This window comes from Monodelphis domestica, chromosome 6, assembly GCF_027887165.1.
Source record: "Monodelphis domestica isolate mMonDom1 chromosome 6, mMonDom1.pri, whole genome shotgun sequence".
NCBI lineage: Eukaryota > Metazoa > Chordata > Mammalia > Didelphimorphia > Didelphidae > Monodelphis > Monodelphis domestica.
Window position 1 is genome coordinate 183,237,362 of NC_077232.1, and position 141,441 is coordinate 183,378,802.

At 36.4% G+C, this 141,441-nt stretch overlaps 1 long non-coding RNA gene across 1 annotated transcript; it reads left to right on the plus strand.

Annotated features, from left to right (window-relative positions):
• Positions 1-65,345: 65,345 nt before the first annotated feature.
• LOC130455073 (uncharacterized) lies at positions 65,346-119,087 on the plus strand. Its single transcript, XR_008912909.1, has 4 exons — positions 65,346-65,424; positions 66,704-66,788; positions 91,674-91,900; positions 118,914-119,087. It is a non-coding gene; the product is annotated as an uncharacterized LOC130455073 (long non-coding RNA).
• The last annotated feature ends 22,354 nt before the right edge of the window (positions 119,088-141,441 follow it).

Consider the following 141,441-nt stretch of genomic DNA (forward strand, 5'->3'; position numbering starts at 1 on the left):
CCTGAACAGAAAATTTGATGCCCAAACACAGAACTCAAGAGGATCATCAATGTCCTCCCTTGGATCCAGCTGCCACAATGATTATCTTTCCCCTATGCATACTCCATTTATGCCTCTTTCTTTTTCTGGGAAGAGTAAATGAACCAACACTACGATTACTTTTAGAAAGGGTATGACAATCAATGACCCTTTGGCTTTACTCATCATCACTGTTACTTCTCAGATCAAAATACCATTTTCTCATCACCAGTCTTCTGCTTATATTTTCTCCTTTTATCAATATGTAAGCTCCTTGAAGGGAGGGACTCTTAACAGCTTCATATATGTATCATTTGGTCTTAACACTGTCCCTGGTTCTGGAATATGAGGTGCTTTTTTCATTCCTTATTTGTTCACTCACTCATTCATTCATTCATTCAGTTTCTGACAAATTCTTTGTCAATGAATGGTACTTGTGCCCTTGATGAACTCCTCTCTTTTCACCTCTGGGATTTTGTTCCCTATCTTCAGTCTCTATCATTTGCCTCATTCCCTGTTACTTACTAAAATATTCCATTCTCTAGCATCCTTAAGAAAACCTCCCTTTATGGTGGCCCAAAACTGGAAAACGAGGGGATGCCCATCAATTGGGGAATGGCTGAACAAACTGTGGTATATGTTGGTGATGGAATACTATTGTGCTCAAAGGAATAATAAAGTGGAGAAGTTCCATGGAGACTGGAACAACCTCCAGGAAGTGATGCAGAGCGAGAGGAGCAGAACCAGGAGAACATTGTACACAGAGACTAATACACTGTGGTATAATCGAACGTAATGGACTTCTCCATTAGGGGCGGTGTAATGTCCCTGAACAACTTTCAGGGATCCAGGAGAAAAAAAAACACCATTCATAAGCAAAGGATAAACTATGGGAGTGGAAACACCGAGAAAAAGCAACTGCCTGAATACAGAGGTTGAGGGGACATGACAGAGGATAGACTTTAAATGAACACTCTAATGCAAATACTATCAACAAAGCAATGGGTTCAAATCAAGAAAACATCTAATGCCCAGTGGACTTACGCTTCGGCTATGGGGGGTGGGGGGAAGGAAAAGAAAATGATCTATGTCTTTAACGAATAATGCTTGGAAATGATCAAATAAAATATATTAAAAAAAATTAAAAAAAAAAAAAAGAAAAAGAAAACCTCCCTTTAACCCTGCAAGCCCCTCAAGGATCTCATTCTCTATCTTTCCTTCTCTTCACAAAATAGGGGTAAGGACTATACCTGTGAAATAATCAGTGTCAGGAATGACAAGATGGGAAAATTCTCTCTACTAATGCAGGATTGTGGCTCTTTCTCTTTAACTTAGCCTTAGATTTCCCCCAATATTTGTCTTGGACCCTCTGTACTTCTCTTTATATATATTCTCTCTCATTGATCCCATCAGGTCCTATTATCATACCATATAGAAAATTCCCATGTCAATATATCCAGTCCAAATACATTTCCTGACTTTCAATTCCTCATCACCTAGATATTGCCTGATATTTTAATACTATGGATATTTCCAAGGCATCATGATATAGTATATCGTGCATTGGATTTGAGTCCATGAGACTTGGTTTCACATCTTGCCTTGGATACATACTAGCTATGTTTCCCCAGTAAATCTCTTTTCAGTTTCTTTATCTATAGCTTGAAGGGGTAGACCTTATGGCACCCAAAGTCTCTTGAAGCTCTAAAATCAATGATCCCATGATCTCCACTTGGATGCCCTATACATATCTTAAACTCAACATATCTAAAAGAGAACTCAGTAAAGTCACCACTATTCCACCCTTTGGACATGCTGAGGGTATAGATATTAGATCCTAGTCATTGCAGTGGTTGATCTCTAAGGTCTAAAGTGCATGGTCCCACGTTGGAAAAACATTAAGGATAAACATAGGTAGTAATAAATGGTGTGTGTAGTCTAAGAACCAATCTAGTCAAGTAGCTATCACAATTCATGAAGACCTCTTTTTAAAGGTAGAACATTACGAGAACATCAACATTAAAGCAATCACAGATCTTCTGAATTATTGAAATATGTGTACATATTTTAAAAAACATCCTTGTCATAAGGAGGTATAGAAGTAATAAAAGCAAAGTGAAAAGGGAGGTACATGACTCAATGGAGTCAAAAAGAACTAAATTTAAACTGAGGCTTAGACACTAACTTAGACCCTGGGTAAATCACTTAACCTTTAGTTGCTTCAGTTTTCTTCTCTGTAAAATGCAGACAGCAATAATACTTGCCTACGAAGGTTGTTGCAAGGACTGAAAATATAACAGTATTAATAATAATGATATTAAAGTGCCTAGAACAGTGCCTGGCATGTAGTAAATGTGATATAACTGTAAATGGCATCATTATTTAAATTTTTATTTATTTAATTAATTTATTTTTCCATGGTTACGTAATTTTTCTCTTTCCCTCTGCTCCTCCTCCCTCTTCCCCTTCCCGGAGCTAAAGAGCAATTTCACTGGGTTTTATATGTATCATTGCTCAAAATCTGTTTTCATATTATTAATATTTGTAATAGAAAATGGTATTATTATTATTGAAAGCAGTGACCACAATTCAGACTAAATTCCACCACCATAAAGACCTGGTCCATTGAATCATTATTGTACACTAATAAACACAACATTCATATCCTGTCTTGTCCAGTACTGTACCTGAATAACCTGAGAGCAATGTGTGATGTCTCTAAGGATTCCTTAGAAGCCTCATGGTCTCATCACTGGACACTTTCAGAAATTATAGTAGAATTTCCATTTAGGAGGGAATGTCTTTTCTACTTTCATGTTGCATAAGAGATCTCAATCAGAAAAGAGCAGGAAGAGGCAGTAAGAGAAAGGCAAAGGTCAAAGGATCATTGATTTAGAACCAGAGGGAACCTTAGAGACTAGCCATTGAATCGAATTCCCTCATGCTACAGATGAAAAAACTGAGGCATAGAGATGTGAAATTGTTAGTCAAAGGTCTCTTAGCTGATAAGTGGCTGTTACTGTTTACTTCTTTCAGTTGTGTCTGACTCTTCATGATCTCATTTGGCATTTTCTTGGTCCTGGAGTGGTTTGCCATTTGCTTCTCTGGCTCATTTTACAAATAAGGAAACTGAGGCAAGCAGGGTGAAATTACTTGCCCAGGATCACACAGGTAGTGTCAGAGGCCATATTTGAGTTGAAGAAGATGAATTTTCCTGATTCTAGGCCCAGCTTTCTATCCACTGTGCCAACTAGCTGCCCAATAAATATCTTAGAAGGGTTTAAAACCTAGATGTTTCCCCATTCTTAATCCAGAGATCTATCCATTATGCTACATAGCCGCTAAGAAAAGAGGGCTGTGAAAGAACCATTAAGAAAGATTTTCCTAACAACTGTTTTCTGGTAGCTTGCATCTCTGGTTTCTGACACCTTTGGGAATTTCTCTTTAACCCTTAGGACCATTCCCTGAGAAATATTACATTAGGATTGTTAATGAATTGGTTCATTGATTTTGATGTCTGAGTGAGACAAAAGTCCCCATAGTCATACATTTGTTTCAAATCCTGCTTCCCTGATAGTAGCATAAATTTGGTCTGGTCCATGTCAGTTCAATCCAACCCAATCCAATTCAATCTAATCGAACCCAATAAGCATTTATTAAATGTCTTCTACTTGTAAGGCACTGTGGTAGGCACTGGGGACTCAAAGACAAAAGAAAATATGAACACTTTCCTTAAAAAGGTGGCATTTCATTCCCTTATCAATGAATGGTCAAGGGACATGAATAGGCAGTTTTCACATGAAGAAATCAAAACTATCAATAAGCACATGAAAAAATGTTCTAAATCCCTCTTGATTAGAGAAATGCAACTCTGAGGTATCACCTCACACCTAGCTGATTGGCTAACATGACAGCAAAGGAAATTAATGAATGCTGGAGGGGATGTGACCAAGTTCTGGCATTAATGCATTGCTGGTGGAGTTGTGAATTGATCCAACCATTCTGGATGGCAAGTTGGAATTATTCCCAAAGGGCTTTAAAAGACTGTCTGCCCTTTGATCCAGCGATAGCACTGCTGGGTTTGTACCCCAAAGAGATTATAAGGAAAATACATGTACAAAAATATTTATGGCCACATTCTTTGTAGTGGCAAAACATTAGAAACTGAGGGGGTATCCATTGATTGGAGAATGACTGAACAAATTGTGGTATATGCTGGTGATGGAATACTATTGTGCTTAAAGAAACAATAGAGGAATTCTATATGAACTGGAACAACCTCCAGGAATTGATACAGAGTGAAAGCAGCAGAACCAGGAGAACATTGTGCACAGAGACTGATACACTGTGGTACTATCGAATGCAATGGACTTTCTCTACTAACAGCAATGCAATGATCCCAGACAATCCAAAGGAACTTATGAGAAAAAAACACTATCCACATCCAGAGAAAGAACTGTAGGAGCAGGAATGCAGAAGAAAAACATATGATTGTTCATGTGATTAGATGAGGATATGATTAGGGTTTTGATGTTAAAAAAATCACTCTACTGCGAATATGAATAACATAGAAATAGGTTTTGAACAATGATACATGTATAACCCAGTGGAATTACTTGTCAGCTCTGGGAGGGGCAAGGAAAGAAGGGTGGGACAAATCATGAATCATGTAATCATTTAAAATATTATAAATTTATTAATTTAAAATCTAAAAATAAAAAGATGGCATTTTATTATGATTTAAAATATAAATTTATACAGTATCCTACTTTTAAAAAAATCATTCAGACTTGTGAAAGTGGAATTCCCTCCATCAAATTCAGTGTAATTTGTAAAATAGTTTTGAATTTTGAATCTTAAAGAGTTTTCTTGGGATGCTGAGGTCAAGTAAATTGCCTATGGTCACAAAGTTATCATTTATCAGAAGCAGAACTTAAAACCCAGATTTCTTGATATAATCCAGCTTTCTATCCACTATGCCAGTGCCGTAATGCCTCTTGATACTTAAGACCTATTAGTGCAACAAACTATATTTCTTTCTTAATGACAAAACACTTCCATGTACATTGTCATGTGATCCTCACAACAATGATACGAAGTGGGTAGTGAAGGGTATTATTATTATTGCTATTTTCCTGGTAATTTGGGGGGGTATAGTGGATTCAGCATGAAACTTAGAATCACTAAAAACAGATTTCAAAACTAGCTGTGTAACCTTTGGGCAAATCACTTTCTCTCTCAGTTTTCTCATTGGTAAAATCGGAATAATAATTCCTCTACCTTGAAGGATTACAGTGATGGTCATATGAGAAATAGTTCAGTCCCAATTAGTGAGAATAATGAATCCTGTGATGGAATTGCATGTCTTTGAATTCACAGTATTTGAAGTTATAATTATATAAAATTTGGTAATTGATTCCAACGAATATAGTACACAGTTGAAAAATGTGGCCATTCCATGGGATTTATCATTTACCCTAATCAGGACCTATCTGTATATGTAAGGGACTTTCCAAACCTTAAATACAATATGAATTATAACTATTCTGATTATCATGCTCATTTGACAGGTGATAAAACTGAGACTTAGGAAAGCTAAATGATATCCCCAAAAGGGCATCATGGGTATAGTCGATAAACAGACATAAGTTCAACAGCCACCTTCATTACATCACATAGGAGGGCACAATAGGGGACATTTAAAAATATTCCTTGGATATATGCAAGGGGAGATTTCCAAAATTATATATATATATATACATATATATATATATATACATAATGAACATATATATGTATATCTAGCTATCCATCTGTGTGTCTGTCTGTCCAACTGTTCACCCACCATGTCTGTCTGTCCATCTATCTATCTCAACCCAACAAATACTTCAAAAAATACCTAAATACCCCAAAGAGATTCCTCTTTTAACCCTGCTTTTGTGGCTCTGACTTGCTTCATTCAAATCTTTCCATGTTTCTCCAAATTCCTTATATCATTAGTCCTTAAAGTGCAATAACATTCCATTGTATTTATGAAGCATATACTCAACCACTCTTCCATCATGACATTCATATTTGCTTCTTGCTCTCTCCAATAGTGATATTATGAATATTGGCATATATTTTGCCTTTCCTTGCTGTTATTGACCTCCTTGGGGGTAAAACCAAAAGGGAAAATTCTGTCAAAATTTGTCAAAATACAAGAATAAATGGGGCAACTTCTGTTGAATAATTAAAAAAAAATTTAGATAAGTTGGATCAAATCATCACCAAGCCAGCAGTGAATTAATGATATTCACTTATGTGTAATGCCAGGCAATTCTGGACTCTATGGCATGGAGTTATTTGTTTTGCAGGGTCAAGTTGCATGTGCTACAGTAATAGCTCAAAGTCTAGGGTGGGTAAGAACACCTAAGGAACATACAATTTTCAAACCTGGCACAAGAGTTATTACATTTTTCAAATCTTGCCTGGGGTACAATGATGTTTCATTCAGGTATGGTGAAAATGGATGTGTTAAGGATCCGGGCAGGCACGCTGAATGACACCCAAGTTAGTGGTCCTGGGGGTTGGAGGGATGGAGGAAGGGAGGAATTCATTCTATATCTAGTTGTTTCTGTAACTGACACTAAGAAGTATTTTCCCAGCGCAGATCTCCTCCAATATATACCAAGATTTCTTTGAAGTCACCAGGAGGCCTCTGAATGAGGGGAGTTAACTCTGCGAGCCTCGTGCCTGCCAAGCCATGTACCTGCCTGCTTGTGTCCATGCATCCTTTTTTGCCTTTAATGAGATTTTGCAGGGACAGGATCGGGAACAGATTGCTAGCATTATGGCAGCCAGGATATTGTCGGGAGCTGCTTGGCAGCATTCTCCTGTGGTGTGATGCTGGCTCTTTGCTCAAGGGCAAGAATAGAGACAAAAATATTAGAGACAAAGCAGAGATGGAGAGGTCATGTCAGAAAAGTTCAGAGGATGAAAAGTGTTCACCATAAATAAGTCTGAAATTATTTGAGTTTATATACTTTTGGTCCTCAGTGACTGGAGACAGAGCCAAGAATTGCTTCAACAATATTCCTTCATAAATCTGCATAATAATCTCTCAGCGGGCCCTTGGTGGAAATTACAAGTATTCATTTACTAAATTGGGTTCAGTGTCTGTATCATACATGGTCCATGAATATTCAGTGAGACGAAGGCTCCCAAACTATGTTGAAGTTAACACAGGAGCCCAATATAACTCAAGTAGAACACTGATCACACTTGCTCAACTCAGGCTCCTGGAGGTCCAGTGCCTTAAAGAAATCCTCACCCCTACCCCAGCCCAATTTGTTAATTAATACCCAGTCTACTCTGACCAAACAGGAAGTTTTTCAAGATGTGAATCTGTTTTTTGTTTTTGTTTTTTTGCATAAAATAACTCTGTAAAATAGAGGAATAGGTTAATACTGCATGGGGTTATGAATGGTTTCTCAGAATGCAATGACAGCTGCCAAGCAGAGACAGGAAGAATGTTTAATTACAATGCACAGTAATAACAACATGAGAAAAGTTCAGTGAGAAGAAACAACTCTATTATTAGACAAAGGCTTGCACCCAGTGAAAAGACAGTGGGACCTTTTCACGAAGGCAGGCGTTTATTTGTAGTGGGAGTTGCCATGGCTGGTGATTGATGTTTTATGTGTATACTTGGGCACTTTTCCTCCTCGAGTGGTTGTGTGGACTGATATATTTCACAGGTTGTTGTTTGTCCTTTTTTTTTTTTGATGAGGATCAATGACATCATGGGGTGATGTCTTGACTTATGCATGAATTGAATTCAAGTGGGGAAGAATCACACATGGTTGTCAGCCTCACTACTCTTCCAGAGTCACTGGAGTCCAGTGGTCAGACAAAAGTCAGGATGACTAGTGATGGCCTAGATGCAATGGATAACATTTGTGTCTTCTACATCTCACCAAGCTCTCAGCTTCAGCCATCTTCATGGTTGTTGGAACAAATCGTTATCTTCCCATTCTTTGGGGAATGTCTTCACATGCTTGTTGTAGATACGGTCCTAACTCATTGACAGGTTCGATTACCCTCAATATGGATTAGTTCATCTTTGTGTGGCTGTTGCTCATGCTATATTTTCTTGGAGTTGCATGTGAGAGTTAGATGAAGGTGGCACCAAAGGTGTATTAAGCAGGTCTAAAAAGCACTTGGAAGTGCTCATACCAGAGGCGCTAGTTCTCCTTGAAGACCCATATACCCCAAAGGTGTATTGAAGAACAGATACTTCCCCTGACAAAATCCCAACTTCTCTGAGGTGAAAAGTGGGAACCAGTTACATTTTGAACTGACTGCACATTTCAGAACTAAGATATGACACAGAGTGGTAGAAAGGGTACTGGACTCATGGTTGGATGACCTATGCTCCTCATTTTGCAGATGAAGAAACTGAGGCCCAAAGAGGTTTAGTGATTTGTCTGAAGTCACAAAAGTAGTAAGTGATAAGATTGGGATTAGAACTAAAGTCTTCTGACTCCAGACGTGTAATTTGTTTAAATGCATGAGTGAGTTTTCTTGGCTATCCTGTTAAGGTAAAAAGACTTTACCAGGCTTAATCTGTCCTTCTTGTTCCCTCATCCCTCTTAAGGTAAGACATGCTGGAAGATACTAAACAAAGATTTTTAAAGGACTCAGAAATTAAATAAGAAAGCAAGATGGTCCTAGGGATCAATAATGTGAGTCATATAATCTCATAATTGGAAAGGACCTCCGAGGCCACCTATTATGAATTATTCTCACTTTGGTATACTCAAATATGTTCATCTATCCTATCCTTGAAGATATCTAGCCTAGAGGAGTCAACTGTCACTTCAGGTAGCCAATTTCCCCTTTGGGTAGCTCTAAATTTTAGGTAATTTTTACTTACATTCATCCTATATTTGTTTCTTTCCGATTTCTATACATTTCATAGTTCTTCTTCTGGATCCAAACAGAACAAATCTAATCCCTTCTCAACATGATAACTCTGTGAACAATGTAGTAGAAAAAATGCTGGATGTGGAGTCAGAGGATTTGAGTTTGAATCCTGAGGTTTCCTCTTATCATGAACTATGGGACTTTGAACAAATCACCTAACTTTTCCAGTCTTCAATTTCTTTGCCTATAAAATAAGGGAATTAGATGAGATGATATCTATGGTCCCTTTCAATTTTAAGTCTATGACAATATGTTGACCATAAATACTCAAGGACAACTGATGTATCACTCCCCCAATTTTTCTTCTCTAGAAGCATCTCTAGGTCCTTCCAAAAAGAATACCATCTCCTCATCACTGGCTCAAAATAGAAGCATTCTTGATGAAATGGGATGATCTCTTAAAAAGTGAATAACTCAAATATGTCAGCATGGTGCATTAGTATATAATGAAGAGGGACAGCCAAATGGCTCAGTGGATAGAAAGCCAGGCCTGGAGCCAGAAGGTCTTGGGTTCAAATATGGCCTCAGATACTTCTAGTTGTACAAATAACCCTGGTAAAGTTACTTAACCTCATTTGCCTAGCTTTACCACTCTTCTGCCTTGAAATCCATACTTAGTATCAGTTCTAAGATAGGAAGTAAGGGTTTTTTTTTAAAGCTTACACTCACGAAAATGTATGTGATGTCATGTATGCATGTAATGTAGGGCTACATGAGAATAGGTACAGAAGAGTGAGATAGGGCAGGGAAAAAAAATTTGAAAGAATTGATGGTATTTAACCCAGAGAAAGAAAGACATTGAGGATACCTGATAGTTATCATCAGAAATTTAAGAGATTCTTATGTGAGAGAAGGACTAGATTTATTGTGTTTGCCATGGAGGACAGAATTAGAGCCAAGGCATGGAAGTTGAAGGGAACAAGATTTAAGTCAATATTAGGAAATATTCTGAACAAGTTGGATAACTGAATTAATTTGTCTCAGAAAGTAATAAACATGGTAAAACCAGCTCACAATTCTATAGTACTTTAAGGTTTATAAAATACTTTCCTCACTACAATCTTATGAGTAATGAATAGCCTTTCATATAGTCTCCATGAAGAGACTATTGACTACTTGTTGGCTGTGTTTTAGGTGGATGGACTAGAGAACTTCTTGAGGTGCTTTCCAAATTTGAGATTTCATCATTATTTTAAGTGAAAGAAACCCATGAAACACATGAGAAAAGCAGTATTAGGGATCAGGGATATGGAGCTAATGCTCCATCTATGAGAGAAAACATTTTGGAAGAGTAATTATTCATTGCTTGTCAGTGAATATATTGGGGAGATGATATTGATATAAGATGATTTAATTTTTAAATATTTGTGGGCAAGGAGAAGAATGTTTATAGATCATGAGAGATATTCTGGGAAAAATCACATAAATATTAAGTAAAGAGAAAACAGAGAGATGTTCGAGATTCAATTCAATTCAACAAACATCTCTTTAGCAGTGAATATGGGCTCAAAGGAATTTAGAGCAGTAAAGGATGTTGGAATAATCTCCCTCATTTTACAAATAAAGCTGAGACCCTCAAAATGTTAAGTGTCTTGTCTGCTGAAACAAGAACTCAAATCAATTTGTATCAAATAAGGTCTCTTTCAAATATCTCATGTGACTATTTACAGGAATTAATAGAGGAGAACAATGTCTCTAACAGGAACTTTTGGAAGAATAACCTTGTTAACTAGAAAGTCAAGTATCATTAATGTACAAGACAATTACAGCTGATAATAATGTATATAATGCTTTTTAAGTTACCAAATGTCTCCATACACATTCCCTTTGATTTCCAAAATAATCTAATGCGCTATATGAAGCAAATATTGTTCTGTCCAGATAAAAGTGATGTTTAGGATTAAGTGATGAAGGTTATTGACTAGTAAGTAATCAATGAATGAGTAGAACTCAAATTATCTGATGCCACATTTAGCATGCTTTTCACTATACCAAGCTGCCTTTTGATAGCCTAGATGAAGAGTATGGTGGAAAGAAAGAACACTGACCCCAGGGGACTTGGATTCAAAACCTGCCCTGGACACTTGCTACGTCTATGATCCTGAGCAAAATATTTAACTTCCCTGAGCCTTTGTTTCCTCATCTACAAACTGAGGTGATCAAACTAGATGGGCCTCTGAGGTTCTTTTTAATTCCAGTTCTAGGAAAGTAACTACAAGGTTGGAAAAAAAGGGAAATATCAGTGCAGAAATAAAAAGTAGATTTTATAGACACCATCATAAAAGCAGACATTCGTTATAATGGAAGCAAGTGAGACCAGTTATGGACAAAATACAAAGGGAAAACCTTAGAAGACCCTGGGGAATTCTAGAGACAGCAGAAGGAATAAAGATAAAGCATGTTTGAGAGAGGTGCCTGATAAAATGTCAGAGAAACTGGTCAGAAAGTATACTACAGAGAATTTCTAGAAGGAAGAAGGAATTGTTTACTGTTTCAAAGCCAAAATAGAGTTGTGATAGAATCATCATAAAGAAAAACACCTTAAATTGAATATTAGAAAGCCAGGAATTCACTGGAAGAAACGTGAAAGGTACTTAATATTTCCCTAAGAGTTGATGACATAAAATATCCTAATGTGATAAAAATCACTAGATAGATTAGAGTTGCTATGAGGCTATGTAACCTCAAATTCATATTGTCCAGGTATGAATTGACAAATATTAGATGGGTATCTCAGGAGGGTTATGTTTCATTTTACTTGTAAAGAGAGAACTTCTGATTATAGAGCTGCCCTTCAGGAAGCAGTACTATTACATGTATAATTCTTTTCAAACATCTTTTACTGATAAAATTAAGATTATAATTGGGGCTTAGTGCACAAACTAGGTATAAAGTTTGAGGAACTAATGCTAAACCAAGAGTAGGCAATATACTTGTCAGTTCTTTAAGGATCCATGATCTAATTAGTGATGGATAATTGTTGGACAGCTCCTCTGCTTCTCTGATATAATTGTGGCATCAAGGAAAATTGAGGGATACTACTTATATGTTAGGTGGATTCCAAGGATTGAATTTAGGAGAGGATATGGAAAAGAATCTCACAACAAAGGCAGGCAAGAATGGATCATATTCCCCTATTGTTGAATTCTTGAATTTGTTGAAATTGGGAGCCCATTTGAGCACTGAGATCATCAGAGAGCTCCCTATGAATCTCTATTGATAGAGTTCATAATCATGTTATGCATTTTTTTTCCTAATGGGATAGAGGTACACAAGTCAAGATCATGATGGAAAAGTCAGTGAGAGAGGTTCCAAAGTAGTGCAGCCAGGAGAGAAATTAAATGATATCTGAGTTGAGCTATTTCCTTAACTGGAGGTTGGAATTCATGGCCCCACCCACCAATCAGAGAGTCAAAGAGTAGTGATGACATGTTGTACTGAGGCTGATGAGAACTCATAAAATGATGAGGTTATCCCAATAATTAGGTTTCTGGGGGATTGAGGAAAAGTCAATCAGGGAAATCTCAAAATAGTGCAGCCAGGTGAGAAATGAAAAGATTTCTGAAATGAGCTCTCTCCTTAAATAGAAAAAATATCATCAGTTGGGCATCAATCAGATACTCACAAGTCTCTCAAAAGCAATGTAGGCTGGCCATTTTAGTTCAATTCATTTCAACAAGCATTCATTTCATGTCAGCTATGTAAAGTAAAGTATCGTGTAACAGAATCAAGAAAACCTGGTTTCAGATCCTGCCTCTTTCACTTAATAGCTGTGTGATCATGGGCAAGTTACTTAACATATTAGTCCCCAAAGAAACTAAAAAACTTTGTTACAAATGAGTCACTTATCTAAATCAGTGAAGAAAATTTCTGCTCTACACCAATGAAATCATAGGTATGGCCCCAAAACACTACACCTACTAAAATTCTATTAACTCGTCATGATATTATTGGTCTCCTTTGAAAAAGAAGGATGAGTAGCAACAATTCATCCATGCAACAGGATGTACAACATTCAATATCAAGGAGCTTAAAAAAGGATATAGACTTTTCCTGGGAATGATTCTATCTGAACCCCACAAAATGGATGCCAGAGAATACATAGAATCATAGTTCTAAAACTACAAGAAAGGATCTCTGAGTCCATATAGTTCAATAACCTTATTTTAAAGAAGGGAAAGATTCTCACTACAGAAGGATAATTGACTTGCCAAAGGTAATATAGCAATAAAAAAGAGAGGCAGGATTTAAACCCAGGCTTGTTGACTGGTGAGTGAGTGCTTTTCCCATTGTACCATGTTGCCTCTAAATCTAGCTAAGTAATTTGTGATAACTTGGGGGGACTGAATATTGGATAAGCAGTTGGAACACCTTGGTTTGAGGTCCTTCTCTGTCACATACTACCTGTGAAACTTTGGTTAAATCATTTTACTACTCTAAGCCATTGTTTACTGATCTGTAAAATATGGGGATTATAACACAGATGTCTTCTAAAGTTCCCTTCATTTCCAGTCTTCTATGCAGCATTCAGTCTCTAGTTATAATAAAAAACTTGCAGAGGACTGTGGTCAGTAATACCCATGGGGTGCCATGAATAAGCCTTGCCCAGCATGCACCCTTAAGTTGGGGACTCTGAACTTGAACATAGTAAGGGAAAGTCATTGGAAAACTACTTGTATTGGGTGAGACAGGCCTTTACCATGCTCTGCTTAGTGAGGTAACAGAGCATGGAGCTCAGCTCTAAGGAGGTCAGGGGACTATTTATGGTCCTTGGTGACTTTACTTAGATTACAAATGAGCATGTTGAATTCAGGAGCAACCCCGAGCCAGTGATTTGACAACTCAGTGACAAAGAGTAAATCCAGGAAAAAAATGCACCTGTGAGCCAGAAATGTTTCAGTTGTATTGGCTTAGTGACTTTCAGGCTCTCTGCTTCCCACAGAACCATTATTCATCCAGTTATCTGTGAGATAAATGCAGAGAAGTGTTTTTCTTTGTCCTTCACTTAGTCACCCTTTGAAAAGGCTTCTTCTCTGGAACATTCCCCTTCCAAAGTTAGGTCATTTTCTCTGCAAGTGTAATTGCCAAATCAGTGAGCTGCAAACTAGGTATCACAATGTCTACAAATGGAAGGGCCTGATTTGACAAGGAAGAGTAAGTAAGCATTCTGGTTTTCTGTAAGAGACATCCATTTAGATTTTTTACAAGCTATGGATATTATGGATCTGCATGTGGGTTTGAGGTATGGAGTGTTTAATCTAACACTTATAAAAGGTATTGAATTAATTAACATAAAATGGGATTTCTTTCTATAGCTATTTTAGAGATCTAGAAATAGCTAGTAAGCTTTATCCTTTATACAGGCATAGCATTCTTGATGCACTTGTCATAATGGATCCACTACTACCATTGGATATCCAAACATGTCTACTACTCGCCACTGGAGCATCCTGTAACCTTACTAGGGAAGAATCTGGCTATATCTGATAACTAATGAAAAGGCTAGATAAAACATTTACTCAAAATCTCACATTTCCCTAGATGGAAGGGACTTTATGCCATGGGAGATCCAACCTATAGCCAAGAAAGAATCTCCTCTGTGACATAGCTTCCTAGAAGTTGAATCTATGTTCCTTAAAGTTAAAGACTTTCATTCATGTGTTTGTATCTCTGCTTATCTTTGCATCCCTAGCACTGAGCATAGTGTTAAGTACTTAAATTGATCCCTATCAAAATCTAATTGATTTGTATCTTATGGTCTTTAATGGAAGATCTCTAGGAAAGGGAAACCTCATTGCCTCCCAAAATATACCATTACACTTGGGAATAGCTGGAATCATTAAGAAGTTTCATTCCTTTTTGGCTGTACTCCAGACTTCCTCTACTATGTCCTAACTCTTCAAACTGGAAGCTTTATTTCAACCTTGAAATTCCAACATTGAGAGTAGCCTCCATCCTGGCTAAATGTATCTCATTCCTCTCCAGGCTACACTCTGAGCTTTCTTCAACATGCCTTCAGCTGGTTCATCTCATCTAAGCAGAACTAGAAATAAAGGGTGAGAACTTCAAAGATGCAAATTTAGGCTCAATGTATGGAAGAAAGTTTCCTAACAATTAGAGCTATCCAACAGTAGAATGTACTGTCTTGGAAGAAGGTGAGCTCTTCTTCATTAGAGGTGGAATGCTGGATGAACATTTTGGGGGGATGTCATAGAGGGGATCCTTCTTCAGATATAGTCTGGATGAGATGGCTGTTGAAGTGTTCTAACAATGAAATACCTTTGATTCTCTCCATTCAAATGTGAAATTACCTCTGCCTTGAGCTAAACAGCTCAAGTATGAACCAATGAGTAATTATTTGTGAGACATTAATATTATTATTAATATTCTATTCATTAATATTTTGCCTTACCGAGGATTCATGTGACCTTACTTCTCTGGACTCATTTTCCTTCACTGTACTAGATTGGACTATTTGGTTGGACTAGATGCCTTCTGAGTTCACTTCTCTCTCTAAAGTCATGATGTGATGAGTAACATAGCTCTGTCTGGGAAAACTGAGAAATATGTGAAGCCCAGTGAAGATATAGCCCTCCATGGCCCATGTTGGTCTACCTTTCTTTTGGATCCATTAAATCAGTTCATTACTCAACAAGCCTTAATTAAGTGTTTACTATAGGTCAGACATAGTGCTGAGTGCTAAGAATACAAAGAAAGACAAAAGCATGAACTGTTATTATTATGTTCTCTTCTGCTGGCTAACCAACTCACACATCACCTTGAACCTCCATTTGCCAAGAGTTCATCAATAATGTCTCAGCACAACTTTGAGGAACAGCTTTCTTTAGTCTTCATTTCGCGACAGTTCTCCTTCTATTTGGCAGTACATTAATGGAAATGGAAAAATGCCTTGTTCTAAATGTCAGAATAATACTGCACCAAAAACAATTCAGTCATGTCTTTCAAACCACGCACATATGGTTCATCACCAAATGTCACTGTTCTTCTCCCCCTTTCCTCCCTCCTGCACCTCCTTTCTTTATTATTTTTCCCCATGTGCCTGTCTCCAATGCTCACTATTTGGATTAACTTTCTGATTACTTTCATTGAGTGAATGCAGGTTACCTCCTTGATTACCTTACAAAGTTCCCTTGGCCCAGGTCTCAAGAAAATTATTTCTTGGGGGTGCTGATCTCACCCAGACACTTGCATTTGGCAGAGTTCATAGATCAGATGCCAGCTGTTGCTTTTAGTTTTGCAAATGTCATTCATCTGTTTCCCAAACCGTGAAAAGTTTTCATGAAGTTCCTTCAAAATCAAGTCTGCGGCACAATTTGGGGTCCTTTTTTATGAACTTATCTGAGTCAAGTCATCCCTTTTACTAATATCTCTTTGGGGTGAAAATGACTATTTCAAACATAATTCTTTTTTAGGGATTCAACCTTCTTTTAGTGAAGATCAAGTGGTTTAGTTTCATTAGCCCCTGATGGAATCTGTTTGTTGAATGTTAAACAGTTTTCCAAGCCAGGATATAGCCTCAAAGACCTGTATCTTGTCCAGTTTGGCTACAGCAAGGAAGAAAAGACATTGAACATGAAAGGAGCCTTTCAGAAAATGTTGATCAATTAAATGAACTTTTGTTCAGTTCTGAAGTATATATTAATGGACAGATATCATTGCTGAAACACTGGGCAATTATTGAAAAATCTTAGAGCATAAGTGCCATAGGATTTCAGCCCCGTAATCATAGATCCTAAGATGGAAGAGATTTCAGCATCTATCTATTCTCTCTTTCATTTTACAGATGAGGAAATTGAGATCAAAAGAGGTAAAGCAAATTGCCCAAGATCACATAGCTATAGCAATAGATACATAGATATGTATATGTAGATATGTATACAGGTATCTATCATTTACCTGTATTGAATATGAAATTATGCAAGATATTATTTTACTTAGCTATACATGTTTGTGACAGGCTTTTTTTTTCTTTCTCAATGAGAGCAGAGGTGGGAAAGGAAGAATTAGAAGTTGAAAATGAAGATGGTCGAATTGGTATTGACATCCAGATCCTTTAACAGTAAATCCAGTTCTCATTCCACTGATGTGATTGGAGGTGGGGAAATGTACCAGTTTTCAAAAAGAGGAAAAAGGAGAGAATCTGAAATTTAAAGTATAAGCAAAAAGATGATTATAAAGATAACTATGATTCAAATACCAATGCTGTGCTGTAGAAGATGAAAGGCTAGGGAAAATCTTCAAAAATTGATAAAATTCTTGAAAACAAATGAGTTATACTTTAGGACTCACTAAGTTCAGTGACAATGTGAGCACAAGGTAGGATGTCAAAAAGTGTACTAGAAAAATCACATTTAAGAAATAAAAGTACACAAACTATCTACAGTCCTCAGAAGAAATACCTTTTTTTTTTAAAATCACAAATACTAGTATTCTAAAGTCAAAAGGCATTGGGCATAGAGAACACTAAAGAACATTACAAAAAAAAATGAAACTGACTATGAATGAAATTGATCAGAGAAAATTAATAATTAGTGGAATAGAACTCTTTTAGGAACCATCTGTCTAATGTGGAGCCAGAACAGAGACTAGGGAGAATAAAGGCCAAAATAGACATCAAATTAGGAGAAATGACAAAATCTCAAGACATAGCAAACAATTTCAACAGTTCTAATCTGACCTATTCAGATGGACTGCTGATGAAAAAAAAGGTAATTGGTAAAAGGTAAGGATATAGAGCATTATCATAACCATTTTCTATAAAGGTTTAATGGTCACAAAGCAGCTGCCACAACTAGGAGGTCAAAAGAGCTCCCAAATGATTTTATTTTATTTTCCCCCAAACCATTTTAGCCAGAAAACCCTTGATATCCTCCCAAGTGTAAGGAAATATGTGGGAGCCAATAAGCAGCTTTCTAGCTCAGTTGGACTTGATTGAGTTTTCATTTCTCTTCCTTGGGGAAATCTTTTAAATGGTAAAATCATAGAATCAGAAAATCTTGCATTTGAAGAGTCTTAGAGGTCAATTGGTATGACCTACTAGAGTCCTTCAATGCAAAGATCCTTTCTACAATTTCCAATGTAAGTCAACTGAAAACCTTAGGTTTTTTTTTTTTTAATTCAGGCACTCTCAGACTTTGTTTCTATGCAATTTATTTTTTTTAATCTGCTAGAGCATCTTTTATTTTAAAGATGTTTTCCTAATTTTTATCTTACTCCTTGTTTTTACATTACTTTCATTTCTGAATATATCATTCTCTTTTCATTCTCTTTTCTGAACCATCTTACAACAAAGCAAAACTAATACATTAGCTATGCCTTACGGTATATACAGCATTCCACATACTCAGCTCCTATTTTTGCTGCCATAGTGAAAGGAGGAAAATTATGCAAATTGAATTGTAATCTAAATCTGAGAAATTCATCTTGTTGAGTTTTGACCACCATCCCAGTCTATTGAGAATTTTCTTTGAATCCCAGTTTTGTCACTTAAGTATATATCAGGCATCCATCCCAGCTTTGTGTCATTGGCATATTTTGTAAATGTGACTCAGTGAATGAAAAGACATTTATTAAATGATAGCTTATATGAAAAGCACTATGTTAAACACTGAGGACAGAGAGAGAAAAAATAAGGCAAACTCTGCTTTTGAGGAGCTCATAGTCTAATAAGGAGAGACATAGAGAAGGATTCATTACATAGGAGGATTCATATTCAAGTCAGATAGTTATTAGGGAACAAGCAGCAGAAGAGGAGGAAATGCAATTTCTTCAGTGTCATTGTCACTGATAAAACTATATTTGTTTTTGATGCTGAGTCATTTGATGGTGCCAGTCGGCATTCTAGGTTTCTATCCAGGTTACTGATAAAATACTGAATAGAAAATGGTCCACTAGAATTCTCTTCCCAATAAGACATTAATACTTTAGTTAAAATGATTTGGGAAAAGTTAGTCAACTAAACAAATTGACAACTTTATGACAAACAAACAAACAAACAAAAACACTTATTTTCATGCTTCGTGAACCGGGAGACTCTTTTATCAGATCAGCCACAGAGTGATGGATTTTGGGGCTATAGTAACACTCTAATAGCCATCTGCTAAGTCATAAAAGGCTTGAAAATGGTGTTGGTGGAAGGAATAACCACTGTGCTAAAATAGCAAGCTCTTGATACCAATATCTTTATCTAAATTTGGCATTGAGTTCACTGTGAGAAAGATGGTCAGATAGGTACTTGAAGTGAAGACTGACTAATATCATGGTAATTTACTACTCTAACAGTATAGGAACCCAATTTTTAAAATGAAATTAGATTAAGTCATCATGCCTTGCTCTTAGTAAGCCCATTCTGATCATTTTATTTTTTTTTTATTTTAATAAACTATTTTGAGGTCCACATCATGATAGCCTGATGGCAATTTCCAGAATTCTTTCTTTTTGGAAAGAGGCGCAACATTTGCCCCCATAGCCTTCTGTCATTTCTTGGACTTTTCATTTCTCAAAGATTATCGACAGTGGCTCTTCTATCACATCTCTACATAGTCTGAGCAACCTGGGATGTAGTTCCAGGTGCAGCCTAATGCCAGAATTAAATCTCTGTGATTCTCTGATTCAAAATCACTCGCACCTGGAAATGTAAACTAATTTGAAGTTCCTAGGTATTCATTTACTTTCTTCTTTCCAGTTTGGGGTATCAATTCCCTCTTCATGATATTTGTTCTACTATTTCCTATTTGCAGTTTATTTCCTTGGTGGAAGCAAAATAAAGGTTGAATAGATTTTCTTTCTCTCTTTCATCTGTCAGTTTGATCCGATTATTTCCTAATCTGTGTTCTTATATTTCTTCCTTGTTAATCTCCCAGTTCTGAATATAGAAGAAAACATAGATTCTTTCCTTTGTATTTTTCACAAGCTTATTCATGGTTTTAGCTTCCTGACCTCTTCTTACGGGCCAATCCTACTCTTTTTATATAGTTGTTTGGTTTGTGCTGTACATCTAATTTACTTTTTTATATTTTAAATGAAATAATTTCGTATTTTAAACCAAAAGTTTTAGTAGAGATCCTCCTGAGCAATTAAAGTAAATTTCAATGTTTCCAACAACACTTCTTTTTCTCATTAGGACTATTCACAATCATATAACCAGATCTTCATTTCTTAAAGTCTCTTACTAATCTTAAGCTCCATTTCCTTTTAGAACATGAAGTGTTCTAAAAGTGCTTTGTTTTTATTTTTATTTTTTTCAAAAGAAAAGTTACTTTTCCTAAAATCAAGAGTATTCTCTTCCCTCAACCTAAGATTTCTGAGATAATAGCATCAGTTTTTTTCCCAAAGATTAATATAACTAACTCAATTCAATAAATATTTAAATGACTTTATATATTATTATTAGTTATTAGTTTAGGCCTTGGAGGATACAAATATGAATAAGAAACAGTTCCTAGCCTAAAGAAGGTTATAGACTAGGTAAGGGAATGTGGGTGGGGAGATAAAATAAAAATAAATTAACAGTATGATGACATGATACATGCCACATTGGAGATATAAACAACATATTCCACATGTTCAGAAGAGGAAAAATAGCATGTCTGGTTGAGAAAATCAAAAAGATTTTCATGGGGGGAGATGGAGGACTTGAAGGAAGAGTAGGATTTTGACAGTCAAAGAAAGAGTAAGGAATTATTCTCCATGTAGGGAACATCAGTAACAAAAGAAGGGAGATGAGAAGGTGTCAGGCATGTTCAGGGGATGATGAACAGTTTAGTTATGCTCTAACTTGTGTTATGTATGGGGATATGGAAATATATATATAAGTATATATATGGGTATATATGGGAAATAAGGATGAGCAGCTAAAATGGGGTAGAAATTCATCAGCACAAAGTAAAATAATTTCATTTATTGACATAATAATATTACTATTACAACTTTATCCAATAAAAATATACAACAATTCTTTTTACTATATTTGTTAAAAAAAAAGATATTTACCTTATGTCTTAGAATCAATTTTGTGTTCTGGTTCCAAGACAGAAGAATTGGAAGGGTAAAGCAGTGGGGGTTAAGTGACTTACTTAGGGTCACACAGCAGGGAAGTTTCTGAGACTAAATTTGAACCCAGGACGACCTGTCTCTAGACCTGTCTCCCCATCCACTGAGATACCCTAGCTGCCCCCATACTCACTTGTTTTAAAGGTTTTGGCATTGAGTGAAATAAAACTCCAACATGAAACTGTAATTATTACATGGCATGGTAAAATTCTTTCTTATGAAATTCTTTCTCTATTTGGGAATTTTTAAAAATTATGAAAAAAACATTTTCTCTGCATAGCAGAATATTTATTAAAATACATCATTCACTCAGTGTACACAAGTCTTCTAGGACAAATGAAAGTAAAAAAAAATTCCAAAAACATTTTGGGAGAGAGATAGATTTTTTTTACATTCAGATGAAGATGGCCAGACCTTACAATTTCTCCCATACTTCTTGTGACAACAATTGAATGAAAAATTAAATGTTATCACTCAAAATTATATTTTTCCAATGTTTAGTACTCTAACATTTAAATTGAATTTATATTATCTGAGCATTTTTCTCTTTGTAGCAAAAGTTAGTTGCTTTAAAAAACTGTTCTTATCACTATTCTTATAACTTTTAGAAACCTATGATGAACAAATTATAAATACTATATATATATATATATACACATTCTTTCTCTCTTTTCTCTCTCTCTCTCTCTCTCTCTATATATATATATACATATATATATATATGTATGTATATATATACTATAAAGGAATTAGTAAGCAGTAATCTCTCTAGCTGCCAAGAGACCCTCTGAGGGCCAACTTACTTTCTGACATTAATTAAGTGGTTTAATAACAATATCTAATCAGTTCATGGCTTTATTTTTTTTTGTTTTGTTTTTTTGAGCACGCTTTCCTTTGTATTTCAATGTAATTAATCCACTTGCATTATGGACTCCAGTTATGCCTGTTCCCAACTTTCCTATTCCAAAAGTTTTTGGCAATATCTCTAATAGATATTTACTGACATTCCCTTTAAGAACTACAAGTTTTCATGTTTCTTTGGGAAATATCAATTCATTAACATCACAGAATTAAAGACATAGAAAAAGGGAAGAAAAGAAACAAGTGAATATGGAGTAAAATTGAGCACTCAACTGACAGAATACTAAATGAAAGAGGGGAAACTAGATCTAATTAGTTTTATCTAGTCAAGGTCAGGTGTTATGAGTGAGTATAGCCTCAACAGAAGCACATGCACACATAAGACAAATAACAAAAAATAGTGGCTATTAGAATTATTGCTTTTCCGAAGTAATTCACACACTATTAAAGTCTGGGAGGCTATTGGACCATACCTTTACTCTTCTAGTCTCTATAATTATATTTTGGATTTTTATGTGCAATAGAAGGTCATTGAGGATCCTTCCAACTCTTAAATTCTGTGAAAATCTTGGGATTCAGGGTCAATGGAGCTAAAATGGAACCCTTCTTCTATTACTTGATACATGTGGGGTAGGGAGAGTTAAATTAGAAAACCTCTAAGATCTAGTCCATCTCTAAATCCCATTATTCTCAGATTTGTGAGTAAAAATATCACTGATATTTTATTTATTCAGTGATTACCATTTTCAGTGGTAATGAATGTAATAGCTAGATTGTAAGGAAATATTGAGTGTAACCTACAGAGGAAATAGGAACATAAAATATAGACAATTAACTCATAAGTTTGGTAAAGAAAGAGAAGGGAAAATTGCTTGAAGAAATAAAAGGATTCAGAAATCTTTTTCTTTTAGGAGTACCTAAATAGGTTGATAGACAAAGGAATGGCTAGGTAGAAGTAGAATGAAGATGATGCAAGAGAAAGAGGGAATAGTTGAAAGAGAAAGGGCTTTGATGGGGAGTGGGGAAATGCCCCACTAGCAGGCCCCATAGTGCAGAGAATGCTGGGTATGGATACAGGAAGATTAATCTTCCTGAGTTCAAATCTGGCCTCAGATACTTCCTAGCTTTTTGACCATGGGAAAGTCACTTAATCTGTTAGTTTTAGTTTTATCATCTTTAAAAGGAGCTGGAGAAGAAGATGACAAAAAATTCCAATATCTTTTCCAAGAAAACTCCAGATAGGGATAGAAAGGTTTGGGCAAAATTGAACAAAAAGTAAAAATGGGATTAAGAGCAAAGCACATAAAACCATAGATCTGGAATGAGAAGAGATGTTAGAGGTCATCTAGTTGGACCTCTTCCTTTTATAGATGAGAAAGCTGAGACTTTAGAGCATTTGAATGACTGGGTTCAAGTCAAATAGGAAGTGACATAACTAGGATTCAAACCTAAATCCTCTTACTCTATATTTTGAACTCTTTCTACACTAAGTTTAGTGTAATTAGCATTTACTGGGAGGAGAGCATTTCTTATTTAAGGGAAGTATTGGAGGCAGGTAGGTGGTTCAATGGATAGAGAGTTAAGACTGTATTCTTGGAGGATCTTGTTTCAAATCTGGCCTTAGACATGTCATAGCTATATGACCCTGGGCAGGTCACTTAACACCCCATTGGCTAGTCCTTAACACTCTCCTGCCTTGGAATCAATACATGGTGTTGATTCTGAGACAGAAGATAAGGGTTTAAAAAAACTGAAGAACCACAGAGAATGTAAGAATAATGGAGGTATTTTCAAGTAAAGTAGGAAAGTTGTAGGTAGTTTCATCTTTTCAATGAAAGACAGTCTTTCCAAGGATATACAAGGTAAACTGATTGCTGTGAGTGAAGATTTAGAAGGGGTTTCTATTATCATCAAAATTAAGTACAGACGATGATATGCATGTGATACAGAAATCATTTCTCTAATAAACACTCAGCTAATTTACTAGGTAAAGGTAATATGTGGGTGAACATTTTGGTAACCTTCTGTTTTAAGCAAATTGGTTTCAGCAAGCAGTTGGACAAATATTATAGACTAGTCATGGAGGAGTATGGATGAAAATGCCTGCCAAAATTCAGATAAAATTTGACTGCCCTCTGGAGGGTATGAATGGATTCCCAATATGAGGTTTAATTTGGAGCTTTATATTTATGTACATGCTATGACCTCAGCAAAAAGAAAATGAAGAAAGAAAGTATATAAAAGCAAAACAAACAAAAAAAACCCAAGCCCTTTACTTCCTAGTTTCTGCTGCATCCAAAAGATCAGCTATGGAAATAAGGCTAAAACTGATCTCATGATAGGCAAGAACTGGTTAGAGCCAGGAGACAGTAGGAGTCAGAAAGTTTATCCTCATGAAACTAACCATCCAATTTTCCAAGCCAAGAGTTTCAGATTACTTAATAAAGTCTTCAATGTTTAGCCACATCTTAGAACTTCATGAGAACTTTTAATTTTCAGATTAATTCTCCTGATGTGAATAGTGAGACTTAGAGGAAAGAACACTGCCCTGGGGTAGAGGACACCTGAGTTCTAACCTTCACTTTATAGTTTGGCAGATTTGGGTGGGTCACTTATCTTCCCTGGGCTTCAGCTTCCTGCTTTTGTTTTTAAAGAATACTATAGGCACAGAGTTGAATGAGATGATCTCTTAAAGTTTCTTCCAACTCAAGATCAATTCAAGTGCTCCTTGAGAATTAAAAAAATAACTCAAAAGAAAGGAAAAAAAATGACTATTTTTTCTAATGAGAGAGGCAAAAACCCCAAAACTGATCTGTATTTTCATTGGTATTTGGCATATTGAAGAATATTCCATTTAGTGTCTCTCACTTTCCAGTGGAATGTCAACTCCTTCAAAGCAGGGGCTATTTTTATTTTTGTCCTTGTACCTCAAATGCCTAATAATCATTGAAGAATTGAATTGAATACTTCAAAATAATTCAATTCATCTTGACAGAGAGACCATGTGGTGCAGATATATGGATAGTTAGAAAGATAGATAAATAGATCTATAAATAAGTAGATATATGACAGACAGATGATGGATAAATGGCTTATAAGTAGATCATGGATGATAGATTTAAAAGTACGTAAGGAAAACATTTATTAGTTGCTTACTATGGGTTAGCCCATGTTGGGAGACCTAAATTAAAGGTGGGGATAGAGGGAAGGAGAAGGTAACAAAAAAAAGTCAGTCTTGGGTCTAGGAAGATTTAAGTTTTTGTTCTGTTTCTGATATATGCAGGCTATGTGATCCTGATTGGGTGATTAAACCTTTCAAAGTTTCAGGAAATTCTCTAAGTCCTTAAATTGCAGGACAGTTGCCCATTTGCATTATCAGAGGGCCCTTCGTCACTAGGAAGTTCTCCATGCCAATGAAACCATAAGTGCAAAATAAAATAAAAGCTCTTCGGTATTTGAAAGAGACATGATTTCATCAGTGTGGATACTATCCACAAATCACAACTGTTCTTTGACATAATAGGTGGTCTTGGAGAGTTATTATAGGAAAAATGTAATAATACTTTTCAGCCAACTTGATGATGAATCTCTTCAGATTCAGTGGAGCATATGCTCATATAGTAGAACAACAATAAGTTCTGCTTGAAGGTTTTCCAGCTTGGGAAGACCTTTGAGAAACTGAGTTTCTCTGACATAGCCATTTAGGCATGCGGATCACCTTCAGATTTTCATAATGCAAGGAGATGTAAGAGGAGGACTTTAGGAAAAGAATCTCTCATCTTTTGCCAAAGAGGTTATTGCTGGCTTAGACATATTTAGGGTCCTGTGTAGTTCCAGAAAAGGAGAAAAATGGCTTTGAGGATATGTTCCTGAGTTAGAATTTATGGGATTTATTAGATGATTAGATGGAAGGATGAAGGTATTGAAAGATAACTGTGATAGTTTGAGCCTGTGTATCTAAGAGGATAGTAATATCATCAACTGAAACTGGATAGTTTTTTTTTGGGGGGGGCACAGGGAGAAGAGACTATTATATTGTACTGGTAAAACAAATATATGCTGATATAAAGGTGATATCTCAACATGTGGGAATGAATTTTTATTGGATTAGGGCTGTGGAGTCATCTTCATAAAGGAAATTGAACATATAGGAGCCAATGAGATGATCAAAGGTCAGAACATAAAAGAAAAATAGATGAAGACTTTGGTATGCCCTCAAAAACACAGGTGAGAGGAGAAAGATAAAGAGTAAAAGAAATGGAAAAGTTCAGGCAATTTGAATCTATAGAATAATACTGTCATACAAGGAAGGAGAAAATATCCAAGAGGAAAGGATGCTGAAGAAAAGAAAAGGGGATGAGAACCAAAAATAAAGCCAAATGGGCTTAGCAATTAAAATATCATCAGTGTTTAGATAAGCTTAAAGAAAGGTTATTTAAAGATAAGAGAAATCTTATGCTTTTATGGAGTAAGTAAAGAGCCAGTAAAGAGAGATGTGTGTGTGTGTGTGTGTGTGTGTGTGTATGAAACAGGGTAGAGATAAATATAAAATTGGAAGAATAGGAATGGACTGAGTGTCAAGGATAATGAGCAGATTTAGAAGTCAAACTATGAGAGGATTATAAGGATCAGATATTGTGATTATGAGGCTAAAATTTTAGTATTTGGATATGGAATCTTTTAGGTGAAGATGAAGACTAAGTAGAAACTACTTCTTAAGTAGCTGAGTTAGAGGGAAACAAGGTCATAGAAATTGAGGAAACTGATCAACTGGGAAACTAGTGTGATGGAAGGTTCACCAATGTGAATATTTAAATTTTGAGAATGAGGTTAGAGGTTGAGGTAGAAAGGAAAACTGTGAGCCAAATCCTGAAGTAACTAAAGGAGCCCATTTCAAACCTGGAAGTTGACAGATCACAATGAGATGGTAGAATTTTCAAGAAGAGATTGCCAGCTCCTGTGTCTCTGAATTGCACAAACATATATATCCATACTGCTTTTATAGTTTATATCTCATACTTCCATTACTACATGTGATTCATCCCCAAAGCCCTTTTAATAAAGTCTTACTCCCATTTTTCAGATTAGAAAACTGGCTCAGAAGAGCTCCATAGTTTGCCCAAAGTCTGGTGCTTGCCTAACAATAAGTCATATCTGGGCTCAGGAAACTTGAGTTGTCTGCCTTCTCCCTTACCCTAAGGGGCCCCTTTCAACTTTCAACTTATGAACTGAGTGACTGACCAGACTGGGCTCAGTTCTTGGAGAGCCTGGCCTCTAATAAGAGAGGTTATGCTCTCTTTTCTCATACTCTTCCGTTCATCATATGCCACTATTTTCCTCTTTGCCCAAGAGATTAGCAAGGCATGAAAGAAAAAAGGAAAAGGGATTCAAGGGTGAAGGATGGTAGATTGTTGAAATTGTAACATAAAGGATCAACAACGTGTAACTGTTTTGGACTCATATCTTAGGACTCTACGAAAGAAGGCAGTAAAAAGGTACTTAAGGTATACTATGAATCATGTATGGGATAGTTATTTATTTCCTACACCCAAAAGAAATCTAAAGGCAAATACAAGTACTCATTGCCAGAAAGGTATAAAACAGAATTCAGTAATTTAATTTATAGCTACTATTATTAACCTCATCAGAGCATAACGAAGTTAGTAGCATGATTATATTTTACCTGAGGTCTGTGCTGTCTCCTAAATTCCCTATTTGCTGGAGAATGAGGCAAAGTCTTTTTTTTAATCTCCTTCAACAGAGAAATTTTCCTTGCTATTCATCATCCCTTTTTGATAGACCTCTTAAACTCAGTTATTTTCTTTGACAATCTTTTTTTACTTAAAAAATTATTTTATTCCCTCCCAATTACATGTGAAAACAAGTTAACATTTTTCAAAGATATTGAGTCTTAGATTCTCTCTCTCCTACCCTCCTCACCTTTCCAACCCACAATTGCTATTGAGATGGTAAGCAAGCTCATATAGATTTTTTTTAAATATTATTTTATTTGGTCATTTTCATACATTATTCACTGGAAACAAAGATCGTTTTCTTTTCCTCCCCTCCCTTCCCCCCCCCCCCCCCCGCCTTTCCCTCTCCCATAGCCGACGCATGATTCCACTGGTTATCACATGTGTTCTTGACTCGAACCCATTTCCCTGTTGTTGGAGTTTGCATTATAGTGTTCTTTTAGAGTCTCTCCTCAGTCTTATCTCCTCCATCCCTGTAGTCAAGCAGTTGCTTTTCAGCGGTGTTTTTACTCCCACAGTTTATCCTCTGCTTGTGGGTAGTATTTTTTTTTATTAGATCCCTGCAGATTGTCCAGGGAAATTGCATTGATACTAATGGAGAAGTCCATCACCTTCGATTGTACCACAATGTATCAGTCTCTGTGTATAATGTTTTCCTGGTTCTGCTCCTTTCGCTCTGCATCACTTCCTGGAGGTTGTTCCAGTTCACATGGAATTCCTCCACTTTATTATTCCTTTTAGCACAATAGTATTCCATCACCAACATATACCACAATTTGTTCAGCCATTCCCCAATTGAAGGGCATCCCCTCATTTTCCAATTTTTGGCCACCACAAAGAGCGCAGCTATGAATATTTTTGTACAAGTCTTTTTGTCCATTATCTCTTTGGGGTACAAGCCCAGCAGTGCTATGGCTGGATCAAAGGGCAGACAGTCTTTTATCGCCCTTTGGACATAGTTCCAAATTGCCCTCCAGAATGGTTGGATCAATTCACAACTCCACCAGCAATGAATTAATGTCCCCACTTTGCCACATCCCCTCCAGCATTCATTACTTTGCATAGCTGTCATGTTAGCCAATCTGCTAGGTGTGAGATGATACCTCAGAGTTGTTTTGATTTGCATCTCTCTGATTATAAGAGATGTAGAGCACTTTTTCATGTGGTTATTAATAGTTTTGATTTCTTTGGCTGAGAATTGCCCCATATAGATTTTACTTCTCAAAAACATCTTCAAGCCTGGAAATATTCAGCTGGAGATAAAAGGTATATTCACTAATTTCAGAAAGGCATTTCAAAGTTGAGAAGGCTTCCAGAGGCCCAGGGTCAAGTTCACATAATTAAGTCTCACTATTCTAACTGTCACCATCATACTGAAGGGAAATTCTGATGCTGCAGTGGTGGAGACCAGGAGGGAGTTTTGGCCCTACCCCACTCCCACCCAATGAGAGCCTTTGAAGGGTGCTCACAGGTTTTAAAGCCAGGAGGAATAAAAGGACTACAACAGGATGGGTTACTTCTCCCTTTAAAGATCCATTGAACTATTGACTCTTCCTTCTTATTTGCTTCTTCCTCTCAAAGCAAAGGAGATTAGCAATGCCTTCCTATCTAACTGGAAGGTGACTGAACTAGGACAAATGGTCAATTGGAATAAGAAAGGTGTGAATTTAAAAATTACTCCACCCTAATTAGACATACTTTAGGGAAAGATAAAGGTGTAAACTCCTTATTGAACAATGAAGGTACTTAACTTGTACCTTATAGTGAAGCTAGAACCTTAATCTAAGTCTATTTTTAGATCTAATACCAAAAGGTATTAAGTACCTATAAAGGTTAAATTAATCACAATAAGGTCAAGTAACTCACAAAAGGTAAGCTTAACACAGAAATGTGAAGTACTCAAAAGATATAATCTAACCAGAGAAGGTGAGAACTAAAGAGTGGACAGTCCTGGAGAAAACCTAATCAAAGAAGGTGAGAACTAAAGAATGGACAGTCCTGGAGAAAGCATCTACTGTGATTGGTAGATGTGAAAATTTAGGGGAGGTGACATAAAAGAAAATTTCTTTAAAAGGAAGCTAAAAAAGTCAGTTCAGCCAATTCAGTTTGGAGTGCAATTAGATTTGGAGTTCAGTTCAGTGAGGACTGTAACTCAGCCTGGAGGATCCCCCTCAGACAGCTTCCTAGAGACAGTGGTGAGTGATAAGATTGACTCACTTTCCCTTGGACTCAGGGAGGCCACTTTGGCCAAGGCCTTTAACTACTGCCTGCCTCAGCCTGAGCCAGAGCAGTTTAAATTAATTCTCTCTCTCTCTCTCTCTCTCTCTCTCTCTCTCTCTCTCTCTCTCTCTCTCTCTCTCTCTCTCTCCTTTCTTTAATTCCTTCTCTCTATATTAATTAAATCACCATAAGTCCCAGTTGACTTGGGTATTTTATTATTTGGGAATTTTCCCTGGCAACCAATTATTTAGATTTCAAGTCACAAAGTTAAAATTATCTTACAAAGGGCACCTTTGGATATGCATCTCCCATTGAACCTCCTTGCTAGAAGACAAATCTGAAATGGAACTGAGTCTTTTGACTCCAAATCCAATACCTTTTCAATCATACCATACCACTTCTTTTCAATTTCTAATTGTCTACTGGGTAAACATGGAGGCAGTCTAGACACAGGACTTTTCCTCTCCTCAACACCTACCAATATAGACTACCTCAAAAGGCCAAAGCCCCCCCCCCCCAAATTCATATGAATGAAGGGACACCACAGTGGGGTGCAGCATTGAAGGTATGTGGGATTTGGGCATTTCCAAACCATAATGGGGTGAGAAAGCTTCCACCAAAATGTGAGCTGATCCACCCTCCCCCACCCCACCTTCCAAGCCAGAGTCAGAATCAGCACATGCTAGTATCAGTAAGTGAGTGAGGGACACCTCTAGAGAGAGTGAGGGGCACCTCTAGATCATTGACATCTGACTAAGACCACTAAAGACCTACCCCTGAGAGCAGTTAAACCTGAAACCCCAGCAGGCTGAAGAGCACAGACTTTGGGTGCCCGTGGGGAGATAGCACAAGGGCAGCAAATGGCATAATCTCCAGAGACTGGAGAGCTGGCCTCAGGCAAAATCCTTGCTACTTAGCTCCATACACAGAGACCCTGCTCTCCTCACTCAGATTTCTGACTGGAAAGGGAAGGAAAAACCACAATAGTGATGGCAAACAGTGCCCAGGAACAACTTCCCAACACCAAAATCAAAACAAAACAAAAAACAAACCAAGAACAAAGGTTTGACCCTGGATAATTTTTATGGAGGAAAAATCTGGACTACAGAGGAAATAGCAGAAGAGGAAATACAAATAAATGTACCAAAACCTTCAAAAAAAAGAAATTGGCCACAAGCTCTTAAAGAATTTAAATTGGAGCTTACCAAAAAGATGGAAGTCTTCTGGCAAGAAAAATGGGAAATAGTTCAAAAAGAAAATAACAGATTAAAGGACAAGAATTCCCAATTGAAGAAACAGTTGGAAGCCATGAAAAGCAGGATAGCGCAAACTGAAAAGGAAAACCAAAAGATTATAGCAGAACATCAATTTCTAATTGTCTGATAAAAGAAATTTTTTTTTAGGCAAACATTTTACCTGTACTACATTCAAGGAAGAATCAGTCCTCAATGGCATTTAAGTAGCCTAGTAGAAAGAGTGCATGGATTTGGGAAGCCCTGGGTTCAGATTTGGCCTCACATGCTTTTTAGGTGTGTAACCCAGGGCAAGTCACTTAATCCCAATTGTCTTGCCCTTATTATTCTTCTGCCTTAGTACTGATACTAAGAAATGAGGGAAGGAGCCTAGATAGCTGAGTCAAAGTTAGGAAAGTTGAAATACTTTGAGAATCCTCTTCAACCAACCTTAAAATAACTCCTCAAAATGAATATTGGAGTGAAAGAACCAAAAGTAGACAAAGTGAAACAATTTTCATGCAGAGAATAACATGAAAGATAGGCAGAGATGGTCTGGCTCATTGGGGGTAAGAGGGGAACACATCCCTATGGAGGTCACACTAAGGAATATCAGTACAAGACAACAGCAAGCCCCCACTCCATGCTACATTTACTATTCTGAACCTGAACTGAAACCAACATTGACACCTGAGACCCTACCTAAGCCAACAATAGTGTAACTCTACAAACACCCTGTAAATTTCCAAGCACCAGCCTATAGTGAAGCCCTGAATCCCAGCACAAGACAGTATGTAAGGTATACCTGGTCTGTGTAAGTCCAGAGTGAGGCCTGTGGCCCAAGGCTTCAATGAGGACCTGAACCTCTGTGCAAGGCAATCTGCAGTATACCTGACCTGATCAAACTCAGAATGAGACCAAAAGCCCCTTCCATAGCCTGAGGCTTGACCTTGAACCCCACAGAGGATAGTTCACAGTGTTCTTAGTTCTAAAGCCATAGGAAGGCCCCATGGGTGATTGAATCAGTTTTAGAATGTGGCTTTCAGAGCTCCCAGCCTAAGGCCATCATACCACCTTGGAAGAATTGAAATTTGCAGAACCCCAGAAAGAGAACAAAGGGTATCAGCAAGGAAAAACCAAAATTTAAGAGAATTCCCCCTCTACCATGTGAGAGAGTCCATCTTTAAGATGAGAGTGAAAGTCAAGAAAAAGGCTAGGAAAATGAGTAAGCATTAAAAAAACCCCACCTAACTATAGAAAATTTTTATGGAGACAAAGAAGAACAAGGCACAAACACAGAAGGGGACAGCAAAAGTAAAAGAAATAAACAGAAAATTTCAAATTGATCTCAGGTTGTTGAAGACCTCAAAAAGGATTTCAAAAATCAATTAAGTGAGGTGGAGGAAACATGTGGAAGAGAAGTTAAAGCAATGCAAGAAGAAAATAATAGCTATAAAAGCAGAATTAGTCAAATGGAAAAGGAGGTTGAAGAGCTCCTGGAAGAAAAGCAATCCTTAAAAATTATAATTGGGTATGTAGAGGCTAATTGCTTCATGCATGAGAGATCAAGAAATAATAAAATCAAATCAAAAGAAAAAAAAAACAGAAGAAAACATGAAATATCTCATTGAAAATAAAACTGACCTAGAAAATAGATCCAGGAGAGACTATTTAAGAATTTTCCAAGTACTTGAAAGCCATGATTAGAAAAAAAAAATCCTGGATACCATATTTTTGAACAACAGGGTAAAATAGAAATTGAATAGATACACAGATAACCCCTGGAAATGAATCCCAAAAAGACAACTACCAGTAATATTATAGATAAATTCAAGAGCTCTTAAGTAAAGTTGAAAATACTGCACCCAGCCAGAAAGAAAAAAATTCAAGTACCATGGAGCTACAGTTAGGATTATACCAGACTCAACAGTCTTCACATTAAAAATTGGAAGACTCAGGAAATGATATTGTGGAAGGCAAGGGAACTGGATTTATAACCCAGCCTCATATTCTCAGCAAAACTGAGTATATTCTTTCAGGGGTGAAAATGGTCATTTAATAAAATAAAAGATTTCCAAACATTTCTGATAAAAAGACCAGACCCACATAGAAAATTTTATGTCTAAACAAAGACCCAAGAGAAGTCTAAAATGTAAATAGGAGAGAGAAAACTTAAAGGGTTCACTAAGGTCAAATTGTATATATTCCTATGTAGAAAGATGATATTCGTAATTCTTAATTTTTTATCAGCATTTAAAAAATCAGAAGGAGTATACAGAGCTAGAGGGTGTAGGAGTAAACTGATTAGGATTTGGTGATATGCACAAAAAATAAAGAAGTGAAAAAGAGGAATGTACTGAGAGAAAAGGTATGGGAGAGGTGGAATGGGGCGAATTATTTCACCTAAAGAGGCATGAAAACATATTATGGGGAGGAGTGGATGAGAGTGATGGGCAGTGCTTAAACCTTACTCTCATTGTAAATGGCTCAGAGAAGAAATGATAACCATGCTCACTGGATATAGAATTCTATCTTATCCTATAGAGAAATAGGAGGAGAATAAAACAAGGGGACAGGAATTAAAGAAGGGAGAGGAAATTAGGTAGGGGTGATTAAAAGCAAAACATTTGTGTAAAGGAACAGAGAGAAAGAGTAAGATAAAAATGTGAAATTAAGATGGAGGGGAATATATATTTATGATAACTGTGAATGTGAATAAGATGTACTCACCAATAAAACAAAAACAGATAGAAGAGTGATTTGAAAAACAGAATCCTACAATATGTTGTTTATAAGAAATACATTTGAGGCAGAGAGACACACACAGAGTAAAGGTAAAAGACTAAAGCAGAATCCATTGTGATCATCTGAGGTAAATAAAACCAGCAGTAACAATAATGATCTCAGGCAAAGCTAAAGCAAAAATTGATCTAATTAAAAGAGATAACAAAGCAACATACATCTTGCTAAAAGGCACTATATACAAAGGAGGAATATCAATACTAAACATATATGCACCAACTGGTATAGCCTCCAAATTTAGTAAAGTTATACTAGTGGGGGACTTCAATTTCCCCCCTTTCAGATCTAGAGAAATAATACTAAAAAACCAACAAGAAAGAAGTAAAGGAAGTGAATAAAATTTTAGAAAAGTTTGAATTAATAAATCTGTAGAGAAAATTGAATGAGAATAAAAGGAATAGACCTTTTTTTCCCCTCAATTCCTGACACCTACACAAAAACTGACTATTTATTAGGGCATAATAACTCCACAACCAAATGCATAACAATGAATGCATCCTTTTCTGATTATAATACAATAAAAATTATAACCATTGAGGATCCATGGGAAAAAAATAAAAAATAATTGGAAACTAAATAATCTAATGCCAAAAAAGGGGGCAGGTCAAAGAATAAATTATAGGGAAAAATTTTCATTAAGGAGAATGACAGAGGAGACAACACATTAAAATTTATGGGATAAAGCCAAAGAAGTACTTAGGGGAAAATTTATATCTCTGAAAGCTTACATTAGTAAAATAGAGAAAAAGTGGATCAATGAATTGCACATGCATCTGAAAAAAAAAATAGAAAAAAGATACTAAATTGGAAAAAAAATAAAATTAAAAGAAAAATTAATAAAATTGAAAGAGAACCATTAATTAAATAAATAAGACTCAGAGTTGGTTTTATGAAAAAATAAATAAAATAAATAGAGCATTGGTTAATTTGATTTAAAAAAGGAAAGAAAAAATAAAATAATGAACATCAAAAATGAAAAGGGTAAACTCACCACCAATGAAAAAGAAAATAAAAGCAATCATTAGAAATTATTCTGCACAATTATAAGCCAATAAAACTTAAAATTTAATAAAAATGGTCTAATATTTACAAAAATATACATTGACCAGATAAGCAAAAGAGAAAGTAGAATTTTTAAATAATCCTGTCTCAGGAAAAAAAATTGAACAAACATCAATAAACTTCCAAGGAAAAAATCCCCAGAACTAGATGGATTCACAAATGAATTCTATAAAACATTTAAAGAAAAATGAATACAAATACTATGCAAACTATTTGGGGAAAACAGGCAAATAAGAAATTGTACCAAATTCTTTTTGTGATACAAATATGGTACTATTACTAATTCCAGAAATAGGAAAAACAGAAAAAGAAAATTGCAGGCCAGTTTCATTGATGAATATAGGTGCAAAAATTACAAATAAGATACTAGCAAGGAGACAATGGCAATATATCACAAGGATCAGTCACTATTACTAGGTGGGATTTATACCAAGAATGTAGGGCTGGCTTAATATTAGAAAACTATCAGTATAATTGACAATATCAAAACCAAGCTAGCAGACATCACACGATTATCTGAACAGATGCAGAGAAAAAGCCTTTGATGATGTATAACACCCATTCTGATTAAAAACTCTAGAAAGCATAGGAATAAATGGGCCATCCTTTACAATGATAAGTAGTATATACCTAAAACCAACAACAAGTATCATCTGCAGTGGAGATAAATTAGAAGCCTTCCCAGTAAGATCAGTGTGAAGCAAGGATACTCTTTATCACCACTATTATTTAATCTTGTATTAGAAATGCTAACTTTAGCATTAAGGAAAGAAAAAGAAATTGAAAGAATTAAAGTAGGCAATGAGGAAACTAAACTATCACTCTTTGTGGATGATAGGATGAGAAAATACTAGAGAATCAACGAAAAAAACTAGTTGAAATAATAATTTTAGAAAAGCTGCAGGATGCAAAATAAAAACCACATTAATTATTAGCATTCCTATATATTACCAACACCCTTCAGCAGCAAGAGTTAGAAAAAGAAGTTAAATTTAAAATCGATCTAGACAATATAAAATACCTGAGAATCTGTTTGCCAAGGCAAACATAGAAATTATATGAACACAATTACAAAACATTTTTCAAAAAGTCAGATCTAAACAATTGGAAAAATATTAATTTTTCATGGTAGGCCAAACTAATATAATAAAAATGATAATTCTTCCTAAAGTTTTAATTTTATTTTTATTTATTATATATGTATATAATTATATTATCATAATTATTTATTATAGTTTATTTTTTTCAGTGCCATAACAATCAAACTACAATTACTTTATAGAAATAAAAAAATAGTGACAAAATTCATCTGGAAGAACAAAAGGTCAAGAATATCAAGGGAATTAACAGAAAAAAAATGTGAAGGATGGTGGCCTAACAATACCAATTTTCAACCTGTACTATAAACTAGTAATCATGAAAACAATCTGGAACTGACTAATAAATAGAATAGTAGATCAATGGAATAGGTTAAATAGATGATATACAGGTATAAATTACCTTAGAAACCTAGTGTTTGATAAGCCCAAAGACCCCAACTTTGGGGATAATAGCTCATTATTTAACAAAAAACTGCTAGGAAAATTAGAAAACAGAATGGCAAAAAGCAGTAAAAGACAAATATCTCATACTCTTTAGCAAGATAAGATCAAAATAGGTATATGATTTAGATATAAAGAGTAATAAGGTAATAAGTAATAAGTAAGAGGAACATAGAATGATTTATCTGGCTGATCTATGAAGAAGGGAAGAGTTTTTGACCAAATAGGAGATAGTGAGCATTATAAGAAACAAAATGAATAATTGTTATTATATTAAATTAAATAGCTTCTGTGCAAACAAAACCATTGTAACCAAGATTAGAAGGGAAACATCAAACTGGAAAAAATATAATGAATTTCTCTGATCAACATCTAATTTCTCAAATCTGTAGAGAATTAAATCAAATTTAATAGAATACAAGTCATTTAACAGTTGAAAAACGGTTAAAGGATGTGAATAAGCACCTTTTAGATGAAGAAATGAAAGTTATCAATTATCATTTGAAAAAATGTTCTAAATTATTCAATTAGAGAAATACAAATTAAAACAACTCTGAGGTACCACCATACACCTATCAGCAATACACATATTGCTAATATGGCAATAAAGGAAATGATAAATGTTAGAGGGGATATAGCAAAATTGAAATATTAATGCATTCTTGGTGAAGTTGTGAACTAATACAAACATTGTAGAGAACAATTTGGAATTATGCTCAAAGGACCGAAATGAACATACCTTTTTATCCAGTAATACTATTACTACATCTATATTACGAAGAGATGATAAAAAAGGGTAAAGGACCTACTTATACACAAATATATAGAGCAGCTCTTTTTGTGGTGGCAAAGAAATGGAAATTGAGGGTATATCCATTAATTGGGAATGACTGAGTAAATGTGTATAGGTTAGTGATGGAATACTATTGTGCTATTAGAAATGATAAGCAGGATGATTTCAGAAAGAGCTGGAAAGATCTACATGAACTGAAGCAGAGCTAAATAAGCAGAACTGGGAGAACATTGTACATAGTACCAGCAATATTAGACAATAACCAACTGTGAAAACTTGACTTACTCTCAGCAATGCAGTGATTTGGGATTACTCTGAAAGACATGGCAAGTAATGCTATTCATTGGTTGTGGATCAGAGTATACTATCTTTCATATCAGTGTGTAAATGGCTTTATTTCGAGTGTTTAGTTTTGTATGAATGTGTTCTTAAAACAATGACCAATAAAGAAGTGTTTTGCATGATAATATCCATGTGGCCCAGATCAAATTGCTTATCATCACCAAGTGGGGAAATGGAGGGAAGGGATCTTATAATGTAATTGGAAAAAATAAAATATCTTTGAATTAATAATAAATAAAAGAAAAAAGAACTAATCCTATGATGGAAGGTAAAGGTTTTAAGGGGGGGAAAGAATCAGTACTGAGACTTTTTATGAATAGGAAGGTTGGTTGACATCACTGATTTTGTTTTTACAAAATACATGGGGACATTTTTGAAAAAGACTTATTGGCTCCACAATCTAAACATTTAATAGGCATATTGGCATTCATAAAGAAGGGAACGACACTCAAAGAGGTCAGGGATGTACCATGTGACCAAATCAGCTTGTTTTTGTTTAAATTTCATTGATGCTATTTTTACAACACCGTATATCATTATCATTCAACACCATTTCTCATTATGTTCACCCATAAATCAATGATAAAACTCCCTTGTCACCAAAAAAACCAGTTAAGCAAGATAGACAGTAAACATGACTAGCACCTATAGTCCTGCACATTTGTGATCCGTGGCTTTTGGGCAATGTTTTCATTTATATTATTATAGTTGGGTGTATATTTTTCTCCTGGTTTTAAGTTTGTTCTTTTTTGGGGTATTTGTAGTTAAGTTTATGTATGTGCAGGTGCCCACGAGCGTGTGTTTGCGTGTGTGTGTGTGAATGTGTGTATGTGTGTATAGTGTGGTGGCGAGTATAGGACAGCATAGTAATGCAAAAGCTTCTCTTAAAGTCCATTTGAAATCGTTCTGTACAAGAGAAAAAGACCTAAACTCTCTACACCGCCTACACAATAATGTTCCTTATTTTAGATTTTAAAAATAACTATGTCGACTGCTAGATCTATATCCCAAAGAGATTAAAGATAGGAGAAAGGACCCACTTGTACAAAAATATTTGTAGCAGCTCTTTTTGTAGTGGCAAAGGAGTGGAAACTGAAGGGATGTCTATCAATTGTGGAATGCCTACACAAGTTTTGTGGTATATAATTGTAGTGGAATACTGCTGTGCCATAAGAAATGAGAAGAAAGATGATATTAAAAAAACTGAAAGATTTATATGAAGTGATACAAAGTGAAGTGAGCAGAACTGGGATAAACAATAATATATGATAATCAACTGTGAATGGCTTAACTATTACCAACAAGGCAAGGATCCAGGACAATTCCAAGGGACTCATGACAAAAAAAAAGTATATCTACCACCACTTTAGATGGAACAGATGAAATATGAATGCAGATTGAAATATGCCTTTCTTCACTTTATTTCTTCTATGAATTTTTCTCTAGGGTAAGCAATCTTAGTTCACAACATGAATAACATGGGAATATGTATTATATGATGATACGTGTGCAAACTACATCATATTACATTCTTAGAGAGGCAGAGGGAAAGCAAATGGTTTTTCAATGCCAGAAAATGAATATTAAAAATTGTATTGACAGATAATCTAGAAAAAAATCAAAATCATAATAAAAGCAATGTGAGGTCCATTATTTAGACAGCAAAATCCTCAAGGGAAGCAGCTATACCTTTTCTGTGCTCTGTAACCTCCATCTCATAGCTCTTAGGTGTAGACTATAGTAAAGAGGAAGAGGAAAGTGATTGGGGGGGGGTATTGCTAAGAATATCAGCCTTACTTTCCTGAGTCAGCATAATAATTTATCCTGTCCAAAATTCTACATCTGACTATGAACCAAGAGCAGTTTTATTTTAGGATATCATCTGTCTTTTTTGACATCAGTTGAGACATCTTTATAAAGTACTATTTGCCAGGAACCATGCTAATCTCTGGGGTTCCCCAAAAAAGGAGATGAAAACAAAGAACAGGGCTATGCCCCACAAGTATGGCAGCATGGTAAAGTGGACAGAGGAGTTAGGAAGACCTTAATTTATATCCATTAGAACATAAGTTCTTTGAAGGTAGATAATAATTTTTTCTTTTCTTTATAATCCTCATTGCTTAATACAGTGTCTAACACATAGTAAGTACTTAATATTTGTTGACCAATTGCCTGATTTTCTCTTGTATATATGTGCTGTGTCCCTATTGGCAAGTCAGTTACTATCTCATTGCCTCATCCCAATTGACACTATAGACATTGCTTTATTTTTTAGTCTTTTGAGGTGGGGGTGGGATGTCATCCTAAATCTAGCTTTTTCAAACTTTAAGGGGTTTTCTTTTATTTTTAATATTCCAGGTTCCAGTTGACACTATGAAGATATCTTTTGATTTTATAGCCTTGTTTCTCATCTTTCTTTCTTTCTAGTCTGAGACCTTTTTTATTGTTTATTTGTTCATCCATCCATCCATCCATTCACCACTTTGATTCTTCCATTACTCTCTGTCTCTGTTTCTCTCATTTATGCTTTTGTTGAATTCTATCTAGACGATCCCTCTGAGTAGTGGAGGAATATTTCATGAGGTAGGATGCTTTATGAGGGACTACAGTGTCATTCCAAACATATTTAGTTAAGGAAAAGAAAGTAGACATTTGTGATTGTGGTCAATGTGTATGCAAGCTGACCAAAGCCATGTTGCCTTTGGGCACTGATGGCTTGCCTAGGCTGCCTGTTGTCTTTGGGTGTGTTTCACTAGGAGCAGGGGGAGGAACTGAACCAAGACAAATTTTGGCATATGAAGAAGGGTGTAGCTGCAGCTGATCTGGGTAATCTCAGGCTTTTCCTTCCTTTTATTGCTATGCTATCCCATTGAGAAAGAAGTGGGAAAGGAGTGATTGTGGTATTCTATGACCCCTTCTTTTCTCTCTTCCCTGAAATGTCTCAGTTATAGTTTCTATGCTTTGTATGTGGTAGAGCAGATAAGGTATGAAATTTGGGGTCAGGTAGACCCCAATTATTGCATGGTCTTGGGCAAGTACTTTACCACTCTTTCCATGCCTCAGTTTCCTAATCCGTGAAATAAGAGGCTTAGATGTCATAGTTTCAAAGGTCCATTCCAACTCTGCATCCCTGATTCTGTGATCCAGGGTCAGAAATTTTGGTGCCTGGAGAAGCATGTGGGACTCTTCTGGGTGACCCTGAAGAGTACAAGGATAGAACAAATCTGTGATGAAACTATAATTTGGAGTAAACATGACCTTCTTTTTAGACAGAAATCCTTCATATTCAAGGGCAGGTGTTTTGCAGGGTCCAGTGTGCAGAGTGATTTTCCTTCACCTCTACAACTCCTTAGGGGTGATTCTAATGCTCTGTCTTCTTACCTAGCAACATGATGAGGTAGACTGGTAGATTTTAGGGTGCCTTCTGGAGATTTGCCCAACAATATGAGTACCTTAAGTAATACACAAGGGAATCATCACCTGCAAGGCTTCACATTTGGTTCAATAATTTCACCGTAAAGGAGGCTAACCATCTTAATTGCACATTATCCGATTCTCATAGTTTAGATAAGGCCAATCAGGTCTGTAGTGCTCTGTGTATTTCCCTCTATTTAGGATAGCATCTTTGGCCTTTGTGCTTTCAGAAGATAGTCTTGGGAGTGGGAAATCCCCCTAAAAGCTTCTGTAAAAATAGAGCCAAAGAATCTAAGGCAGTACAGGGAAATGAATCCTGAATGCCGTGTTAAATGGCCTCAGTTTAAATCCCAGTTCTCGTACTAGCTATACACCTATGGGCAAATCTGAGATATGTGATTTCATTAGTAAATTTGGGACATAATAATTGCCATTTCTTTCCTCACAGAGCTGTTATGAAGAAAACATTTTGAGATTTTATTAGATAAATGTTTATTAAATGTCTCTGATTTTCTCAATACCCTGTGCCTTAAAGCATTATAGAACTATGAATAATTACTATTATCTCTCCTCTCCTTCTAATATCATTCGATGCATTTTTCATTTTGTTTTGGCTCCACTATCATCCAAGGTCCCACTGATTCCCTAGCAGCATTTCCCTCCATTGAGATATTTTAAGAATTTCCTTTTTGGCTTTGGAATCCTTTGCAAGGTGCTCCTTGAATTCCTATTTAGCCAGCCTAATTGCTGGTTTGCATTTGAGCTTCCATACTTTATGGGCTTTTCTGTTCACCTCACTTGGACAATCTTTCCATTTTATGAAGATTCATTTCTTCTGATGATGGTGCCCATGACATTTAGCCATCTAGTGTTTATTTTAAAGTGCCCTGTCTTTTTGGTCTGTGGCAAACATTTTTCCCTCCTTAGCTTCCAATAAGGTATTTTAAAATCATCTCTAGGATTCCTGTGGATTATTTACTCTTAAAATTATTCCTTTTAATTTTTTCCTTAATTAGAGCCTGTGTTTTTTTTACAATCCTCTTTTATAAAATTATTACTTTGTAATGAATTTTTTTGGTTTCCTTCTCCTGGCAGAATGTTAAATTTAAACAAATAGGATGTTTACGCCTTGAATGATGAACCTCTAACTTACCAGAGAAGCTGTCCTTATTGCTCTCCTGCTACTGACTGAAACCTTACTTTTCCTGGCATACAAAAGCCTTTCTTTGATGGCTTGGATACTCAACTAAGTCCATTATTTTTTATTTACTGAAAGCTGGAGGGGTTGGGACTTCTAACAGGCCAAGAAGTTATTTCAAGTGGTCCACACATAAGTAAATAAGTAATAGGCTGAATTCATGATATCCCTTGCATGCATATGTATATTTATATGTATGTATTTATATACATATATATGTAGAGAGAGCAATTTTTAAGATAGAAATATCATAAGACTAGTAAAATGTAAATTTCATTTCAAAATATTTCTTAATTGATAGCTTTTTGTCATTATTTATTTTCTCAATCAATAACTGTTAATAATATAACTATTGTTACATTAGATTTTGGGAAATTCACTGATGTGTAAAAAAGATATACCCTTGGAAGCATTGGGAACCATTAGAGCACTGATCCTTCTGATTGGCTGTGTGCTAGATATGATTGACAGGGAATCAAGATAGTTATCTATGATTAGTGGAGTCTTGTGTTGGATATTCATGATTAACAATAACTTGAATTGGCTGTCTGGGCTCAAGAGATTTCGGTTTACTTTCTGGTGACTTCTTATCACTCATTCCCCATTCTTCTTCTTGCTGTGCAGATTATGCTTCAGGGCCAAAATGAGTACCTTTGGTTTGTGTGAGCACATGGGCACCACTCTCTGGCAAGCCTGGATGTGACATTAGCCCATGTACCCCACCATTGCTTATTATAGAGGTTCTAGAGATAAACTAAGGATACAAAGAAATATACGGTGCTGGTAACATCAAAAATTCTACTTGCTACCAAACATTCCAATTTATTCATCTTATTTAGATTTTTGGTATTTGTTTAGAAGCATTTATGTATTGGGGCTTGTTTTTCCCCCTGCTGTTTCTTACTCTAGTCATGGATTCTTGTAGATGAGTTGACTATTTAATATATCTTAGCCCTGTCATTAAACCTTCCCCTCATTATTCTAGTGAGATAGCATAAATGTAGTGGAAAGAGTCCTGGATTTTTAGTCAGGACATCTGAATATATACCTCATTCTGATACTTTCTTGATGTACCACTCTGTCCAAGTCAGGTAAATTTCTTGAACCTCATTTTCTCCTATATAAAATTGAGGTGAAATATATTACTAGTTCTATAGGATTGTTGTGAAGAGAGGACTTTGTAAAACCTGTAGAAATGTGAGCCTGAAGTAATTATTAACCAAAGTGTTTCTACCAGCCTTTATATTAAAAACATTTTAAATATATGAAAATTAAAATTCAGTTTAAAAAATGCCCTGCATCTTTCTTGGTTTTTGAATGGTAGTAGCTTAGTTTCATGAGTTTGATTATACTAAATATCCCTGACCTTCAGTTTTTTTCTCACTTCTGAATTGGTGATAGTAATGGTACCTACCAGATGTTTATTGTGAAGATCAAATGAAATAAATTGTGAAAAGCATTTTCACACCTCAAACCACTGTATAAATGCTAGTTACTTGAATTTTTGAATATTTAAGTAACTCCAGCATCATGCTGAATCATGTGAATTCCATTTTTCCTTCTGGAAGTTCCATTTACCTTAGCATAATATATTCCCTTCTCTCCTTCTCACCTGGAAAATGACCCTTGAATCAAATATTTTTGGTCAAATAGTTTTCTTTGGTTAGGTTATAGATTGATTTATATGAGATATGTCCAATTGGCCCTCTACTTGATAACAACATTGAAATTGTCCAAACATTTTTTCTTTTTCATTTGCTTAATTTTTTTAATCTATCTTACATTTTATAATATATATATCAAGAACCAAGGAAATGACTGAGACAGAAAGGTAAGAGGAGGAATGTGTAATGAAGAGACCAAAAAAGTTTGGGGAGTAAGTAAGGGAATAGGAAGATGAAATGGAAAAGATAAAATGGTGAAGAATAAGAAAACATTTTATTCCAGAAAGCCAGTGATTAGTCCAGGAAAGAAGAAATGAAAACATGGTGTTTTGCCCAGGCCAAAAGGAGAAAATGAAATTAAAAAAAATATCAATTAGTTTTGTGAATGATAAAGTGGATAGAGAACCTAAAGGTAGAGCGACAGCTAGGCAAACCTGGAAATGCTATCCAAAACAAGACTGGATGAAATGCACCATTCCACATTTATTTTGAAAAAGTCTTGATTTTTAAAAAGAAAGAAAGAAAAGAGAGATCCGTGATTTCATTATTAGGACTTCTTCCTCTACTCTAGAAGATTAGAGATTTTTAAGAGATATTTTAGCCCCCAAAATAGTCAATCCTTGGTGGCCAGCTTTCTGGAACTGAGCCCCTCTGAACTGAGCTAGACTAGTATTCTAAAACCAGATACAAACTATCTGAAACCCATTGCAGATGCCTTCCTAGGCTAGTAAGATATTTATTTCAGAGATTATTGCTCCACTGGCTCACCTCTATGCCACACATATTAAAAACATTTTTATACACTTACCTTCTGTCTTAGTTCCAAAGCAGAAGAGCAGTAAGGGCTAGGCAACTGAGGTTAAGTGACTTGCCCAGAGTCACATAGCTAAGGAGTGTCTGAAGTCAAATTTGAACTCAGGATCTTCCATCTCCAGACCTGGCATTCCATCCATTGAACTATGTAGCTGCCCCCTGCCACAATGAAATATTGAAATGGAACCTGAATAGAAGTAAAAATGTACTATCCTTTTGCATTAATGTCAAAAAGTCAAATTGATCAACTGTCAGCTTTGCCTTGACCTATCCACCTTTTACAATCCATAAATTCTTTGGCATTTACTGGACTACTGGATTCTATAGGAAGAATCCATTTTAACTTTGACATTAACATATACGGTATCATTGAGGCAAAATGAAACCACAAAGAAGCTTCTGTACAAGTTGTGTATGTCTTGGATCTACTTATCAACAATTTTGCCAAATCCCCTGCAGTTTTTTTAATTGTTGTGGGTAGTGGGAATCAGGAAAAACTGATGATGGTAAGCCAAATTGGTCTGAAATTGAATGCTTTCCAAAATATTTTCTTTTCCGCAAGATGTCAGTTGTACCTTAAAGCCCAGTTCTGATAAGGACCTGTTTCTGTAATGGTTTCTTGATGGGTATATATAAAATATACTAATTCAGGGCTTTGCCTGACATGCTTCACATGTGAGTAACTTAATGATTCCTTCAAGAGGGTTCCATGGAGAGTTAGCTGAGTCACAGAAGAATACAAAAGAACCAACCTGATTCTGAAAGCAATACTCTGAATTCATGGAAGCCAAAGGGGAAAAGCTTCCTCAGTCCTTCTATCTCATCAATTGGCTTGTCTAATCCATTTGACTGTGGATAGCTGGCCTGACATGACTTCAGATTAGTTTAATAGGGATTAAAGTGGCATGAAGTGTATAAATCTGTAAATCTGCAGGCACAAACACGCTTAGGAATTCATTCATTTATTTATTTATTTTGAGGGCCAGGAGGACAGGAGGAAGTTAAAAGTAAACTCTGGGTCTATTTACAAACAGGGGGTTATTCTGTGAGAAATTCTATCCCCAGCAGAGAAGGGGAGAGCTGTGGAAATTAAATGTTCTTGCCCCTCCTTCAACCCACGGGGCCACTTGATTTGTGCCCAAATAAAGCAGGCATTTGGCATGTAGCTGTGTGGTCTGGCGGGATGTCTGCATAATGTCCACAGAATTGGAATGGCCAGGAGAGGCTGGTCAAAGGCAGCCAAGTGATGATATCACACCCATAAAACCTCATCGCTGGTGACACACAGAAAACACTTGGGGAATTGCTTTTGTTTATTGAAAATTTATAGAGGCGTTTTTTAGCTGGGTTTTCGTGCCATGACATGTTTCAGTGTCTGTCTCTTCCCTATTAATTGTTTCCTTTCCAAACACACACACACACACACACACACACACACACACACACAGACACACACACACCATTTAAAGCAGTGGGGCATCATGGGCACTGTTTGAGAGTAGCTGAAGGTATAGGCAGAGATATATGGCATTTGTATATACATGTTCCTGGTATTTTTTCCTGCCTTTCCCCCATCTTCCCCAGCAGAATATAAACTCATTGAAGGCAAGACTTATTTTTAGTTTTGTCTCTATATCTTTGGAACCTCGAATAGCATCTGGCACTTGGTAGGTACTTAATGCTCAATGCATTGAATGGAATTGTATTGAGGAGAATCAATTAGGCTGAACATTTAATCTCAGATTCTTACAGTGTCCTCATTGTTCTCTACACAAGTCTCTCCCTTCTCTAATTTGTCCTCCATATAGCTACCAAAGTGATTTTCTTTGCATGAAGACCTGAACCAGGAAGGTAGGTAGAACAATGGATAGAATGCAGGTCTAGAGTTGGGAGGTCCTAGGTTCAAATCTGGCCTTGGACACTTCCTAGCTCTGTGACCCTGGGCAAGTCACTTTGTTGTGGGGGTGAAGAGGTGAACCCCTGGAGTTCGGGAAGGATACCTTTTGCAAGAATGCAAGACTATGAAACTTAGCTTAAAATAAAAAGAGAAATTTATTAATTTAGAATGTAATGTTGAGAATGGCCAGGAGGATAGTACAGGTGGAACAACAAGATGGAAGGCTGCTCCCTGGGAGGACAGCATGGATGGAAAGCTGTCCCCCAGACAACATCAATTCTGGGGATTTTATACTTTTTACAACAGATGCTGTGTCATGGTGTGGATGTGACTCTAGAGTGGTAACCACTCAGGCATTTCGTGGGGGTCATCTGACTGGGTTCTGCCTGGAGACATAGGGAATGACCCTCATAAAAGAGTCTTTCATTTTAGGGAACAGACAGATGTCTGAGATACAGCCCAATGATATCGAGGTGTGCATCTCTCTGTCCTTCTTAAATCTAAAGGAGGTTCAAAGAGGGTAATCCTCTCAGGGTTTTATAGGTATTATTAGATGTTTTGGGTTAGGAGCCACAAGGATGTAAGGGAGCAGAGGAATTTCCCTGATAAGTTTGCCCGAATTTCTGGGGGTACAATGCCCATGTCAACTTACCCCCATTTGCCTAGATCTTGCCTTCTGGCTTAGAGTTGTTACTAAGACAGAAGCTAAAGGTTAAAATAAAAAGGATAGACTTGAAGACCTGAAGGTGAGAGCAAGAAAGAGAAGACAGGGAAGTCTAGGAATGGTGCAGAATATGCCAGTCAACTTATGCCCACTTTTTCTTTAGGTCACACTTTTTTTAAATGCAGGAAACCATAAAATAGCATTGGCAGAAACTGAGGCAAACGAGAAAATTTGATGGGCAACATTTCCTAATGATCAGCTGAGTCAGCCCCAGGTTTAAAATTTTGTCTCTGTTCTAGAATTTCAGACACTAATTCAGACACTAGTTTGGGATTAAATGATTGGGAGGAAGGTGGGATTCACATTACATTATTTTTTTTAAAGAATGGACCTTTACATAATAATAAAAATGAGCAAAAGATAAAAGGGACATTGGATACCAAAAGTCAGGAGATGGGAGGAGGGGCAATAAAAGAAAGAATACATAACAGAGTCTCTAGGAATGGATAAGGGAGAAATGAATTTATGCCTTGTTTAGGAGGCATACATTATTATTTTTATTTAATTTTTAAAAATAATGCCTTCTATTTCTATATCACTGTCATTTTTGGATATACTCTGCCTATCTCATCCTATCCTATCCCATGGCCACATATTCAATGAAACTTCTCTTATAAGAAAGAAAAACAATTAAGCAAAACTAATCAACTGATCACAGAATCATATACATAAATTTCTGCACCCATAGTTACCCTTCTAAGGGAAGGAAAGAGATGTATGCCTTCATGTCCTTTCAAGGATAAATATTCATCAACAGCTGTGTGACCCTAGACAAGTCACTTAACCTCTGTTTGCATCAGTTTCCTCATCTGTAAAGTGAGGAAAAATATAGTTCCTACCTTCTAGGATTGTTGTGAGAATTAAATAAAATAATAATTGTAAAGTACTTAAAAGCACAATGTCTGACTCATAGTAAATATTATATAAATGCTATTTATTATTATTACACATCTTTTGGCTTCCTTTTAGTTTTTTTTTTTTATTTGTACCTGTGTTCCTGGTTCCACTAAGTTGTGGACAATCATGTTTTGTAAAAGACAGTGACATGTTTTCATTTCAGTCTCAGAAACTCAACTCCTCAATGACTGATTTGACTCCTTTCCTTCTGAAGTTGTAGAGGGACCGTGAGAAATGGAGGCTCTTGGTAGTTCTTGCAGATAGGGTCAGAGACAAGATGAAGAAGAGGCAAGGTGACCTGTTGAAAGTAAGTTGTCTTTGTACTTCTCTTCGATAACTGCTGATGTGCTTGGGTAAGTGTGTTTCTAATTAGCATGTCAGCCTGGATCACATCAATGACATGGCATGAGTTCAAGGCATATATAACTCAAGGCACTGGTGTGTGTAGGGAGCTGCAATTAGGGAAGCGCCCATGTACAGACATGACTGCCCCTTAGGAGAGATTAAAACCCCAAGACACCAAAGGAAGGCTCATGAGAAGAAATCATGTGTGAAGCTGGCAGCTGCTTCTCGCCCTCCCATATTAGAGCCTCATGCTGTGGAGGAAGAGGATTCTTTCATTCTCTTGAAGGTGGCTCTTCTGGACCAGGCATAAGAGATGACTGCTCTATGTGATTTGCTTTTAAATATTAGGATGGAGGGGTGTATGGGGTGTTCAGGGAGGGGTAGTATCTCTGGTATGGAGGGCTTGTTGTGCCCTCTTAGGGCAGCTCTCCAGCCTCTGATCCCCACCTGACACCCAGCTCTCACTTGTGGCTCCCAGTGGCTGCTAGCATGTGGCAGTGGCCATTCGCCGGGCAACGGCTTCGCCGGCTTAACCTTGTGAGGGTAGCCATCGGGTCATCGACCCCTGGTGAACCAGGACCCAGCATGTGAAGACTGCTTTGGCAGAACAGGCGGAAGAAACCAATAAGAATGTTCAATGGCTGAGATGGCGACGCAGCAAAGCACTGTGGAGTGCTTAGGGCATGTTGGAGCACAAAAGACAACACGGCCATCCAATGCATCTAAGGAAGTCTCCAGGCGTAACAACTTTTCGTGCCACTGGACCCAGGCTTCCAATGCCAAGAGAGTGGGACTATCTCTGTGCATCGACTTGTCCACTTAAATCTCTTTCACGCACAAGTATCTTTGTGCACACTCATCTATCCTAACCCCGTCCACCCTCTTTAAGACCTGCGGCGATGGGGGAGTGGCAACGCAACAGGTGGAGGTGACCACTGGCAGTTGTAGTCACGATCCTGAACATAGGCGGCCCACGGACAGGTAGTTGCTCGGCCCTGTAGGGCAGCAGGGACGTTCAGCAGCATCCTGGGCGACTGAGCAGCCCTCTCTAGGACAGCACTGTTCACCCTAATCAAGGGAGGGGACTAGAAAAGGTGTCCCAAACATTGTCTGCCCTACAAACACCCAGTCAGCACACCGCGGCTGGCGGGTCATCCCTTTAAGCGGTCGAAATCAAAGAAAAAATACAAAGAAACTCCTACTAGGAGCATGGAACATCAGGACATTACTTGACAGAGGGAATACCCCAAGACCTGAGAGAAGAACAGCTCTAATCGGTAAAGAACTGGTGCAATATAACATCGACATTGCAGCCCTAAGTGAAACACGCCTACCAGAAGAGGGATCACTCAGCGAACCCACCACTGGATACACTTTCTTCTGGAAAGGTAGAGCCTCAAATGAAGACAGAATCCACGGTGTTGGTCTGGCTATCAAGACCAGTTTGCTCAATCAGCTGCCAGACTTGCCTGTGGGCATCAGTGAGAGGCTCATGAAGATCCGTTTGCCTCTCAGCAAAGACCGGTATGCCACAATCATCAGCGCATATGCCCCTACACTGACCAGCACAGAGGAGAACTACTCTGACCTGAGTGCCGTCCTGCACTCAGTGCCCACAAATGACACACTGATACTACTGGGAGACTTCAACGCCCGCACTGGCCAGGACCATGAAAGATGGAAAGGAGTGCTTGGCAAACATGGCGTGGGCAAAATGAACAACAACGGCCTACTGCTACTCAGCAAATGCTCTGAATTCGAACTCACCATCACTAACACTGTGTTCAGAATGGCGAACAAATATAAAACAATGTGGATGCACCCACTATCAAAACAATGGCATCTCATTGACTATATCATTGTACACTAGTGAGACATTCAGGATGTACAGATCACCAGAGCCATGAGAGGAGCTGAATGCTGGACAGATCACCGATTGGTTAGAGCAACTCTTCAAATGCATATAGCGCCTCGCCATCCAAAATGCACCCACACAGTTCGCACATTTTACAACATGAGTCGTCTTAGAGATCCATCTTATTTGCAAACATTCCAGTCCTGCCTGGTCGACAAACTGTCTGCCAAGGGACCACTCACTGGAAGCTCAACCGAGAAATGGAACCAGTTCAGAGACACAGTGATGGAAACATCAAAGGCAGTCCTAGGCCCCAAACAACGCAACCACCAGGACTGGTTCGACGAAAACAACACTGCTATTGAAGACCTATTGAGCAAAAAGAACAAAGCCTTTGTGGAGTGGCAAAATAACCCAAACTCTGCTCCTAAAAAGGACAGATTCAAGTCTCTCCAAGCCACGGCACAGTGTGAGATCAGGAAGATGCAAGACCGATGGTGGGAAAAAAAGGCAGAAGAAATCCAGCTCTTTGCTGATACAAAAAACTACAATTTTTCAGTGCCCTCAAGACTGTTTATGGGCCATTAAAACCCACCACCACTCCCTTGCTATCCTCTGATGGTGACACTCTCATAAAAGATAAAAAAGGCATCAGCAACAGGTGGAAAGAACACTTCAGTCAGCTTCTCAACTAACCCTCTTCAGTCGACCAAAGTGCCCTTGACCAGATCCCCCAAAACCACACCATTGAACAACTTGACGTCCCTCCTTCAATAGAGGAAGTCCAAAAAGCCATTAAACAAATGAGTGCAGGCAAGGCACCCAGTGAAGATGGGATCCCAACCGAGGTGTACAAGGCCTTAAATGGAAAGGCGCTCCAGGCATTCCACATAGTGCTGACCAGCATATGGGAAGAGGAAGACATGCCCCCAAAACTCAGAGATGCCTCCATCGTAGCCCTATACAAGGCGCACAACCAGCCTGTGAAAACTACAGACGCATCTCACCACTCTCCACTGCTGGAAAGATCCTCGCCCGTGTTATACTCAACAGATTCCTGTCATCTGTTTCAGATCAGAACCTGCCTGAATCACAATGTGGCTTCCGACCAGATTGTAGCACCATCGACATGGTCTTCACGGTGAGGCAAATGCAGGAAAAATGCCTTGAGCAGAACCTGAGTCTCTACATTGTCTTCATAGACCTGACATAGGCATTCGACACAGTGAACAGGGATGCATTGTGGGTGATCCTCAGCAAGCTCGGTTGCCCAGCAAAATTCGTCAAACTGATCTAGCTCTTTCATGTCGACATGACAGGGGAAGTCCTATCTGGTGGACAGACTTCTGATCGCTTCAACATCTCCAATGGTGTGAAACAAAGCTGTGTCCTCGCTCCAGTACTATTCAACCTATTTTTCACCCAAGTATTACGACATGCTGTGATGGATCTAGACCTGGGCGTCTACATCAAATACCGACTGGATGGCTCACTATTCGACCTTCACCACCTGACTGCAAAAACAAAGACAACAGAGAGACTCACCCTGGAAGCTCTTTTCGCAGATGACTGTGCTGTCATGGCCCACCAAGAAAATCATCTCCAAACCATTGTGGACAGGTTCTCTACAGCAACAAAACTGTTTGGCCTGACTATTAGCCTCAGCAAAACAGAGGTGCTGTTCCAACCTGCACCAGGGAGGCCAACTAACCAGCCGTGCATTACAATCGACGGCACGCAGCTTTCTAACATCAGCACTCTCAAGTACCTGGGCAGCACCATCGCCAACGATGGGTCCCTAGACCACGAGATTAATGCCAGGATCCAAAAGGCCAGCCAGGCACTCGAGCGGCTGCGCTGCAAAGTCCAGCGGTGTAAGCACTGCGACGAAGCTCAAAGTGTACAACGCAGTGGTCCTCAGCTCGCTCCTGTACAGTTGTGAGACATGGACACTGTACCAGAAGCACATGAAGCAGCTGGAGCAATTCCACCAACGCTCCCTCCGGTCAATCATGAGGATCCAATGGCAGGACCGAATCACCAACCAGGAAGTCCTCGACAGAGCCAACTCCACCAACATCGAAGTCATGGTCCTCCAAACCCAGCTACAATGGTCTGGACACTTCATCCGCATGGACCCACAGCGAATACCAAGACAGGTATTCTATGGTGAACTGTCAGCTGGACTCAGGAAACAAGGCCGACCAAAGAAAAGATTCAAGGATCAGCTAAAGTCCAACCTGAAGTGGGCTGGCATCACACCAAAGCAACTAGAACTCGCTGCCTCTGGCAGAAGCAGCTGGTGAGCCCACATCCACCATGCCGTCATCATCTTTGAAGATGAGCGACGTCGAAGTCTTGCTGCTGCGCGTGAATGCCAACACCAAGCCACAACCGCACCTCCCGTAACAACTGGCATCCCATGCCCCATGTGCCACAAACTCTGTGCCTCAGCCTTTGGACTCCAAAGCCACATGAGGGTACATCAATAGATGATAATGCACAAAGACAATAGTCATTCTCGATCACCAAGAGACTACCACTATACTATTAGGATGGAAGACCTGAATTCTTTACCCAGAAGTTTAGGGCCACAGTTGTTGGTATATTATTGCCTTTTATCACTCATACAGGAACTTGAAAAGAATCATGTTAGCTACAGAGCTCTGCCATCAAAGTGTGAGGCATTGGACCAAAGATGAAGGCGGGAAATTGGTCTTCCAGAAAGTGGAGTGATTTGGGTTTTGTTTGATTTTTTGATAGAGGGAAAACCCATATTTTATAATAATAAAAATAACAAAAACAATAATTTGATACTTGGGTAGAACATAAATATTTGCAAAGTACTTCACATATTCTCTCTTTTGAGCCTCACTATATCCCTGTGAGGTAGCTGCACTAAGTAGTATGCTCATTTGACAGATTGAGGCTTTGGGAAGGTAAGTGATATGCTTGCAGTCACACAGGTAGTAAGAGAGATCTTCCTGATTTTATGTGCTAGGCTTTTTTAAAGCATAGGTATTCTTTTTGTTTCTATGTTTGCATACAATATATAACATAAAATAATACATTTTTGTCATAAATATGTAATAAATTATAATAAATGTGCTCATCTACTACTACTACTACTCTTTATCTACTATGTCTTCCCTGCGGTTGGTGAATGAACCCATATTTAAAAAAACAACATAAAAAAAACTCTATTAGTGAGTTCAGGTGGTGCAGTAGGACACTGGGTTTGGAATGAGGAAAACTCATCTTTATGAGTTCAAATTCAGCCTCAGACTTAAGTGTCTATGAGAACCAGGGAAAGTCACTTGACCCTGTTTGCTTCAACAATAAGAAAAAGAGGTGGGGGAGAGGGTGGAAGTAGCTAGATAGCACAGTGGATGAAGTAGTAGGCCTGGAATCAAGACCTGGTTCAAATCTGGCCTCAGATATTTCCTACCTGTGTGACCTTGGGCAAGCCACTTAACCCCATTAGCCTAGATCTCCTCCTGTTTTAGAATTGTTACTAATAGAGAGAGAAAGGAGGGAAGGAAGGAAAGGGAAGGAAAGGAAAGGAAAGGAAAGGGAAGGGAAGGGAAGGAAAGGAAAGGAAAGGAAAGGAAAGGAAAGGAAAGGAAAGGAAAGGAAAGGAAAGGAAAGGAAAGGAAAGGAAAGGAAAGGAAAGGAGGGAGAGAGAAAGTCTGTCACTAGGATAACAAACATGAGATGGGTTCTGAAAGCCATTGAAGTTCTATGATCTTTCTAAATCTCAGTTTCCTCATCTATAAAACAAGGGAGTTAAACAAGACTGTCTTTTAGGTCCCTTTGAACTCTGTATCTATGTTTTTCTTTTAAACCTTAACCTTCCCTCTTGGAATCAATACTGGATATTGGTTCCAAGGTAGAAGAGCCATCAGGGCTAGGCAACGGGGGTTAAATAACTTGCCCAGGGTCACACAGCTAGGAAGTATCAGAGGCCAGATTTGAACTTGGACCTCTTGCCTTTAGGCCTGGCTCTTAGTCCACTGAGCCACATAGCTGCCTACATGTATCTATGATTATATAATAGCCATGCCACAATGGAAAAGATGCTGGATTTGGAGTTCAAGGAGATAGATTCAAATCCCAGATTTGCCATAAATTAAATACCAGTATGACCTTCCACATGTCGTTTGTCCATTCCTACATTCCTACTCTCAATTCCTCCTCATATTTAAAAAGAAAGTTGGACTGAGTCCCCTTCTGACTCTGTAATTCCAGAATTCTAAATCCATTTTTATTAGATCTGGCATTTAAACTTTAAGGGAGACAGGAAGCATAGGTGAATACATACACATAGGAACTGATGAGACTTGTTTTAGTGATGGAGGTCATTATGGATTCTTTGCGGGTATATTGGGATTTTCTTTTGTGCATGCCTCTTGCATTTTATTATGTTTAAAACTATAGTTGGTGAGTTATGATTTGGCTGCAAGTGCAAAGGAAGAAAGTGCTTATATTGCTGCTTAAGCTATTAGATATTTTCTTCCATTCACCCTTGTGTTTATGAACTCAGATTTTTTTTTCTTGCCCTGGGCCATTGAATTTGCTGTCAAGACTAGTCAACATGATTTAATTACCCTTTTGTAGGATGCTCAGATGAGGAAAAGCCTAGCGTGATTATATGTCCATGTTTCTGTGATAATATGTTTGCATGATTTTAGTATTTCAGCCCTTTAAAATAAAATATGTTTATCTCTCTTTATATGAGCACATACAGATATAATATTTTATATATACTATATGTTATATATAGTTCACCAAATTAGTGACCATTATAATTTACTTTGCAATATGTTATAGCATGTTGTTTCATGCTACATTGTATGTGAATTTATATTATCACATGTTGTGTGTTACACATATGTCATATATTATAAAGCATAGCATAAGACTATTAAAATATTATATATATATATATATATAGCCACAGCTTTAAAGTACTAATACAGGCGATTAATTAATTCCTAGCAACCATATTCATTCATTCAATAGCAACAGATTCTTGTGGAAAAAGTTTTGGGTTAGTACCATACTTCTGAAATTTACTAGCTCTGTGGTCCTAGAGAAATCATTAATCTCTCTGAATCTCTGTCCCTCATCATTAATAATACCCATAGAATTCACGCACAGTTGTTGTAACAGTCCAGGTACTATCCACATGCCTGTTAATACTGCATTTACTGTTAAGAGACAAAGACCACTTCACCCATGAAATGATGTTTCTTGTTGCTTTTGAGCACACAAAGAAAGCAACTCTGCCAAGTGCCTCTATCACTCTAGCATTATTCCATTGCATCAACCTTTCATGGAGATACCCCTGGCATCATGTAGATGCCAGTAGAGCACAAGGTCTGGCTACAAGGACAGCCTGAATAACAGAGTCTTTGCTGTCAGGTCCCAGGCTAGCTATGTACTGACAGGCTGATGCTTAGACCCAGAATTAAAAAGAAGTAAAAGAGCAGTTGGGATTTCATTTGGAAACACAGTGCTTTCAAACAGGCCCAGGCACACATCTAACACACATACACAAAGCCTGTTAAGACTGCAGTGTTCCTCTGTTTCTGGTATCATGGACTAGAATATGTGAGGAGTCAAAATAGGAAGCTGACCCAATGAGTGATAGAGAGATTCATGGTGGGGAGAAGCAGGCTACTGCTTATTACTGGTCATGGCTCTGGGGAAAGAGATGCCATAAAATATAGCATCAAGGAAAGGTACAATTGGAAAAGGAGGTGGGATACTCTTGTAAGAAGAGATTGATAGCTCTACTATTGCACTAGTATCTATTAAATGTGAAAAGACCTAGAGCAAGGTCTCTGGGCATTGATTAGATCCTCTCTGGAGTATTTATGGGAAGTTAGGGATGATAATCATAGGATGAAAAAACGTGGATTGCTGTGGTGAGATAAGAGAAGGTGTGAATCATCACCTTTGGAGGGAATATCCATCCCAATGAGATCACAGTTCTATAAAAGTACCTAGAAATACAGAAATCACAAATATTCTGCTCTGAAATTTCATAGTGCTGTAGAGTTGTCCAAGGGTTCTTGGAGTATTATGCCACAGAATACAACCTATGGATAGTCCGATGAAGATGAAAAGGCAGGGCTGGGGTACAGAGAAGATGAAACAAGCACTTACTTATTGTCTACTACATGTCCGATGTACGCTTTAAAACTGTTATTTCACTTGATCCTTACAACAACTTAACAACAACATAGACCCCAGAAGAGCAGCATGAAAACAATAACTGAAGTCCTCAAAGGCAAATTCATGGTATAGGTTGACATCTGGGTAATCGTTCAGTGGTGGAGCTATTTTTATCATCATCATCATCATCATCACCTTTGCTATCATCACCACTGCCTTTGTCTTGTTGACCAAACACATAATCAGCCATGTTTCTATTGGTATTAAGCCCCTATTCTATTGGTATTCTGGCCACAGCAACCCAGGATGGTAGGTAAAGGAAATATTACTATTTTCATTTAAAAAATGAGGAAACCGAAAATCTCATTTGTTGTCCATCATTAAAGGTTATTATTATTATTACTATTACTATTATTATATATGATACTATTATTATATACTAATATTGCATACTACACTATTATTATATACTATCTATATATACACTACATATACTATAATATAATATACTATTACTGTGATTTGCCCAGGGTCACAGAGCTAGTAAGTGCCTGAATCTGGATCTCAAATCAAGTCTTCCTGACCTCAGGCTCAGGGCTATATTTACTACCTAGTTGCATTAGGATTTAATAGATTTATGCCTGTAGTCGAAGTACCTACCTGGGTAATTCAGAGGATCATTACCAGGCTGGCCACAGGTTAGTGAATTTGGGGACTGAAACAGCTCATGATAATTTTCTAGTAAGTCCCAAGGAGGTTGTTCTATGTGTTAGTGAAAGGAATATCTAAAATGACAGACAATACAGGTTAAGATTTTGATCTTTTAATCAGAGAATAATGAATTATATGCAAAACAAAAGGCTCAGTGTTGGGGAAATGGTGCAATCAATGAAGAGGCATGCTAGGAAGATGCAAAGATCTCCATCTGGTCTTGGACTTAGAAGATTTGAGTTCTGAATCTTGGCTGTGACGTTTACTAGCAATGAGACCTTTTCATTCTGTATACTATGAACCTATATGAAAAGCTTTAATTATCGTTACACAATTGTTAAACCCTGTGTAGGAAACCATGATTGTCTGTAGGATTACAAAGGGGGGAAAAGTAATTCCTTGCCTTCAAGGAAGTTACATTTTACTATAGGAAAACATGTTCAGAGATAAATTAATATAAATATAATGTAGCCTGGGCTTAATCTTTTACTTAATTATTTAATCTCTGAGCCTCAGTTTCCTTATGGATACAATGGGGATAATAATATTGATACCATCTAATTCATAGGATTATTGTGAATAAAGCAAATTGTTATTATACATGGTCCCTCCTTTCCCTTCACAGAACTTATGGTCTAGAAGAGGAAGCCTGATTAAGTGAAAAGGAAAGAAAAATAATGAATTAAATGCTGGATGAAGGGAATCTACCCTAGTGCTCCATTGTGATCATGGGAACAAGACTTTGTAAAAGATTGAACATCTGCTACAACCTATGTTTGTTAAAAATCAAAAATGGCTTCACAATTGTTGACATAAGATAATATAAGTTTTTTTTTTAAGCATCAACACCTTTGAAAGCTTATCTGTGTTGATTGTGTAGGGAAATTATAATAACGTAGACCTCAAAAGAGCAGCATGAAAACAATAATTGGTCTCCAAATGTAAATTCACTGTATGAGTCAGCATCTGGCTAAATTAATGGATCTCATTTTATCCCCACCACCATCATCAACATGACATCACACATCATGAGCCGTGTTTCTACTGAGCTTTAAGCTCAGCAAAGTATTCTGGCCAGTGCAACACAAGTGAGGTAGGAAATGGAAGTGTTACTATTCCCATTTTATAAATGAGGGAACTGAAGATCTCATTTGGTGTCCATCATTGAAGTTTAGATTGTAACCCAAGTCAAAATTTCCTAAAGAGAAAAGTGGATCTTGTAAATACAAGTATCTAATAGGGATACAATATACCTAAGACAGGTAACAGATTGGAATCCAGTGGCAGTGTAGCACTGAAGGTTATATTGTTGGAACAACCACTCTTGAACAATTGATTGGGACTAATGGGTGGGACCCCTGTGGGTAGAAAGGAAATTCTGGGTATCCCAAAGTTCCTATTGTTACAAATGGCTACCAATAGGAAGCAACTTGTATCTGTCCAGTCAGTCTGGGTGGGTATCTGTGACAGGGTAAAGGTGAACAAAGTCAGCAATAACTGCTACTATTACAACCAGGATCCAAGAGTTGGGGCATGAGTAGGTGTGTAGCAAAGGAAAGAATTCTTTCTGTCAACAATGAAAAATGGCTTCACAGTTGTTGACATAAACACACTAGATATTTAAACAAATTTTTAAGGGCTTACCTGTAAAGACTTTTGCAAGCCAATCTATCTTAAAATGGGAGGGAAAAGTTCTTTCATGCTCTTTAAATTTATTTCTGTGGGGTAAAGCCCCATCTGCCTCACAGTACTGACTGAAATTTTAAAAATATTGCAAATTTAAAGGACTTTTTGGATGGTCTTCCAACATACAGAGAGCATGTATTCTGAGTCAGGGAGAGAAAATGGGACTGTATTTTACAATAACAGTTTAAATAAAGCCTCTTTTATTTTCCAACATACTGTTCACAGAGTATGAAAAACTTGTTTCAGGGTGCTACAACATACCTGAGTAGGGGCTTCTCTGTTTGTATGTTTTGTTGTTTATGAAAATATTCTTTGACTTTTGATGTGGCTCAGCCTGCATGGATGTAGTAACTGGCAATTGTCTTCTTCTTTAGCTGAGCTGAGGACATTGAAATGCTATGAAGGGCTCTACCCAATTTTCCCCATCCCTCCCCTTCCCCACATCTTTTATTTGCTCTAGGAGCGGAAGATGAGGAGGTAGGTTGGGATTTGCCATCTATCAGCTTCAAGGCCCAGATGCCCAGATGGCTGTCACTAAAGTCTGGGCTGGCCAGCACCATTCATTATAGCCTTAACTGCAACAGATTTCATTGACTCACCTGCTGCTGAGTTGCTTTTGACTATGGCCCCCTCCCTGCTCCTTAAACTCCTGTTCTTTTATTATTTCCTTGGCACCTCTGCCATTGTGTTGAGGGTTGTCTGAGACTAAGAATGATGTGAGATGTGAGGAAATTGGATCTGAGTCTGTTTACTGTCCCAGCACACATACCACAAATCTTTTCAACCTGGCAAGCTCAGCCTAATAGTCTGTGTTTCGAGGTCAGAGTGGAGGACTTTAACTCTGTGCTGTCCAGTTGAAGCAGACAAGGGGAAGAACCTTAGAGGGTTTAGGACTTCTATAATGTAATGCTGGAAAGGGCTTTAGAGATAATTTAGGACTTCTTATTGTGAGATCTGTGAATTTTATTATTTGGGGATAACTTTATTTCAATATAATTGATTATTGGTGTAATCCCATGTACCTTATTTTATGCACCTAGAAAGATTTTATTGAAGCACTTTATAGGGAACACCAAATGGGTCTATCACCAGAAAAAGATTACAAATCCTTGATGTAGCCAACTTATTCATTTTATTTATAAGGAAACAATCTCTGAGCAGTTAAGGGACTTGTTGATACTCATATAGTGAGTAGGGGATGCAACATGGTGAAAAAGATGAATTTGGAATCAAAAGAACCAGGTTTGAATCCCAAGTTGGCCACTTGATACCTGTATGACTTTGGGCAATTCATTGAACCTTCTTGGACTCCAATTTGCTTAACCTATAAAAATGAAATAATCTGTCTCAATGGCCCCTGCTCTGTTGCCCTATTCCAGTAATCAGAAGAGCTGAGATTTAAAACCAAATCCTCTGACTCCTAAACCGGCACACTTAAATGTCATCACTCTGCTCTGTATCCTTTGGGCATGTAGCCTATCTGTGTGGGGCCCAAAGCTCAAATTCCTAAATGAAAGTAAAAATGCTTTGTGGGTCTTGATCTCTGACAACTATTGCCTGCGCTTCCCCAGGTTTAGCTTCGTGCTCTGATAAATAGTATAATTCTGGGGCTACCCATCTCACTTGGTCATTTGTAAGGTAAGAAGTTTCTTATAAAGTTTAAATTGCATAACGAATATAAACTATGATTATTGTTACATCATCAAAAATATTCTGAAAAAGATCTGGTGTATTTGGAGTATTTTCTCCTCTTATATCTGCTTCTTGGAATCTCTAGTTTCTTTCAAAGTTCAACTCAAGGGTCCTCTCATGATCTCCCCAGTTCTAAATTACATTGTATTTATTTTATATATAGTCTATATGTGTTTAAACATGTATATGTTATTTCCTTCATTAAAATGTAAACTCAGGGGGCAGCTGGGTAGCTCAGTGGATTGAGAGCCAGACCTAGAGACGGGAGGTCCTAGGTTCAAATCTGACCTCAGACACTTCCCAGCTGTGTGACCCTGGGCAAGTCACTTGACCCCCATTGCCTAGCCCTTACCACTCTTCTTCCTTGGAGCCAATAGACAGTATTGACTCCAAGACGGAAGGTAAGGGTTAAAAAAAAAAAGTAAACTTCATAAGAGAAGTTTTTTTTTTTTTCATTTTGGTCTTTGTGTTCTTAGCATCTAACACAGTATCTAACAGAAAAGCTTGTTGAATTTTTGATTTTGAATAATTCTACTTTTGGCAACACTAGTAAAGGAACAAGGTAGCAAAATATTAACTATTTTAGCCATCTACTCCATGACTCCTGGCCAGTTCCCAGTCCTGCAAAGGGAGATCCCTTCATCTGTTTTTCAGAGATATATCGGCAAAATGTTAACTAGGAGGAGGATGAAGGTGAGAGAGTGCATGTGGGAGAGTAGGAGGGAATTCACAGCCACGGGGCTGGGGAGTGAAACCACATGAAATGATCAACCATTCATTTTGGTGAATACCTGTTATTGAGAATGTACAAATAAACGCCAGAAGTACAAATGATTGCTTTGTAATGAAAGTATACACATGTGCTCAGTTTACTATAATTAGCCAGCCAGCCCTTCCTAGGGAATGCAGTACTATCTGACTATGAATGGATTATAATAAATGGTTTCTTAGTAAAAGTGACAGTGCCAGGTTCATACTTTGATGTATGACACTTGAAGGACTAAATGTCAGAAAAGAGGAAAAATGAAAAAAGAATTAAATGTGGGGGATCAAAATTAGGCAAAACGGAAGCAGGGGAAGGGAGGAGGTGATGAAAAAAAAATAGAAGAGGATATAAAATGAGTGCATGGGATAACTTTCCATCAATGAGAGCCTTGTTTTCATTCAATAAGCAACCAGAAGAGGGCAGCCAGGATGGCAAAGGGCTCAAGTTCATGCCACATGAGGACTTGGTTAAATGAATTGGAGATGTTTAGCCTGGAGAAGAGAAGGTTTAATAGGGTCAAGATAGCCATTTTCAAGTTATTTGAAGAGCTTTCTCATTGAAGAGGGATTAACCTTGCTTGGCTTAGTCCTGGGGAGCAGAACTATGAATAATAAGAACAAATTGGGGAAACTATGTTCTACTTCCTTGGAAGTCTTCAAGCAATGTCTTTACAGAAGTTTTAATTGAGATTCTTTTTCAAGTATGGGTTGATCTAGTTGACCAATGAGGTCCTTGCCACTCTAAAATCCTGTAATTCATATTTGAATCTAAATATTTCTCATTCAAGATAGAGTCTTCTAGGGATTAACCAGGCATTTGGTCAGTAATCTCTGAGTCACTGTCAGCCATTTCATTTTTTAGAGGTGAAGGAAGGAGGAACACAGGTTGGCTATTTCTGGAAATGTACTTAGTAACTTGACACTATATGCAAAAAGTAGTAGAAAAAGCAATGGCTTTGGAGTCAAAAGACCTGGATTGAAATCTTGGCTTTATTATTTATTAGCCATGTGACCTTGGATAAGTCCTTTCTTCTCTAGGGGTCTTCATGGTCCACATTTTCCTTCTATAAACATAAGGGGATTGAATTACAGGGGAAAGGGAATAAGTCTTTATATATCATCTACTTTGTGCCAAGCATAGAGCTAAGTGCTTTATAAATATCTCATTTGAGACACGAAACAACCCCATGAGATAGTGGCTATTATTATACTCATTTTACATGTGAGGAAAACGAAGTGACTTGCCCAGGGTCATACAACTAGTAAATATTTGAGATCAAATTTCAGTTTTGGTCATCTTGACTCCAGGCCGAGTGCTGCATCCAGTTTGCTACCTAGCTATATGTAGGCAGCTTTGATGATCTCTAAGGTCCTGTCCAGTTCTAACTTCTTTGATTCAGCTTAAAAAATGCTTATTAAGTGCCAACTAAATGCACTGGATTATGTTAGGCACTAGGGATATAGAAAAGGCAAAAACACAGCAGTGCTTGCCCCCAGGAAGTTTCCTGAAAAATCCCCATGATTTTTCTGACCTTTCTAATCTTCCTCCCACCCCCATCCTCAAAGCTCCCCTAGAACAACCCATCACAACTTCCTTAAATAGACAAACATGAAAAAATAGACAGATTCCTTTCCAACTATACTAAGCTATCTTGTTGGCACCTGGGCACCAGGTCTTGCCATACTTAGCACAGATCAGAGGAGGCAGATGAGCAACAGATTACTGGACTGCCAGTTCTCTTGCTCTTTGATGATGCATGGACAGGAGGGTATGAGACAAAAGACTTAGAAGTATAATAGAGCCCATGCTTTAGAAGGCAGATTGAATTTTTGTTCTTTCTGTATTAACTCCAAATGATGAGCAGTTTACACTATGATGAAGTATTTTTCAATAAGAAACAGTTATGGTGCATACTCTCACCTGTCTACCACAGTGACATAATTGTATGACTGTGCAATAAAAAAACAAACAAGAAAAACAAACAAACAAAAAATAACTTCTGAAAAGATGTAGACCATGGAATAAATAGACTAGTCCTGCTATTGTTGCTGGCCATGTCTTAGGACACAAGTTCAGGTTTTCCTGATGTCTGTTTAAAGAGTCAAATGTACAAGGAAAAGAAAATGCTTTACTTGGAATTGTTTTCTATTTTTTCTTTTTTCCTTTTCTTTCCTTCTTTTTCTATCTGTAAGGAATAGCACTGCCACTTATCAGCATCCTAGACATTTTACAAGCCTACATACATTAATGATAATAATTCACATTTGCATAATATTTTAAGGTCACAAAGCACTATGAATTGTAAATTGTGTTCAGTTGTGTGTGTCACATTTTAGGAGGAATATTGATGAGTGGGAGAAAGGTGACTAGGATACTAGAAACTATACCATATGTGGAATTGGGGATGTTTAGTGAAAAAGTGAAAGATGTAGGGGAGACAGTATAGTGAAAAGAACCCTGGACCAGGAAGAGGGAAGGGAGCAAGCATTTATTAATCACCGACTATGTGCCAGCCATTGAGCTCAGCACTTTACATTTCATCTTCTCATACAACTACCCTAGGAAGTAGGCTCTATTATGATCCTCATTTTACAGTGGAAGAAGTTGAGGGAATGACTTGCCCAGGATCACAGAGTTATTGAAGAGCCCAAAGCTGAATGTGAAATCAAATCTCCCTGACTCTAAGCCCAGCACTCTTTCCACTGTGCCAACTAGTTGCCCCAATGCCACTTTGCTGCTCCAGGAAGACTTGTGCTCAAATCCCATCAAATCAAATGATATAGACAACTTTATGACCCTGAACAAACCACTTTTTAAAAAAAAGGTCTCCTTGTGCCTCAGTTTCCTCATTTTCAAAATGGGGATACTAATTAAGGTTTATAAAATGCTTTACAAATGTAATCTTATACAATACAACAACTCTACAAGGTACATGGTATTATATTATGTCTGTTTTAGAGATGGCATAATACTTGAAGCAGGATTTGACGTCAATTCACACCATACCCTCCAACCACTCCCTGAACTACTTTGTGTGAGGACCAAGTATGATAATGCATTTAAAATCCCTGTGCAAATCTTAAGGCACTACATAAATGTCAGCTGTTGTTAATATTCAATTATTTGAAGGGCTGGCATGTGAACATTATTAAAATGATTCTGTTTAGCCAGAAGGCTGCCTTAGGAGCAATGGGTGGAAATGGAAGAGAGGTAGGACATAAGGATACACTTCCTAGCAATTGAGAGTTATTTAAAAAATGGCATGAAATGCCTTGGGAGATGACAGCCTTCCCTGACTAAACATCTTCTTGTGGCTGCTGAATGACTATTAGGTAATTTGTAAAGGGGAATTTCTCCTCCCCTCTTCTCCCCTCCCCCCCTTACCTATCTTAGAATTGATGCTAAGTATTGGCTCTGGAAGATCAATAACGGGCCAAGAAACTGCCCAGGATCATAAAGCTAGGAAATATCTGTGGTCAGATTTGAACCTAGGACTTCCCATCTGGTACTCTATTTACTGAGCCACCTAGCTTCCCTGGCAATTTCTCTTCAGATAGAGATTGAGCTAAATGGGCTTCAAGATTCTTTCCATCTCAAAAAATCTCATTGATGATCCCAATTGCCTGAGTCACAGTGTATCTACTTTGTTTCAGATTTAATCTTCTGTGGATGGGTTATGATCTGCCTTTCTGGTCGAATATAAACTTCATGGGATTGGGGGTTGTTTTGTTTTTATCTTTGTATGTCCAGTTTTTTGTTGTGTTTGTTCAGTCTTTTCAGTCATATTCAATTCTTTGTGACCTCATTTGGAGTTTTCTTGACAAAGATACTGGTTTGCCATTTCCTTCTCCAGTCCATTTGACAGAAGAGGCAAACAGGCAATCAAGTTGAAGTGACTTGCCCAGGATCACAGAGCTAAGTAAGTGTCTGAGGCTGCATTTGAACTTAGGTCTTCTTGATTCCAGGTCTAGTATTCTTTCCACTGAGCCAACTAGCTGTCCAGTACCTGGACCAAAACGTGGTACCGAGTTGTAGGTTCTTAATAAATATCTGTTTAAAGTCAACAATGGATTCTTAAAAATTCTTACTTTTAAAAATTCTTACTCTAGGCTTCACTATCATTGACACAATGCAATTACCTCTTCTTCCTTCACTCTTACCCATAAACTCAATATCCACTGAGGTGTCATGTGAACAAAACAGTCTAATGATATAAATGCTGGAACAGGTATCTAATGATCATAAATCGATTTTCAACTCTGCCATTTATTACTAGAGTGAACTTGGGTCAAGTCCCTTAACCTCTTGGGGTCTCAGTTTTCTCATCTGTTAAACGGGGGCTAGATTATTACTAGGATCCTCTTTAGTTCTAGAGCAGGGGTTCATTTCCCTTTGCCTCCCTTCCTCTACCCTTTCCCTTCTCTCTCTCTCTCTCTCTCTCTCTCTCTCTCTCTCTCTCTCTCTCTCTCTCTCTCTCTCTCTCTCATAGACCCCTATAGTCACTGGCAAAGACTATGGACTCCTCAGAATAATTAACAAAAATCATTAATAATTGAAGGAAATATTAAATTTCAGGGTGGGGTGAGTAAAAACAAAAATGCAAGTTTTTTTTTCCTCATACATGTACAAGGATCCTCCTGAAATCAATCCATAGATCCCCCATTGATCTGTTAAGTTGGATTTTCATTCTGATGTGTTGGATCGCCTATACTACCTAATACTTCCAGCTCTCTGTATATAACCTATTTATTGAAGCAAAACTTCCTGGCCAGGCCATGCCGAGCAAGGTGGGAGTCTCCACTATGAAACACCTCTGCCTTTCAGGCTCCTCACCTCTCAGATGCCCCGGAAGGGGCAGCCGCCTACCACTCTCACAGTTAGGCATCTTGCTGCCTAAGATTATGTATTGCATCTGGGTAGTCCTCACCCTAAGCCAAGTTTCATTGAAATCAATGATACAAGCATCCTATTCATTGCCCAGGGTGTAAGTGTGCAACGTGACATGCTACCCTGCCAAGCCTGCTTACAGAACAAAGCGCTTGTCACATAAAACCGCATTATTCTTCCCGGGAAGAGGCTTTTTATGTAATATGGTGATCGATTATGGCCTAATATTTACTTGTGCATTTTGCTTTTCAAGTCCTACAAAGTCCTTTAAAAATAAATAATGGATAATCTCTTTTTGTTTCATTTTAAAGTTTGTCTGGTGGAGGGAAGGAGCATTGCTTGGAAAGGATTGGATTCCAGCCCTGGCTCTGCCTCTTACTTGCTGTGTAATAGTGGGTAAGCCATTTAAGGTCCCTGAGTCTCAGTTTCTTCAACTGCAAAATGAAGGAGAATTGGTATGACAAGGATGAACTCTGGTTTGGGAGTTAGGGAATGTGGCTTCAAATCCTGACTATCACAATCACTCTCTGGGTGGTCATGGGTGGGTCACTTGACCACAAGGGTCTCTTTGCTGTAATCCCTGGGTTTGAGTTGAAGAATTAGAGGGTTCTTTATGGCTAGAAATCTATTACCCTATGACCTCCCCCTTTCTAGCTTACATCAGAAGTGCTACTGGGTGGAGGTAAATGTTTTTCCTGAAGAACTTACTTTCATTGAGTTATTTCACTCAACAATCAGAGTCAATAGCTTTCTGGCTTGGCTATCCTTTCCAGGGTCCACGTTAGAGTTTGTCTTTGAATTTCCCTTATTTCTTCTCTCAGGGAAAAAAAAAAGTTAATTTTGAGGAAAGATTTGCAGGTGGAAGAAGTGGGTAGAATTGCTAAAGGGAGAGATGAAAATGGATCCAAAGAAAATATGCCATGACATAGCATTAATTATATTGCAATTATTTACTGCCTTATAAAAATCTGGATATCTTATTGTAGCATAAAGGTGCCCCTGGGTGCTCAAGGCTTGTGCCAGGGAAGCACAAGCTCTGGCAGGTATTGCCAGGCTGGAAAACCTTCCAATGTGAGCTGGGTAGCAGACTGAGTGTCTGCTTAGCTAAAGTTCAGAAGGCATACTACTTGAAAGATGGCCTACAGATAATGGGTTTTTTGTTTATTTGTTTGTTCCTTTTTTTTGTGGCTACAACAGCTCATGAAACAACCTATTATAAAGCATGGAGAAGTTTTATATGTGTTATAGATGATAATTTAATCACTTCTTTAATTATTAAAGTTGATATCCCACTTCCTCCATCCATTTTTAACATTCTCTATGTGAGTGATTTTACATTTCTTTGTATATACTTCATATCATAGAATCATATAATTAGAGGTAGAAGGAACTTTAGAAGATATTGACTCCTAATCTCATACTTTATTGAAGAAATTAAAAATTGAAGGGGGGAAATAGTTGTCTAGCAGAAAAGTTGGGTTTTGAACCCACATCTTCTGACTCTAAATCTTTTGACCAATAAAAATAATTTATTAATTAGTGGACATTCTTGGGGGTAATGAGCCCTTTAATAAAATAAATCTAATGCATTTTTCTAATTGACAAAATCTCATGTACTTGAAGATTACTATCAAGTTCTCATTGAGCCTTTTCTTCTCCAGGTAAAACATTCCTAGTGCCTTAACTTCATTCTCAAATATCAGGGACTTGAGGATTCCAGCTTTTGGGTCAGAAGATCAAAGAAATCATTGGTTGAGTTCATCCCAGTGAGATTTAGCCCTCTCTCATAAAACTCTAGTGAGCATAATTGCCTTGACACAGGCTAAAAGCTTCTAAACCTACAAAATTATTGGTTCCAGGAATTCCTTCCACCTCTGTTCTATCTTGGTTAGTTGCATTTTGGTCAAAACAAAAGAAAATTATTGTTGTTCATCAAGTGTATAGTGTGATGGGGTCAGGGTGGGGCCAAGCTGAATGCTAATAAGCAAGTTTCCTTGGATGGCCTGCAACAATCTCCAGTGACAAGATATGGCATATTTGGTCATGATATCCAATGCTATATGTACCTTTTGATTCTTCCTTTCTCCATCACCCCCATTCCTCTAAGACCCTTGTCCAGGAAGAGGAGTGGACATTCTTTTTGCTCTTTTGTGCCACCTCCAGACCAACAGTAGGGAAGCTTTAATCACTGAAATAGATGACCCATTTCAACCCATTTATTATCATTTTCTCCATCTTTGCATTATTTTGCATTTCTTTAAGTATACTTTGGATTATAGAATCATAAATTTAGTGTCACTCAGATACATTTTCTCCTTTAGCTCTACTCTCTCTGTCTCCTGGTGAATGTTGTGTACTAGCACTTGTATCATTTACCTTCCTTTCTGAAGGAGTTTAGTACCTGGTTCATAGTTTTCTTCTCCTCTCCCTACCTACCCCTTCTGTATTTGGTCAAGTTGGTGTCCCCTCCCCTCAACTACCTTTGTTTTGCATCAACCACCAAACCTCACATGAGGTGAATTTTCATACCAGCCTAGCCACACTTAAGGATGGTCATATACTTTATCTTAAGAGATTCTGTTCCATAATATTTAAGACCAAAAAATGTATGAGAACACAGTTCTTTTATCTGACCAAAACCTCTTTCCTTTTCATCTCCTTCTGCACTTGATTCCTCCTCAATGTCATTAACTCAGACTTCACCACAACCTCCAGTCACTATTTCTTTCTTGCTTTTCTAGGTCACCCATGATCCCCAATTCAGATTTGTGAAATTTAGATTTACTCCACCATACTTATTCTTTAGAATTTTAGCCATCTCACCACATGCCAGTCTAAGGGAAGCAGTCTGAGGTCTCATGCTTGAGCTGGTTCATGATCAAGTTCCAAGGCAAAGTCTCTCACAGGAAGTGACTGTGAAATATAAAGGCAGTTCTTTGAGTTACTTCCTGTGTTTTACATGTACAAATGGTGGCTTAAACTTGGCTTTGTACTGCCCAGGGAATCAGTCAGTTGTTTATGATTTGTCACTTGCTAGCACACATGGGTCATAGACCTTCCTCCCCCACACTTAATCCTTAAGTGGGGTGTATACATTACTGATTGCTAAAACTCTAAAGAATAAGTAGGGTGGATTAAATCTAAATTTCATAGGTTTAACTTTCTTCCCTTGAACATCTTGGGCTTAGTGTAAACCAGTTCAATTCTATACTACCCTTGAACTCCATGAGGCATTTTTCTGTAGTTCCATTGTCTATAATGTGATAAAGGATGAACAGTTTGCAAAAAAAACTGAGAGGTGCAAAGGTCAGAGTGAGTGATTTACAGGACACGTGACTAAGGCTTACATGGGAGCCTGAGGCTGGAGATCTGGGAAAGATTCTATGCCCAACCGACTTCATCTTATCTCCTGGAAGTTGGAGGCTTTGAAGAGAGGTTTTGACTTTCTCCTATGACCAGCAGAAGAAAAGAAATCTTTTGAATCTGGCTGCTGGCAGCTTTGAGTCAAGAAAATTAAAGATAGACTAATCAACTGAAGATCCTGGCCCATTTGATTGACTCTTGGTGTGAGACTTGGCTATTGGGGAAATTTACTGCTTAGCTTAATAAGATAGTTTTGGATAGTTTGTAGACATTAGATTTTAAGATAACTAGTATAATTTTCTCCTAAACCCCTGTTCCTTCCTCCCCTTCCTAACGAAAAAAATCTGAATTTATTTATATGTTCCCTCTTGTTCTTTCCTCACCAAATTCCCAACATAACAGTTTTGGCAGAGCCAGCTAGGTCTGTGTGTTAATGAGATCAAAGATAGGGGGAACAGGCTAGATTTATTTGTCTGTTTACTGTATTAGTATTTCTAAGTATAAAGAGAGCAGTTTTGTGCCAACATTCTACTCTATCTTTAGGTGGCTAGGAGCTTAGGGGGTAAGCCACATAGAATTCCAAAGACTTGGCTTGCTCATAACAGTTTCATAGTCTTGTATCACTTCTACCATCTACCTTCCCTGCTCGCAGTCTAGTGCAGCTCAGCCCTGATGGAGCAAATCAAACAACTGGGCTGACTTAGCCCACAATAACATTATATTACCCACTCTTAACTGGGCAATCTCTACTACACAGTAATCCTTTTTTCTCCTCTCTACAGTAATTAACTTTTTATTTAATTCTCTGTAGCATCTGTTTCAGTCTTTTCTGTTCTCAAACCATGCATACCACCTCCTTTCCCTTCCCTCTAATCAGAGGACTTTGTATATTTCACTGAAAAAAGTTAGTCCATTGGCTGCGAGCTTGTTCTTCTCCTCAAACCCACATTTCAGATCTTCTCAATATCATCCCACACACTCTCTCTTCCTTTGTTTCAAGCTGGAGAATGAGGTGACCATTTTCTTTGCTATGCTAACCTTTCTATTTATTTTCCTTATCCCATCTCCTCCAAGAGTTTCTTTCTTCTATTATGTTATTTCTCCAATTTTCAACTTCTCTTTATTTACTGGCTCCTTCTCTGTTGACCATAGATGTGCCAGATATCTGCAGTTAATAAAAGAAAATCTTCATTTGATGTTTCAGTTCTCCTTTTCATAGTCATACTGCTAGGAAAAGCTGATTATATGCATTATCTGGATTGTTTTTTCCTCCCACTATTCAAACCCTTGCAAAATGGCTTCTGGCCTTTCCTAAAACTGTACTGTCCAAAATAACCAATTTGAAGTTTCTTAATAAGTTGCCAGGCTTTTTCCTCAGTCCTCAACCATCTTGATTTCTTTGCAGTGTTTTACACTATTGACCACTTCTTCCTTCTGTATATTTTATGTTTCCTGAGTTTTCTTGACTTTTCTCTGTCATATTTATCCTCTAGATTGTCTAAAACAATCCTATTTAAACTGATTTGTGGGATCATCTTCCATATTCTTAATTGTGAGGATACTTAAAGACCCTGAATTTGGCCATCTTTTCTTTCCATATAGTAGATCTGATCTAGCTGAGGGCGGGTACCTTAATCAGGCCTCTCTCTACATGACCATAGAGGACCAAGGAATTTACCATTCTCTGCCTAGATTGTTAGACAAGGACTGGGCCGATTTCTTATACCTGATGTATATTACTCCATCCTTTTCTCATATTTAAATCCTGATCTGTGTAAAGTGTACTGGATTTGGAAACAGAGACCCGAAATGATTTCAGAGCCTGTGCAACTTTCATAACCACAGTCAAGTCACTTAAACATTTCTCTGGGACCCAGATACTTATCAGTAGAAAGTGTCTAAGGTTCTAAATATATGATCCTATGATCTGCTTCAATCAGGATATGAATAACCTATTGTCATTTGACTCAACATAGAATTTATAATTCTAAGTTATAGACTATTAATTCAAATCTCCATTTCTTGTCCACATTTATTCCTCCCTCATACTAATCTATATCAACTCTCTTCCCCTACCCACCCACCCCCCTGCCATGGTCCTATGTCATTCCTTGAGACTCTCCATTGTGCCTTCTGAAATTCTTGATCTAAGTTTAACAAACTGCTCTTCATGTTAGAAGTGTTTTTCCCCCAGAAAAGTCTTTGAATCAATGTTGTATTCCCTTGTATATGTATGTGTGGCTCCCCTTCCTCCATGGAATGTAAGAAAGCATTTTTTTTCCCTTTGTACTTCTAGTACCTAGGTATAGTAATTGGTACAAAATAAACCATTATTTAGTGAACTCAGTGGTAGTGATCTCATCAACTTCCATAGATTAAGCTATAATCTTTATGTATAATCTTTACATATTCACTTGTCAAGCCTTTATATCTCTCTGGAGGTCTAGTCCCACTCTTCCAAATACTTGCTAAATATCTCTATTTTTGTGTCCCATAGGGACTTCAAACTTAACATGCCCAAAATTGAACTTGTTTTATTTCTCCCTTAGTGTACCCTCTTCCTTACTTTCCTGTTTCTGTCAAGAAACTGCCATCTTTTTAGTCATTCCAACTTTTAACCAAGGAGTCATTTCTTGACTCTTACTCATGCTCCATATTCATTCAATCGCCAATGCTTCCTGATTCTACCTGCCTTCCACAGCATCTCTCATTTCAGTTTCCTCAGTATATTCATATCCTAGCTTCTCTAGTTTAGCCTTCCATCACATCTTATTTAAGACACTGCAATAATTGTTTCCTATTTTGTCTCTTTGTATATAATCTCTCTTCCATTCAATATTCCTCAGATGTTCCTACATCACAGTCCTTCCCTCAAGAAACATCAGTAGATCCTTATCTTTTTGAGAATAAAATGCAAACTACTCTGTTTGATATTTAAAGCCCTTTGTAATCTGATCTGAGTTCATCATTCAGGTTGATTACATTTACTCTCATCATATAATCTGTGATTCAGTAATAAGCTTACTTGTTTTTCATATACATTCTATCTACCACCACAGGTGGCTGTCCTTGCCTACAATGCTTTCCCCCTTTACATTCATTTCTCATAATGCCTACCTAGCCCCTTTGAAGGGTCAACATAATTTATACCTCCTTAAAAATATTTTTCCTAATTCTTCTAGTTGTTAATTGCCCCCCCCCCCCCACCATTTACTTTAGTTTTTCTTTTACATACATCATGCATTTACTCCTCTGTGATCATGTTGAATATCACTAGTAAAATGTAATCTTCTTAAGGGCAGAGTCTATTTTTCTCCTCTCTGTGTGTGTGTGTGTGTGTGTGTGTGTGTGTGTGTGTGTGTGTGTGTGTGTGTTTGTATCCTCAGCTCCTAGCACAGTGTGGCTCATAGTATGTGCTCAATAAATGTTTAACATTTAATTAATTAACAGGCTCCATCCAAGGAAGAGGAACTATTCCATAATAGTGGCTTCAGGCTATGAGACTTTTGTTTCTATCTTAAAACAGCAATGTACCCATTTGAAAGAAATATATATTGCAACAAGAGCCCCTCTAAATTCTGGGAAGCAGCTAACATCCTCTGTGAGAGAAGTGAGAACACCAGACCCTCAGGTCATGTGTCACTCTTAGGGTGTGTTCTTGGAATGTGGTTCCACCTGATTAGGATGAGGGTGGTGGCCTGTCTGGACATATTTCCTTGAGAGGCATATATAATTTGAATAGAGTTTTAATGGAAGGAAACTATGGAATGAATAGGATAATGTGCCAACTCCTGGATAATTGGAACTTAGTTTCCCAGAGATCCCTGTTCAACTCCATTGTAGAGTTTCTGGGAAAACACCAAGATTGTATGGATGAGATACAAGTTATAACACTTGAGTAAGGAGTCAGCTGTAGGACAATGGGTGGATGTCTTAAGGAGAGGGATATTTGACTGTGTGGAGGAGATACTATCTCTGAATGATTCTATAGAGAAAGATAATCTGTCTCAAAAATACCATAAAAGAGGTTACACTTCATCATGATCATAAAATCAGTGATAAGATACCTGCCTAGAAGAGCTAAGAACAAGCAGAAATCACTATCTATATTGAAAGATTGGCTATTGTGTCCATGAAGAATAGGCTGATGGGGAACATGGTGGAAATCAGGATTCTGTGAACTCCTATTTGGACCAAAGACAAAATATTGACCAAAGAGAGAGCAGAAGTATACTATTCAACTAGGACTAAGGAGAGAAATTTAGGCTTTATAAGTTTGGAACTTTCCCCATGGAATCATGTGAAATAATACACTGTGGTGGAGAAAGAACTGATCTTGGAATCATAAAAGCCTAAGTTCAATTCTAACCCTTGCCACATAATGTCTACATGTCTGTGGACAAGTCACCTGAACTCTAAGTGTACTCTGAAAATCTATAATACTATAAAAGGGGTAAACTTGCATTTATATGGAGAATTTACTCACTTGGAAGTTTTCTATGTCAACAAAATCACAGCTCTGTTCCCTCTGTAATAATAGATAGTGAATAATAATAATTGTGGGACTCTTATAACTAGCTCCTATTTTTATAACCTAACATTTTAGACTGTTAAAGTTTTCTTTGAGTTTCTCATGGTCTGAGGGCTTGCAATTGAGGGAAATGGTACCAATTTATAGCTTATTCAATGCCAAGCTTTTGAATGGGACTTTTAACCATCAAGAAGGCAGAATAGCATAGTGGATAGATTGCTAGACTTTCAGTCATAAAGATCCATGTTCAAATTCTGCCTCAGATACTTACTGAGCAAGTCATTTCATATCTCACAGTCTCAGTTTCTTCAACTGTAAAATAGAGATCATGATAGTACCTAGCTCAATTAGTGAGTATTGACCTACAGAAGACATTTTGTACATCTTAAAGAGTTATAGAAATATTTAGCTATTTTTAACTAGCATGCATAGGATACAAAAGATAATTGGGCCCCTCTTGGGATCTATATCTCTAGCAAATGTTATCCAGTGCTTCATCATGGAGATCCAAGAAGCTATGGTCCATGAGTATACACAGTCAAGGTTGAGCTTTCTGAAAACATTTTATTACTGTAATGACTCATGGTCTTAGGTTATTAGGGATTAAAGGGACCCTCTGGGGTATGGAGTCTAATCTAAAAGTTTTACAAATGTGAAAACTTTAGAGAAACAAAGGCTCTTGTCATATGGAGACTTCCTGGAAGATGCAGATCTTCTGGTAATCAGCCTAAGGCTCTTAACACTTGCATAGCACTTGAAAGTTGGAATTCTTATTTGAATTTTCTAACAACCCTATGACCTAGGTTCTAAAGATACCATTATTCCTATTTTACAGATAAAGATAAAGGGCTCAGAGAGGTGATATGAATGATCCATAGGCACTGAGCTTTATAAGTGTCAGAGATGATATTTAATCCTCAGTCTTTCTGACTCAAGGTCTTTAACTCATTAGGTCATATAAAAAAAGACTTACAAGGTAACTATCAAGTCAACCAATCCATCAATTAATTGAGGGCTTTCATATCCATATGATGTATGTAAGGTTCTTGTTTTAATTTACCTCAAATAGCTTTACATACCACATTAAGAAAAGACAGTGAGAAAGAGGTAGAAGGGCGTGTTACTTGTCTTTTTTCCCTCTCCAAATCTGGCCACATCACACAATGTGATGGAAAGAATTGGAAATTGTGTGGTTAATCCCGTCCCTGTGGGCACTTAGCTTTTAAAATGATTCAAATTAGTCAGGAGATTCATGAAGCGATTTATGTTTCTTTGTACTCTGGAGACAAGACCTTCTGGCTACTTGCTTATGTAACTGGCTGATCTCAGTTTTGGCTAGATCTAGACTAGGACTTTACCAGTCTCATTGTTTGACATTCAGTGAATTGAAAGACAAGGATGGCTTTGATGTGTTCATTCCAACTTTTGGACTCCTATTCTTGGTGGGTTCAGAACTGTAGAAGATAATGATGGAAGTAGCATGGATGCTATGCCCTGGACAAACCTTCAGGGGGGAAATTCTGCAGAATCTGGAACTAGATAACCTAAGGTCTCTAAATTCCTGATCCCCCCAGTATGGAAAAACAAAACAAAACAATGATGTACAGTGCTTGGCATTTCATTAAAACTCATGCCTGGATTTAACTTGTAATATAATCTAGTTGGAAGCATTTTATGCAAACTGGCCCCACCTTTTTAAAGACCTCAAAGGGGCTGATTTACCCTTTCTTTTCAGGTACTTGAATGAAGCATTTATTCCTCTCAAAACATTTGAAAATCTCATTTATGTTCAAAGGGCAAATACACACATTTCTGAGAAATCTCCTTGGTTCTCCTTTGGCCACTTGACTTGCTCTGTGTTGCTGATGACGGGAATAATAAAGCCATGTGTGTACAGGGGTGGGCACGTCTGTGGTGTGGAAAGGAAACGCTTACCCAAACATTCCTCCTTGGCCCTCATTGCTTGAGTACATACACAGAGAAGCTTTTCCTAAGCCCCTAGTGCTTTTCCAGGCAATAAGTCCAGCTGTTCAAATGATAAAGAAAGGCAATTGACAAAGATATCACATGATTTAATGGCATTCTTTTTCCTTTGAATGAAAGTAAGTACAGTTAGGTTAATTCTGCTTTGTTTAAAAAAAAAATAGAGAGGGTTCCCTGTTTAAGATGCTAATGTATGTTCCTTATTACATGCTGCTTCTAATTAAACAAATTTTCTACCTTAATGAAGGAAATTGATTTTTTTTCCTTAAGAGACTGTCAATAAGATCCCTGTGATTGGTGGGATTGCAGTTAATTATTGTTACAATGTATGGTTATAATGGTAAAGGTCATTCTTTCCCAAATGATATCCAATCACCTATTGGCTTATTGAGATCTTAGAGGATTTGGTGTTCTCACCAGGTATAATCTAAACACTGTAACCAGAAAATTATGAGGTGCTTCAGGGAATGGGTACCTATGCATTAGTAGGTTTCTCCCTCTAATTCCAAGGACATTCAAGTCCTTTGGGTATGGCACCCAAAGTCAGAGCTGATTTTTAATAGGTTCAGGAAGTCTTGGAATCAGAACCAAAAAAATAATCCACATGGTCTTGATGATGGGAACTGCCAGATGGGATTTAGATGGGAAGGAGGAAGGACTACAAAAGGAAGAAGCGGAGATATACAGGTTTTAGACCCATACAAGGAAGAAAAGGAGTTTGTATAGCTCCCAACTCTGAAGATTTGTTAACCAATGTTTCTTGGCTTCACCTCAGGTCCAGAAATTGCCAAGCATGATCCTCAAACAAAGAGGCCAATTTCACAAATATAGCTAGATTTGCACTCAGGTCTTCTGGCTCCAAATCTACCAATCTATCCATTTTCCCATCTAGTTGCCTTTATAATAATTCAGTGCTTTAAAGTTTACAAAATATTTTATTATTCTTATTGAACATTCCCAACAACCCTTTGAAAAAGGTGCTATTATTATCAACATTTTATAGATAAGAAAACTGGGGTTGAGAGGGTAAATGATGTCTCACTATTAGTAAATGTCTGAGTCTCACTATTAGTAAATATCTGAACTAGGACTTGAACTCAGGTCTTACTGATTCCAAATTCTGCAAAACCTGTCATCTAATTTATAGACCTAAAATTGTATTCATTGGTTTCATCACTCAACACACTTTTTTTTCAACTGGCATTACAGATGAATGACTTGGAAATGTCAGAAAATCAAATCCACTCCCCAAAATGAATATTTGTTTTAACCACCATCAAAGATATTCAGAGTAGGCCACAGACTCTGAAAACAAGAGTTCTAAAATTTTTTTAAGACTTTAAGTTTTAATGACAAAACCCATTTTAATATGTGAATTGGGGTTTATATGTTATAAAACTAGACTCCTCTCTTCAAGTTACACCTTGGATATCACCAAGCCTATAGCTGATAATGGAAGCTGGGCTAGAATGGATTCCTTAAATCATTGTGCTAATTGCCTAAGGCCATATTTGTTAGTAGAGGGTAAGTAATATGTAGAAGTAACATGTATTTCTCTTCTTTTGTTGACCCTCCTCCACCCCAATTCTCATGCTGGGACTAGTCTCCAGTGCTTCTGTCTAGCACCTAATACTTAAATGCTTAGTTATCCTTCTGTTGGGATTTCCTTGGGATGAGCAACTTCATCATCTACAGAACAGGTACTGAAGAGGCAAAGTGATAATACTAAGAACCTTTAATCCTGTACTTTGGACCTTATTTTATGGGCCAAAGACTAATGAAATAGTCACTCAGCTTATTACAACTCAGAGAATCAAGAATTATTATTTGGAAGTTAACTGTCCAGGTACTCTACCATTTAATAGATGATTTGGGTTCATAGATTAGATTTGAATAATTGACTGAGTAAAATTTCTTTACAATTCTTTACTTTCAGTTTTACATTACTAATCATTTATCACAAACCAACCAAAAAAATTTTTTTTCTGTCTGTCAGAGGCAATAAGCGAAGGCATGGCCATATGCTGCTGATTGTATGTAAGGGTTTGAAGGATCACCAAGAAAATGGCCCATGAACCCTGGGAGGCCAGAAGTTGTTCTGAGTGAGATAACACTAATGGAGGAAGCAGACTGGGAACAGAATTATAGAAGTGGAAACATAGGAACAGAGTGGAACTGAGACATTTTATAGAGAAAGCGAGAGAACTGGCTAGGAACATTTAGAAAAGTATTTTTTTTTTCATTTTTTCTTGATAGCCCTTGCTCAGTGCCTGGCGTAGAGTAGGTATTTGATGAATACTCATTGGTGTGACACCCATTGACATGAGGGTATTGGGTCAAGATTGAAGTTAAGGAGGCAGGGATGTACAGTGACAGCACTGGGAGATGGAAGTCACAATTTCCTCTATCATGATGTTTAATAGGCAAGTGGGTACATTTCATTTACATTTTTCTTAGTTATCCATTCTTTGCAACACTCTTGTTTTGTTTTTTACTCTTCATTGTTATGGCCACCTTCCCACTGGAAGGTTCCAAAGTTAGGTTTTTTTGGGAAACTGGGTCAAAGTATTTTGCCAACATGTGATCCAACCTGCAGATGAGATTCATGAATTATCTTCCCTCAGGGGTCTTGAAAGTAAAAGTAGGGGGGAGAAAGAGCAGGGGGCATTTATTGTTGTGGAGCTCATCTAACATGGTATTTAAAATTTGTGTCTCATCCCTAAGAATTTCTAGATCTAATTAGGAAGTTTGAAACATGGTGTTTGCCTTTTTCAAAGAACAGGCTGAGACTTAACTTGCCTTCTCAGAGTAAAATGAATGTGAATTAGAAAATACCTCTGTGGGAGTTTTAGATTTTCTTCTAAACTCTATAATGGAAAGACAAATTTCATTACAGACTGATATTATAATCTTTCAGTCAACTAATCAGCAAGTACTCTATTAAGTATTTACTGTATGCTAAGCTTGGAATAGAAAGACATAAGTCTTCCTTCCTTCCTTCCTTCCTTCCTTCCTTCCTTCCTTCCTTCCTTCCTTCCTTCCTTCCTTCCTTCCTTCCTTCCTTCCTTCCTTCCTTCCTTCCTTCCTTCCTTCCTTCCTTCCTTCCTTCCTTCCTTCCTTCCTTCCTTCCTTCCTTTCTTCCTTCCTTCCTTCCTTCCTTCCTTCCTTCCTTCCTTCCTTCCTTCCTTCCTTCCTTCCTTCCTCCCTCTCTCCCTCCCTCCCTCCCTTTCTTCCCCCCTCCTCCATTCCTCCCTCCCTCCCTTCTTTCTTTCTTCCTTCCTTTACTTCTTCCTTCTTCCTTTCTCCATCCCATATTCCCTCCATGGAAACTTACAGCTGGAAGAAACTTTAAAGGTCATCTAGCCCAACTCTTTTATTTGATAGAAAAGGAAACTGAGACCTCGATAGAGGACAGGCTTGCCCCAGGTCACAGGCAGGAGTTTCAGGACTAAGATTCAGCTACCAGTCTTTAAAATCCATTCATTATATCACGTTGCCTTTTCAGTAAACCTATTCTTTACTGAGGTATATTGCAGTTCCCTGTAGAGAATCGATTTAGCAAATCTCCTTGTCTCTTTCTCGGTGCCTAGAAGAGTGTTTTCTGTACCAGAGGAACTAAATCAGTGTCTGTTGATGATATGAGAGGCAGAGTTAGCAGGGCTAGTACTGTAATCAGAAGAGGGCTGAGTTGAAATAATTCCTATGAAGGATTCTAGCTGTGTAACTCTGGACAACTCGTAATTTTTCTTAACAAAAGTTTGCTGTTGAGTTGTTTCAATCATATCAGACTCTTTGTGACCCCATTTGAGGGGTTTTTTTTTTGGCAGATACAGTGGAGTGGTTTGCCATTTCCTTCTCCAGTTCATTTTATAGATGAGGGAACTGAGGTAAACAGGGTCAAGTGACTTGCCCAGGGTCACACAACTAGTAAATGTCTCAAATGTCTCAAGCAGGATTTTTAACTTGGATCTTCTTGACCACAGGCCCAGTGCTCTACCCACCACATCACCAAGCTGCCCTATAAAAATAAATTTACTTATATGCAAAATGAAGATAAATAATACATAACTCTAATCTCTCAGATTTGTGATTAGAATCAAATGAGATAATGAACATAAAATTTAAAGCACCCTATAAATATTATCTATTAATTCCATTTGAAAACGAATTGATCATGTGTACAAATCAATAAATGTATGGTTCATTTTTCATATATGTTACTATATCTGGTAATTTCTTAAAAGTTATAATTTAGACTTCAATGCATCTGAGATGTCATTTATAGGGTTACTTTCTTCTATGGTAATGTGAGGTCAAATCAAAAGTCATTAATTAAACACCTACTGTGGGCCAGGCACCATCCTAAGTGTTAGGGACATAAAGAAAATAAAAAAAAAACAATTCTTGCACACAGGGAACTCACTGTCCAATGGGGGAGGCTAAATATAAACAACTAAGTATAAAACTAACACAAATCTGAAAGCCTCAGAGAGAAGGAGGTTGGGGAAGGTGTCCTGTAGAAGGTGGAATCTTTCACTTGGATCTGAAGGAGGCTAGGAAAGCGAGGAGGTAGAGATGAGGAGGGACAGGTATGTGGGAGCATGGAGGATTTCCAGGAAAAAACACGGGGAGTAGAGAGATGGAGTGTTATATTTGGGGAACATCAAGGAGGCTGGTCATAAAAACAGGATGTATGATGAGATTTGCACACAGGATCAGTTTGATAGAGTGAAGGATGGACTTGATCACAACCTTCCAATATACCTTTTGGTCCTGTAAAATTCTTGTTCATGTTCCCCCACATAGAAAGATAAATCCTCCATCAACATGCTAGAGACCTTGCCTGATTACCAGTGATGAGCACAGTCTGTCTAATGAGTATTCCTTCATCTTGCTATATTATCAAAGCAATTGCTTTCCTCTGGATAGTTTACTTTTCCTGGATACATTTCATACTTCTTTCATGCACTTTAATGCTATGTTCAGACTAGTATGGGTACCGTGCAGCTCTCAGTTGTGTTTGGGTGAAAACAATCTGATTCTTCAGAAATAGTGGTGTCCCATGTTTCATACCCGCATGACATAGCTGGAAAATTACTAATTTTAAAAAGGTGTTATTTTTTGTATCTGAGAGCAATTTGGAATCATGATGCACAATTTTCCAAATGCAATCCAGCCTGTTCTCTTCCTCTGATTCAATTCTGGACCCAGTTCATTGTCCATCTGCCTTGCTTAAGATATGTACTAATGGATATAATCCTTGAGCTTCTTTTATAACTGCATGTATCTTTGCATAACATTCATACATTTGCTTTTTCTTACAGGAATTGATAGGCCACATCCTTTTGAGTGGTCAAGGATCTCATTCAATGTGTTCTGTAGTATTCTGGGGGCTCGATGAAATCAGCACAATACCATTTGGTGTTTAGGGAATCGCTTTTCCATTTAGACTCTGCAGAATAACTTCCAGGACACTGGCGAACACTGTGCCCTATACTTTGCTTGACCATGATGAGCAGAGAATTGTTGAGTTAAGTTAACCCTGTGAATGTATCAATTAAGAAATTTTGTTTTTTCTAAACATATTCATAGGCAGCACCTTGGAGGAAGAGAGCCTTTCAGAGTGCATTTTTTTTTTACCAAGTCAAATTTTATTTTTAAGATCAGCAAATAATAAACACAGCCATATCTTATATTCTCTATATATTTCAGCTAACTTATTCAGAGGATAAATGTGCTATCAGATTTGTTGTGATGCCTATCCTGTGAGCTATTGTCTCATTAGTAGCATAGCCAAGTTGAACAGCAAGTGCTAGGTTCCTTCTGCTGACACCTTGCATACACTGCACCTCTTCAGTTTTTCCTATCACTTACCCCAGGTTACTTGAGTTTTTTGCAGACTCACCCTAGCAGTTCTTCTAATGCCAATATATTAACATGAAGTCATGTAAAGATGTGGGCTCCTTTTAATGCAGATTGAATTATTTTTCAGTTAACAGTACATCTTGGGAGCCCAGAATTTAAATTCAACAAACTAGTTCCCATCTACAAGTTATGGCTCTAGTTTAGGGAATAGTTAGCCAAATCATGATCCTCTATTTTAGAGAAAAACTCAACTTGCTTAGAAATAGAATCTTCTAAGTCATATTGCTATGTGAAGCCACTTTTGAGTTACAATCCTAGACCATTTGAGGATATAAACAGCCCCAAGAATTTTGAGTAATTCTCCACATCTAAGTCAGTCAATAAATAATTATTCATTAAGTCCTGATCACCTGCTAGGAACTGGGTTAAGTGTTCAGCACTCAAGGAAAGGGTAGGAAAAGCCCACAATCTCTGACCTCAAAGAACATGCCTTCTAATATAGGGCCATCTTTTATGACCAAAATGTTTCCTGCCAAAATAAAAGAAAGCTCATTTAGTCCATCATTTCTTAAAAAACAAACAAAAAAATCTTCTGAAATGGGTGAGAGGCCACTGTCTTGGAGCAATTTATCATTTAAACCTTCTCATTGGAGTTTAAACTAAAATGATCATAGGCAGGAAGAGGTAGGAGTACTTTAATAGTTCTAATGATTTATTATTCAACGAACATGTATTGATTCAGATTACTACTTGCAAAAGGTTCTTCTTGGTGCTTGGGATAGAAATAAAAAGCAAGGTAGTCTCTGACTTCAAAGAATTTGCTCTCTACTAGAATACAACATATATCCATATATGTGTGTGTATTTGAGAGAGAGAGAGAGAGAGACAGAGAGAGAGACAGAGAGAGACAGAGAGAGACAGAGAGAGAGACAGAGAGAGAGACAGAGAGACAGAGAGAGAGAGAGACAGAGAGGGAGAAGTGTCTATACAATACATATGAAGTAGATACAGTATAATTGAGAGAGGCCCAAAGATCAGAAAAGTTCTCCTGTGGGAAGGAGCTTCTGAACTGAGCTTGAAAGGGATTTTGGGAAAGGTGAGGAGGAAGAAGATTCTAGGTGCGGGGTAGTTTTTGCAAAAGCATGTCAGTGAGAGAGGGAATGTTGTCTGCAAGAATTATAGCAACTCTTGCTAGAATATTAGGTGCATGGAAGGAAGTAATATAAAAGAAGTCCTGAAAGCTAGATCCAGATTGTGAAAGATATGGCTTTCTGCTGCTGCTACTGAATAAAATGTTGACCAGAAGGACTAAAATGGAGCTCAAAGTCCAAGGGTCAGTGAGATTTTTTTTTAGATGTGTCCAGCTGATCCAGAGTCGACTGCAGACAAGCTAATGGCCCATATTTAAAAGAAGAATCATTTATTTTAGTTCTGAAGCCAAACTGGAATTAAAATGGGCACAAGCCATTGCTTAATCACTGTCATTTAAGAAAATAGGAGAAGCTCGAAGTTGTGTTTCCAGAGAGACGAGGATTGAATTTTTATCTCCGTTTGGTGTTTGAGCTCATTGCTACCATGGCTTTCCCAGCTTTATCACAACATGGTGTCTAGGGGTGGGACAAACTGTGTCAAGCAGGCATGTGAGTGCAATGCTTCTTTCTGCTTCCCTGGAGTTTGTTATAAGTGGGTTTCTTTTCTGATCAGCAGCACCAATCGATATGCATTGAGTGCACACCAGGTGCTTGGCATTGCATGATGCCCTTTGATTGGAAATGGTTGCTCTGGGTGCCTTTGCTTCAATTAGAGAGAGACAGACAGAGACAGAGGGAGAACTACATAACTATTTTTTTACAAACTATAAATACATGTTTTTGAATGTGTCTTTTCAACTGTGAGAGAAAAAAAGTCGCCAAAATACCCTTTTTCTACTCCATCAATTACAGATGGCATCCCTACTGGAATTAATTTTTTTCTCTTTTCTTTTCTTTAAAATTATTTTTAATTATTTTTGTTATCACTTTCTAAAAAATTTCCCAACACTAATAGATCTCTTTCTTATCACTAATAAATAGTTAAGCAAAACAAAATGCATTTATCATTTCTGATCATGTGTTGGTCTGCTTAGTGGGGGAAAGCATGTACCACCAATAGTCTACTGAAATAATTTTCAGTCACTGCCCTGGGCAGAGTTATAATAATAGCCAGAATTTATGTAGTGCTTTTAAATTGGCAGAGTATATCACAAATATTAACTCATTTGATTTTATGCTCTCAACAACCCTATTGAGGTAGATGTCTTTATTTTATAAATGAGAAAACTGAGACAGGCAGAGGGTATGTGACTTGTGCAAGGTCACACAGCTAGTAAGTATCTGAGGTGGGATTTGAGCTCAGGTCTTCATAACTCCAGGTCCAGCACTGTGGTCATTGTGCCATCTGACTGCCTTACATTCTGCTATCTTTCCATTTTATTTACCTTTATATTGCTGTGATAATTTTGTAAATTGTTGTTCTTTCCACTTAGCTCCACATCAGTTCATAAAGATTCTCTCAAATGTCCTTGAATTCTTTTTTTCCAGCTCAGAGCAAAATACTGTTCCATTACATTTATAAATCACAATTTGTTTATCCATTCCCCTGATCTTTTTGATATTTTGTACACTAGAAATCAAACAAGTAAATTTCTCAGGTCAATGTCTTTGTGAGTACATCTGGTTCAGTTCTAATCTAACAATTCATGATAGAAATCATGTTAGAATCTTTTAAAAGATAATGCCCCAAACAAGGTTGAACACTAAAATAAGTTCACTGAAAACAATTTTCTACTGAAATTCCTTTCTATATGTCTGATTCTAGCTTTTTCTTCAGTCTCTTGGTTAACTGATGTTAAAAAGTAAAAAATAAACTGGAGGAGAAAAATAAACCACTTTTTTTTCTGGTGGGAGTTTCATCATTCAACCTCCAATAATACTAATAAAGACATGTTAATTAGTTGTTAGTCCACACAGCTCACAGCCTAGTTCTGCCATTAACTATCTGTTATTCTAGGTGAGTGAGATTCCCTCTGGGCACATAGTAGGCTCTTAACAAGTCCTTATTGACTGACTGAACTTTACCAGAATGGGATGGATTCAAAGGATGACTAAAACTCCTTGCAGTTTAAGAAGTTTCTGGATCTCAGGGAAAAGAGAAGCTTTTCGTGAAAATGAGAAGCTTCTTATGTTGTACTTTGATGGAAATGTAATCTTTTCAATGGAGGTACTTCGCCATTAACGCAGATTGCAACTCTTCTAAACCTTCTCATCAGTGTATTTCTTATCCAGGTCTTTTTATAAATCCTCTGTAGTGTGACATGATCCACTCAGCACCTTGGACGTTTCCATCTGGTTCTTTTAATATCTCAGGGATATCCATGGAACACTCGGGATGTTTGGCCCTTTGGTCTCATTCTGGTTACATTCTTACTCCTTTTTCAGTCATGAATGTTTGCTAGATAAGGTAGTTTCCTGGGCTTTCCCCAATGCTTCCTTGTAGTGACTGTTATGCAAAGGATAAGCAACCATGAAAGAGATAATGTCTACATTTTGGTTCATTTCCCATTTTATGAAGACTGGAAGCTTGTTTAAACAGGTCAGGTTGGAGATGCTGTAATCTCACTGTCTTCTTTTTATCTTTAACCTTTCTTCTAAATTTGTTATTTTCTTTGATCTTTGTTCTTACTAGTCAATAATCAAAAAGCACCCAAGAAAGCTGATTCTGAAATGAGTGCTATTTTTCTAACTAGTCATTTCTTGTTTAAGAAATCCTTTCTTTTTTTCATGATGCTGTTCAGTGCTCACTGTGACTAGTGTCTTTGAAGTTTCTACTTAAAGAAAAAATTTGTAGTGTATAAACTTGAGGCTTTTGAGTAATCAAAAATGCATTTCATTCCTGAACCATCTTTATCAAAATAGTTTTGGTTGCCCTCTGCTGTGCTTACCTTTTCATTAAAGTCACTGGGTAATACGGTATATGTTAACTTAGTTTGAAAGAATATTGTCAAGTTTTTTTACAGGATTTCCCAACAGAGGGTCCAAGATTCACACGTAAAAGGGATCCTAGAGGCCATTTAGGTCACTTCTGTCCTTTTGAAGATAAGGAAACAGATGAGATGTCAAACCCAATGGTTTTTCTGCTGTGCCACAATTTAATTCTTTCCAGTCTACGTAGATGAATTATCTTCATGGTAGTCTGTTTGTTTATTCTCACTATGAACACTACAAAATGAGACCACTAAGTGTCACTTCAATTTAATTCATGTTGGATCCGAGGTGCACTGGAACAAGCTTGTATCGGCTCAAGAGAGCTAGTAATTAAATTTTTCATGTAAATATTTATAGTTTGAAAATTGGCCAACCCTGCAAACCAGAAGTTGATTTATTGTTTTTGTGAGAAAATGTTAATAATTCATCTTAAATTTATAAGTGTACATTTTTATTTTTAGAGATCCAATTGTTAAATATTTATTAAATGTTTACTAGCACATTCCTGAATAGATTTGGTGCTGGAAGGTGTATCTTGTCTAACCCCTCTTATAAAGAAACTGAGGTTTGGGCAAGTCAAAGTCAAGGTAATAAAGATAGTAAGCATCAATGGTAGATTGAAGCCAGATCTGTTGACTTCAAAGCTAGTATTCTTTCCACTACACCTCACTGCCTCATCAATTCAATTCAATCCAACTTTTGCTTAGCACTTTTTATGCTTAATGCATACCTTCCCATCAAAATGGGCCCTTACCATCTTAGTGAACCCTCATCATGAAACCACTTATTTAATTCAGAGAAGAAAGGCTGTGAGATCTTCTGTTCTGTTTCCTAGATTCATTTAGAAAGATGTAACAAAAATGTGGTTTAATTCCTCTAGTAGTATATCCAATCATTGGACATTAGATATACATTCAGTAGAAAATTCTATTTTTAAGTGTTGTCTAGAACCTTCAAATAAAAAACGAGAATAATTTACAATAGTTTGATGGAGCTATTCACTCAGAAAATCTAAGCAGATGCAGAATGCCTGTGTCCTTTACCACTGCTCTATACTATATAAATGGACAGAAATCCATACAGTTGGCATATCAGTACATATATCTTGAACAGACCCTGCAAATGGATAATGATATAAGCTCAGAATTGAACATGAAAAGGAGGACAGAATGGATTGAATTAATGAAAACATGTGCTTCTTTTAATTAAAAGAACATATTTCTTCCAGAAATACACATCTTTTTAATGCTGGTATTTTTTTCATGCTAATTATGTTTGTGGGTCATGGAATGTTATAGTCTCTGTAAAGATAAAGGTACAGATAATTCAGTGAATAATGAAGAGTTGCAAGCTGGGCACTGATAGAATACAAGATGTTAGGCATGAGCAATTACATAGGAGAAGTGGCATAGAAGATCTCATCAAATAAATGACCAAACAAAAAGACCATTCTGATATAGAGAATCCAAGATAACTCATAGACAGTCCACATGGTCTCTATTGGTAAATGTACAATCTTAAAAGTGGTAGAAGATGGATAGAGCTTATGTGACAGATTTATGAATAGACATGAATAAGAATCATGTTAGATTAACAAGCGTATGAGTTGTAGTTGGCTTCTTTGGACATAATCATAGATCCATAGAAATATAAGAGTAGCACTTGAAAGCAAAACCTAATATGATGTGGTTTGGGTGCAAATGGTGCTATCTAATGGAAGAGCTGTGTAAATAATAACTTTAAAAATTGTTTATTTGTAACATTTAAAATATTAAGATATTTGGTTAATTCCATTGGTCCCACCACTACCTCTCCAATTAAAGAATGCGTCATTTGACAAAAAGATATATGCATATAAAAACTGTCATTTGCATTCATCAATTCTTTCTCTGGAGGTAGACATATACAAATAACTTTTACATTAAAAAAATAGTGTGCTTCATCTTACTGGGAACATTTTCTTTCAACTTCCAATGCACTTGGCATATAAATTTCAGACACTACTTGTCCAAAGTAGCTGAGCAATGTAATGAGATAGAATTTATGGTCTTAGCAAAGTAAAGACATTTTATCTAAAAATAAATCTGATATGTCACAAGTCCATTTAATTTATACTTTGCAATGAACAATCATTAAAAATGCCAATGATTTATCTGTCTTTTACTAACTTTATATTCAGCATCTATTTACATAGCATCCAGTTAAAAAGCCAGTTAATTGTCCAGGTTTTTAATTGTTTCAATGACTAATGGACTTGCTTTTTTAATCTTCCCCCCTACCTCCCTGCTCAACATATATTCTGCTCTATAATGAAATATAGAGTTCAGATTGGAGCTAAAATACCATATGGTCTAGCTTTATTTCCTTAATACATAGTACCTGAATTCTGGTTGATTTGAAACCTGGCAATCTTGACTGTGTGGATCTATTAAGTAATGTGGGACTTGGTTCTGTTAGGTTTATGTTTGCTCCTCTCGAGGATGACAAAATGTAGAATTAGGAAAGGAGAAGAGTCACCATGACCATAAATATCCAGGCATAGCACTTTCTTTTTTTTAAAATAAGGAAACAAAGGTGAATATTTTCAATTCTGAATTATTTGACAAACTGAAAATGACTCTAAATGTGGTTTCCAGAATGTAAGGATATATGATTCAGGCCAATCTTTGAAAGATTCAGGATTTTCTCATAGGGATTTTCATCTATGTTCTTTACCAACATGGATTGAAAGTAGTCTGTGACTTGGTAGATATAAATAAGAAGATCTAAGTAGATTAAAACAGAAAATTGAGGGAGAAGTTTTTATACAGTTTCTCAGATAAAGGTTTCATATCAACCATATGTAGAACTTTGTCAAATTTATAAGAATATCAAATATTCCCCAATTGATAAATGATCAAAGGATATGAACAGTCAAATTTTTGATAAAGAAATCATGGTTATATGTAGTCATGAGGAAAAAACAGTTTAAATCATCATTCATTAGAGAAATTCAAATTAAAATAACTGTGAAATATCATCTCACACTTATCAGATTAGCTAAATGATCAAAAATGAGAAATTTTGGAGGTGTCATAAAAAACTGGGGCACTAATACAATATTCATGGAACCAAAGTTCCATGATCAACTGATCCAACCATTCTGGAGAGCAATTTGGTATTATGCCAAAAGAGTTATAAAACTGTGTGTACTCCTTGACCCAGCAATATACCAGTATTAGGTCTGTTTCCCAAGGTGATCAGAGAAAAGGGGGAAAAAACCCTATATGGTCTAAAGTACTTATGGCAGCTCTCTATGTGGTGGCAATTGGAAATTGAAGGAACACCCATCAGTTAGGGAGTGGCTAAACAAGTTGTATTATATAATTGTGATGGAATACTGCTGTGCTGTAAGAAATGATGAACAGGTGGATTTGGGAAAAAGACTTTGGAAAGATATGGATTAATGAAAAGAGAAATGAGCAGAACTAAGAGAACTTTGTATACAGTAAAGACAATATTGTTAGAAGAATAACTGTACAACTAAGTCATTCTGAGTATTATAAATATTCAAATCAATAACAAAGGATCTATGGAAGAAGTTCTCTACCTCTAGAGAAAGAACTGATGAATAGAAGTATGAACAATATGGTTTTACACATGTATGAATGCATGTGAAATGATGACCTTCTATATTGTAGGGTGGGGAGGAAGGAAGACAGCAAGGAATTTAAAATGTAACCAAAAAAAGTTAATTAAATTTAAATAAAAGGAAAAAGGATTTTTTTAGATGTTTTTTTATTCCTTCCCCATGGTCCTGACTGTGTGCCACTATATTACAGAGATTTTCTTCCATGTGACATATAATATTTTTAGCCTTATTTGTGACTCCCTTTAACCTAGCTAGCTATCCAATCTACTGGAAATTAAGGAATGACTCACGTTCATTAAAATGAATCCTGAGACATTTGGCTACTTGTATAAAACAGAGGTGTATAATGAGGGGGATTAGAGGACACAGAATTCATTAATCCATGTGGTGGCAGTGATGCCAAGCACAGACAGGCAGACATTTCTCTGATGTCTCTTGTTGGCAAAGTGATTGATTCTTTAGAAGACCTGCAGTTCAGGAGCATTTGTTAACCCCTGGAGGAAGTCCCATATGGAGAACAAGCTGCCTCCCTCTCCCCTCTCCATTGGCCTTAGCCTGGAAAATGGTCTTTGGAAATCAACCAGAGGCATAAAAACATTATGTCTATGACAGCCATTTTATTTGTCACTTCCTGTTGAATTTCATTTAACTTTCAGCTCGTGTTGAATCAGCAGTTCCTTTCATTCATTTGTACCCAGCCAGGGCAATGTGCCATGGACTTAGGGTGCAGAGACTGAGAATAGACTATCCTGGTTTAAATAATAGTTCTGGGTTATAAATTCCTGGGGCTAATAGGATTGTGTCTATAGAGATGAATGACTTTGGGCTGTCTGGAAGCCTGTGCCCTTTCACCCCAATGAACAGGGTCCCAATTTAGTTCTCTGACTGCATAAAGAAAGGAATATTCAGTCTTTGGAAGGACCACCTTGTTAGGACACACTTGATGGCATTCATCCATGCTGATTTGGAGGGAGGAAGGGTTAGGTTTTCCATATGCCTGAGTAGTCACTCTGACAAGTTCCATAATTTTTAAAATTCAATGTAGTTGGAAAACCTGTCTGAATGCCTTTTTGGCCTGAAAACATGTATTTTCTGACAGGTTTGATGAGCACAATTGTTGATAATAGTTATTAATAACAAAACAAGGGGGGATTCCTTCCAGCCACAAATCTTGCATTCTTTGAGGTTTGGGTCTTATCATGTGAACATAAACAAACAGGTGGGGATACAAATATTCATTTGACAATATTTCTTTTTAAAGACAATCGAGGGAAGACCTAGAGTTTGTCTGAAGGAGGACATAGTTAAGGAGGATATCAGGGCCCTGACACACAGAATGAGTGGAAATTTTTGGCAAATAAAGATACAGAAAATAAACCAGGACTTATGCAAACTACTGGAAGGAAAAAGGATCAAAGATGTTTGGGATTTCTGCTTGGGATGGATGAAACAAGAGTAATACATAATGGAGAAAGTATGGAGCTGCTCAGCTTTTATTTCCTCTGCCAGGGTAAATGATCTTTTGGATAGGAAAGGTGAGGATGTAGATAGCTAACAAGGACTTAAAATATAACATAAGGAGATGGAAAATAAGAATGCATTAAGCCTCCCTTGCTGAGTTTAAATCACTAATTCCTCCTAAAGAAACAATTTCCCATTAATAAAATAAACAACCCTACCCCCCTCAAACATGGTAAACTAGTATAATTGAATGCTTAGTCATTGTCAATAGATGGGCACCATTAGTCTTCAGGTAGGATGATAAGTTATGGCAAAGTCAGAGGTATAGAATGGGGAGGTATTAGACCATAATATAGGTCTCTATAATTCAAAGTAACCTCAGATAGTATCTAACCAAACTCCTTCCCCTTTTTTTATCTATACAGAAAATGTGGTTCAAAGAGGACAACTGGCTTGCCAAAAGTCACCTGGGTAATAAGTATGAAAAAGGAGGAAAAGACCTAATGATCTCATGACATCTTTCTGCTGGATTTGTCATTGGGATTACTGTGGCCTCTCTCATCATTCTTATGATTACATGCAAGGTCAGATCCTATCACACAAAAGGACAACTCTGGAGTGCAGACAGTGGCAATTGTTTTGCCTGCTAAAGGTGGAGTATTTTTATTTATTATAAACTTCTTGTTTTTTTTTGTTTTGTTTTGTTTTGTTTTGCTTTGCTTTGCTTGCCTCTGATGTCATAGGAAGGAAGCTACCAATTAAAAAGATTGTAGAGAGTATGGAAAATACTAAGGAGCATCAAAGGTTAGAAGAATATTAGTCTCTAAATGGGAAGGGTCCCTGGAAAGTGTTGGTGACTTGAGGAGAAAGAGATCTTCCAGATAGAAGGACTCAGGGCATTTAGAGAGAAGATAAGCTTCCACAAAAAAATCCAAAATTTAGGGATATTGTGGACTACCACCAAGTTAAAAAATCTATGATTCTTTGTGAACGGAGTTTGCTGACTTACATGAGCTACATTTAGTATTATGCAGAATAATGTTTAAAAACCATGGCATGGACAGCCCAAACCACATATTATTTCCTGAATATGAAAATTAGGGACAGAGCCATAAAATGTATTCAATTTAATTTAATAAGCTAATTAGGCTGTAGAAGTTAATAAATACATAGATTAATCAAAATTTGCATGATTTTTTAAAGCTTTGAAGTACAGTAGGAAAACCCCACAATTATATTATTCTCCACAAATAATGTTTTGGAGAAGTTCAATGGATTCTAAAATGTGACCATCCTCTTCCTCTTTACTAACAAAAACAACTTATTAAATGCTATTTTTCAGGGATAATAAGGAAAGGTTTCAAGAGGAAAGGTCTGTTACACTCACAGGCCATTTCTGTCTTGTCTTTGTCTTCCCCTCTTCCTGTGGGCTAGACATCCAGGGCTTCCTGATGCATTTCTAACCCTGTGGGAAGACAGGATCAGTGAGCTGAGGTTGCAGTCAGTGCCTACTCTCTTATATCAAAAGTTCTTAAAATAACACATACGAACATCAAAAGGAAAAGGAATCTTGAACAAAAATATCACCTTTCAATTCCAAAAATATCACCGAATCACAGTATCTCAGAGTTGGAAGGGATCTTGAAGGCCATTTAGATCAATCTATATTTGACCAATAACCCCTTTTGTGACTCACCAAACATGGTTTCATAGCTTTTTCTTGAAGACATCCAATGAGAGGGTAACTATCACCTACCAACATAGTCTATTACAGTTTTGGAGAATTGTTCATTGTTAAGATGCTTCTCTGACATCGAGCCTAGATTTGCTGCTTATTCTTCCAATGCCCTTATTTCTGCCCTCTGGGGCACATGTTTTCTCTCCTATATTTGAAAATACTTAAAACACACCTTATTCTTACTTGTTGTGCCATCTTATCTCCCACGAAAATGATAACCTTGCTTATATATCAGTGAGCCACACAGAATAGTAAGGATATACTTCTGAAAGAAGAAATGAGTATGAAGTTAGGATTCCAAATCACTTCATCAATAATTGCTCTGCTACTGAACACTACTCTTCTTCAGTCACTGAAATCAAGAATCTAAGAGGATCCTTGAAAACAGTACTGGCCCCAGAACCAAATATTTAGACAATGCTCTCCCCTTCCAGATAAAGAATGAAAATATTATGGAAACATACGCAAATTAATAATATCATGCATATAGGACTTTACATTCATAGTCATTTTCCTCAAAACAAGCCTATGAGGTAGTTGGGGAAAGTATTTTCCAGTGCATTGTAGAGAAAACGGGCAACTGAAGCTCAGAGATGTTAGACAATTCTCCTGTGGTCACACTGCTACTAGGTAATGTTAGATCTGGAATTCAAATCCAGGGCTCCTGATTCCAAGGTTAGTGCTCTTTCCACTACTTCAGGCCGCCTCAATCTATTTTATGTTGTATTTGAAGGTGAAATGAATTATCTAGGAGCTTGTTCTTTCCCTCTGGAAAACTTCCAAATCATTAGGCTATGATCATGAAGAGAAGTTAAAGAGACAGTCATCTAATAACTGCTATGTCTTGATGAATGGGCTTTTGAAACACATTGCAAGAAGATTTAGAGTTGGAAAGGACCTTAGAAATCATCTGGTCCAACCCCCTCATTTTGCAGATGTGGAAATGCACACCCAGATAATTTAAGTGACATGCTTGAGGTCAGCCAGATGGTAGATTGATAAGGCAAGATTCAAACCCACCACCTCTGACTCCCAAATCCAGTGCTTTGAGAAGTTGTAACAGGTAAAATTTAGGAATATGGGGAGACTGAGGCAGGTAGAAATTAGTTTCTCTCTGCAAGGAGTATTATATTTTTTAGAGGTTTATTAAGGATTTAAGGATTAAAGAATATACAAGTAAGAAACATGTGCCTAGGCCAGAGGCCTAGACAAAATAACCTCACATCATGGAAGAGACGCCTCTGCTCCAAAATGGAAGTCCAAAAGAGCCCCAAAAACCTTTGCCACCATCTTAAATCCTTCCTTGATCTCAGCCCACCTCAGAATTCCCTTGAGATTACAAAGCATTTTGGGGAAGTGGAGCAAAGGCTTGTGGGAATTGTAGTCCTGTATTCGAGTCTATTTTTTACATTCCCTCGTTTGATCCTCTGGGAAGAAGTCCTTCCCCAAAGGATCATAAAAACATAATCAATTTAAAGATTAAAATAATTTGAGAATAAGAAAAAAAAAGAATAAAACCAATAATTTCTGAACGCATTGACAAAAAGCCAGTTAGGGGGCAGTCCCCTTTGGCATGAAAGTATACATACAAATAAATGTTCAATCAACTACTACACCCAAAATTCGTTTTTGTGCAACTTGTGGTCTGGGGCTTCTTCATGGTGGCTTCTCCAACAGTTCAGTTCTGGATTCAGAGAGGTAGCATCTTCTTTACCTAAAATTCTTCTCAAAAGTAATTTAAACTTTGAAATTTAAAATAATAATATATTTTTTTTTACATACCCTCCATTAAGAGGGTGACTGACAAATACAGAATTACTTAGGGATGCATGGCTAAGGTATGAGGTATATGAATCAATTGGCAAGAGATATTAAAAAGACATCAGAAATATCCAAATAAAAAAGGAAAAACTTTGGAAGAAAATATAGACTATCAAAGTCTTATGTGTAAAAATTCCAAGTAAAAAGAAAAATAAATCTATAACAGGTCCTTGAATCAGGGCCCAATCAAAATGATCTAAGCAATGATGCATTTACCCAGTCAATAGCCAGGACTACAGAAAGGTACCACACTATGAGAGGCAGAAAAGGGGACCAGATTATAGGAGCCAAGTTTTGGGGATACTCGTCTGTGAGTATCTTCAGAGTGAGTGTGGACACAAGGAAAGCCTATGTCTAACAATGTTAAACAGAGTAACCTCGAGTCTTCACACTAGGTTCAAGACCTTTGTATTGGACTAGAAGTGCATCAATCCATCCTGGATTGGCTTTTCTTTGGCTCTGTGCAATGGCTCTGTTGTGTATATCTTGTCCTGGAATCAGACAGAATCAATAAGCAAAGTCCCATAATTTATTTAAATAATTAGTGGCATTGTTTTTATAGTCACAAGCTTTTTAGGGCATGCACTAACAAATGTATTTCAAACTTGTAGCACTGAAAAGTCAAAAGGTTAAAGAAAATCTTAATGCTGGTGACATGTGCTTCAAATATAAAAAGGAGAGAAAAAATAATAAAAAAAAACAAATAGTATATTGCACATGCAAGAAAAATATAATAAAAGTCTTTAAAAATTCAAAAATATAGCTTATAATCATTGACACTCTGTGTCAGCTAAGAAAATATAAAATGCAAGGCTTTCTCACCAAAAATGAGATCCATTTCCTCTTAACATCTGGCCATGCTCACTGTGAGTAGAAGGCAAATGAATTGAACAAGGTTAACAATTTTTCATCTTTAAAAATACAGTAGTACAAATATGTAGTTATCAAAAATCCCCAAAATTCTCAATAGCCCAATTAATTACAATAGCAAACAAACACACTTTCATATTTCACATAAGTTGCTGTATGACATTTTTGAAACCTATGAATTGATGGACATTTGTCACAAATTTTTACAAACATAGCAATCTTTCAACCTTGGTATTTAAACATATTTTTTAAACAAAGTAAAACTCATCTTGGGTTAAGAACATAATCAAGAAATCTATATATCATTCTGGTGCAAGTAAAGTAGTGAGCTGAAGAGTATAAATAAAGGGCTGCTCCTTTTTCTCTTATAGGGATACAAATGCTCTAAGATTAACTGCCCCAACTTCCATTCACATATTTACAAATGCAGGAATGTTGGGGGTTATAAAATGTATTTCACTTCAGCTACTAGGCCTTACCTTGTGGTAGGGGCAGGCAAAAATAACCAGAGATTGTTAAAAAAAAGAATTCAAAAATCATATTTAAAAAACCCTTAAAATCATTTCAGATATTTAGCACATTAAATTTTCCAAAGGTTGTTCTAGCAATTGTAACCAGTTCTGAAGTCCATCTATGTGATAATTTACAAAGTCAAAATATAAAGGCTGTTTTTTTTAAATATGGGCTTAATTACAATAATATTTGTTCAATAGTTATAGGGGAAAAACAACAGAATTTAAAAAATCAGTACATTCAAAATAAATTCAATCAACCTTCAGTGTAACAGGATAATATTCAATCCAGTAATATATGAATTTAACATCACAAAGTTATATAGAGATTTTTTTTTATAAACCATTGGAGTCTGAAATGCCTTAGAATATAGCCTTTAGTCTCTTCAAAGTTCCTTGGGGGTTTATCCATTTAAATGTCTATTGTCAGAAGGCAGAGTGGTAAGGGTTAGGCAATGGGGGTTAAGGGACTTGTCCAGGGATCCACAGCTGGGAAGTATCTGAGGCCAGATTTTAACCCAGGACCACATGTCTGTAGGCCTGGCTCTCAGTTCGCTGAGCCACCCATTTGCCTCCCCAAAGTTGAATCTTTGGGCTGAATCTTTCTTCTGGCACACAGGTGAAATCAATGAAATTACCAGAACAGTCAAAAGGTATCCTTTTAAACAGCCCATTGCTTAAAAGTCTGTTTGAAAAGTCTCTTTCTTCTCTTTCCCTTTTTCTCTCTCCCCTGATATGATACCTCCTCCTTCCCCAGTCCACATGGAGCCCAGGCCGCCCACGTGGAGCCAATACCCCCTTTTGCTCAGAGGTTTAGCTTAAGGGAAAATTACCTGTTCTCCTTTCCCCTCTCATCTCTCCCCTCCCCCCACATGGCCAATACTGTTACCAGCTGGTCGCAATGAGTCCTGAGCGATCTGCTCCAAGGATCTGGGTGATGAGCCGGCTGGGGTCACACTCCTGGGTCTGGGGCTGGGATGATGAGCCGTCTGGGTCGGAGGCCAGATGGGTGAGAGACAGACTGCTGGGGTGGGTAGGGACAGGAGCCAGAGCGCAAACAGGTAGGGCCGGGAGCTGGAGTACAGACAGTTGGGCTGGGAGCTCGGGCACCAGGTGAGAGGCCAGGAGCAGAAGCAGGAGCCAGAGAGGGCCACAGGCAGGAGCTGATCAAGATGGTTTTCTAAAGAGCATCTTGGAGAAACGTGGCTTTAAAAAAATCATTATCTAGGCTAAAAAATTTGAGAAGTTCTCATCCAATCTAGTGGTCACCATCTGTAACAGTTAAAATTTAGGAATATGGGGAGACTGAGGCAGGTAGAAATTAGTTTCTCTCTGCAAGGAGTATTATATTTTTTAGAGGTTTATTAAGGATTTAAGGATTAAAGAATATACAAGTAAGAAACATATGCCTAGGCCAGAGGCCTAGACAAAATAACCTCACATCATGGAAGAGACGCCTCTGCTCCAAAATGGAAGTCCAAAAGAGCCCCAAAAACCTTTGCCACCATCTTAAATCCTTCCTCAATCTCAGCCCACCTCAGAATTCCCTTGAGATTACAAAGCATTTTGGGGAAGTGGAGCAAAGGCTTGTGGGGATTGTAGTCCTTTATTTGAGTCTATTTTTTACAAAGTTTGGTGTCAGGTGGCATCAAAATGGATCAGTGGTTAGAAAGCCAGCTAGAAAGCCAGGTCCTGGGTTCAATGGCCTGAAGTACATCCTAGCTGGGTGACCCAAGGCAAGTCAATTAACTCCCATTGCTTACTGCTCTTCTGCCTTGGAACCAATACAGTGTTGATTCTAAAATTAAGGGTAAAAAAAGAAAGTTTGGGATCATGTATGAACTAGAGTAATCCTACCCATAATCAATGATTTCTATGGGAATACACATCAATATACTCTTTACCCCATCTGCCCAACTTACATATATCTCTGTCAATTAATACATCTTTCCACCAAGGAAGCTAGATGGTGGAAGTCAGAATTGAGCACACCATTGGCAATAATACAAACTGAAGATCTTTCTAACTATTTATAAACGTATATGAGAAGGCAGGGTGTATTGATCTAAGCTTGAATTTCTTTATTGACATTTACTGGGCTATCATGGGCAAATCACTTAACTCTTTAAGCTTCATTTTATTCTTCTATAAAATTAGCAGTGGGTATAGTGGGAACCAAGAGGATCTGGATAAAGTTTGGCTCTGATATATATGGACTGTATGACTGGGCAAACCACTTAACTTCTCCATACTTTGGGCCAGAGGTGTCAAACATGTGGCCCTCTATGGATGGGACCAGATTAAAATAGAATTGGGAAACATTTACCAAAATAAATAAAAATATAATGAAACATAGATAACAGTTCACTTTAAAATTCAGTCAATGTGTGGATGGTAGAGATCCTTATAGACAGGTTGACACCTCTGCTCTAGGCAGCTCTCTAGGATTTTTAAATTGCAGAGAAGCTGTCTGCCTGTATTTATAGAGAGACTTTCCTTAAATTGGAGTTTCTGAGAGGAACAAAATCCTGTCTTTTAAATCTAGTAGAATACAAATTTCTGAGAGTAGGAATTTTGTTTTGATTCTTATATATCTGTCTATCATAGCTCCTGGGACAAAGTAGTCACTTATTAAATGCTGCTTGAATTTAATTGAATTGAAACCCCTGGAATGAGCCCAAATCAAGGTCTTACCAAAAAAATATCAAAACATTACACTTGTTTCTGTATTACAGTTATACCTTATTATATGTTCTCCTAGACTTATGATGGGCTATCTGTAGGACTCTATAATATCAGAATATATAACAACATATTGTCTTTTTTTATTTGATCATTTCCAAACATTATTCATTGGAGACAAAGATCATTTTCTTTCCCTTCCCCCCACCTCTCTCATAGCTGATGTGCGATTCCACTGGGTATCACATGTGTTCTTGATTCGAACCCATTTCAACAACATATAGTCTTTATAGAATGTCCCCAAAGTCTTAGTGCAAGTTAAAGCTATTAAATCTGCACTAAAACTTTTGGGAAACTCTGTAATAGGGTCGTACATCAATAAGTCTTCTTTCCCCAATCATATTGTTGACCTTTTTAAAGAAACCTCATATTTTATAACTTTGTATTTTACAGTAACAGCACAATTCTGGGCACAGAATAGGCACTCAGAAATAATTTTGTTAATTGACTGCTTTCTGAAACAACTTTCCAAATCCTTGTACCAGGGCCAAAATGGATATTAGACATTTTCTGCTTTGCCAAAAAAGGCAGTACCAGGACAAACAGGTGGTAGTGACGTAGGATTGCAGATTTCTGATAAACATAAGGAAGAACTTCCTGACAATTAGAGCTATGCTAAATTGAAATGAGCTACTGGGGAAGGGCTTGTCACTGTATCTGGGATAGGCTTGTCTCTTCTCTGGTGTTAGTAAGAGCTCTTTGGCTAAACTAGAAGTTATATAGAAGGCCTGGGAAGCAAAGAAAAGGTAAATTTGGAATGGTTTAGGGGGTGTTGTTATTTAGTCATTTAAAACATGCCAAACTTATCATGACCTCTTTAGGTGTTTTCATGGCAAAGATAATGGAGTGGTTTACCATTTCCTTCTACAGTTCATTTTACAGATGAGCAAATTAAGGCAAATAGGGTTAAAAGTGACTTGCTTGGGGTCACACAACTATTTTATGTCTCATGTTGGATTTGAACTCATGAAGATGAATCTTCCTGATTAAAAACCCAGAGCTCTATCCACTGTGCCACTACCTGCCAAGTTTAGGGAATAAGACTTTTTGAAAGTGTCTTTCTTTTTTCCTTTTTACTCCCAGTGATTTGGGACAATTGGTGCTTCCACTGATGCTCACTTAGGCTTTTATTTGGAGTTCAGAATCCAGTATAGTCTACTGACTTGGGAGAAAGTCTAGAGTAGTGATGGTGATCCTTTTTGAGACTGAATTCCCAAACCAAAACTGTCATGCAGCATGTAAGACCCCTGCCTTACCCCCAGACAGGGGAAGGAGGAAACACTGCCATTGGACTGCTGGGCAGAAGGGTGGGTCATATGAGAAAAGTCCTCAGAAGCATGTGGAGAGGAGGGGAGTAGACCCCTCCGGCACATGTGCCATAGGTTCACCAACATGGATCTAGAGAATGGAGATGATATGGCCAGTACATAGGAGAAGAAATTACATTATGTTGCCAAAGATGCAATTATTAGAAAAGACTGATATTTAAGAATGGAATTTTTAAAATTAAAAATAAAAAGATGAGAAAATGGGTTCATCCTATTTAAAAAAAATTAAAACAGAAATTAAATATGCTTTGGTTCTTTAACATCTTAAAGGTCATATTTATATGTGCTGCCATAAATGATGGCTATGAATAATACACAGATGCATCTGAGGACATATGAACTGATACAAGAGGAATAAGCAGAACCAAGAAAGTAACATAAGTAACGGCGACAACAACAATGAAAAAGAGCAAAAACTAGAAACTGAATGTCATGTAATCATAATAATGACCAAGGTTGTCTGCAAGTAAGACATATGAGATTGATTCTTCCTCCTCTTTGCATAGGAGTGCATGACTACAGCTATGGAATACTATATCTCTTCTAACTTCACTAATATGTTAATTTTGCTGAAGTGCTTCTGTTTCATCTTTCTTTTTTATTCTTATAAGAGATGCCTCTTAGTAGGAAAGTAGAAAGGGATACATTAGGAATTGAAGGCAGTGTAAAAACAAAAGATATCAATATTTTTTAATGAGAAAGGCAGAAACAATATTTGAACATATTTTGTTTTTCTGATTTTTGAGTCTGGAAGACTCCCAAAGATTAGACTTTATTGTTTATGTCTCAGAGAAACTCATAATTAGGAATCTGTGCATTACTTAGGTCTTTTTGGATACAAATTCAATGAATTTTGTGATTACAAAATTTAAAATTGATAAAATTAGAAAGGCTTTTCTGTATCATCTGGACCTACAATAATTTTTAAAGAAAAAATAAAAAGATGAGATCTCAATAAAATTTCAAATATTCACATATTCATATCACCCCCCTTAAACATTTGTTGAGTTTTTAATGTTTCCAACTTCAATTTTTTTAATAACTTGGGCATTCAGGAATTAGATAACTTATCTATCATCTTTCTGGTAATTATTGGTGACTTTTTGGGGGATCAATGTGGTCTTTAATTATGCTAGTCAGAGGATATAGATTACCTTTAAATCCTCAGTGGGCATCATTAATTTGTTATAAAATTTGAAATAAGCATATGTTTTGTAATCTTTAATAGTAAAATTCCTTTTAAATGACATTTTTAAGTTGTTCATTTTGCCTGCAATCTAAATAATTAAAGTTGAAAAACACACATGGATTTAGCCCATAAACCTATCATATTTTTCCATAATTCACTCAAATCTCCAAGAGGAAAACAAGTTTATAGAAACCTATATTTTCAATTCCCACATTCTATTATTGTATGAAAAGAGGAATATTTTCTTCTTCTTTACACTAATGTTATGTACCATTAATATATTGGTTTAGGGAATAATGAAAGAATTGTTCAACACATATCTCTGGTGATTTTCTTTGAAAACCCAGGCAGTTATTTGATTGTTTTTAATGTATAAAAGTCTGTCTCCCCCTGTATTTGGGGCCCATGTCCTAAGCTGAGGAAGGGGCCTGGTCCTGAATTATTAGGCAACTTATATGTCTTACTTAATAAATTGATATATTCAAAAGATAAAAAAACCCAGGCAATCCATAATGGAAAAACAAAGTGGCTGAAAACATACATTCCCATGATTACAACATGTAGTTAGACAGGCATCTCATTAAGTGAGTATAGCAGTATGTCTACCTTGAGTAGACTCTATAGATAGAAAATGAAATGGAAATCACATTATAGTTAGGAGGATACTAGGCTGGATTAGATTAGGGAAATTGTCCAGCTCCTTTTCAGAATTCCACATGATTGATTCCCACAAATTATTTTGTCTGTAACACCAGTATTATCCTAGTGATTTTATATGGCTATGAATGGTGGAGCATAATGATTTCATAAGAATTACAAATAAACTAAAAGGAATATGTGATACATAACTGGAAGCTGCAATATGTTGCCAATTCTGAATTATATCCTGGAAATTGAGGAGAATTAGGACTTGAAAGGAAGGTAGACTGGTTATGAAGTGAGAGTGCATCATAGCAAGTGGACAATTAAACATAAAATGTTGATGATGACATTAAAAAAAATGAAGACTTCCAGAATGTTAAGGGATTTATAAGGAGTTAGAATTGAAAGAACACATAAAAAAGGTATGGAGGGTCTATGAACTGCATTCATGGAAGAGGTTCCCATATTAATGTAATCTTGAATCCACTAAAGTACCTGTATATTATCTATTATGCTCTTTAAAGAAAACAAAGGAAATTATACATGATAGTCGTTCTCTTTGGGGATCAGCTTGGGCCTATGCTTAGAGAATATTGATTTGGAAAAGAGAGAGAGAGAGAGCTGTTCTCTCCTCAGTGTCAGTGTAGAATTGAGATGATTAGGTAATTAATCCTGAAAAGACTTATGAAGCATGAAAGCTGTGGCTTCAATAACAATTGTAAGAACTCTCAATCTTTATGTTTGGGGGCATACATTTTCTCTTTAATTGATTAAATAAGAATCTCTTATTCTACCAGAATGAGTTTGCACAATTGAGGTTCCTAAATAAATTTATATATGACAGCCAATAGAATATCAACAGTTTACATTTATATAATACCTTAAGGTTTTATGCAGAAACCTAATCATTTGTCCTATTGCAAAGTGAGAAAATATTTCATTTGTTTAAAATCATTAGCTTTGACTTGAGCTAAATAGAATTAACAAACCTTTGTCTTTACTGACCTTTCAAAGTCTTCTGCATGAGGTTTTTGAACTCTGAATAGCTGATCTTTCCCCAAGTTCATTAATTTATTTATTCTGTAGAATGAGTCAATACAAAGGAAATATGCAGTACAATGAGAATAGGGCAGGTATCAAGAGACCTTGGTTTTATTTCTCTTTCTGTCTCTATCCATGTGACTTCATGCAAGTCACCTAAACAGTCATTAAGCATTATAGGGCATTAAGCACTGAAAGCTCAAAGGAAAAAAGAAAAGATAGTTCCTACCCTGAAGTTGCTTACTATGGATGAAGAACTTGGGAGCAAAACAAATGAGAAGGATATGGTTTTCGCAACTAGGCAGGCCCATCCTGCCTAGAAAGTCATTTTATCATGTGTGCAATGCAATACATGCACAAGGACACTGTGGAACCCAAGCTGTGATCAATTCAGTGAGATGATTTTGGATTGCACCAGGAATATCCCCATATGCCATAAGAGTTTGTCAAAAATGTAAAACTTGTATGCAGTTCAATCAGGGAGTTTATAAGACCAAAGGTTTAGGAGGTCATCCCTTAGCATATACTCCATTTGAATGCATACAGATAGATTTTATCAATATGCCAAAAAACAAAGGGTTTAAGAATTGCCTGGTCATCATAGACAGACTGACTAGATGGCCAGAAGTTTTTCTTGCCAAAAAGAACAATGCGGTATTTGTAGTCAAAATCCTATTAAAAGAAACCATACCTAGAATTGGGATTCCCTCAAAATTGGACTCAGACCATGGAAGTCACTTTACTCAATCAATAATAAATAAAATTCATAAAAATCTAGGAATACAAGCAACATACTACAACACTGTATCGTCCCCAAAGTTCAGGGCAAGTGGAGAGATTAAATAAAGACATCAAAACATTGATAGGAAAATTTTGTGCAGAAACACACCAAAAATGGACAGATATTCTGCCATTAGTTCTGTTCCATCTTAGAACACAACCCAGTAGAGATTTGCACATCTCTCCATTTGAGATGCTATATGGACACTCAATTTGGTAAGGAAGGACTTGTAAACCAGCTTACATTGCAATGATAGGCGGAGACTGTCAATTAACAAAATATATACAAGCTTTACAAACAAGAATAGCAGAGTTGCATGAAATGGGCTTGATACAACAAATAGTACCCCTGGATTACAATTTGCACAACATCAAACCAGGACACATAGTATACTTAAAAAATTTCAGTAGAAAATTGGCTACAGACATAAAATGGACTGGATCACATGAAGTGTTGCTTACTACCCCAACAGCTATAAAAATTGCAGGGAAAGACTCATGGTTTCACTGTTCCCATGTAAAACCAGAAAAAATTCAACATCACTGTAACAGACATAGAAGATAATTAGACAAAATGAGAAATGAAAACAAAAACTGATTAACACAAAAAGTATACCATAAAGAAATAATAGTGACACATAATGTTCGAGACAACTTTCCAGCCCAGAGGAAAATCATCCCAGAGGAAAAGCAAGTCAGAGGAAAGCATCCAAGAGGAAAAGCATCTCAGAGGAAAAGATTTTAAACCAGCCCAGAGGAAAAGCATCAAGAAAAGCTGCTAAAGAGAAGAAACAAAGAGGAAAAGCTGAAATGGACAGCTAAGACTTTGAACTTTGTAAATTTGTTTATATAAGAAGAGGACAGATGGAAAATGAGACTTATATGTAAGACTGAGTGTGTTGAAATAATAAAACAAAAGTAATTTCACATATTAGGGAAATAGCATGCATCACTACATAACTTGGAAGAAAGAAAAGATCCATCAGTCAACATGAGAAGTGGAAATCTGAAGAAACTTGATAAGTATTAATTCAACACAACACTATTAGACACAAAACACAAAATCACAAACTGACATATTGAGAGACCTTGTTTAAATAAACAAGTATCTGAAACAGTATTTATTGCAAAATGTAAATATGTATATAGTTAGTTCCATAAGGTCTTAGGCAAATAGAAAGATCAATAGATATTTCTATTTGACTGATGTCAGGATGTGGAACAATGTATAATAATGTATTATACATAAATAATCTCTATAAGTAATGTATATATTATAATTAGGTTAGTAACATAGTGATAGTCTGTAAATATTTAGCATAGCATGTATATATGTTGTACATATGATAATAGTTATAAGTAGGGAATATATTAGGAGTAAGTTAATTTATACATAGCATTGACAGTTATACATAGGAATAGACTTAATGTGCATTTGCAGTAGGTAAACTTTGTTTATTATAAAGCTGATGCTGAAATTGTGTTTAATGGATATATATATAGAGATAAGATAGTCTGCAAAAATATATAAATATAATAGGAAAACTATTTGTTTTAGTTAACTTAGCAAGAGTAAGTAGTATTAGCACTGATTCAAATTTCTTGTAATAGTTTTATTCAAACATTTATTGTATTGAATTTATTGTAAAACCCTAAAACTACCCTTACCCAAACTTTCCTGCTAATAATTCCTTAGAGCAGATTTAGTAAATTGGTAACCATAATATAAATAAGTGACCTTGGGAAGGTCACAACCAAAAAAGGGGACAGTTATGGAAAGGAAACAAGAACAAGTTCTGGACTTTCTGCCACTGTGTTGGAATAAGCAACAGTGGGAATATCAAGAAAGAAGAAATTGTCAAGACTGACAGTTGGTTGGGGAAGGGGCAACTGGGAGTGGCAGTTGGGTCTTGTGACTAGCATTTCCTTCCTGGTATTGGAGGTGGGAGGAGTGTTGGCTTCCCAGTCTGGATTCAGAGTGCCTCCTCTCGATTCAGCCCGAAGACACAGGCCCAATCAATTCTGAAAGTTATAAATTTCTTTCCTTGGTTGCTTTCTGTCTACTGCTAAGTTTCTGAATTTGACAAAGCTAACACAAATATAGAGTAGACTGGCGTGGGAGAAACCCTTCACTAGCCTGTGAGGCCTGGACTCAGCTCCAATCTGAGGAAGGCTGCAATCTTATTTAGGGACATTCCTTGTCCCTTTTTTCCTGATACCTTTCCAATCCAAACTTGTTATTAAACTTTATCTTATTTGAATTTGCAGTCAAATAATTGGACTATCTTTTCTGGGGCATAGAGGGAGCTGAACATCAGTTCAGTCATTCAATGACAAAGAGTCCTTATCGGACCCCTGCTGCTTCCTCTCAGCAGGGGGCATCTCTCTCCTTTGCATCACCAAGCAATATTCCCTCTCTCCCCTCAACTCCTCCATACCCTGCTACAAACCTTCCATATCCCATGTTTTTCCAATTCCCCCATCTTTCCCAATAAATATTACATTACTTACTAATGCAGGAGATAAGAGATCACACACACACAGGTAAAAACACACACATGTGCATATATTTAAATCAATTAGTATATAAAGGTCACATACTGAATAGCTATTGGGGAAGTATGAGGGAAGTAAGTAGGAGAGACCAGGGAGTTTCACTCCCTAAGATCGTTTTCAGTTGAATCATGCTTTGAATTTTAAAGATAGTTGGAAATCTGTTTCTCGTGTCCTTTACATTCTACAAGATAATCCAAACACTTAATTGAAATAACCATGCCCTTCCATGATATTCCAATATATTCCAATATATTTTGCTTCCTTATATCCATGTATGAATAATATAATGTTTTTATATAGATATGAATATAAACACATACATGTTTGCATATTAGTTGTGTGTGTGCATACATGCACACATATATTTTTAAGGTTTATAAAATGTTTTATACATCTTTTCTTATATGATAGTGTGTAAATTTTGGCCATACTCTAAAATTGACAGTGATGTCCTGTTTTTATAATCTCATGTCTTTGCTTACATCATTTCCCAATCTTTAATCTTCCTCCATCTTCTCTGCCTATTTGATCATATGCAGCCCTTAAGGCCCAGCTCAATTCGTCTTTCTTCATGGAGTCATCTTGTTACCTATCATGTTATGAATTTTTCTTCTCTGCTTTTCCTTCTTAGTCTTAGCACTATTTTGTCATTTAACATATACTATCACATACTGTTCATTATGTGTTTAAGATTATGGAGCCAAATATAAGCTGAAAGCATAGGTCTTATTTTATTCATTCTTTTGGTATTCCCCATGGTGCCAAGAACATAGTCAGCAATTAATACCTTCATATGATTTGATTTTCAGTCTTTTCTCATATGTTGTTAACTTAATTTCATTAAATATTTCTATTTCGGCAAGATAGTCAGTAGAGAAATACAGTATCCATGGTCAGTGTTTGTGGCAAAATTGAGATAATGTAGGTTTATGAGGCTTATATAGCCTTCAGAACTGTAGTGGTGGACAGTAGCAATGCCCCCATAGCTAGGCTTCATTGTACAACCATTGATGTAGGAGTCATGGATGGGATAAAGTGACTTAGTCTGATCATTGAAAGAGGACCAGGAATAGAATTAAGATTTCCTGGTTCCCAGGCAATTTAACTTTCAGTTTCATCATGCCTACAGTGCAAGAGGATTTCTTCTGCTGGTAGATTTTGAGTAATCCATTATCTTGTCTTTAGATTGTCTGGAGTATTCATAAAACCAAAGCTCCATCTTTTCCAAATGAATATTCTCTCTAGTTAAGCCTAAGAAAAAGAGAGATCCTAAATTTTTCTCGGGAGATGCAAACAAAAGTAGATAACAAGTAAACACCAAAGAATAGCACTGAACTACAAGAAAAATGTCAGGTGAATTCCGCATGATCTTTCATATCTATATGAGAAGTTGTAAAAGAACTATCAGCATTCCATCAACCACAAGTCATTTTCTTATCTTTTTTGATCTTCTTGCCCCCAACATTGCCTTAAAATTTTATTCCTTGTTATCTTTAGCTCATTTACAATTTCTTCTCAAATAGAGGTTGAGAGAATCTGAGACCAGATTTGAAAGCAGGAACTCCTGACTCCAGGCCTGGATCTCTATCCACTGAGCAACCTATAGGACCCTCTACAGTTCTTGATAAGCAATATATCCTGGAGCAATGAAAAAATAGCAGATGTGATTTGCAGACCTGTGCATAGTGATCACTGAAAGATTATGGGAAAGATTATGGGAAAGATTATGGGAAAGACTAGAGAATGGTAGTCATCTTCAAAAAAGGAAAGCTGCTAGATTTGCAAACTATAGACCTATTGGTATGATTTCTATTCCCATATTGCAGATATTAACTTTTTGTATGTGAAGGACTTTGTTGGCAGTATCCATGACATACAAAAAGTTAAGAATTTTAAAGTTTTTAAACTTTAGGTTAAGAACCACTTTGATAAACTACCCCATCAATTAATTCCTAGAAAAAATATTCTAGAGATAAATTACTGAAGAGATGGTTTGTAGATATTTAGAATGGGAAGCAATTATTCCTAAAACCAGCATAATTCCATCAAAAAACATTCATAGTAAATTATCTTTATTTACTTCATTGACAAGTTGTATAGGCTATTATGGAGATATTGAATTCCCCGTTATTTAAAGGCTCTAGATCAAGAGCTAAAGCACTACAAGTTGGGGATTTTTACAGGGAATTCTTGGTCAATTACAGGTTTGACTTTTTGGACAGAGGTATCTTTTAAATTCTATTTTGTTTTGATTCTGTCAAATCTACATAGTAGCACTTGAAATGATTAAAGACATTTATCATGTCCAACCCCCATCTAAGTCAACCAATCCTTTTCTTCTCTAAACATTTCACCAAGGCCATTACTATTAGATTTTCAAATGAACCTTCTTTGATATAGTCTATGCCCCATTATTATCCCGATTAGTATCCTGTGAGCATAATATAATTCATCAATATCCTTCCTAATGTGATGCCTAGAATGGACCACAATAACCTATATGAGCAGGTTAGGCCTTTTTACACTACTAAAAATTAAGCACTACCCAATGTAAATCCACTATGTGCTGTTGCATATGCATTATGTATCTCTTACCTTATTACCTTAATAAAAAGACAGGAACAGGCAAGATCCTTCCTCTTCCTTTCTCTTCTCCTCTCTCTCTAACCTGACTGCTGGCCATATGGATCTCTCCTTCTCTAGAGCTTTACTATGGTCTCTACAGATCTTCTTTCTTTATTCTTTTGTTCCCTTCTCATCTGACCACTAGCCAGTGCTTCTGCACTTGGAGCTTAAACTACTTTATCTTCAACTGATTGCTATCCTCACACCTGATTTCTATTCCTATCTAGGAATTCTACATTCCACGTATTCTTGGTTATTCATATCTTCCTTCACTGAAGGCCCTACAAAGGAAGATATCAGGAAGAAGAGTCCTTCCTTAACAAAATCTGATCTGTGTGTGCCTCAGTTTATCAAACCCTCTCTGACTTCTGCTCTCCTCCTCAAAATTACATTCCTTTAGATTTCCCTTTTATGCAGTGGTTGCTGGTTGACTGCTGTAAATAGAAGGAGGTTCTGAGGCCAAAAAGTTCTTGAACTGCTTCTCAAGACTAGAATGATCTCTTCAGTTATTATTTTTTAATCCCTAACCATTTGTCTTAGTATCCATTCTAAAAGCAGCAATGACTAGACATTTGGGATTAAATGATTTCCCCATGGTCACACAGCTAGGAAGTATCTGAGACCAGATATTTGAATCCAGGACCTTCTGACTCCAAGCCCAATATTCTGTCCACTATACTAAATAATTGTCCCATCTCTTCATTTTTTAAAATAAACTCTTACCTTCACTCTTAGAAACAAAATTGTATATTGATTCTAAGGCAGAAGAGCAGTAAAGGCTAGGCAATGGGGGTTAAGTGACTTGCCCAGGTTCATACAGCTAGGAAGTATCTTAGGACAGATCTGAACCTCCCATCTCTAGGCCAGGCTCTGAATCCACAAAGCCATCTAGCTAACCCCTCCCTTCATTTTTTAAGAGGAGGAAGCTGAGGCTTCTAGAGATGGAATAACCTGTCCATAGCCACACTGGCAGGAAATAGTAGAATTAAAATCTCAATTGATATAAAATTACTCTAACTCCAAGCCTTTTCCCTCTGTCCTAAACTTCATCTCTACTATGTTCTAAAATATTAACTATGACCTAAACCATGGCATATTTCCTTTAAATCATTTGGTTTATTCCCCTCATTGCAATCAAAAACATGAGAAAATCTATTGAGAAAACATGATTAGTATCATGTTAGAGGATGATGATGATGATGATTATGTATAAGATAATCATTGCATATTCTGCTGAAAAGTAAAATTTAAATATATATATATATGTGTGTGTGTGTTTGTGTGTGTATGTGTGTGAGTGTTTGTGTGTGTGTATGTGTGTCTTTTTTCAGTGCCTTTTTTTCCAAGTCTATACCAGTGTAGTGTAATTTCTTGCAGATTCTAGCAAGTTAGGTTTCAGTGATGAACTGTAAATTTGGAAAAGTTTAAGTTGGATTCAAGATGATGAATTTTTCTGTCAGATCAAACTTCAATAGCATCTCCAAAAGATGCTGAGGGAGGAAAGACCCATAGGAGGGAGAGTACATATTCATAAAGTCTTTGAGTATTTAATTCTATGCAACTATCTCTCCATTTTCTGGGAACTAAATGAAAGACTTTTGTAATTTCTTAAGTCACTACTTCACAAATTCTAGACAACCACCTTAATTCACCTGGAGCACAATGAAAATTCCCACCATTATTGTATTGATGAAGCTTATGCAATGACATTTGATTTACTTTCCAAAGTTCAGAATCAAACCTTGTTCCATTCTTTATATTAAATATAAATCCAGTGAAAGTTCTTTGTAAATCTTAAAATATCATATAAGTGCACATTGTTATTTTTCTATAAGACCCTATATTTATTTCTGCAACATTCACTCATCTAATCTCAGCTCTTATTATTCCCCTCCCTGTATATTCTACACTAGCCAAGTTAATGTTTCTACTATCTTGTAGAAAGATCTTATTAATTTAAGTCTTTGGGTCTTTCCTCCAGGTCACTTCTTTGTCTTGGAACAAATTTCTTCTCTTTTCCCAAGTCATATCTAACTAACATTTCTTTCTAATTTTTATTTTTCCAGATTACATGTTGACATAATTTCCAATAACTATTTTCTGAAATTTTGTAATTCATATTCCCTTCTGTGCTCCCACCTTCCCCCTTCCTCAAGACCATAGCATATATTACATGTATAATTATACTATATATTTTCATGTTCATCATATTGTGAAAGAAAACATGCCATTTACCACCTTTCCAGGTTCTAGATCTTTGCCACCACAAAAAAGAGCTGTTATAAATATTTTAAACAAGTCACCCTATTTTTTATCTCTTTGCATTATAGACCTAGTATTGCTGGGTCAAAGGGTATGGATTGTTTTATGGCCTTTTGAGTTTGGCTCCTAATTGCTCTCTACAATGGTTGTATCAGTTCATAGATCCATTAACAGGGTACTAGTGTCCCAATTTTTTAATATCTCAAAAGTTGATCACTATCTTTTTTTATCATAATAGACTGATAAGTGTGTGGTAGTGCCTCAAGATTTTTCCAATTTGCATTTGACATATGTATTTGGAACATTTTTCATATAACTATAGATAGTTTTAGTTTTTTCCTCTGAGAATTGCTTTTGACCATTATTCAATTGAGGAATGCTTCTTTATTCTTGTAAATTTGACTCTGTTCTCTATAGATTTGAGAAATAAGGCCTTTGTCAGAGATATTTGCTATTTGTTGCTTCCTTTCTAATCTTAGTTGTGTTAATTTTGTTTGTGAAAAATCTTTTTAAATGTATGTAGTCAATGTAGTAGTATTTTATATCTTGTAATATTCTTTATGTATCTTTGGACATCAATTCTTTCCTTATCCATAGATCTCATAGGCAAACTATTCCATGCTCCTATAATTTGTTTATGGCTTTACCTTTTATTTCTAAATAATATATGTATCTTGACTTTATGTTATTATCTGGTATGGATCTATGCTTATTTTCTACCATACTATTTTCTAATTTTCCCACTACTTTTTGTTGAATAGTGACTTCTTCTTCCAAAAGTTGGATCTTTGAGTTTGTCTAACACTAGATTGCTATGGCCATTCACCACTGTGTATTGGGTGCCTAATCTATTCCATTGATCCTTTGCTGTATTTCTTATTCAATATCACTTTTTCCCCCCTTTTTAAATTTAGAATATTTTTTCATGGTTACGTGATTCATGATTCCCCCCTCCACTTCTTTCCTCCTCCCTCTTGAAGGCAACAAGCTGTTCTCCTAGCTTTGTATCATTCAAAACCTATTTCCATGTTATTCATATTTGAAGTAGAGTGATCCTTTAACATCAAAACCCTAATTGTATTCCTATCGAACTATGTGTTTGATTATATATTTTTCTAATGCATTCCTGTTTCCACAGTTCTTCCTCTGGATATGGATAGAGTTCTTTCTCATAAATTCCTCTGGATTGTCCTGAGTCATTGCATTGCTGCTAGTAGAAATGTCTATTACATTCAATTGTGCCACAGCATATCAGTCTCTGTATACATTTTCCTGGTTCTGCTCCTTTCACTCTGTATCACTTCCTGGAGGTCATTCCAGTTCACACGGAATTCTTCCAGTTTATTATTCCTTTGGGCCCAATAGTATTCCATCACCATCAGATACCACAATTTGTTGAGCCATTCCCCAATCTGAGGCCATCCACTCTATTTTCCAAATTTTTGACACCACAGAGCGGAGCTATGAATATTTTTGTTCAAATTGTTTTCTTTATAATATCTTTGAGGTACAAACCCAAAGACTGGGAATATCACTTTGTATTAATGGTTGTCATTTTATTTTACAATTTCAATTTACAATAAGATAAGCAATCTTCCTTTAGATTTTTTCCCCATAAATTCCCTTGATTTTCTTGGTCTTTTGTTCTCCCAGATGAATTTTGCTATTATTGTTTATACTTCAATGAAATGTTGGATAGTTTGAATGTCAGGGCAATTCAGAGGTAAATTAATTTAGGCAGAATTGTCATTTTTATTATATTATCTCTGCCTATCCATGAATAATTAATGTTTTTCCAGTTGTTTAGATCTGAGTGTATTTGTTTGAAAAGTATTTTGTAGTTGTAACCATGTAGCTCCTGGTTTGTCCTGGCAGGTGGATTTCCATGCATTTTATATTGTCTAAAGTTAATTTAAATGAGATCTCTTTTTATCTCATGATGTTGGATTTTATTGGTAGTATAAAGAAATGTTTATGATTTATATAAGTTTGTTATATCCTGCAACTTTGCTAAAGTTATTAATTATTTCCTCATTACTTATTCTATTTCCTTCAATTTCTTCTGGTTATGTTGTAGCTAATATTTCTAGTACAATATTGAATAATAGGGGTAATAATGGGCATCCTTGCTGTACCTCAGTCATATTGAGAAGGCTTCTAGTTTATCCTCATTGCAGATTATTGATGGTTTTAGATAGATGCCATTCATTATTTTGAGGAATGTTCCATTTATTCCAATATTCTATAGTGTTTTTAATAGGAATGGATGTTTTATTTTGTTAAAAGCTTTTTCTGTATTTATTGAAATAATAATATGTTTTTGTTGTTTTGGGTATTGATGTAGTAGATTATGCTGATGGTTTTCCTAATATTGAACCATCCCTGTGTTACTAGTATAAAACCCATATGGCCATAGAGTACGATCCTTATGATATATTGTTGTAATCTCCTTGCTAGTATATCATTAAAATTTTTGCTTCATATTCATTAGGCAGAATGGTTCACAGTTTTCTTTCTCTGTTTTTTTTTCTCTTTGTGAGATAGGTATCAATACCATATTTGAGTCATAAAAGGAATTTATAAGAGTTCCTTCCCCAGATATATAGCAATAGAATTAATTGTTCTTTAATTCACTTGGCCTGGGGCTTTTTTCTTAGGAAATCTACCATTTCTTTTAAATGTTGATTGATTTTTATGAGTTTATAGTAATCATCTCAGCTGTATCTATCCATACCTATACTTGGCACTTATTCAGAACTTATTGATAATAATCCACATTTGTAAATTCATTTCTAAACAAAAAGAGACAAGGGTGTGCTGGCAAATTTTATCCAAATCTCTATGAGGGAATACACATGAAAAATATTTAAGTTTAATCTTCATTTTTAATATTTGTCTTTAACTTCCTTAAGTCTAGACAATCAATGAAACAATAACTCAAGTTCTGACTCATAGCAATTTTTGAACTGTAATATCTCACCATGAAAATTTAATAATCAGCTCTCAGGGAGTTGATATAAACTAGCTCCAGTATACCCTTGGATAGCAAGGTTTAAGGTGATTATTAAGGTCCCCCTCAGCACCAGATCTAACATATGAAACATGAATTCACAGTTAGAAAACACTATTTCACATTATTTTCATAGTTACTTTGTAAGATAGGGAAATATATATACTATAACCTCAATCTTACAAATATCAAAACTGGAGCCTAAAGGGGCTAGAGGCTTAGTTTGTAGTTTATATAAGTCCTGCTTCCCTATGCATTTTTTGGTTCTATTTATAGGGGTTTTTTCTTCCCTACAGAAACATACATGAGAGGGTTTATTTCCTAATTCCTTTATATCTACTCAATTTGCTTAATACAATACTCTGAACACAAAGGATATTTAATGAACATCATAGACTCAACAATGAAGAAAGAAGTAATAACACTTTAATTTCTTGAGTTTTTTTTGATGCATACTTTCTTTATCTCTCTCCTAACAAGCCCCAAACATCCTGCTAACCTCTAAAGAAAACTTTGTGTGATCCAACGTCAATACAAATTAATAACAGGAATAAAATAATATCCTTGACCTTCCTTATCTTCTTCATTAATAGATAACAGTGGTTCAGTGGATAGAGAACCTGGCCTGGAGACAGGAAGCCTTGGGTTCAAATCTGTCCTCAGATACAGCATCCTTGTCTATTAAGATGGGGATAGTCATTTCTATTATAATACCTCCAGGCTTTATCTCAACCAGTTGTCAGGCAGACAAAACCATTGGTATACAATCTCAACCTGTAACAAGTACTTTCTTCATAACAACTCCAGTGAGGTAGGCAATCTGAACTGGATTAGCCTCAAAACAGATGTGGGAGAGAGAGGTGATATAAGTAGTCCATGATCACATAGCTAATATATATAAGAATCAACATTCAAACCCAAGTCTCCTAACCATGCATCTGGTGCTTTGACCACTATGCCTTGCTCTCTTCTTGAAGCAGCAGCTATACTATTTTCAGAGTTATTATGTGTAGAAATATCATTATTCAATTCCTCCAGCAAAGAGTTGATTGACTGAAAGCATCAGATGTGGGAATTGTTTAAAGTCCCTTATTAAGGTGCTTGTAGTTTCCACAAATCCTTACCTACCTATTAGATTTTAATACTAGTGTGATGGATGGAGACATGTATGTGTGTGTAACTAGTTCAAGGACACATTGTTTGATTAGATGCTAGAGCAACTCAATTTTTTTTTACCTTAGAAAAAATGTAAATTTCTAGCTCTTAAATTTTCTTTCCCTCTTTATCTTTTGTCTAGAGCATTTTTTTCTTATTCTTTATTGCTCTCATAATTTACATTTTATGTGGCATTGAGAAAGTTATTTGACTCCATAGACTCCATCAGTTTCCTTATCTGTGAAATGAAGGAATTGGAACAGATGGCCTCTAAGGTTCTTTTCAGCTCTAAATCTAGGCTGGAATGGAAGCTCCTAGAAAGAAGCACTGTGCCTGTTTTCATTTTTTCTACTTCTAGGATTTTCACAATACATTTTTTGGGCAAGACCCTTGATCTTTATCAGCATGGGGGATATTTAGGTCCCTCTAGCTTCCTCCAAGTACTGTTTACTATACCATCTATCTCAGGAAGGTTTTCTTATGCTCTAGACAGATCCATATGAAACTTTTTTTTCCCCTTTAGTGTAAGGGACAACGTGGATTCATAAAGGCTTCCTTGATACTAATGATGTGAATCAAGTTCTATAGGACAAGTCTATGACATGGAGCCATGCTGCATATTCATAGCTTAGCTCCAGGCAATATAAACAAAGGGATTTTTATAATCTTGAGGAATCTTCAAGGATTCTGGAAATGGCCTCATTAAGAGGAATTGTGGAAAGTCTCTTTTGAAATTGGAGATGAACTACATTAAATGCTCATCTCTATCTTCATAGACAGTAAAGCTCAGAAGTGAGATTTAAATTCAATTCCTCTTATTCTAAAACCAGTGATTATTCCACTATGTTATACACTGAACTTTCATCCCTTCATCTCACAGTAAAAGAAACTGAATACTAGAGACCAAGAGAAGTGGCTTGTCCAGAGTCAATAAGATAATGCTGCAGCCAAGACCTGAATCCTGGTCTTTTGTATCCAGTTACAACACTTTCCCCACTGTACTGGCAATAACTTATAAAGGATTTCAAGTGACCTAGCTTACAAAGCAAGTTGCTTAGATTCCACATTAGAGTTCCTTAGCTTCCTTGTTCAATCAAATATGATTGTATAAAGCATAAGAAAGCAATTCAGATACTATTTGATCACAAAATGCTCTGAAAGTATATTAATTTTTTTTGTTTTGAAACTTCAGTAAAGAACTATCATGAACAGCATGAACAATACATTATATTCAAAGAATATTGGCATATTATTGGAATGGAATAATTTCACCCTTTCTCTCCCACAATATTCCTTTCTTCTTTCATCCTTTTTCTTGGGTGACTAATAGCTTGCTATGATGTGATCCTGTAACAGTGTCTATTAATCAACTGTCGTCTGTGGGCATATGGCTAAGTGTTAGAGTTTGCTCAGTATGTTGGAATAGAGATTAGCCAGGATGGAGCCCTTCAAGGAGGTTGGATTCTTGTCCCTGAGAACATGATCCTCTCCTTCCTCTGCATATAATAGAGTTGATACTACTTTAAATATCTAAGTCTGATAAAAATAAGTCAAGCTTAAAGGCAACATGTACGTTTGCTTTCTGAAACAATGGAACCAGCCTGAATAATAGCTCTTCTTCCCAACTGTCTTTCCTTGATGGGAAGTGAAAAGGTGCTCCAGAAGCAAGTTCATGTAAACAGCATGGCAACCCTGACCAAACTGGATTTAATCACTGTCTGCTTGGTTTTCCAGAATGAAGCTACTTTGAAATGAGAACCTGGTAAGACAATAGAAAATTTATTTCTGCCCAAAGCAATGGGAGCCATAGTAGCTTCTACTTCCCTCTACTGTTGTAAGGATCAGATGCAATAATATTTTAAAGTATTTCTCAAACTGCCTGGTACATCAATGCTTTTTCCCCTTCCTTTCAGCAGTTTTCATAAAAATGGAAGATTAATCCATGGAACATAATCTCTATAAATATTTCCAAACAAATACTGGATTAATAACCAGAATCTAACCTGAATGCTTACACACAAGGTTGGATTGAATAATAGTCTTTACCATATTTTAATAATATTAGAATGTAAGCTTCTTGAGAATTTTATTCTTATATTTATTTTAATTTTAATCAGTCATATTTATTTTGGGTTCTTAGCATATAACAAGAGTAACTGGTATACAGCAAAGTTGATTGACCTCTTGCTGGTACTTTAAATTTGCAAAGCACTTCACATATGTTCTCACTTGATCATCATTGTAGATTACATAGGTGATTGCTACCAAACAGTGGGAAGCTGGGCTAAAATCATTGCTCTGCTTCTTATTTCTAATGTAGCCTTGAGCAAATGGCCATCTCCCTGGGCCACAGTTTCCTTGCCTTTAAAATGAAGAGGTGAGACAAGACAAAGACCTAAATGCCCTTAGCCCAGACCTTTTAGAATGCTTCTGTCTTCACATCTATTATTTTCCATTTTACAGGTGAAGAAATTTAAAATCAAAGAGGCTAACTGAATCTCTCTTTATATTTAGCATTGAGATTTTAATATAGATCTTCTAGACTCTCAAGTCCCATCCTCTTTCCATTATATCTTTTTATATATGGAAGGCAGGACCCTATCTTATCTCCCCCAAGTTTAGCTATTTAAAATACTTTATAGAGTTGTACAGGCAAAGATGATTTTACATAGGGTGAAGGGCCAGATGTGAGGATAAGACCAAGGAACAAAAGGATAGTCAAGGACCTTGATAGGCTCATAGAGTTGTTTTGAGCCCATTGAAAAGATTTTTTTTTCTTCCCAATTCTTAAAGACATCATATTTCGAAGCCATTTGTGAACAGTGGCAAAAACTGGAAAGGCTTATGAGAGTAAAAAATCTTTGGGGATGCTGAACCACAATCTATAAAACTATTCAAGAATTGGTTATTTCAAGAATGAAATCATAATGATAATAATTATGTCATACATGAAATATTCCATGAAGTGAACATCCTCAGTGACGAAGGATGTGCCAATATGACTGTCCTGTGGAGGCCTGGGTCCTAAGCATTTCCTGCAGGTGAAATTCTATCTCCTGGGGAGCTTTCTTAGTTCTTATTGATCCCTCACCACTTCCTGCTGTGTTCACTCCTGAAGTCAATTGCCTCCTGAAACGTGTTTGCACGGACAGATGTGCATTCGGTGAATAGCAACCCACCGTGTTTCCAGTCTGAGGCTGTGAAACTGTGCTTAGGAATAGACCCTACACTTATTAATGTTCCTTCCCTCTTCTTTCACACTCTCTCTAATATCAAGATTACTAGACTGGGCCTCTCTCCTAGGAAACCTGGTTCCCCCCTACCTCCACTTTACATGAGAAAGGAAAAAAGACATCATTTTTCTTATATATTGTACTTTCTTCTTTTCTTCCAGGTATTAGGGTTAAAATGATATCAAAGACAATTAAACATGGAAAATAAACATTGAACTATGTGCCAAGGACCTAAAAGAACTCAAGATCTGCTTGAAGAAATCAGGAAATATATTTATTGGGAATTGAGAAGCTTGATTAAGAAAAAATAATAAATTCTGTCTCTTTTCTTTGAATTTGGGTTGCTTTTCATAGGAATCCTTATTTGGGATTAGAGATTAAGGGCACATCTCATTCCCCTCTATTGTCTTCGTAAGAAAGCTTATCATAGTGTCATGGAAAGAATAATATCCACGAATCAACAAGGGCTTATTAAGCCCATGCCACTGTTTGTGCCATATTCTATACAAAATACAAATAAAAAGATAAGACGATTCCTGCCCTTAAATAACTCACATTCCATAGTAGACTTGGGAACCAAATAACTTGGTTTCTAGGTCTGAGTTTGCCACCAAGTAGCTTATTCTCTGGACATCATCCACTGAGTTTTCTCTATAAAAATTTGTGGTTTATTTATAAGATTATCCCTCAATCCCTCCACAGTTCTAAAATTCTATGATTCTATTATCTTAGCATCCAGGTTAATGATCCTTACAATTCCTTGAACTCATAATTTCTTGCTCCAACTTTCATCTCTATAACTTATCAGCATTATAGCACCAAGGCCAAACACTCAGATGACCCTATTCTGCTTCTTAGATGTCTCGTTGGGCATTTCTTTCAGAATAGATCTTTATCTGAACTTTCTTCCCTTCTCCCTCCTCTCAAAAAACTCAATCTCTGTGCCACCTGAGGTGTTCCGTCATTTTATCTCTCCCACTTTACACAGGGCATTAGGTCTCTTGATTACTTTGGACTTTCTTCCTCCATCCTAAATTCCATGGCCAACATCATTAATCTTGCCTTGCATGCCCAGAAACTTGGACAAACTATTATCAGTGAAATTCCTTTGCTCCTTTACATCCTTGTGACTCTTAGCCTAAAACATCTAATGACCCCTGTAGGACCCTGAGATGATTGTCCTTCTTTGATCCTCCTTTAGATTTAAGAAGGACAAAGAGATGCACTTCCAGGCTACACCTCGATACCATTGGGCTGTATCTCAGACTTCTGTCTATTCCCTAAAACTAAGGAATCTTTTATGAGGGTCATTCTCTATGTCTCCAGGCAGACCCCAGTCAGATAACCAAATCCCTGACTGAATGCTGGAGCATTTACCACTCTTGAGTCATGTCCATACCATGACACAGCATCTGTTGTAAAGCATATAAAATCCATCCATGCTGTCCTCCCAGGGTGATAGCCTTTCCATCCATGCTGTCCTCCCAAGGAGCAGCCTTCCATCTTGCTGTTCCACCTGTACCATCCACCTGGCCTTTCTCAACATTATTCTCTAAATTAATAAATTTCTCTTTTTTATTTTTAAGCTAAGTTTTGGAGTCTTGCATTCTTACAACAGGTATCCTTCCCAAACCCCAGGGGTGTACCTCTTCACCCCCACAATATTGCCTTTTCCAGAGATCCAGTATTTTTTATCCTCCCAAGCCCTCTGCCAGCTCTAGACCTTCCTCTCTCCATTGTCTACTTTTTCTCTTCTTGCTCCTAGTCTAGAGAACAGAGCTGGAAGCAGAAGTAGAGTCATGAAGACAGTCAAAGGAGTTTGTGACATTTGAAAGTGTTAAGAACCTCTAATTTAAAACTGGGATAGGCTTCCTGCAGGAGGTGGCACTTGAGCTGGATCTTGAAGGGAGATAAATATATCAGGGGTCAGAACTGAGGAGGAAAAATATTTTAGGCATGAGGGACAAGCTGTACAAAGTTATGGAGGTGGGAGATAGAATATCATGTATGCAGAATAATAGGCCAGATTGCCTGCAACAAAAAAGTGCAAGAAAAGAAATGATGCATAATCATGTTAAAAATAGATTGCAAAGAAATTTAAAATCCAAACACAAAAATGTGTATTTTACCTAAGGGGTAATAGAGTTTACTAAAGATTCTAGATCAGAGAGCAACATGATCAGACTATGCTTTGGAATTATTAATTTTGTGGGTATGCAAAAAACAGATAGGGAAGATAAAAAATTCAAGGAGATTAATTTGAGAACTACTGGATTAATCCAGACATTTGGTTATGTGTGCATAGACTAGGATAGTTGTGATTTGAGGGGAGAGAAGAGAATGGATATGAGAGATAGTGTAGGTGGAATCCATAAGATTTGGCAACTTGTTTTAAATGGAAGAACTGGGGTGGCCTTGAAGGACTAAGGAAATTAGGAGGAAGGATGATAATGAATTCTGAGAAAGATAATGAGTTGAGTATGAGTTGCCTATAGGTCAAGCAGTAGTAAGTGGCAAGACTGAAATTCAAGAAAAAGATGCAGGCTTGAGTATATAGATTCACACAGATGGGTGTTCCATGCATAGAACCTTAGGAAATATGTGCCTTGGGGCAGGGACTGATTTTCTTTGTTGTCTTTGCTTTCCAATAGATTGCAAAGCACCAGGCTTGTCAAATGCAATTCACTCCACCAACGCTGTAATCAATTGACTACCCATCTACAAAGTGAATTCTTTATGTTTGCTGTTCTTAGTTTTATCTCCATGCCCAGACCCAGTCTGATTGTAAACACCTTGAGTGCAGAGACCCTATCTAGCCTTCCCTCATTTCCCACTAGCGTTTAGGACAATATTAGATACTTCCTACTTGAAAAATGGGAAATATTTGCTAATTAGTCAATTATTTCAGCTCCATATATTTTCTGTAAATGGTACCCATTTTCTTTACTCTCTTAGATAGTGATATAGAGCCTTGTAGAAGGTAGAGACAGTTAGGAAAGGAAATTTGTGTTGTTTAAGTGTGGGTGGGGCTATGTAAAGCTAATGAACCAAACAGAAGATTTGTGGACCTAACAAAGCTTAAAAATGATTTGCAAGGCTGAACCAACTGTCACCACCACTGAGCTAGTCAACAACCACAGAGCCAACCAGTCACCACCTGCTGTGGTGAAGGAACATTTGGAACTTGGTGGGGAGTGAAGGAGAAAAAGTAAGTGAATAGTAGCTTCCGCTAGAGTCGAAAGATGCTATTCCTTCATTTAGACCAATTTCTGGGGAGCCCTGACTGCTTTCTGGGCAGTAGCTCATCTCCTACCTGGGAGGCACTTTGGGCACAAGGGCTTGCAAGCCCTCTGACATATGAAGCAACTTAGGAACAGAGAAGGTAGATTCTTTGCCAAAGATCTAACAGCGAGGGAGCTGGGAATAGAAACCAGGTCTTTTGACTTGCCATCTGCTGTTCTAGCTGCTAGACCACACTGTCTCTCTCAACTGCCAACCTGAATGGATGGCTCACGTGAATGGAGTCTTGTCTTTGTCATTTTCTGCAGGAACATCCTTCCCATTAAGCTACCTGGAAATAATCTATAAAGCAACATTTGCTGTGGACTGAATGTAAGATAACATTTACATGCACCCAAGCAATCCAGAAAAAGAAGGGACTTAATGACATCAGGTGAGGAGGAAGTGAAGAAGGATTCTTTCAAAGGAATGAATTTTAAGAAACAGCAGACTTTCCCCTGACTGTTGCTTCTGTACAGTCATCCCTTCTGTCCTCAGTGTCTACATTTTGCGTAGGACCTTTCATGACTGCAGGAGCTAGATGGTTTTAAGTAGGAGCTGAAAAATGGGGAAACAGTAAAATGTAAGCTACTTGAAAGCAGAGGCTCTTTCCTTTTGGTGCATATATTCCCAGAGCTTTGCCCAGGTGTCTCCCTTTTACTTAGGGGCTTAATAATGCTTGTTGATTTGAAAGGAAATAATAAATTGGTGCCACTAAATATTGGTGGAATGATAGTAGAGTCCCTGCTACTTCCTTTTTCTTCTAAGATCTCTCATAGCATTGAATGCATGTGGACCCAATATGTTATGCAGTCCCATGATTTTGTTCAGAAACCATGGACCTTCTTGACAGCACTTCTTTCCTCTCTAGTTGGAGTGATTTTTTTCTTTTGAGTCCAGAGAAATCTAAATTCAGAAACCTGTCAAAATAGGTCATTCCATTCAATGACCCAACTAGTGACACATTCATAATTAGGTAGCAGAGGTAGATTTGGTAGAAGGTAGTACCATGACTGATATTCCCAAGTATTCACAGTTTTTTCAAGCCTGATATACCGATAGGTATTTGCAAGATTTACATTTAATTGTGTTCAGAATATACTACAGACTATCTGGACAGAAAACAAAAACAGATCACAAGTCTGACCCACTGGCAAGATCAGGAAGTGATCTGAGGGTGGGACGAGTTGTCTAGAGGGAACTTTAGTTGTTCAGATGTAAGCTCTAACTGTCCAATATAGTGCACCTAATGATTTCTTCACTTGTCTTAATATTAATTTACTTTTTAACAAGAAGAACTTATGGGAGAAACTCACTTGGAAACTCATTGTCAGAGATAAAGTAGAACTTGTCACTGGAGAGTAAATGACAGGAATCTTGGGAGGGACAAATGCAATTATTTCATCTTAGAATTTGTGATAGAGGAGAGAAAAGCAGGGCATTGTCTGGCTTGAAACCTGGATTTTTAGTGAACAAATTTGAATGAGATGATAAAAAGATAGGTAGAAATCCATAAACAAAAATTCAATAGTGGAATCCAGCCCAGAATGGATAAGAAACTTTCAAGAATAAATTCTGAAGACACAAAAGCACAAAATGTTGAAGCCAAGAAAAAAGAAAAAAATTCAGTAAGACTAAGCATATCAGGTAGGATAGGAAGCTGTCAGAAATGAAATTCTGAAGACACAAAGAAAAACAATTTATATGAGGATGAAAAGGGGTGTTCTTTAAAGTGACTTATGTAAATGTCAAAGGAAATTATTAAACAATTTAGATTTTATTTCATTTAAAATTTTTACTCTTATTGAAAGTCTGTGTTGTATACTTAGTTCTTCTGCCAGTGTAGCCTCCCTGCCAGGACCTGCAAGGGAAGTCTGGGAGATTGATTAGTGAATTCAGGGTCAGTGAGTGTTAGCTACTGTTGTGTTTTAAACCTTCTTTTGGATTCTGGGTGTCCTAGATCATAGAAACAGCTGACGTTCCTTTATCTTTGGTGCACAATTTTTATTTTGGACAGATTTGTGAGTAAAAGGAACTCAGAGAAAATGCCAGTTTACCTAGAACTTACTTTTAAACATAATTTATGCTTTTGTCGAAATCTATTGATGCTGAGGGAAAAAAACAAAACAAAACTATACTCCTCCAAATGGAATCCCCAACCCCTTGTATAAAAAGAATATACACCAAGCACACATATACACATCATTGTGTTTTTGGTAGTCAGCTGACTCTGCATTAAGGCAGGAGTTAATTTTGCTTCTCTGTTCTCCAGTCAGGTCGCTGATTTTTCAGTTGCTCAAAGTCTGGTTCCACTTTAGTGAGTTTTTTCAGGCTCATCATTGTAATCATGGAGCACATTTTGTTCTTTTGGTTCTTCGTATTACACTGTGTATCACAATTCATACAAATCTTCTCATCTTGCTCTTCATTGCTCAAAATCATGATTTCTTACTTCATAAAATATTCCATTAGATTCACATGCAATAATAAGTTTTTCAACCACTCCCCAATCAATGGACACATAGTTTGTTCCCAGTTCTTTGTACCAGGAGTACTGCTGAAACTATTTTTAGAACCTTTGTTTCGATCTTTAACTTTCTGATATGTATGCCTAGTAGTGAATTTGCTGGGCTATAGTATATAAAAGTTTAGTCACTTTTTTTCCACTTAGTCCCAAATTGATACCCAATATAATTGGAACACTTCACAGTTACATCAGTTATGTACAGTCACTCCAACAGTGACTGTTCCTCTTTATTGCTATCCTTGTCAAATTATAATATAAAAAGTGAAACTTCAACTATTTTAATTTGTATTTCTTTTGTTTTTAGTAATTTAAAATATTTTCAAATAATCATTTGAAAAAATGGTTCTTTATAATTTGTCTTCCAAAAACTATTTGTTCATATTTTTTTACTGACTTTTGGGGAATGGCTCTTAGTTTTATATAGGTCTATATTTATAAATATGATGTTACATATTTATAAAGTATATATTAAATATAACACATTTAAGATACATATTTTTATGTTTCCTGGATATTGATCTTATAAGTTATTTTGAAGTAAATATTTTTTCACTCCACATTTTCTCTTATTAGGCCACATTAATTTATTTTTGTGTACAAAATAGATTTTCTATTTTAATATAATTGAAATTGTCTGTTTTGCCTTTTTTTGGCTCTAATCCTTTATTGCTTAATATTCTTTCTCTAGTCATAGTTGTAAAAGATATTTCCTTTCATGATCTCATTTTTCAATTATATCTTTTAGATTTTTGTATCCCAGTCAAATATCTTCTTAAACATACATGGTCTAAATCCAATATCTGTCAAACTGCTTTCCAGTATCCTTTTTTTTTTTAAAACCCTTACCTTCCATCTTGGAGTCTATACTGTGTATTGGCTCCAAGGCAGAAGAGTGGTAAGGGCTAGGCAATGGGGGTTATGTGACTTGTCCAGGGTCACACAGCTGGGAAGTGTCTGAGGTCACATTAGAACCCAAGACCTCCTGTCCCAAGTCCTGGCTCAGTTACCACATCTGTAAAATGTAGATATAGAAGACCTCTAAGATGCATTCCAGCTTTAATTCTTTTTTTTTTAAACCCTTACCTTCTGTCTTAGAATCAATATTTACCATCTTGGAATCAATATTTACCTTCCATCTTGGGGTCAATACTGTGTATTAGCTCCAAGGCAGAAGAGTGGTAAGGGCTAGGCAATGGGGGTCAAGTGACTTGCCCAGGGTCACACAGCTGGGAAGGGGCTGAGGCCAGATTTGAACCTAGGACCTCCCATCTCTAGGACTGGCTCTCAATCCACTGAGCTACCCAGCTGCCCCCTGCTTTCCAGTTTTCTAAGTAGTTCCTGTCAGAAAAGGATTTTGTTTTTCCACCCTAATAATTTTGTCTATGAACTTTCAAAATTACTTGTTTATTTGGTCTATTCCTCTGATCTATTTTTAAAAAGTGATATCACATAGTTTTGATAATTCCTGCTTTATAACATAATTGAGAGCTGGTGATTCCATGTTCCCTGTATTAATATATTTAAAATTATTTGATTTTCAATTTTGATAAGTTTTTTAAAGTAAATTTTTTACTATCTTATCTGGCTTTATATCTCGTTGATAATTTTTACTGGAATAGCAATTAACCTGTAAGTTAAACAGTGTCTTTCATTTTGTTTATTATATTGGCACAGTCTAGACATGAGCAGTTAGTATTTTCCAATTCTATGACTCTTTTAAATAAAAGCAGTGTTTTCAGAAACTAATACATTGTGGCACAATCAAATGTAATGGACTTCTCTACTAGAAGCAATGCAATGATTCAGGACAATCCAGAGGGACTTAAAAGAAAGAATGCTATCCACATTCAGAGAAAGAACTATGAGAGCAGAAAAACAACTGCTGGATCACATGGTTTGATGGATATATAATTGGGTATTTTGACTTCAAATGATAACTCTATTGTAAATTTTAATAATATGGAAATAGCTTTAGACAATAATACATATATAACTGAGTAGAATTGCTTGTCAGCTCTGGGAGGGGAGAGGAAAAGAACATGAATCATGTAACCATGGAAAAGTGTTCTAAATTATTTAATTAAATTAAAAATAAAAGGAGTGTTTTGTAATTATATTTATGTGAAACTTTTGTCTAGATAAATTAGTTTCTAAATTTTTATGCATATTTAAGTTTTTTGAATTAATTTTTTATAATAATTAGAGAAAAGGTGGTACATTTTATGAATTTATTTTGTTTCCTACTACTTTGATGATAATATTAATTATCTTACAGGCTATGTCTGATTATTTGTCTTCATTTTTATGAGGAATATTTTGAAATTACAATTAGATAATTCTGGCTTTTTCTTGGTAGATTGACTTTTGAAAATATTTTATGTATTTTGTACTTTGAGATTTCTCTGTTATTTTTCTCTTGATTTGGGGGTTTTTTGGGTAAAAATCATTATGATGATAAACTGCAGACTTTTTTTGTATGCTTGACCTTAAAGAAAGCAATCTTTTCCAATAATATCTTAGCTGCCTCTGGAATTGTCAAATTACAAAATTGTTTCATCTGCAAAATGAAATGATTTGTTCTATTTGTCATATTAATATGTTTAATTTAATTGAATTTTCTTGTCTAATTACTATTATTAACATTTCTATAACTATCTCAATAAAAACAGAAGTAGAAGAATCACTCTTTATACTGGAAAATCTTTTGGTGTTTCTCCATTGCAAATAATACTAGATCTTTGTATTATATATTCTTTTGATCATATTAAAAAAGGACCTTATTAAACCTATGCTTGTTCAGAAAAAAAAAATGTCAAAGACATTTGGGGCGGGGGTTGAAAGCTTTTTCTTCATATTTTAAAGACTTATAAAACAACCATGTTGGTTTTTTCCTCTTGTATGAGATTTAAAATTTTAATTTTTCTCCTAATGTTGAACCTTTTCCCCCTGTTTGATATGTATTTAACTTGATCAAAGTGTATTATTTCCTGTGCATAGTGTTGTAATGTAATATTATTTTAAAAATATTTTTCCATGTTTCAATGATTTATTCCCTTTCTCTCTCCTCTTCCCAGAGTCGACATCAATTCCTCTGGGCTATACAAGTGTTATCACTTGATAACTATTTCCATGTCATTCATTTTTGCAATAGAGCAATCTTTTAGAACCAAACCCCCAATCTTATACCCATAAAAACAAGTGATAAATCATGTTTTTCTTCTGCATTTCTACTCCCACAGTTCTTTCTCTTGGTGCAGAGAGCATTCTTTCTCATCAATCCCTGTAACAATGTTATTTTAACATTTTGAAATAATATTCACAAGTGACAGTAGTCTATAGTTCTATTTCTCTGCTCTGTCTCTCATTTGTTCTTTTGTCATTTGTTTCATAAAGAGTTTAGTTGAATGCCTACTACCTCTATTTTTGAGGGGGAAATTGCTTGTCTATACATTAATTTTTAAATGTTTGATAGGATTCATATATATTTACTTGATAAATGTTTTTCCTCCTGCTCCTTTGGCAGTTATTTATAATTTTCTCCTGAATTTTTTGAGATTTAAATTATCTTTATTGCCTTGCTGTGTATAAATTTATTTATATTCACTTGCACATAGATACCAGTATGGCATATAAATATGTTATATTTATGTTTATGCCCAGTTGTTTTTAATTCTTAGTTTTTCTCTTACATTATTATGCATAGAAGTTATTGTTTCCATTATTTCTTCTCTCTTGAGAATTTGTTCACATTTTGTTGGTAAGTAAATTGATCATGTTAACAAATAGCTTTTAAATAATCTCTTTAAGAATTTAATTTTATCATATTTCTATTTTTAACTTTTCTCTATATTCTGCTTTTCAAAATTTAAGGCTATTAATTTGCTTATTTTCTAATCCTTTTAATTGTATAAATCTCTGCATTGATTCTCTTTTTCTATTTTGTCAATAATTATATTCTGTATTATAAATTTTATTCTGAGTGCTGTTTTAGAGTTGCCTCATAATTTTAGTGGTTATCTCATTATTTGAATTATCTTTAATATAATTATTTATTTCTATGACTTGTTTTATGATCCTCTCATTATTTGAGATGTCCGGAGAGACATTAGAGCTGCTTTGAAATATTTACGAACTAGCATGTGGAAGAAGGATTAGACATGTTCTACTTGACCCGTCATATTTCACTGGCTAGTTAACCTTGAATCAATCAGGAAAAATTCCAGTTCCATAGTTTCTTTCCTCCTAATCAAATACTGTGCCCAACGATATCAGAGAGTAGTATCTCTGGAAGCAGAGATAGCAGATAACATTTTATTCTCTACCAACAACTATCCTGCACCACTGAAAAGAATAGTTCTAGTACATGTGGTAAATTTTACATATTGATATGAAGATGAAAAACAATGTTTTTGTCTGATTTGGGAAGCCAGTGGTCTTTTCTAAAGAAATATTTTTGTGTGTGGTGAATATCAGAATTTTATTTAGATGATAGATACAGGTTTAAGACAAATGATATAAAACTTATTTCTGATAGTACAATTAGGATCTGAGTCACTTTCTGACTTTATTTTTTTAAAGCCAGTCTGGTGATAAAATACAAATTATTTACTAAAATGGATCATGGACTCAGGGTTGCCAGTGACTACAGAACATTATCTAGTTGGATTTGCTGAAAAGCTATTATCTCCAAACTCTGCAGTGCTTTTAAGTAGCATCCACTTATAGCTATCTAATAATAGATTAGAGTCTAAGTCTCCCAACTGACATAGCATGAGACAGAGAATAAGCCACATGCTTAAATTAGAATTTCTCATTCATATTTTTTCTTCTTCTAATTGTACTCCTTCAGTTTTCTTTAAAAAATGTTTATAACTGGAGTCTTCACTGTGCCTTGGGTGTGTGCAGAGTATCTCATGGTCAAGGGAAGAGGGCTTTCGAATGGGAAACAATCTTTGTTCCTTCGGAGTTCCAGCTGGAGGAATAACCAGAGGCTCTAAGGTTCTATACATGATCACCATATCATTTGCTACTAGCTAATCATTTCCTTAAGAGAACCTGATCAAGTACAGAGGGTTATCTAAGAGTAAGTTTAAAGCAACATCTCTCATTGTTCTTTCTGTGAATTCTCCTATTTGATATTGAGGATGTCTTCCCCCAGCCCTCAGTTCTAAACTAAAAGGGGATGTTGGCTCTTTGTTTTCTGGTCATTAGACAGAATCCCCACTTACTTTTCCAATGTTGTTGTTTTTAATGATTTTGATGTAAACAAGTAAGTTTTCACCAGGAATGACAAAAGGGAAATAGAGAAGGTACCAATATGGGCTGTAACAATTTTATTTAGAAATGTAACCCATATATATCAAGTGACAAAAAAGTAGACAAAAGGGACTACTGAGTGCCTTAATCAGCAAGCATCTGACTTATTTGTTCAATGAGTAGATGTATTCTGAATGCAATAATGGATTTGAATATAAACTCAATTACATAATCTCATAAATAAGGGGGCTGGATATGGGGGCTTATGAGAAGTATTGAGAAGTATTATCTTATAAAGCAAAGATAAGCAGTGGAGGATAAAACAATTTTGAAGGAAGATTGATAAGAAATCCAACTAAATACTTTTGGGGACAGAACCAAGGGGACAAAGTAGAGAAAGCACTCTGAGCTCATGCAACATTTATATCAATTGCAATTCCAAAGGACCAAGGGTCCTTTGGGTAAAGACCTGATAGAGACCAGGAGAACAGCAACTGTCCTTCTCCCCAAATCATGCCATCTTGGAAATGATGAAAACTTACAAAGTCCCAAAACTCTATCTGAAAAAGGCAGTACAAAAAGACTAAAGCTTGAGATAGTGCCTCTCCAACACACCCCTACCAGGAACATCACCTAACTTTCACATAAAGTTTGCAATCAAGAAGGGAGGTGATGGTAAGCAAACAACATAATAGGATCAGACCATTAAAAGCTACTATGGTGGCAGGGAATATCAGTTACAAACCCAGAAGAAAACAATTATGTCAAAATGGTTGCAAACAAAGCTTCAAGCAAACCGAAAAAAAAAGTGATTTTGACTCTAGCCCAACAAAAATGTCTAGAAGAGCTGAAAAATTATTTTAAAAATCAAATAAGAGGAGCAGCTAGATTGTACAATGGGTAGAGCGCCAGGTCTATAATTGGAAGGATCTAGATTCAAATCTAGAATTTGACAATTTCTAGCCATGATACCCAGGGCAAGTTACTTAACCACACCCAGTTGCCTAGCCCTTACGCTCTTCTTCTAAGATAGAAGGTATACATTTTGTAAAAATCAAATAAAAGTGGTAGAGGGGAAAACTAGGTAAATGAATGAAAGCTAAGGAAGAAAATAATGAAAAGAAAATTGACAGCTTTATAAAAGAAGAACAAAAAATACTGAAGAAAATAACATCATAAATAGAATTAGCCTAATAGGGAAGAGATATAAAATCTCACCAAAGAAAAGAATTTCCTAAAAGGTAGAATTGGGCAGGTGAAAGCTAATGACTCTCTAAGAAACAAAGTTAAATACAACACATACAAACATATGCACATACATACACTTGCTTGATAATAGAAATTTATTTTATTCAACCATGAAGCAGGAGGGGAAATGGATAAGTGAAAGAGGCTGAGAAAAGGGAATGTAAATAAAAGGAGACAGTGGTAAGAAGCAAAAAAGGTTTTAGAGTAGGGACAGGATGAGAGAATATGGGAGAAGGAGAAGAAAGAGGAGGAGGAGAATAAAATAGGACAGTTAGTAACCATAATTGTACATATGAATATAATGAAATCACCTAAAAAATAAAAGCAGATAGGAGAATGGATTAGAAACCAGAACACATCTGAAACAAAAGACAGAGATTTAAAATAAGGGGCTGGAACACTATTTTGCTTCATTTGATGTTAAAAAGTCATGGGTAGCAATCATGATCTTAGACAAAGCAAATGCAACCAATGACCTCATTAAAAGAGTTAAGGAGGGAAATTACATCATGCTAAAAGGTATCATGGAAAATGATATAATATCAATACTAAAAAAATCAAAATCATAAATAAAATTTGGTACTACTTTTATGAAAAAAATGTATAAATCATTAATTGGTTAATTTTATTTTACAAAATAAAGAAGATAAATACCAGTACCAAAAAAAAATTGAAAAAGGCAAATGCATCGCCAATGAGAATTAAATTAAAGTAATTATTAGGAACTATTTATCAAATTATAGGCCAATGAATTGGTCATTCTAAGTGAAAAGAATGAATATTTACAAAAATATAAACTGTTTAGATTAACAGAAGAGAAAAAATAAAGTTTAAATTACCCTTTCTTCAAAAAGATGAATAAGCTATGAATGGCCTCCCTCAGAAAAAATTCCAGGCACCAAGTGGATTTACAAGTGGATTTTACCAAACATTTAAAGAATAATTGATCCAAATACTATATAAACTATTTGAAAAAATTAGGGAAAGGAATCCTATCAAATTCCTGGCATGGCACAAATATACTATTGATATTTGATTATGAAAAGAAAAAAAGAGAAAAAAAAACTACCCATGAATTTCATTAATGAATACAAATGCAAAAATGTAAAAGAGTTTATAAACACTAAATGATCACTCTAGTACAAATATCAATAATATGGAAATAAGTCTTGACACATGTAAAAACCAGTGGAATTGTGTATTGGCTATGGGAGAGAGTTGGGGGAGAGGAGGAAAAGAACATGATTTTTGTAAATCCTGGAAAAATACTCTAAATTAATCAATTAAATAAAAATTTTAAAAGATGGAAAAGAAAACTTAGTAGTACCATATTTCAAACTATATTACAGAGTGATAATCATGAAAAGAATCTAGAGCTAGCTAAGAGAAAGAGCAGTGGAATAAATTATGTATACAATACAAAATAGTATATGATTATAGTAATCCAGTGTTGGATATGCCAAGCTCTGAGAATAAGAACTTAACTTTTGACAAAAAATTGCTGGCAAAATTAGAAATCATTTTAATAGAAATTAGGCATAGACCAATAATTCACACTGAATACCAAGATAAGGTCAAACTAGACAAAAAAAATTGAATATAAAAGGTGAAATCATAAGTATATTAGTTGAGAGTGGGAAAATATACTATCATATCTATTGATATGGAAGGAATTTATGACTAGGCAAGAGACTGATTGTGTGAAACGAAGAAATTTGAATAAACAAAATTAATTCAGATAAAAATCAGAAGGTAAACAAGAAGTGGAAAAAAAAAAACTTTACAGTAAGTTCCCCTAATAAAAAGCCTTATTAAATGCACAGGGAATGGAGCCAAATTTCAATAGTCAAATGATATGAACAGATCATTTACAGAAGAATAAATCAAAGATATCAATATTCACATAAAATGCTCTAAATCACTATTGACTAGAGAAATGAACTCTGAGATACCACCTAACACATATGACAGAAAAGGAAAATGACAAATATTGGAGCAGTTATAAAAAAATTGGGATACTAATACCAGTTGATGGGTCATTAATGACTAGTTCCACCATTTTCAAGAACAATTTGGAACCACATCAAACGAGTTAAAAATGTGTTCATACTTTTAGCTCAGCAATACACTTACTACTAGGTCTAAATCCCAAAGAGATCAAAGAAAAGCACCTATTTGTATAAAAGTATTAATGGCGATTCTTTTCATGGTGACAAAGAATTGAAATTTAAGGGGCTTTCCATGAATTAGAGAATGGCTGAACAAGTTGTAGTATATGATTGAATACTATTTTGCTCTACGAAGTGGTGATCAGAGTAACTGCAGAAAAACCAGAAAAGACTTATATGAACTCATGCAAATTGAATGAAATGATCAGAACGTTGTATCTGACAGTAACAGCAGTATTGTAATGCTGATCAACTGTGAAAGACAGCCTCTCTGATCAAGAGAGTGACCCAAGAAAATTCAAAAGAACACATGATAAAAAAATGTTATCCAACACCAGAGAAAAACCCCATAAACTCTGAATGCAAATATTTTTTGAAATTTTTGAAAATTTTAATTTTTCTTTATTTTTCTTACTTTTTTACTTGTTTTATTTTGCAACATGGTTCAATTGTGTGCCTTCTCAAGGAGGAAATGGGTGGGTAAGGAGGGAGAGAATGTGGAAATTGAAGATTTTTTAAAAAAAGAATTGATTTTTGTTTTTACATGTAATTGAGAAATATTTACTGAAATAAATAAAAATACATTTTTTAAAAAAATCCAGTTAAGTAACATCATTTCAAGAGAAATTAAAGATTAAAACTGGAAAGAGAAGTATAAATCAAAGAAAATGATAAATATTTGCCATAAATAATAAAATAACTATTTTTCCCTCAATGACTGTTGAAAAGTCATACTTGTACCCTAGAGTTCTGGTTGTGTTTGTCAAAATTTAATTTTGAAATTAAATAAAAGAGGATAATGCAAAAAGAATCAGAGTTAACCAAGCATTTGCGTGTAACACTTAACAACCATGTCTTTAACATTTCAACATTAACTGAAGGTATGAAGATTCAGATTTCAATGTATTTGTTTTTTAATTACAGAAAACATTTAATAAAGAAGAACAAAACACTGTTTTCAAAGTTCTTTTTACTGTTGGTCATGTAAACATGAATCTATTAAGTGCTTCCTATATAATATGTACTGTGTTATATGCTGGGATTGCAAAATAAAATAAAATAAAATAAAATAAAAACAAGCAGAAATGGAAAGACAGTCCTTGCTCTCAGAGAATATATATTCCAGTGGGGGAAAAGAAAACAAAAACAAGGTGCTGAAAAATGGAAGGTGGGACAGTGTGAAGGTACTGAGAGAAGAGATGTACGAGAGACAGTCTTTTTGAGATGAAGCAGGAGTTGTAACAGTTAAATTAGTTTCTCTACTAAAAGTATTATATTTTTAGAGGTTTATTAAATATTAGAATTAAGAATTAAAGAAAATACAAAATAAGAAAGGCACCTGTAACCTACATTTTGCCTGCCTGGTAGAGAGACACCAGAGCCTAGAAGCAGAAGCAGAGAGAGCAAGTAGGCAGTGCAGCCCCTTTAAATAATAATTTGTGATCTCACACTCAGTTGAGGTGATAGGGAATTCTGGGAACTGCCAAGGATTTCTGGGGATTGAAGTCTGGGGTTCAAATCCCCATTTTTACAGAGTGCAACCTGGCAGGGCAATGAGGATATGGTTGATGTGTGCCTCTTGCTTAAAATGAATGGTCAAGTTCTATAGGCTGTCCAGTTATATATAAATCTAGGCAATAAACATTTTTAATCCACTTGTCAATTTGTCCTGTAATTTGTGGATTGTCAGGCCAAGCCCCTTTGAGTAATTACAAAGCAATCTTCTGAGAGGCTCAGCCATATTCTGAGTCTTGTAATCGGTACAATTTCATTCACAAATAGTAGTACTTGAGGGACCTCACCATTTTCAGGGAATTTTCCCAAAGCTTGAACATGTATTGGGTTTCCTCCATCGCAATAACAAATACCTGTGATTTCTCCCTGTTTTATGCCTCTCCTGATGTTTAGATTTAACGTTTCCCTGAACAGGGTCATTTCTGTTACTGTATCACTCACAAGTGATTTTGATATATGGAAGGGAGACAGCTTATTAAAAAGCCTGGACCACATGATTTTGTTCTACTGAACCAATGTTTTTCTTAGTCAAATAATACGCACAATAGTATTATTTACATCATATGTGTGAAAATCTGTACATGTATGTTTATATGCATGATACATTCTTTACATTTGTGAATAGACCTGTGATCACAAATATGCATGTATGTCTATGGGTTCTGTACATAAATGCATATTAGACAATATAGATGACAAAAAGACAGGTGCAATGAAGAGCAGAACAGAGATAGGAGAGCAGGCTAGATTGCCACTAGGGAAATTAAAAGTTCCTTCAAGGTCTTCACGCTTCCAATGATAGCAACATCATTTATTTCTACTTGTATGTATTTATGTAACTCTACACACATATATACAAACACAGAACACACACATATAGACATACAGACAGACAGACAGATAGATAGATAGATAGATAGATAGATAGATAGATAGATAGATAGACATAGACAGACAGATAGATAGACAGACAGACAGACAGACAGATAGATAGATAGATAGATAGATAGACATAGACAGATGGATAGACAGACAGACAGATAGATAGATAGATAGATAGATAGATAGATAGACATAGACAGACAGATGGATAGACAGACAGACAGACAGATAGATAGATAGATAGATAGATAGATAGATAGATAGATAGATAGATGGATGTACAGCATCATTCTACTAGCTCTGCTCCATGACAGCGAGACATGGAATGTAGCTGCCTGCAAAGAATTAAAAATCAATGGAAAGACACAAGGTGGGTGTGAGCAGGCTGCAACATGTCATCAAGGAGGATGTCTGAAGAATAGGAGTAAACAGTGTTATCAAGGAATTGTATGATAGGAATCAAAGATTTGACTTGTTCACATGGTGAAAGCAAGAGATTGATTTCAAGTGGCTAAGCAAAAGTATTCCTCTGGGATCCTGGAAATGAGAAGGGGGAAATGAGGAAGACATCTAACACACTGAGTGGACGACCTGTAGTGAATTTGGAGGAGACATAGACACAGGATTGGAAAGCATGTTTACTGCAGGAAACTTCTAAATCAATGAGAAAAATATGTTCCATTTTTGTATTTTGGTAATAAAATGGATATTGTTTATAATATTTTAGCAAATTTGCTGTCAAAGAGGATAGAGATCAATAGACATGCTTTGTTATTGATGATGATAATTAGAGTGTAAACAAATTATTCAAGGAAACACATGTGGAGGCAGGAGACAACAGCAAAAAAAATTAGAGATTAAGAGAAGAAGAAATGATGTCAATTTGGAGAATACCAATATGAATAAAGGAATTCCTCCTCAGATTAAATATTTGAAGGAAAAAGAATTATGGAGGAAGAGAACTTTCTACTGATGGCAATGTAAAACACCCTTTTTTGAATGTCTATTGTATTGAAAGTATTGAACACAGGTCACTTCTCCAGAGGCAAATATTATTGCAAGGGAATCTCAATTATTTAGGATAGAATTGCCCTGATATGGACTACTTTGGCTCTTGCTATCTTCCTTGATCCATTGTGGCTCCCCCCTCCCCCCACACCATCATGGAATTTAGGACTGCAAAATCCCTGGGATATCCTTTTGTTCATTCTCTTTATTTTTCTGCTGGAACAACATACTCCAAGAAGATGAGGGACTTATTTAAGGTAACATTGATAGCAAAGAATAGGTGCAGTAAATTTGAACCTGGGTCTTGTGCCTCTGACTTCAACTCCAGTGCTTTTTTTACTATACAGGGATTCTTAAAAGTGGGGTCGATGGGCTCCCAAGAAATCCATGGATAGATTTCAAAGGATCCATGAACTTGTAATAAGAAAAAATGAATCATTATTTTCATTAACCTTTAATTAAAATTAGAATTTCCTTCAATTATTAAAAAAAATTCTGAGGGGACCATAGTCTTCATCAGACTGTCAGAATTATTTATGACACAAGGCTAAGTTTTATATCATGTTGCCTACTTTATTGTGCATGTATAGAATGGATTAGTTAATATTCTCAAAATTATTTCATTTTTTTTTTAAATTGGGGCTATTCGTTTAAAAGGGGAAAGGACTTTAATATTTTTAAAAGAAACAATAAAAGGAAGAGAGACCAAATAACAGAGTGCATTACATATTGTGAGGAATGGAAGAAGCATACAAGGTGTGTATCCAGTTCTCCCCTAGTCCTGATACAGATGACCCTGGGTTCTAGAAAGTGAAGCAAGTTAGAACAATTCCTACCTGAAAGCATTTTGAGACAAGCTGCTATCAAGGCTTAAGGGTGGCAAAGAGAGTGAAAAGTAAACAAGCTGATGAAAATTATGGATGTTTGAAGTGTTATTTACATGCTATTGGATTAATATATATTTGTTAAGAGTCTATATCCCAAGGCATTTAGCTATATACTAGGTATTGGAATATTCTGGGTATTGGAAAGCAAAAACAATCTCCATCCTAGAAGGAATTACATCTGTCTTGGGGGAAAATGTACATGTAAACCTAAATAAAAATAAACATGAAAATAAGTTGGCAATCTTTTATTTTCAAAGAAGACCAATGACATCAAGATATCTTGACTGGCATGTGTAAAAATGGAGATTTGAACCCCAGACTTCAATCCCCAGAAGTCCTTGCTAGCTCCCAGAATTTTCTCTAATCTCCCTAAGTGCAAGATCACAAATTTTATTTAAAGGGGCTCTCCGCCTACTTGAGGCTCTCCCTCTCTCCCTGCTTCTGCTTCCAAGCACATGCTCTCTGAAGATGTAGTAAGTGAAATTGAATGGGCTTTTCAGCCCTCCTAGGCACATGCTTTTCCTTATTTTGTATTTTCTTTATTTCTTAATCTTTAATAAACCTCATAAAACAGAATACTTTTAGCAGAGAAACTAATTTTTAATCTCAACACGTGTGAATTGGATTTAAGTGAAGCAGAATTACACAAGGTTATCAGACTTATTCTCTCTTCCAGAACCTTCCAAGATTGGTGGCAAGCCAAGAGTCAGGATGGCTAGTGATGGCCCCGAATGTAGTGGATAACCTTGGTATCTTTGATTTCCTAAACACTTCACTTTGCCTGTTTTGGCTGTCTTCATGGCTATTGGAACAAATTGTCCTCATCCACCTGTTATGCTAAAGGAATGCTTGTTGAGGACACCCCTCCCCTTAATTCACCAACAAATTTAAGGTCTGTCTGCTATCCCCAGATGGTTTTATCTGCACATGCTACAGTTTTTTGGAATCATAGAGGAGAGTTAGTAGATATCAAGGGTGGATGAACAGCTCTGAAAATGGCTTGTCAAGCCCTTACATTACAGATTCTACCCAGAATACCCCATACACCCCCCAAAATAAGTACAAAGTACTATTAGTAGGAAACTGGAGACTATCATCTTGGAGGAATTAAAAAAAAAAAAAACCTCTTACGGGAATTAGTGTTTTAGCTGATTTGTGAAAGTAGCCAGGAATTCTGAGCTGCAGAAGTGTAGAGGACTAATCTGATAGTCATGGAGACAGCCTGTTCAGAGGCCATGGGATGGTAGATTGGATGTTATGTAGGAGGAACCATAAGCAAGCTAATTTTCTTAGACATTTATAGTTCATGAACAAAGGTAATGTCATCCATATGGAGTTAGGAGGTAAAGGAACATAAATGTTGAATAAAAGTTTGCAATCTTTCCTAGAGATAATAGGATCAGGACAGAGGCATGATGAAAAATAGCTTTATTGGCTGAAAATATGGAGAACTCTTAAATGTTGACCTTTTCAAGGTCTTTATTTATTTCTATTCTTAATTAATTTATTTATAAAGGTCTTTATTTCTGTCTTTAATATTTTTCTTAGTAAGTCAAATTGAGATGCATTGATTAAATCAATTATGTGCCAAACATTGTTAAGCACAGAATGGTGAAATTCTTGCATCTCTTTTCAAGATCAGTGTTCTTATTTTCAGTGCTAATAATGGTCCTCCCCAAACCACCAGGATAGCCAATGTCTCACCTTCCTCATCTGATGTACCAATGGGGAAGGAGGTTAAAACTAATGATTGGGAATAGATCTATTAGCTTGGTTAGTCTCTAGTTACCTCATTTCTGTAATCCTATAAATATAATTTGTCTAACTGATCCATTGCCTTCATGGTGTTTGCCAAAGAAGATTTGATAAAAGAAATATTAAGAAATTAAAAGTAAGGTTTTCAGGAAATTGGTAGAACTGTATGTGGGGGCAGAGGCTTTCACAGTCCCACCCACACCATTCCTTGCTCTAAGCAGCCCATGCAATTAGCCCCTTCTGTTCGGAAACACCAAAAAAAATTCTCTTTGAAAAGTGTTTGGAAGTCTTGGATCTTTTGTTTTCAGCATCCTTTCTGGAAAAAAATAAAAGAACTACATGAAAGAGAATTTGTCAAAAAATCCATTTTTAGAAATGCCATCCAAAAGATGATCATATTGTGATATGGGGGTGGAGGGAAGAGGACTCTAACCTGTGATTTCATTGTTTATTGGAACTCACCACCTATAAATTCTCTCCATTGATGCCTATCAGCAACTTGTTGGTAACTTATGGTCTTAGAGATCTGCCTGAGGCTGGAATGACTTCTTAAGGGTTAAACAACTAATGCCAAAGGTTGGACTTTAAGCCAGGTCTTCCATACTCCAAAGCCAGACCTCCATCCATCATAATAATTGGTAGCATTATATAGTAATTAAAGATGTGCAAATCGCCTTGCAAATATGATCTCATTTTATGCCCACAACCCTGGGAGGTACATGCTCTTATTATTCCCATTTTACAGATAAAGGAAATTGAAACAGATTAAGTGACTTGCTCAGGGTCATCCCACTAACATGTAGCTAAACTTGAATTCCATTCTTCTTGACCAGTTTTTGCACTCTACCCATTGTTCCACCAAGCTGTTTATGCCAGTGGTTCTCAAATGTTTTGGTCTCAGAAACCCTAGAGCTCTTGTTTATATGGAATATATTTTATGTCAATCATCTTATATTAAAAATTAAAATGTTTTAGTTTTATTATAAAAATTGCTTTGACTTCATAGACTCTCTGAAAGGGTCCCAGGGCTACACTTGGAGAATCATTACCCTATGACAGACAGCCTGCATCTTTGATGTGTGTAAATGTGTATCATAGGAATTGAGTGAACCACTGAAAATACTGAACTACTCCAACTACTCTGACCCCATTGTTCTAATAATTAACTGCACTGGTATGGACTTAAAACCCACCCACTCTACATTCTGTGTAACTCTTGTTGGTGTCCTCCCATAAGTTGGCCCCAGGAGGTCCTCTGTGGGGATATCTTATTTTGAGTATACTAATAATGAAACATGTGGATTAAACAACATTTATCCCCTGTTATTGATGCAGGACCAGACAATCCTTTTTTTAATTCCTATATTTCTTGGATGAGGTCCTTTATGCCACTTTCCATCATCCCTTGCATATAATATATTGCTACTGGTTCAGTCTCATCCTTTGGGTTATTTTCCATTTTATTTTTTCAGGGACCTTGGTGTTCAATGACATGTAATGTGGCCATATAGCAAAAGAAGAACACAGGAATTAAAAATTTAGGTTTGTTTCAGGGAGAATCTGAGGGTCATTAAAAACAAGCAAAAAAACTTTGTAATTTCCCAAATGCAACTAATGCCATCATGCTGTTGAAAGTACCCTTCATTTTTTATTATTTCAAAAATACTTTATTTACAGTTATGGTTCTATTACAACATTGTCAAGTTATCAAAGTTCAGTTTTTTTCCTGTGTGCTCAGATAGATGTCAAAAAATCAAACAGCATGTATGTAAAGAGTGGTTCCAAGTGATCATGGGAAGTGAATTATATGATGCAGAACTTATGAAATTCTGTTGCTGTAGTGTGACCCCTTTGTGGTAAAAGTTTTGGCAAATTCTTTAATTAGCAAGGTAGTAGAAACCAAGAAGGAAAATTGAAGTTCCCAGAATGTTTCTCAGTTATCCTTTGTTCCAAGTAAATTTTAACAATTAAAAACAATTAAATGATATCTTCTGCTTAGTGTAGAAAAGGTAGAAGGGGGAAAGAAGATGAAGAGAAAGGAGAGGAGAGGAGAAGAAAGGAATGGGAAGGAAAGAAGTGGAGGGAAGAAAGAAGTCAGGACAGGCAAGAAAGGGCAGAGGAGAAGAGAAGAAACTTTTCTTAATGGTGTCAAGCTTTAGTTTGC